The sequence below is a fragment of the Podarcis erhardii genome, assembly GCF_964252035.2.
Source record: "Podarcis erhardii genome assembly, chromosome: 1".
Taxonomy (NCBI): Eukaryota; Metazoa; Chordata; class Lepidosauria; order Squamata; family Lacertidae; genus Podarcis; species Podarcis erhardii.
Genome location: NC_138497.1, coordinates 4,740,861 through 4,848,858, shown reverse-complemented (window position 1 = coordinate 4,848,858; position 107,998 = coordinate 4,740,861). Strand labels below are relative to the sequence as shown.

Here is a 107,998-nt window from a genome sequence, read left to right as displayed (position 1 = left end):
ACCCTATAGAAAGCATTCAGAATAGTGGCTTGCACGGCCCACCAAGGACGATAATAGCAAAATAAAATTCAACACAAATTTGCACATTCAGAATCCACCTAAAATTATTAATTAACTAAAAAAAAGGATGAGCCTGATCCAGAGATACTAGTTTTTCAAAGTCTGGTAGTCATTTCATAGAACCGTAGAGTTGGAAGGGACCCTCAGTGTCATTTAAGACCACCCCCCTGCAATGCAGGAATCTTAGCTAAAGCATCCATGACAGATGGCCGTCCAACATCTGCATAAAAACCTCCAAGGAAGGAGAGTCCACCACCTCCTGAGGGAGAGTGTCTTACTTTTGAGCAGCTGTTGCTGTAAGAAAGTTCTTCCTGATGTTTAGCCGGCATCTCCCTTCTTGTGACTTGAAGCCATGGGTTCGAGTCCTCCCCCTCCAGAGCAGGAGAAAACATCTTCCATGTGACAGCCCTTGAGATATTTGAAGATGGCTATCCTATTTCCCCTCAGCCTCCTCTTCTCCAGGCTAAGCATACCCAGCTCCTTCAACAGTTCCTCACAAAGCTTGGTTTCCAGACCCTGGATCATCTTGGTTGCCCTCCTCTGCACACCTTCCAGCTTGTCAACATCCTTCTTAAATTGCGATGCCCAGAATTGGACACAGTATTCCAAGTGTTGTCTGACCAAGGCAGAATAGAGTAGTACTATAACTTCCCTTGATCTGGACACTTCTGCTGATGCAGCCTAGAATAGCATTAGCTTTTTTTGCTGCTGCATCACACTGTCGACTCATGTCAAGTTTGTGGTCCACCACAACCCCTAGATCCTTTTCACATGTACTCCTAGTAAGCCAGGTGTCCCCCTCCTATATTTGTGCACCTGGTTCTTCCTGCCTAACTGCAGAACCTGACATTTGCCCCTCCTGAAATTCATTTTGTTAGTTGGCGCCTGCTTCTCCAATCTGTTTAAGGTCATTCTGATTCCCGGTTCTGTTTCCTGTGACATACCCATGTCATTTGCCCCTCTGCCACTCCCTTGCCTCTTAGCAGGCCCACTAGACAATCCCACCGCGCCCAGAGGGGTGGAACTGTCCACTCTTGAACCACTGGGCAGGTGGAAGAGGGTGCCTCGTTCCCCTCCCCAGGTTTGAACGGCATGATAGACAAAGTACAAAGCGGGAGGGGGCTGGAGGCTCCCCGGATGAAACGGACATTGGAAGAGAGACGATCAGAAGCATCTGTAGCTGCCGCTGGCTCTGATGGCTGTACAGTGAGTAGAAGAGGCAGCATGTGCTTTCTGATCCTGCTGGCAATAGGGGGAACCCACAAGAGTTGGTGATTGTGTCCAACTTGGATGGCTGTAAAGGATTAGGTTCATGGAAGACGTGGGGCAACCTTCTCTACCTGGGAAGGGGGGGGGGGGAGAGAGACCTGGGTGAGGCAAAGGAAAACAACCACCTCTGCCATCCTGGCCTGACGGGAGATGTAGCCCAAAACATCTGGGGGGCACCAGGCTGGTGAAGGCTGATCTAAATGTGTCCTGGTAGAAAATAATAATTAAGAGCTGGACCATAAAGAAGGCTGATGGCCGAAGAGTGGATGCTTTTGAATTCTGGTGCTGGAGGAGACTCTGGAGAGGCCCATGGACTGCAAGAAGATCAAACCTCTCCATTCTGAAGGAAATCAGCCCTGAGTGCTCACTGGAAGGACAGATCCTGAAGCCGAGGCTCCAAGACTTTGGCTACCTCAGGAGAAGACTCCCTGGAAAAGACCCTGATGTTGGGAAAGATGGAGGGCACAAGGAGAAGGGGACGACAGAGGACGAGATGGTTGGACTGTGTCCTCAAAGCTACCAGCATGAGTTTGACCAAACTGCGGGAGGCAATGAAAGACAGGAGTGCCTGGCGTGCTCTGGTCCAGGGGGTCACAAAGAGTCGGACACGACTAAATGACTAAACAACAACAATAATAATTACAGTGGTACCTCTGGTTGCGAATGGTATCCGTTCCGGAGGCCTGTTCGCAACCTGAAAAGAACGCAACCCGCATCTGCAGGTTGTGATTTGTCGCTTCTGCGCATGACATCATTTTGCGCATCTGCACATGCGCAAGCGACGAAACCCGGAAGTAACCCTTTCCGGTACTTCCGGGTCGCCACGGGACGCAACCTGAAAACGCGCAACCTGAAGCAAACGTAACATGAGGTATGACTGTATTATTATTATTTATTTATTATTTATTTATTATTTATATCCCACCCATCTGGCTGGGTTTCTTTGACATCTGATGGGAGGATGTTCCACAGGGCAGGCGGCACCACTGAGAAGGCCCTCTGCCTGGCACCCTGTAACCTCACTTCTTGCAGGGAGGGAACCGCCAGAAGGCCCCCGGTGCTGGACCTCAGTGTCCTGGCCGAACAATGGGGGTGGAAATGCTCCTTCAGGTATCCTGGGCCGACTCTCTGCTCCTTCGAAAGCAACACCTCCAAGAAAGATGTTCACTATGTGCTCCATATCCATCTCGCCGTTCTGTTATTAGCAGGCATGTTATAATAATTTGTGGGAGCTTCGCCACAGAGAGCTGCGAGTTGATTCCTTCTGCAAAAAGCCCTCTGCTGGATAGTTTGGGCAAAAGCCCACTGACCTGATAACCACAGCAACTCCAGGGAAGGAAGTAGGCTGTGGCACAGAAGAGATGCCTCGTTTTTTGTCTTGGATGTAGGATACGGGCTACGGAGACGCAGGTTCAAATCTCTGGAGCGAAAACAACACAGTGAGAATTCTCTGACCTGAAATCACGTTTATGAGCAGCGAGCAGATGTTCAAAACATTTCCGCAAAGCTTTATTTAGACTAGCGTTTGTATCCTACTCTTCAGCCAAAAAGGCTCTCAGAGTGGCTTGCTTACACGTCTGCTCAGAAGTACATCCCACTTAGTTCAATGATGCAGAAATCCTAGTTGTGGACATACAGCTGCAGTCTAAGACAGCTCTGGCTTCTAAATGATGAAGTGTGAGATCTGAAAGTTATGAGATACAGCCTTTGGACTGGCTTCCAGGGTGGCTCCTATAAAAATCCAACAACAAAATATAAAACTACTAATTTTTTAATGTTCTTTTGTAACATAAAAACGAGCTTTAACTCCACCTGTCCAATAATTCACTTTAGAAAATGGATCAGATTTTTAAAAATCGATTTAAATCTTCACCGGCCTGAACTGTGGAATACCCTCTTTTGAAAAATAGGGAAATCCTTTACTCCAGCCCACTAGCCAGATGCTGTTAGCAGGATTTCTTGAAACACATGCAAACAAAAGGCAACCTCCAACGTTGCATTTAAAAATGTAGGCAGCAGGCGGATATTCAACAGGGGAAGCTTTCGTCCTTCCTGTTGCCCTCCGTCTGGCTAAAAAGCCTTTGAACAAAACCATTTTGTTTAGAGCAATCACTGTTGTCCCCGAGCCCATGATTGTCCCCACTGATTTTTATGGTTGGCAAAATAAAAAGTTTGAACTGGCCCCGGAATCCAGCCCTCCGCCTCCCTCTACACGTTATAAGTCTATGGCGCCTTCCTCCTCAGCATCCCTTTCCTTCCTCATAAGCCTCCTCTGCCTCTCGCCTCTATACGCCAGGGCGGCTGTCAGTCAACGTCTTCGGCGCCTCCTTCCCGGTCGCTTCCCCTCCTCTCTTTAAGTCGCGCCCATTCTCACCTACGGCTCGCCCCGCCCACTCGGCTCGGCACGAGCACCGATTGGCCACCGCGGGTTTATAACCCCCCATTCGCAGCCCCGCCCACTCCACCCTCCGCTGCGCAGGCGCGCTCAGCCTCTCGCCGTCTTCTTCGCAGCGACTGAGGCGCTTCTCGCTGAGGCGGCGGCGGCGGCGGCGGCAACCGAGCCGGGCAGAGGCTCTCCCGAGGCGCGGCGCCATGTTCCGGCGGAAGCTGTCAGCGCTTGACTACCACAACCCGGCCGGGTTCAACTGCCGAGGTGAGGCGGCTAGGCCCAAACTCTCGTCGGCGCCTTTCCTCTCCGTCGTGGCCGGAGGCTGGCCCCGCAGCGCGCATGCGTGCGCACGTGGTCCCCTTAGCGCCGCCCCGTGGCTGTCTTGGCCACGCCCCTTGGCGCCTTTGGTCTTCTTCCTCTCCCCCCCGCCCCCATCCCAGCTCGGTTCACACGTTACTTTGACTCGCGTGTGCTGTGCTCAATTCATGCACATTTATTATTATTATTATTATTTTATTTATTTTATTTTATTTTATTATTATTTTATTTTATTTTATTATTTTATTATTTTATTATTATTTTCCCCAGCCACTCTGGGAGGCTTCCAACAAAACACTAAAATACAATAACCTATTAAACATTAAAAGCTTCCCTAAACAGGGCTGCCTTCAGATGTCTTCTAAAAGTCTGGTAGTTGCTTTTCTCTTTGACATCTGGTGGAAGGGTGTTCCACAGGGCAGGTGCCACTACCAAGAAGGCCCTCTGCCTGGTTCCCTGTAGCTTTGCTTCTCGCAGGGAGGGAACCGCCAGAAGGCCCTCGGCGCTGGACCTCCGTGTCCGGGCAGAACGATGGGGGTGGAGACGCTCCTTCAGGTATACTGGACCGAAGTTGTTTAAGGGCTTTCAAGGTCAGCACCAACACTTTGAATTGTGCTTGGAAACGTACTGGGAGCCAATGTAGGTCTTTCAAGGTGTTATGTGGTCTCGGCGGCCGCCCCCAGTCACCAGTCTAGCTGCCACATTCTGGATTAGTTGTAGTTTCCGGGTCACCGGAAGGTAGCCCTACATAGAGCGCATTGCAGTAGTCCAAGCAAGAGATAACCAGAACGTGTATCACTCTGGCGAGACAGTCTGCGGGCTGCCCTGGACAATGAATATTATTATTATTATGCACTTAATTTATTATTAATCTTGCAATACATATATGAAACCTTTACATATTGATACATATACGTTATATTTGTAAATTCACAATTTCACATTTCATTATGTACCAGCATTTATCCATTTCCTATTTCTTGCTCTGTGTCTTCCCTCCACCCGTGCATGACTTCCTTGTTATTACTTTGTAACTTTATTATTGAGATTGTAATTTTGCATCTTAATAATTAAACATTCCAGTCTTATATATCTGCTTAGCTTAACTTAACTTCCCTGCTTGGTGTGCTCAGTGGTGGGTCGAGGGAAGTGCTCTGATACAGTTTATTATTATTATTGCTATTGGATGGTGCATGCTATAATTATAGTATTGGAATGTGGTTAATTTTTTTGTATGTTGTTATATTTGCTATTGTCTTGTTAGGTTATGAAATTGTTGCTGTGTTATTTTGCTATGATATGAAATTGTTTTTGTAGTGTTGTTTGAAATGCATCCCTGTTTCTTTGTTGTAAGCCAATTTGAACATGATTTTTGGGTGGAAAAGGGGCATACAAATAAAATGAATGAAATGAAATACATTTTCATTTAATGTGTTCAAGGGTTTCTGGTACATCCTCTGTTAGTCTGCTTTGTTTTCCTTATGCAGTTCAACCTTCAGCCCAGAGCTTTCCAAACTGTGTGTCGCAACACGTTAAGTGTGTCAGATGCTGTGTGTAGGGGTGTCACTCAAATACTCCCTGCTTTCCTGGAAAGGGGTTAGTTTAACCTCCAGTTTGCTAATAAAACTAAATTACAAAATGATGCTTGTCTCAAAAGTGTGTCACCGACATGAAAAGTTTGAAAAGCTCTGTAGTGGCATAAATCCTTGGGTGGATTTAATGACTTGGGATAGACTTTGACATCATCAATGTGACTTTATTAATCTGTTATCACAGATGAAACTGAATTTCGAAACTTCATTGTTTGGCTTGAAGACCAGAAAATCAGACACTACAAAATTGAAGACAGAGGGAATCTGAGAAACATCCACAATGCTGCAGAATGGACAAAGTCCTTTGAAAAGGTTAGTACTTCTTGAAACTTTAGTTGATGCTAACAGTTATTATTTCCGGTCTGGAAGTGCTTATCAGTGTGATCTGTCAGTGGCAGCTCCTGCCCCAAGACCCTTTGCTGTGAACAATGTCACATGACCATGTTTGTGCTTCTGTATTCCTTTGCTTTGCAGAGGCAAAATGCCCAATTCATCATTTCTTTGAGAACATAAGCAGAGCTGTGCTGGATCAGGCAAAAGGGACCATCTAGACCAGTGTTTCCCAACCGGTGTTCCGCGGCACACTAGTGTGCCGCGAGACGTTGCCGGGTGTGCCGTGGGTGGGAGGCGGGCGAGTCGGGCTGCTTTAGCCCCGTGCGTGCTCTCCCAGCTGGAGAGGTGACGCGCGCCTATGGAGGCTCCTGCCCCCCGCGACCCTCTCCCGGCTGGAGAGGTGACGCGCGCCTATGGCAGGAGCCTCCATAGGCGCGCGTCACCTCTCCAGCTGGGAGAGCACGCACGGGGCTAAAGCAGCCCCCCGCGACCCTCTCCCCGCTGGAGAGGTGACGCGCGCCTGTGGCAGGAGCCTCCATAGGCGCGCGTCACCTCTCCAGCCGGGAGAGCACGCACGGGGCTAAAGCAGCCCCCCGCGACCCTCTCCCCGCTGTAGAGGTGACGCGCGCCTATGGCAGGAGCCTCCATAGGCGCGCGTCACCTCTCCAGCTGGGAGAGCACGCACGGGGCTAAAGCAGCCCCCCGCGACCCTCTCCCCGCTGGAGAGGTGACACGCGCCTATGGCAGGAGCCTCCATAGGCGCGCGTCACCTCTCCAGCCGGGAGAGCACGCACGGGGCTAAAGCAGCCCCCCGCGACCCTCTCCCGGCTGGAGAGGTGACGCGCGCCTATGGCAGGAGCCTCCATAGGCGCGCGTCACCTCTCCAGCTGGGAGAGCACGCACGGGGCTAAAGCAGCCCCCCGCGACCCTCTCCCCGCTGGAGAGGTGACGTGCGCCTATGGCAGGAGCCTCCATAGGCGCGCTTCACCTCTCCAGCTGGGAGAGCACGCACGGGGCTAAAACGCAACCGTCTCCCGGCTGGAGACGCGGGGCTGGGGCGGGGGAAGCCCGAGCTTCCCCCTCCCCCAGAACGGGACCCAGAGCTCTGGGAGCTTGCGGGGCTGGGGGAGGAGGAAGCCCTCCGCCAGCCTCCAAACCATGTTGGGAGTCAGCGGGTGGGCGCGCTACGCCTCTCCCGCTGTCTCCCGAGTTTGCGGGGCTGGCGACGGGGAGGAGCAGGCTTCTCCCCCCGCCAGCCTTCTAGCCAAGTCGGGGGACAGCGGGAAGGGCGCGCTACGCCTCTCCCGCTGTCGCCCGATTTTGCGGGGCTGGCGACGGGGAAAAGCAGGCTTCTCCCCCCCCCCCCGCCAGCCTTCTAACCAAGTCGGGGGACAGCGGGATGGCGGCGTTCCTTCGGAGGACGCCCGTGCTCCGCGCTGGTGTTGGCCAGCCTTGCGCACCCGGGGGATCTCCCCCCAGGAGCGCAAGGCTTGCAGGCGGCGCAGAGCACGGGGCGCCCTTCAGAGGACGCCCCGTGCTCCGCGCTGTGTTGGCAAGCCTTGCGCACCCGGGGGGGCGCGTGGGGCGCCCTGAAACAGAGGGTTCCCCATGCTGCGGACTGTAGCCTGCCGCCCGATGCGCGGGGCGCCCTGAAGCAGAGCGCCCCTCGCGCCAGGCAGACATGGGCCAGCCCCACAAGCTCGGGGGACAGTGGGGAGGCGCAGCACCGCCATCCCACTGTTCCCCGACCTGGTTTTTGGGGGGGAAATAAAGGAAAAAAAATTTTCCTTTATTTCCCCCCCCCAAAAAAAGTAGGTGCGTCCTATGGGACGGAGCGTCCTAAAAATACGGTACTTACTATTTCATAATAAAGTAATTATAAAATACCGGTACTTTCTTTGTGTTTATTTGATGCCTATTAAAGAGAGTTACTTTATATATAGTCAATATAGGCACAGAGTTAATTTTTTAAACATTTTCTAATGGTGGTGTGCCTCGAGATTTTTTTCATGAAACAAGTGTGCCTTTGCCCAAAAAAGGTTGGGAAACACTGATCTAGACCAGCCTTTCTCAACCTGTGGGTTACCAGATGTTGTTGAACTACAACTCCCATCACGCCTAGCTAGCAAGGCCAGAGCTCAGGGATGATGGGAGTTGTAGTCCAATAACATCTGGGGGCCTACAGGTTGAGAACCGCTGATCTAGACCATGGGTAGGCAAACTAAGGCCTGGGGGCCCAATCCGGCCCAATCGCCTTCTAAATCTGGCCCGCGAGTGGTCCAGGAATCAGTGTGTTTTTTACATGAGTGGAATGTGTGCTTTTATTTAAAATGCATCTCTGGGTTATTTGTGGGGCATAGGAGTTCGTTCATTCCCCCCCCCAAAAAATATATATAGTCTGGCCCCCCACAAGGTCTGAGGGACAGTGGACCGGCCCCCTGCTGAAAAAGTTTGCTGACCCCTGAAGACCAGCATCACTGTGGCCAGCCAGGTGCCCCAATTGGAAACCCAAATGCAAGATCACCCTTCCCTCTAGCAGTTCCCGGCAGCTGATATTCAGAGGCATTTATTGCCTCTGACAACAGGTGTAGAACATACCCATCACGGCTTGTAGCCATTGAAGGGCTTTTCCTTTGCCTGTGTTAGATTTATATCCCACCTTTCATCCATGATGAAGTTCAAGGTGGCATAGATGAGGTTCCCAAGTGATCTCCCATTCTGGCATTGGCCAGACATGTTTAGCTGCAGACAAATTGTTGCAGGCCCAACGCAAGGGCGTGGCTTTTGTATGCAGTTTGTGTGTTGAGCCCTTACAAACGGATAAATGTTAAGTTTACCCAGGCAAGGAGCAGCAGCAGCAGCAGCAGCAATTTTTCTATTTCTGCCCCCTCCTCAATTCCTTAGTGCTACCCTCCCAAGTCAAGATGCCCATTGCCCGGGACGCTGCTCTCCCAGACAAACCTGCAGTGTTTGCTAATTTCTTATGAATCATTGAAGGTTCTTAGTTCAATCTTCTTGTTTTTCACAGTACCTTAAAGATGTGAATTGTCCCTTCAACATCCAAGAGCGACAAGAAACAATTGACTGGCTTTTGGGACTGGCAGTTAGGCTTGAGTATGGGGACAACGGTATGTTTGACTTTTCACTCTCCCTTGTCTTCAAAGGCAGTATAGATCCCTTTCCTTTGCAGTTCTGTTTTTCAAGCTGAGCCAGAAAGAGGCCAGAAAGCACGTGCCAATTAACACTGTAATTTACTCTTAATTTGTGGCTGTAGTTTTTTAAGGTGCATAAAGGGAATACTCCTTTATTTCATTCCAAGGCTAGAGTCTTTAAAAGGGCAACACCTTGCCTCAGAGTGAGTGTCGTTGATCTCAATAAAACGTGCCTTGGGGATTGTGCTGTAACTCTTCTATTACGGCTTAAGCTTTATTTCTTACTTTCTCAGTTGCCCGTACAGTGTTGAATCTCGTGCCCTTGCTGCAAGAGGTGTAGGGTGCTCACACAAGGCGACATTAAAAGATAAAGGAGTCTGAATGCGGAGAGACTATATTGCTTGGAAGTTAGCAGGATTCAGTCGCTAGGCATCAGCGAGGCCACGGAAGCTAGAGGCTCAAGCACACCCAAACTTCCAGTTCAGAATAAGGCTGTCGTGTAAGGCTATAATCTTGAACAAATCGATTTGGAAGCCTGAGTTCTGTCACCTGAGTTCTGTCATCATCAGTAGGACATTGGCTTGAGAGAAGTGGACTTGAGAGTCGAGAGATTTTTGACTCACAGTTTTGCCCTTGATTATCCACAAGCCTGAGTTTTCTATCACACTCAGTTACTACATGTGACAAACACTCAGGATTGGGAGCCTGGCTCTCTGTCAAATAGCTGCAAGGGGGAAAACATTAACTCTTTCCCTGCCCCCAATAGCTTTTTCTCTGAAACCCCCCCCCCCCAGCTATTGCTGTTGGTGTTTTTTTAACCTGGCCAGCCCACAGAATCCAAGGTTTGCAAGGAACAGCAAGCAGAGTAGAGGAAAGTTTTAAAAGGTAAAGGTAAAGGTAAAGGTACCCCTGCCCGTACGGGCCAGTCTTGACAGACTCAGTTTTAAGGGCACATAAATACCCTTTGCCTGCCTGCCAGTTCTCTACTATGCCAATTTGCAACTCTTTGCTGATACCCCCATCGGGTTCTTCGCGAAATGTATAGTTTTGGCCTCACGTTTCCCTGCGTTTGGGCAGTGCTTCTCAGTTTCCCGCATTGTTCAGAAAATCTGTTGTTTTCTTTCCATGTTCAGCTGCTACTTAAGTGTCATCATTTTTATTAGCAATTGACAGGCTTCTGACGCGAAGGCTGCGGGTATCTTGGACAGCTGCTGCCGTTCTGTGCACAAGCTGTTCTCACGGAGAAGAATAGTTCAGTGCCTGTTTCCTTTGTTGGCCTGGGGCTGCTTCCTTTCATTTTTAGCTCATCCATAGTCCTCTAAAACCCCTTTGTTACTCATGGGCCAGAACGGCTTTTGTTTCAACAGCTGACAAGTATAAGGACTCCACGCCTGAGGGGGCTAAGAACACAGACAATGCATCTAAAAATGCAGAACCCCTCATCAACCTGGATGGTGAGTGAAGAAGCCACCGTATTTCATGCCGTGAAACGGGAGGGTCTCCAGGGCCAAATTCCCTTGGGGGGTGGTAATCTTTCAGGAGTTGCATGCAGACAGTGGGTGGGACCGAAGCCAGCGGTGGGAGGGGCCAAAGCCAAAAGTGGGCGGGACTATCCTTTCTCCCCACATACCTTCCCCAGGCTGCCAGGAAAGGGATAAATCACTTTTACCAAAAGCACCAGAAGGTAAAAGCCAAAAGGTTTACCAAAAGGTAAAAGCACCAGATGATCCCCTCCCCACCAATTCCTTCAATTGCTCCATCCATCTCCGCTTTCTTCCGGGCTTCCCCCACCTGCATGAAATTAGGCTAAGAGCCACAGGTTGCTGTAAAAGGTGGCACCTGGATTAAGCAATTCCAAAGAAAATTTCATGCTGTTACTATTTTCAAGGGGAATCAACTTGTGTGCGTCTGCTTTTCCACAGTAAACAACCCTGACTTTAAGGCTGGTGTGATGGCTTTGGCGAACCTCCTTCAGATCCAGCGTCATGATGACTATTTGGTGATGCTCAAGGTTAGCTCGTTAGCAGCCTGTTCTTTCTTCATAAATACAAACTGCAGTAGATTGAAAGAGGTTTTTTAAATGGTTTGTACAAGCCTGCTGACCACTCTCCTTCCCCCAAAAAAGATGCTAAACGTGTTGTTTTTTATTTTAATTGGTAGCCTAGAATGAGTTTGGGGTGAGAAGTTTTGAAGAGGAAGGAGACTTGTGGGGCACATTGTCCAGCCTCTGTCCTTCACCCTTCATGAATCACTGATGCTTTCAAAAGTCCTCTCTTTACCTACTGCACACCTTTCAGTGGCAGGATAATTACTTATTCCAATTACCAGCTGCATTTAAAGCTTGGAAACCATTCCTAATGTTGATCTTCACGCTACCATCCTGTCATTGAAAGGGGTGCTTTAACATACATTTTTAAAAATCTTCCTGCCATAAGAGCAGTTCATCTAAGAGAGAGCTTCAGAAGTTTCCCAAGTAACTGACTCCCGAGTTGTGCATCTCAGGCCAGAGTGTGTTTACTCACAAGTAAGCCCTGCCCTGGGACTTACTCAGGAGTAAATGTGCTGTGGCTCGGCTCCTGCTTCAGCTAAATCTAGGTTTGCTGTGAGGTGGGTGGCCCTTGCATTGAGGCTCCTGCCCTCTCTGCCCTTTAAAGATAAGGGTAAAGGGACCCCTGACCATTAGGTCCAGTCGTGACCGACTCTGGGGTTGCGGCGCTCATCTCGCTTTATTGGCCGAAGGAGCAGGTGTACAGCTTCCGGGTCATGTGGCCAGCATGACTAGTCACTTCTGGCGAACCAGAGCAGCGCACAGAAATGCCGTTTACCTTCCCACCGGAGCAGTACCTATTGATCTACTTGCACTTTGACATGCTTTCAAACTGCTAGGTTGGCAGGAGCAGGGACCGAGCATTGGGAGCTCACCCCATCGCGGAGATTCGAACCGCTGACCTTTTGATCGGCAAGTCCTAGGCTCTGTGGTTTAACCGACAGCACCACCCACATCCCTGGAGGAACTTTGGTAGCCTTGGAAACAAGTACGGCGGTTAGTTGTGCTATGGCCACAATTTCTCTGTTGATATTTGGTGCTGCCTTTTCCCCATGGAAAGAGATAGAAGCAAAACTGAGCTTGTTGACCATGTCAGAAGACTGGGCACAGGCAGAAGTAATTGATGACCAGAAGTTCTCTTTTCTGGCATCGGTTCTTTAAAACCCATCTTTGTTGCAACGGCAGACTTTGAAATGCAGCTAAGGTCCCGAGGTTTGTGCAGGGTGTCCAAGTCAGCACAAAACAAAAGGAGTTTGTCAGAATTCCAAGCCCATCTTTAGCCATGTGATAGTTGTGATTTATGCCTGTGGGACCCGCATGGGTGATGTACCCTGCGCCTCCATGGTCATTCAATTATCCATTCACACTTGTGTGGAGGCCTAGCCTGTATGGCCAACCTAAATATTTATATGCAGATAATGTGTGTTTAAATCCTAGAGGTTGCTTTGTTTAGGGGAAAGCAGTTCTGGGAGAGTAGTTTAGAGCAGAGCAGAGGCCAAATAGTGGAATTCCTGACATTTTTTCCACACTCTAAATCATCCCTCTGCAAGCTGGTTTTTCCTCTGTAGGATCGCCTTTTGGTCACTCGCAGTCACCTCAACCGTGAACAAATGCTGTCGTCGGGATTTTTTTAAATGCACGTTTACTGTTTGTGACATCTTGTTTGGCCTGAGAGGCAGCAGCTTACGGGGCAAGAGCTATTGTGCCCGAAAAATCTCACCCGTTATTTCCTCACTCCCACCTCTGCCCTCAGGAGCTACTGCAGAATCAGTATCAGCCAAGTGGAGGGAAAGGAAAGGGAATGTATTCAAATACTAGTTGAAACAAAAGTTGGCCACCTCTTAGGAAGGCACAATCTTGGAAGGCACCACTGAATTTTTTTGGGTGTAAGTTCTTCACAGTAAGGATCTCCCTCGCCCCTGCACCATACGCCCTGAACTCATCGCATCATTTGCCACCGTGTGTCATGCTGGCTTCTGTAAGCTCTTCTAGATCAGCCTGGGCCAGAGGGATCCTCCAGCACTTACATGGGCTTTTGCCTTCTTTTTCCTTCCCAGGCAATTCGCATCTTGGTTCAGGAGCGTTTGAGTCAGGAGGCTGTCGCCAAGGCAAATCAGTCCAAAGAGGTATGTCTAACTCTCTGTCTCTGTACAGCCGGTGAACCCTCTGCCTCAATTACGGCCAGTTTTCAATGGCTTGAAATCCCTCTGCGTTAATAAAGCTGGCAGGGTCTGAAACCAGCAACAGCCCAGGCGATCCTGCGCAGAAAGGATGCAGAGAGAAGACCGCCTTTCGGAAGTAGCCACATTACACGACACTTACCTTCAGAGAGGTGCCTTCTACACCTATACATAGTTGGTGTGAATGAGCTAAAAGCACTCAGAAATTCCTGTGGCACAAGCTGCTTTTAGCAGCTCATGGATTTGCATAGGAGTGCCATGGGCACAGCGCCTCTCCAGAGCTGTGGAGCTAAATAAATGCCGTATTTTTCTGTGTATAAGATTAGGTTTCCCCCCCCTAAAAAATAATGTCAAAAATTAGGGGGCTTCTTACACTCTGGGCCATCTCCCATTTTCTTAAATCTGGGTCCCCCAAAATAGGGGGCGTCTTATACATGGGGACGTCTTGCAGATGGGAAAATACGGTAGTTCTGTAATTGAACACAAGGATTGCTGGAATCAATGCATCCATGAAAATAGTCAGACCAGGGACGCAGCAGGCAGCCCACAGCGGAGTGCATTCAGAGAGGGAAGAGTCACGCTGTGTTCTGCTGTTTTAACATCTCTTACTGAGATCAGTCGCTGGCAGAGTATGTGGAGGTCAGCTGATAAAATTCTTCCTAGGCAACTCAGTGGCTGCTGAGCAGCTGGCTGCGCTCAGAGACCACATTGCCAATTAATCTCGCTTGACAGGTTCCCTCGTGGCAACTTGCCCTGTGCAAGAATAATGCCAGAGCTCTTCTCTTGTCTCCTGCCTGAGACCACCAGACCCATGATCCTTGGGTGGTAGCAGCGAAGGCTATGAGCCCAATGCAGTAGATTAGCTGGAAATTAGCTGATAAATGGGAACTGGTTTTAATTGGGGAAGATGTTGGGTTTTTTGCTTCTTGCTATGAAATCGCACATGGCACTTGTAAAAAGTAGGGGTACGTACGAGTGGTGTTTTGACTTGCAAGTCCTCTCTATCTAGCTTCCATATCTTAAAAGCTGTGGGAAAAATCACAAATCCCCTCTTGTTCTCAGGTCCAGCTTGCAGACTTCCAAAAGGCATCTGTGAGAATAGGCCATTGGACTTGATGGACCTTTGTTTTTGATTCTGTAGGCTTGTCTTGTGTTCTTAAAAGACCTGGAATCATCAAACAGCCCCTTTGTGGAATAAATTAATTTAAACTTCTAAACGGCTTCCTTTCCAAATGCCTTAGCTTCTGAGGCCACAATCTTGGCCACCACACGTTGGGAGAGTTGGGAGACTTGAAATCTTTGGAAGCAGAAGTGAGGAAATGCTGGTCATCAAAGTAGCTAGCAACTGGAGCGTCTTATTTTAGGATTTGCAGGACTTGAGTTGAGTAAATGGAATCAACACCACCAAATCTAATGACTTGGATAAATTCAGTTGTTGAAGAGAAGGCATAACACTTTTCTCCCTTTTCTTTCCCCAAGGGCTTGCCTGTCACCTTGGACAAGCACATTCTTGGCTTTGACACAGGAGGTAAGAGAGTGTGCTTCAATACAGCAAATGTTCTTGGGGGGGGGCGTGTTATGTGCACATCCTTTGAAGACACCATGGTTTGCATGCTGGGCAAGTCAGGATGCATGAGCATCATGTTGTGTGTAAGCTCATCACAAAGCATGTCCCACTTTCTCTTGCCCTGCTGCGAACAGGATTTGTATTTTAATCAGTGTCCTGCTGTTATCAGAACTGTTAGGGCGCATCGATTCGCCAGCCTCCTCTCCTCTCCTTACATACTTGGGAGAAAATACTCTCCGTGAGAGTAACTTACTAAAACTATTTCAATTAAGTTAGTGGAGAGAACGCTTCAAGGAGGGTGTAATCTGTAGTCCTGTGGGTCAGGGTTAGCCCTCCTTTGGAGGCACAGAACACCTGGGAAAAGGGTAGTTTATGAGGAAAATAGGAACCCAAGGGAATGGGAGCATATTTCCCGTTTCTTTCCCCCCCCCCCCATCCTGCCCAAGGCAGGGCAAGTTGAAGACCTCTCTAATCAGTGTTGGATTTGTGATGGCATCTCACCCCGATTTAGGGCGCCCAGGAAGAGCTAGTTCCATAAAGGAGTGTGATGCCCTTCTCTTTCCTGCTTTTAAAGCCAGTGTTGGATCAGTGCCCCTCCCAGCACCTCAAATGCATGGGAGTAAGGAGATTCCACTATGTTCACCTGCAACTGGTGGAGAAACACTGGCCGAGAGAGGCGTATTCACAAGCCAGAGTTCAGCCCCTGAGATTTTACTCGCCTTCTTGGCATGGGATGCTGCACTGGCGCTCTGCCCGTCTTTTGGGAGCTGGGCACCAGGGGATATGGGGCCTTTGCTAGCCAAAGACCTGCAGTCCGTCCAGGTGTGCCTTTCCATTTTCGCCCAGCCTCAAGCTGGCAACCCAGCCAGATGGGCAGGGAATAAATATTAAAACTATTATTATTATTATCGTTGCTTTAGTTCACTTTGGTGCTCTGTGGCAGTGCTAGAATTTGTGGACATCCAGCTTAGCATGGAAGGGTACTTCTTAACACAGCACTAATTATGGAAGAGGTAGAGATGGCCAAAGTTGGAGGACTTTAAAAGAATAAGGCTCTCAATGGTTGGGTTCCCTCTACTGTCAGAGGCACCATTCCTCTGAATAGGGAGGTTTTTAATGTCTGATGTTTTATCACATTATTATTAGGGGACGCAGGTGATGCTGTGGGTTAAACCACAGAGCCTAGGACTTGCCAATCAGAAGGTCGGTGGTTCAAATCCCCGCAATGGGGTGAGCTCCCGTTGCTCGGTCCCTGCTCCTGCCAACCTAGCAGTTTGAAAGCACGTCAAAGTGCAAGTAGATAAATAGGTACCGCTCTGGCGGGAAGGTAAACGGCGTTTCCGTGCGCTGCTCTGGTTTGCCAGAAGCAGCTTAGTCATGCTGGCCACATGACCCGGAAGCTGTACACCGGCGCCCTTGGCCAATAAAGTGAGATGAGCGCCACAACCCCAGAGTCGGCCACGACTGGACCTAATGGTCAGGGGTCCCTTTACCTATTATTATTATTATTATTATTATTATTATTATTATTATTATTCTGTTGGGAGCTGCCCAGAGTGGCTGGGGAAACCCAGCCAAATGGGCAGGGTCTACATAATAAATTATGATGATGAATATCAGAGGCTAGGAATAACAGTGGGGAGAGCATTATTGCACTCACGTCCTGCTTGCGAGCTTCCCATTGGGGCACCTGCTTGGCCACTGTGAGAACAGGATTCGGCCCTAGACTGGCCTTTGGCTAGATCTAGAAGCAAAACTCCTCTTAATGTCCTTGTCTGTAAGGCTCTCCCATATCGGTCTTTACAGCCACAGCAGGTTCTGTAACCTTCCCGCAGTTTGCCTTCACCCCCAAAGGTGCCGTCCTCCCATCATCTCCCGAGAGAGACGGATGCAAGGGCTGACTTCATAGTTGCTTCAACTGCTCTTGGCCCAAGGCATCATCAAGCCTCCTTGTCTTGTAGAAGAAAGAAATAAAGTTTCAGGGCAGCTGACTGAGCTTAAGCACTTAGGGCTCGGCTCCAAAGGTAATGGCGAACTAAAGCTTGATCATCCCTTTCCTTTTCCTCTTCCCTTCCGCCCCAGATGCCGTTCTGAACGAAGCCGCCCAGATCCTCCGCCTCCTGCATATAGAAGAGCTCCGCGAGCTGCAGACGAAGATCAACGAAGCCATCGTAGCGGTCCAGGCGATTATTGCTGATCCAAAAACTGACCACAGACTGGGCAAGGTGGGGAGATGAGCAAGCAGGCAGGTTCCTGGCTCTCTAGCTGCTGCTGCTGCTGCTGCTGGCCTCACCCTTAGGGGAACTCCTCCAAGCTGAACCTCGCATGCAGTTGAGAAAAAAGGGATACGGCTGCCCTGTTTGGAAAGAAAACAAGGGCAGCTGCCAGCACATCCGCTCCATATCATTTTTTTCTTTACGTGAATAAAAGCTTGGATTAAATCGATCCCAACAGTCATCCTTTAGTGCGAGGCTGCCAAGAACAACAGGAGCTACCACAGTCCCTCCACTTCAAGGGAGTGTGCTCAGAGAGCATATTGCATGGGATAAGTGATGCTCCAAACTTCCAAGGTCCCCACCTCAAATGTGGAGCGTTCCTTTTACACACATACACACACACACACACCGCATTTCATTGTGCTGTGAGCAGAAGTTCCCGGTAGTCGTGTCAAAAACAAAAAGCCTTGAAACGGCCTTAGAAAATTTATTATTTTTATTATTATTAAATTCATGGAGTAGCCTAGAAAAGACCAGGAGTTTCAGTCAGGTGTTGGCACATACACCTCACTTGCGCAGAGCCCTGGGGGGGTGGGAAGGGTAGATTTGAGCCAGTTCATTCTAGCATATTCTCATATAAATACTAAAAACAGTCAGAAGAGGCGAGAGGTGGACGTGGGCATTGGATTTTGCAAAATACCCTTTGCATGGCTCCTAAACTACTTCCACCTTTCTCGTACAACCAGAGCTCTTTAAAAAACCAACATGGACTTCTTAAGGCACTTTTGCAGAAGCCATTCCCGTACATACAGATAGAGTCCCTATACAGATTGCTGCCACGCCACCCGTTTAAAAGCAGAGAGTCTCTTGTGTTTTCTAATAAAATAACAATAGAGTAAGGATAAATGTATATGTTCATAATTATTATTTTTTTCCAAAGTTGCTCCCATCAGCAAAAGGGTATAGCACCATTTCATCTTGGCAATACATAAAAAAATGTTTTCGTAAAAAAAAAATACAGTAGTAAAAAGATTTGAGGTATAACTTTAAAAATACTGGATAATTTTGCTCTAAGTTAAACCGCTTAATTCCCTTCAGTACATATTGCTGGTTGTCTTCATGTAGTTGGGAGAGGGGTCTTTTGCACTCTGTACAATAATATCTTCTCAGCGGGAGTCTCCTTCCAGCTGCTACAGTGGAACTCTCCCCCCCCCCCCGGCCCTTTCTTCTGCCCCAAGTACCAGTAGCTTATTTTCTTCCTGCAAAAAGAGAAGCAGCAAGGGTTATCCTGAAGGAAGACAATTCTTAAGGTAAAGAAGATGCAAACTCCTTCCTGTCCCTCCCAGCGCGCGCGCGCGCGCGCGCTCTCTCTCTCTCTCTCTCTGTGTGTGTGTGTGTGTGTGTGTGTGTGTAGAGTTCATAGGCGGTGATATGCCTCTCTGATGGCCCAAAAACCATATTTTCCCTGCTGAATAAAAGACATAAGTTGACACACTTCTGAAGAGGCCAAAACATTCTGCAAAAAACATCCTGCCCTTGCAGGGTTTTTATAACTTGTTGCAAGGCCCCAGTTTTGGCACCGTTTAGTTTTTAGTTGGATCTTCCTTTTCACTCACTGCCCAGTCAGGAATCCTATCGATGTGCTGAGTTCACAGCACTTTTCTGCTAGGAATCCCACAGTGCGGATCTGATAGGAATTAATCAGATGTAGAGGACACGGGTGGCGCTGTGGGTTAAACCACACAGCCTAGGGCTTGCCGATCAGAAGGTCGGCGGTTCGAATCCCTGCAACAGGGTGAGCTCCCATTGCTCTGTCCCTGCTCCTGCCCACCTAGCAGTTTGAAAGCACGTCAAAAGTGCAAGTAGATAAATAGGTACCGCTCTGGCGGGAAGGTAAACGGTGTTTCCGTGCGCTGCTCTGGTTCGCCAGAAGCAGCTTGGTCATTCTGGCCAAATGACCCGGAAGCTGTACGCTGGCTCTCTCGGCCAATAAAGCAAGATGAGCGCCGCAACCCCAGAGTCGGTCACGACTGGACCTAACGGTCAGGGGTCCCTTTACCTTTTTAGCGGTAAATTGCCCTCAGTCCCGATAGGTAGACAGAGACAAGGATTCTGCAGGAATGTTTCATTTGCCATGGCTGTTTCCTGTTCTACTGCACTGTGATGTCAGCAGCAAGAACAGTTTTGCAACAGCCCTGAGAAAAATCACTAAAAAGAAGAAGAATTTTCCCAGGGAAAACCAAAAAATGCTTGTGGTTAAGCAACATACGTTTCTGGCAAACCCCAGATCTTACCTCCTGGGCAGTATGGGTGAACGGCTGTTATTCCATAGAGATGTGTTCGCTGTTCTGGAAGATATTCACCTGTAAAAGCACCACTGTCTTTGTTCACAGCTATGACGCCATCCCTGAGCAGAAAATGGGGGAGGGAAAATGGTTTTCATCCAATGCAACATCATTCCTTCAAGAGCAGTGGCTGGCTGGCCTATGCCAAAGTGTGAAAAGTCAACAGAGGCACAATGATGAAAAATGACTCCAGCTAATGCAAGACTCTTTTAAAGTGTTGTGAGTGGTCGGAGTTAAGTCTGACCCCCTCAACTGGCCCAGGTTCCCCAAACACCAGCAGGTGAGCCATTTTTGAGGCCTCATTCTACAGTTCTTCCCAAGACACATTTCCTGTGCAATGCAGGAGACGACAAACTCTCCCTGCATTGACTTTTCCACATCCGGAATGGTTGGGCCAAGTGTGTGGGTACCTTCATAGTGCGAAAAGAACATCAACCCAAACTTGTAGGTCACTTAAATTGGAATCAGCTTTGTGTTGAAAGAGGCTTTTCTCCCAGCCTTTGGGACCTACCTTCTCCAGTCCGTGTGGTAGAAGTGATTGGCATAGCTCACAATGCTGAAGGGATAGTTGAGGTGGTTCTGAATGACGCGACGCCCTGTCCCGTTAGGCAATGCGCATTCCAGCTTCTTGGTTCCTTTTTCCAAAGCAAAAAGAGGGAGAGTTAAATTGGGGGGCATTCTCTTCCTTGCTCTGGTCCATAATTGCAAATACCGTATTAGGCTGAATATAAGCCACATTTTTTCCGCAATGTAAAAAGTGAAAATGCGGCTTATATTCGCAACCTTACGGTATGCAGCCAGGAGCGTGGCAAACCGGCGCCTGCCCTGTGTGTAGTCCCCTGTCCTCTGCCCCAAGGCCGGGAAGGGAAAAGGCCATCGGCAACACAGCGCCCCCCCCCCCAGGAGCAGCAAGGTATGGAGTGGCTTATATTTGGGTATTTTGTCTCCTTTTCTTCTCCCCGCCTCCAATTTTAAAGCTGCAGCTTATATTTGGGTGCAGCTTATATTCAGGCCAATATGGTAGATGATTCGGGTTGCAGAAATGGGCTGACCTTAAGTGAAGGACTGACTTGAACATCCCGTTTTTTTGGGGGGGGGGCACATTGTGAGTGGAGCATTAGCCTAAAAAGACGGGCTGTGGGCAGGAAGCACCAGAATGCTTATGGGAAGGGGAGGGCGGTGTCTTTAGTTAGGTGATCGGTAACAGGAGACAAGCGTTCCTGAAATACCATTTTCCTAATGCCTGCACATCACCTTTGTGTGTCCCGGGTTATGGTCTGAAGCAGGCTTCCTCAGCCTCGGCCCTCCAGATGTTTTTGGCCTACAACTCCCATGATCCCTAGCTAGCAGGACCAGTGGTCAGGGATGATGGGAATTGTAGTCTCAAAACATCTGGAGGGCCGAGGTTGAGGAAGTCTGGTCTGAAGGTTCACAAAGCCACCACCTTGCTGAGCTAAGCAGCTCCAGGTCTGGTCAATGCTTTGGGTGGATTAGCGCCTGGACGCAATCTGGCTTCCATAATGGAGGGAAATGGGGTATAAATGCAAGGGAACAAAATAAATAAAATATGCCGTACAGTCAGATCCTTTCTGGTTTTTAAGAGCACACTCTCAACCTTTATAGTCAAGGTTTATACAGTGGTACCTCGCAAGACGAATGCCTCGCAAGACGAAAAACGCGCAAGACGAAAGAGTTTTCCATTTTTTGAGTCGTTCCACAAGACGAATTTCCCTGTGGGCTTGCTTCGCAAGACGAAACATCTTGCGAGTTCTTGCGAGTTTGTTTCCTTTTTCTTAAATCCGCTAAGCCGTTAAGCCGTTAATAGCTGCTAAGCCGCTAATAGCCGTGCTTCGCAAGACGAAAAAACCGCAAAATGGAGAGACTCACGGAATGGATTAATTTTGTCTTGCGAGGCACCACTGTACACACAGGTTTCAAGGAAATAAATAAGGTTCTGTATGCAGGCAACCCACTTATATTAACATGAAGTGCAGCCCTGAATGTGGTTGATCTTGATTGTTGGGTCTTTAAAAGCCTGACTGTGATTCCTGACCCCCTCCATTTCTCTCCGCGAAATGCCTCTTACCTGCATCTGCCCAGCAAATCAGTTTGGAGAAGGGGTCGAAGGTCAAGCCGTTGGGCAGCCCAATGTCTTGGTTGACCAAAATCCGCCTGTGTTCCCCAGTCACAGTGGATGTCTCGATTTTGGGCGCTTCGCGGTTCCAGTCCGTCCAGTACAGATTCCTGGAGGGAGATGCCAAGAGCAACTACGGTTGGCTGTGCATCAAAGTGGTTACACAAACAAAGTGAGGCCCGAGATTCGTGTGCCAGCTACTCCCATTATTTCGGGAAGTTCCTTCGTCACCTCTTCCCAGGTAGGGGTCAACAGGTGTCATGGACATCAAACAGGTGCACACATACCAGAACCAAACCTACACCGTAATTATTTTATGGGCTTCAACAGAAAAGCTTCTTCCACAAATTACAATGAAGTTTCCTGCATTGCAGGGGGGTTGGGCTGAATGACCTCTGGCGGTCCCTTCCAACTCTATGATTCTGTGACCCTATGGGTGCCTGGGAATGCTTCTGTGAGCACCTCTTGCACTTGAGGAATTCCTGAGATCTGCACCACTGGCTGACTCCCTTTGAGCTTTTGGAAAGAAGGCAAAAATGCTTTTTGCTGTTGTGTTGCCAAACCTCTGGGGATTAATACCTGCTGGTTAGAGTCCTGGTTTTGGCATCTGACTTTTGTTTTGCTTTTTTACAGTTGTAACAGAAAAAGGGGGAAACAAATAACGACGGGAACATTTTTTTAAAGGTAAAAAAAGGTAAAGTTAAAGGACCCTGGGACGGTTAAGTCCAGTCAAAGGTGACTATGGGGTTGTGGTGCTCATCTCACTTTTCAGGCCGAGGGAGCCGGTGTTTGATCACAGACAGCTTTCCAGGTCATGTGGCCAGCAGGACTTAACTGCTTTTGGCGCAACGGGACACCGTGATAGAAAGCAGAGCGCATGAAAACACTGTTTACCTCCCCACCACAGCGTTACCTATTTATCTACTTGCACTGGTGTGCTTTCAAACTGCTAGGTTGGCAGGAGCTGGGACAGAGCAACGGAAGTCCAGTGGGTGGTGCTGTAGTCTAAACCACGAGCCTCTTGGGCTTGCTGATGAGAAGGTCGGCAGTTCGAATCTTGCTAATATAAGCAGTCTGAATAGGCATCTGAGTGAATTGACAGTGCTGGTGTGCTGCTGTAGCTAAGGGAGCAAACACTGGATTGAAAAGCTCCCTGGCTGGATCTCTCCTCTGCCTGTAGCCTCGACTCTCCGATTGTAACTAAGATGGGGATAATGACAATACTGGTCTACCCTACAGGGTTGTTGTACAGGTAATAAAATAATGAGATTGCCCTTCAAAATTATTCCCTGTACAACCCCGTGCATGTCTGCTCAGAGATGATGTGGCGCAATGGGCCAATGTGTCTAGCTGTTACCCAGAAGGTTGGTCATTCAAACCCACCCAGAGACTGCTGTGGGCAGAATTCCTACATTGCAGCGGGTTGGACTAGATTCTCTAGGTCCCTTCCAACTCTACAACTCTATGATTCTATGATAGAGGAGTTGCTCCATCCCCTTGTTTATTTTGCCCTTTTCTTTGTCCTTTCCTTTTCTTTAATTGAAGATGTACAGTGGTGCCCCGCAAGACGAATGCCTCGCAAGACGGAAAACCCGCTAGACGAAAGGGTTTTCCGTTTTGGAGGTGCTTCGCAAAACGAATTTCCTATGGGCTTGCTTTGCAAGACGAAAATGTCTTGCGAGTTCCTGCGGTTTTTTTCCCTCCCCCCCCCTTTTTCTAAGCCGCTAAGCCGCTTATCTGCTTATCCACTAAGCCGCAAAGCCGCTAAAAGCCGCTAAACCGCTAATAGCGCTAATCCACTAAGCTGTCAATGGGCTTGCTTCGCAAGACAAAAAAACCGCTAGACGAAGAGACTCGCAGAACGGATTCTTTTCGTCTTGTGAGGCACCACTGTACTGTATTTTTCTGTGTATAAGACGCCCCCCATGTATAAGACGACCCATATTTTTTTAACCCCAAATTAAGAAATTAAGTTGTTTAGCTTTTTGGGATGGGTGGGGGAGGTCACTTCCGCCAATCGCTCACCCACCTGCCCACCACTTGCCACAGTCAATGCCGATCGCACACCTCGCCGCAGCTGCCAATCGCCTGCCCGCCTCGCCACAGCCAATCACCAGCAGGCCTTGCCGCAGCCACCAATCACCCGTCCAATCACCACTGCCAATCTCCTGCTTGCTACTGCCATTCATCTCACGTCCCCCCTCTGTATTCACTGTCCATGTATAAGACTACACACAATTTTTGCCAAATTTTTTAAAAGCAAAAAGCATCATCTTATACACGGGAAAATACAGTAAGTTCAGTGTGGCTACTCTCAAATAACTAGGTATAAGATTGCAGCCTAAAAACCTCACGAATCCTGGCTCATTTGCATTTTGCAATCGATGCAAAGACGGCAGAAGGAGATGCTCTTCAGACTGTGTCATTTTCACAAAACGACTTCAGAAATTTCCCTTCTGCTTCTCTGTGGAGCCTGCCACTCACCCGTGAATGGGATCCACTGCGATGGCACGAGGGTTGACAAGGTCTGTGGCAAAGAGGACGCGGCGCTCTGTGCCGTCCAGCCGGGCACTCTCGATTTTGTCCAAGCCGCTGTCTGTCCAAAACATGGTCCTTCGGAGGTGGTCGATGGCGAGGCCTTCTGGACTCATCAGCCCTGTGGGAGGAGAAGTCCAGAAAAGACTGATGGAGGCTCAAAGATTCACTGACTTCGAGGTTTTAAGAAAGGGGTACAGCCTGCATGTTCCCTGCTATTCTGTTCATCAAATTCAAAACAGTCACAATTAGAAGAGTTTGGATTTGATATCCCGCTTTATCACTACCCGAATGAGTCTCATAGCAGCTAACAATCTCCTTTCCCTTCCTGCCCCACAACAAACACTCTGTGAGGTGAGTGGGGCTGAGAGACTTCAGAGAAGTGTGACTGGCCCAAGGTCACCCAGCAGCTGCATGTAGAGGAGCGAGGAAGCGAACCCAGTTCACCAGATTACGATTAATTGCACATTTATTCAACATCCAGTTAAGAATGTTTAGCTTAACTAATTCAACAAAACTGATGATCCAGCCTTACCAGGTTTTCGAAGCCCGATAGTCTTGCACACCTCGAAGTCCTCCCTGACTCTTGGTGCCCCTCAATGAACATTTCAGAACTGCATTTACAAAGCACGCCTCCAACTGCTGCAAAATACCTGATCTGCCCCCCCCCCGGGCATTGCATGTGATAGGTGCGTCCTGCATCTATCCTGCTTCCTCCAGAACAATCCCTGGACAACGGCAGACTCCCTTGGAGCAAAAATCTGCCAAGTTTCCCTTTTAGGGGAAGTTTCTTGACTTTGCAAATATGAGCGGGGGGTGGGGGCGGTATTTCACAACCTCCAACGTGGACTGGGAACCCAGAGGAAGCGAGCCATATACCCGATTCAAGTTTGCCTTTAATGGCAGGAGTTTCGAAAAGAGAAATGAAAAAAGGAACACTCATAAGGTAAGACTACATTTCCATTCTGGTTACCAATAGCAACAGAAATACATAAAATATAGGGATACTCAAGAATGCAGTATAATTTTTTTAATCCACTTGAATCACTTTATATTAAATTTTGCACGATGTACTGCTTAAAAAAGGGACACAGGTGGTGCTGTGGTCTAAACCACAGAGCCTAGGACTTGCTGATCAGAAGGTCGGCGGTTCAAATCCCCGCGACATGGTGAGCTCCCGTTGCTCAGTCCCTGCTCCTGCCAACCTAGCAGTTCGAAAGCACGTCAAAGTGCAAGTAGATAAATAGGTACTACTCCAGCGGGAAGGTAAACGGCGTTTCCGTGCGCTGCTCTGGTTCGCCAGAAGCGGCTTAGTCATGCTGGCCACATGACCTGGAAGCTGTACGCCGGCTCCCTCGGCCAATAAAGCGAGATGAGCGCCGCAACCCCAGAGTCGGTCACGACTGGACCTAATGGTCAAGGGTCCCTTTACCTTTACCTTTACTGCTTAAAAACAAGAAATCTTCACATACCCGAGTGGATAATCGTCTCTGGTTCTGCCCCTTGTTCCAGACCTGCCCGACTTATGGTCCTCCCGGCAACATCCGTCCAGTACATCATCTTCTCTCTGCAGTCGTAGTCAATCCCCACCACGATAGAACCCTAGAGGGGGCATATACACACACAGAGGAACAGCCAGACATTGAGGCAAGGCTATTATCAGCTTCCAAGAAATCCAGTCGCTATTTCCTGCTTCTGGCACTTACAAGGAACCACCTGCTTGCTAGATGAGTTGTCAAGAACTGACTGCACTGGTTTAATTTAGCAGCCAATGCGAAAAACCCTGAATATGAACACTCTTCAGAAACTGGGTTTTGCCCCTCTAACCCTTCTAAGTCTGGGCTTGGGCCAAGCAAAAGCAACGGTTAGGCAAAGAATTATAGACACCGAGAAACAACAGGACTTCTTAAGGTGCCCTGACTACAAAATTGTAGAAATCGAGAGAGATATAGCTGCACCAGAAGCATGTCTCTTTTTTCTTGTATCCAAAAATGCAAGAAGGGCTTTTACACTTGCCAGAAGCTGGGCTCTGCCCTCGCCGGTCTTGGAAGGATCCTTTAAAAAAGTCCCATATGACCAGAGAATTTGCGCCTGTCCACTGGGGGATATAGGAAGCCCTGAACACATATTTTTTAGATGTCCCTTTTAGGATAAGGCACGTAGAGAAACCATTGACCCCCTGCTGGTGAGGCTTGCTGACCTCCCGGTAAAGCAAAAATTCGATTAAACATTAAAAGCTTCGCTAAAGAGGGCTGCCTTCAAATGTCTTCTAAATGTCAGGTAGTTGTTTATCTCTTTGACATCTGATGGGAGGGCGTTCCACAGGGAGGGTGCCACTACCGAGAAGGCCCTTTGCCTGCTTCCCTGTAACCTCACTGCTTGGAATGAGGGAACCGCCAGAAGGCCCTTGGAGCTGGACCTCAGTGTCCAGGCAGAACGTTGGAGGTGGAGACGCTCCTTCAGGTCTACTGGGCCGAGGCCGTTTAGGGCTTTAAAGGTCAGCACCAACACTTTGAATTGTGCTCAGAAATGTACTGGGAGCCAATGTAGGTCTTTTGGGACCGTATTATGTGGTCTTGGCAGCCGCTCCCAGTCACCAGTCTGGCTGCCGCATTCTGGATTAGTTGTAGTTTCCGGGTCACCTTCAAAGGTAGCCCCACGTAGAGCGCATTGCAGTAGTCCAAGCGGGAGATAACTAGAGCATGCACCTACATTCTCTATCTTCCTACATTCGGCTTCATTACATGTCTGCAAGTTCTGGCATTATGAGAGATGGGAGGGGGGGCTTTTCTCTATCCACCTTCATGCATGATTTTATGAACTTTGGCCCAAAGGTTCTGAATGCCACTAATGCACGATAAATGCACTTGCTTAATTATTTTTGGATAGCCTGTGTCTGTCCGCTCCCTGCTGCGTTTTGTTTGTTTGGGGGCAGGGGGGAGCACCCTGGAAAGAGCCCTGCCACAGGATCAGGCCAGTGACTCTTCTAATCCAGCGTCCCGATCCCACAGTGCCCAACCAGATGCCCCAATCATAGCTGTCAACTTTTCCCTTTTCTCGCGAGGAATCCTATTCAGAATAAGGGAATTTCGCTTAAAAAGGGGAAAACGTTGACAGCTATGGCCCCAACTGGTAATCAGACGCGTCCCAGCTCCGACAGTGGAGCACTTTAGGTATCCTTTCTCAGGCACCAAAATGTCCCGGCTCAGCCCTGCAAATAATTTCAAAAACATCAGCACCTTTTACCAACCAATTCCGTCTATTCTGTCCGCCCCCCTCAACACACATATACATAGTTTCTTTGGAAACTTTCTGTTTGAGAGCAAGAAAAGTGTTTAAATGAGTCCACGATCTCCAGAGAGCTGCATCTTCGGGAAAAACTTTTGCTCAACTGGTGATATTCTTCCCCACGGAAACCCTGGAGGTCCTGCTCTCTCTCTCTGCCTGTTTTAATTTTCTGCGAATTTGCTTGATTCCCCACTGGGCTGGGGTTTTGTTTTATTTCACGTTTAAGTGCTCTCTCTCTGACCATGAAGAGGTGGTCTGGAGGACAGCGGCCTTTCACCGAAAACAAACCACGCCCCCAATAGTTTCCTGGAAACTTTGTTTGCCAACACTTCTTGGCTGGGAGCTCCTTAAAAATCTGGGCAAATAATATTAACCGTTTGAGATGGGAGGAATAGTCTCTGAGAGGGGAGCTTCAGAGCAGTATTTAAAGGCACAGGAGAGTTTGAGGAAGGAAGGGGAAATGGATCCCAGACCTTTTCCCATGGTGAACCCAATTTTGAACGCTGTGCGTCAGTGAGACAACTTTCACTGTGAAATCTGTCTGTCTCTATTTGCTTCATTTCAACAGCTTTCAAGGGCATGTACTCAAAAAGGCTTTAAGTTGTGAAACATATTGGGGGGTGTTGCAGGAATTTATGTATAGGTTGGGGGAGGTGTTGCCCCTCCAGCAGATATCATGCACATGCAGTCTCATCAAAACACCTCATCACAATTTCTTCCTATCTATTCAAAGGGCCTTTGCTGCACGATACCCAATGTATCGAGGGAACCACCAGAAGGCAGATCTGCACTCAGCCAGGAAGTTCACTGGCCACAGCATCCTAGATCCTTTGCACCTCCAGAGATGTGGGCAGCAGGTTGGGGAATCCTGCATTGCTGTGCACAGGTTCGGGGCTAGCCTGCCCCTGCTCCCCACATGTGGTCTTTTGACATGGGAAGAGCCACCCATTCCTCCTTTGCCCCCCACCCCAGCCTCGCCCCCAGGAAAAATACTTTACATGCAGGGAGAGCAGGGTCTTCGCTCCCTCCTTATGAAGCCTGGTGCCGTTCAGAGGCAGGTAGCCAATTTGCTGGCCCTGGGCGTACAGCAGGAACGTCCCGGCCGAGGGGGGACTGATGTCGGGGCGAGGAGAGGGACGGACGGTCGGAGGGGCGACGCTGGGCAGGCCTGCGGGAGAATCGAAGAGTTGGAAGGGACCCTGAGTATCATCTAGTCAACCCCCTGCAATGCAGGAATACGTAGCTGTCCCATACGGGGATCAAACCTGCAACCTTGGCGTTATCAGCACCGCGCTCTAACCAACTGAGCCACCCAGGTGGAGAGGCAAAAGGTGCTACATGGCTCAGAGATGGTACCCAAAGGACTGTGTGTGTGCTGGTCCCGGGGGGAAGGTTACCGTTGGCGTAGTCAAAGTCCGGTCCTGGGTCAATAGCCTGGAAACAGTTCCAAAGGAGCGGGACGAGGTCCGAAGCAGGAAGCTGGGCGGGGACAGGAACACTGGAGGAACAGGACTGGATGCCGGCCAAAACAGCTCTTCATCGACGTTGCTCCCGCAACCTGGGACTGGGCTGACTGGCCTTTATCTTCTCTGAGGCCAGGGGCGGCCCCGGCCCCCAGGAGACCCGCCTCTCCTGGCCTTAAGGCGAGCACTCCTCCTGGGAGAAACCAGTTCCCTCCGCCTCTCTGCCCTGAGCCTCTGCAGTTCAGGAGAGGCTGAAGGGTTACTGGGCCCAGGGGGAGACTCACCTGCAGGCACTGAGTCCTCAACCACCTCTGGAGCCAGAGTGGAATCACCTGGTGCCTGCTCCTGAGGATCCGGCACAGGTGCAGGTGCTTCAGAATCAAGGCCCTGCCCCAGTTCAGCCGGCCCTGGAGGCAGGGACTCCTGTGCAGGCTGGGATTCCTTTGGTTCAGCCTCTGAATCGGATCCCAGGCCATCACAGTGTGTGTTCTTACTGCCTACCCAACGAGATTGCTTGATGGGGCTTCCCTGCACAGCCCCTGCCCCTTTCTTCCGATTCAGGGTGGGGGGGGCAAGAGGGTCGTTTCTATACCAGTCTCACCTGCCACTTTCCCCACCCTCTTATCTGCTTTTAAAAATTAGCATCGGTTATACCCTCTGGAACTCCCCACCTCTTGACACCCTTTTACTCCTTTTGGCACCTGCTAAAAACGTTTCTGCTTGGACAAGCCTGCCCAGATACTTAGCATGCTGGCGTGTTTTTTATTCTATTGCTCCTTTGAAATTAACGCCGCAACTGTTTTCACTAACAATCTCGCTGTGTCGTTCTTTTTTGCAAACGACTTGGTGGTTTTCCGCAGTCAAGCGGGATATAAAATTGGTGTGCAAATAAGTAAGTACTGTATTTTTCCGTGTACAGTGGTACCTCGGGTTAAGTTCTTAATTTGTTCCGGAGGTCCATTCTTAACCTGAAACTGTTCTTAACCTGAAGCACCACTTTAGCTAATGGGGCCTCCTGCTGCTGCCCCGCGATTTCTGTTCTCATCCTGAAGCAAAGTTCTTAACCCAAGGTACTATTCTGGGTTAGCGGAGTCTGTAACCTGAAGTGTATGTAACCTGAAGCGTCTGTAAACCCAGATACCATTGTATAAGACTAGGTTTTTCCCCTACAAAATTATCTCAAAAAATAGGGGGCATCTTATACAGTGGTACCTCGGGTTACTGATGCTTCAGATTACAGACTCCACTAACCCAGAAATATTACCTCGGATTAAGAACTTTGCTTCAGGATGAGAACAGAAATTGCGCTGCGGCGGCGCGGCGGCAGTGGGAGGCCCCATTAGCTAAAGTGGTGCTTCAGGTTAAGAACAGTTTCAGGTTAAGAACAGACCTCCGGAACGTATTAAGTACGTAACCAGAGGTAACACTGTGCATAGATACATCTCTCCCCCCCCCAACTTTCTCAAATCTGAGTCCCCAAAAGTAGGGGGTGTCTTATAGATGGAAAAATATGGTAAGTTAAAAATAAATGTGGCCCCCATAACGTTGAATAGAAGGGAATGTGGACCTTGGCTGAAAAATAAAACTTTCCCAAGCCTTACAGGATTTCCTTCCTTGGCTCCACCATGCCCACCCCTGTGTCTTCTGCCACGGAGCCCCTTTCCGTCCCCAAACAGCCATGCTGCCTGTGTTCTGCCAAGCCACCTCCCCTGAAGGCTTTGCAGAGCATTGCTTCTGACGCCATAGCACTTACACGCGGGGGGAACTCCAGGCTCCGACCTCGTCCCTTGGACCTCGCGCCCATGCTCGTCCACACACCAGCAGTAGCCGCTGTTCCCGTGGCACTGCAAGGGGGTGAATTCGCCCAGGGCGTCGCACTGGGGCACGTACTGGTCACCTCTAGGGCTGCCCCCGTAGTGCTCTAGAAGACTCTGCCTCCAACGTTCGCACATGGTCTGCGGCCTCTGGGTGGGCTCTGAAGGACGGACGAAAAAACCAAGAGGGTGTAAATCCGTGTTTCTCAAACTTGGGTCCCTGGCTGTTGTTGGACTACAACTCCCATCATCGCTAGCTAGCAGGACGAGTGGTCAGGGATGATGGGAAACATAGTCCTACAACAGTTGGAGACCCAAGTTTGAGAGATGCTAGTTTTAAGTGACCCACACCAAGGTTTGCAAACCTGTAAAGAAAGAGAAATATTGGAACGTCAGGTTTTCCCAAAACCCAGACTCCACCCCCATCGCCACTGAAGTCTAGCATCCAAATTCAGCAGATCTTAAACCTGGTAGCACCGTAAACTTAGCAGATATTACAGAATCAGGACCCAGCGGTCATTCCTCCTCTGGTGAATACCTACTTTTGTGTTTCTATATTGCAAATCGCCCTGGGATCCTGGGATGAAGGGCAGTCTAGAAATTTAACACGTCAATTAATAATAATAATAATAATAATAATAATAATGTCCTCTGCCCTGCCCACATTTAACTTGGTGGTGTTTCAACCTGGTGTCTCCAAGCTCAAACTGTGCAAGTTAAATGCTGATGGACAGCTTTCGAAAGCATTGGAGATGCTCACATGCCTTCAGGCAAGTTCCTAGACCATGGATAGGCAAACTAAGGCCCAGGGGTCGGATCCAGCCCAATTGCCTTCTGTTTTTGTTTGTTTTCCATATATATATATATATATATATATTTGCTTTCGTAGATTTTCACGGGTACAGGAATGCAGGTTTTGGTGTCCTCGGGTGTCTTCCCGTGTAAAAGTTGGGGTGTCTAGGCGACGTTTCTATATATATATATACACACGAAGAAGAAGAATTTGGATTTTCACTCCCTTTAAGGAGTCTCAAAGCGGCTAACATTCTCCTTTCCCTTCCTGCCCCACAACAAACACTCCGTGGGGTGAGTGAGGCTGAGAGACTTCAAGGAAGTGTGACTGGCCCAAGGTCACCCAGCAGCTGCATGTGGAGGAGCGGGGAAGCGAACCCAGTTCACCAGATTACGAGTCCACCGTTCTTAACCACTACACCACACTGGCTCTCAATATACACATACATATACACACACACACACACACACATATATATAAACATATCATTCCCAACAATCATATAACGTATTTTCTTATCTTATACAATGTTTTGGACTTCCATCAACCACATCTGAAGATTTTTCAATCTTTATCACTTAATCTACATTTCTTAATTTCTCTATTACTTTTAATTGTCCTTAACTAACAGCCCAATCGCCTTCTAAATCCGGCCTATAGGCGGTCCGGGAATCAGCGTGTTTTTACATGAGTAGAATGTGTCCTTTTATTTAAAATGCACCTCTGGGTTATTTGTGGGGCATAGGAATTCCTTCTTCTTCTTCTTTCCAAAATATAGTCCGGCCCCCAACAAGGTCTAAGGGACAGTGGACCGGCCCCCTACTTTAAAAGTTTGCTGGCCCCTGTCCTAGACCCCGAGAGGAACAGCACCCAGCCTTGTTTTCCCCAGATTTTTTAGCATAGCAAAGGACAAACGAGACACTAACCTGGAGCCCTGCAAGTTGGCCGGGAAGTCGACGGCGGCACCCGGCTGCCGGGAATCTCCTTGCCATCTGTGTCCACACACCAGCAATACCCGGTGCTGCTCTGGCACTGCAGTGGCCTGTAGTTCCCCTGGTCATCACACTCGGGTATGTGGGGGGCCCCAGGGAAGGCAGCGCCTCGCTGGCTGGCGTACAGCCGCTCGTGTTCACAGCGGGTCATCCTCTGCACGCCCCCTGCCGGCCGGGAGACAGAATAATAGAATTGTAGAGTCGGAAGGGACCCACAAGGGTCATCTAGTCCAACCCTCTGCAATGCAGGAATCTCAGCTAAAGCATCCCGGACAGATGGCCATCCAAAAACCTCTGCTGAAAAGCCTGGTGCCTTAGGCTTCCTCTTAATGATGTCTCCAAGATATCTGAAATATCGGGATACGATCCCACTAGAGTTGGCATATAGTGTGATAAGCTGATATATCACAAACATTGTTGAGGGTTTTGTGTGTTTTTTGGGCAGAGTTTTGCCCAAAGGTGTTGAGCTTTCTTGGCAAAATCACAAAAAAATATATAAAGTTTTGGAGCTATTTTTAAGGTCAATTGTCAGGAGACTGCCGACTTGGCTTGCCGTATATCTAAATTTCACCGGGCATTTTTTAGCAATTTCCGCCCGGACGCTGCTTCCGACTGCTGTATTCCAGATACCGTATTTTTCGCTCCATAAGACGCACCTGACCATAAGACGCACCTAGTTTTAAGAGGGGGAATACAAGGGGAAAAAATACTCTTTAAAGGAAGCGCTGAGCAGAGCCTGTATGCATCCCAGGCTCTGCTCAGCGCTCCCTTTCATGAGCCGCGTAGAGTCAGTGATGGGCTGCCCTTCTCCCTCCTTGGGGAAAAGCCCCCAAGAGCCGCACACACGCTCCGTGTGGCTCTTTAGGCGCTGAGCAGAGCCTCCCGCCTGCATTTGCTCCATAAGACGCACACACATTTCCCCTTACTTTTTAGGAGGGAAAACTTCGTCTTATGGAGCGAAAAATACAGTATGTCCAGGAAAATCCGGCGTATGGCATTTCAGACAACCTCTTTCCATGTCTAATGTCCACATGGGTTTGTGTAGACAAGCCCTGCTTCTGTGTGCAACCACGCAGGATCCTTGCACACTGCCATCAACATCTGCGGAGGCTAAAAGGAGTTAGAACCATATCGCTAGTGAACTCCATGGCGTGATGCAGATTTGAATGCGGACCTTCGACACCATGGTCCAACGTCCTACGGCTAGCTACCCTGATGGGGCTATGTCTCTGCGGACGTGAGGCCATTCTGTTGGGAGGTAGCCATCCTTCTGAATACCAGTTGCTGAAAACACAGAAGGGCAGAGGGCTCGGTAGTGGCACCCTCCCTTTGGAACGCCCTCCCATCAGATGTCAAGGAAATAAACAACTACAGTGGTGCCCCGCAAGACAAACGCCTCGCAAGATGGAAAACCCGCTAGACGAAAGGGTTTTCCGTTTTGGAGGCGCTTCGCAAAACAAATTTCCCTATGGGCTTGCTTCGCAAGACGAAAATGTCTTGCGAGTTCCTGTGGGTTCCCCCCCTTTTTCCCCCTTTTCCTAAGCCGCTAAGCCGTTTATCAGCTGATCACTAAAAGCCGCTAAACCGCTAATAGCGCTAATCCGCTAAGCTGACAATGGGCTTGCTTCGCAAGACGAAAAAACCGCTATACGAAGAGCCTCACAGAATGGATTAATTTCGTCTTGCGAGGCACCACTGTACAGTGGTACCTTGGTTCTCAAACGCCTTGGTACTCCTACAACTTGGAACCCAAACACTGCACACCTGGAAGTAATTGTTCCAGTTTGCGAACATTTTTCGGAAGCCGAACGTGCTCTGCTTTGAGTGTTACGCTAAGCTCTGTCTGTTTTTGCTATGTATTTTGTGTTTTTGTTTTTGCGGCTCTATTTGTTTTGTTTTTGTGACTATGTGGAACCCAGTTCAGCTACTGATTGACTGATGGATTGATTGTGTGACTGCAGTACAGTTTATTGCTTTCATTTGATGGATCCATGGTCTGGTTAGATAGTAAAATTCATGTCAAATTGCTGTTTTAGGGGTTGTTTTTAAAAGTCCGGAACGGATGAATCCATTTTGCATTACTTTCTATGGGAAGGCGCACCTTGGTTTTGGAACGCTTTGGTTTTGGAACAGACTTCCAGAACAGATTAAATTTGAGAACCAAGGTATCACTGTATCTGACTCTTAGAAAACACCTGAAGGCAACCCTGTTTAGGGAAGTTTTTAATGTTTGATGTTTTATAGTGTTTTTAATATTCTGTTGGGAAACCCAGCCAGATGAGCGGGGTATAAATAGATAATTATTACTATAAATTATTATTATTATTATTATTACAACAGGCTGCTGGGCTGAATGGGCCACTGCCTAATCCAGCAAGCTCTTCTTACCTTTTTATGTTATTTTTGGACCAGGCTAGAAATTGAGACCTTACCCCTTTCTGACTTCCTAATTTATCCCATGTGCATTGTAGCTTTCAGTCTGGAAACCTGCCTCAGCCATGACCTCAGGACCTCCAGCCAAGCTCCCCACCGGAGGGGCCCTGGGTGGGTGGGCAGCTGAAACATCACGATCGAGCAGAGCCAGTTTTCAAGCCCATGAGACCATACCTGGAGAGCACCCGAAGCCATCGCCTTCGTAGCCAGCGAAACAGCGGCAGGAGAAGGAGCCGGGAGAATTGTAGCAATCGGCTGCCTGGTGGCACCTTCTCTCCGCACATTCGTCCACATCTGTGGAGGAGGAAGAAAAGACTGGGAGCATACAGGGAATAAATAGCCTGTGAAGCAGTTTGGACACAGGGATGTCCCAAGACGTATTGGGGTCCAAGGGAGCAAAATAAGAATTTTCTGTCTAACTACTGTTGTCTATGCTCTGGTAACCTCAAGGTTAGATTACTGCAATGCGTTCCATGTAGGGCTGCCTCTGAAGACGGTCTGGAAACTTCAGCTGGTGCAGAATTCAGCGGCCAGGCTGCTCACCGGAGCAAGACGGTTTGAGCATATTGCACCGATCCTGGTCCAACTGCACTGGCTATCAATTCGTTTCCAGGCCCAATTCAAAGTGCTGGTTTTGGTTTTTGGACCCCAATACCTCAAGGACCACCTCTTTCCATATGAACCTACCCAGACCCTAAGAGCATCTTCCCAGGCCTTTGTTTGTGTGTCTCCTCCTCTAGAGGTCCAGAGGGTGGCAACACGAGAACAGGGCCTTCTCTGCAGTGGCTCCCTATCTGTGGAATGCTCTCTCCAGGGAAGTTCGCGCCTGGTGCCTTCATTATATACCTTTAGGTGCCAGGCAAAAATGTTCCCTTTTATGGTTGACCTGATCAACATCCCATGTCCTTCAAAATGTGGCTCTTTTGGGTTGTCTTTGTCCATGGAGTTTTCTTGGCAGGCATACTGGAGTGGCTTGCCAGTTCCTGCTCCAGGTGGATCACATTTCGTCAAAACTCTCCACTATGACCTGTCCATCTTGGGTGGCCCTGCACGGCATGGCTCATAGCTTCTCTGAGTTATTCAAGCCTCTCACCACAGCAAGGCAGTGATCCATGAGGGGGATCATAAAGAAGATTGATCGCCGAAGAATTGATGCTTTTGAATTATGATGTTGAAGGAGACTCTTGAGAGTCCAATGGACTGCAAGAAGATCAAACCTCTCCATTCTTAAGGAAATCAGCCCTGAGTGCTCACTGGAAGGACAGATCCTGAAGCTGAGGCTCCAAGACTTTGGCCACCTCATGAGAAGAGAAGACTCCCTGGAAAAGACCTTGATGTTGGGAAAGATGGAGGGCACAAGGAGAAGGGGACAACAGAGGACAAGATGGTGGGACAGTGTTCTCGAAGCTACCAGCATGAATTTGACCAAACTGCGGGAGGCAGTGGAAGACAGGAGGGCCTGGCATGCTCTGGTCCATGGGGTCACGAAGAGTCGGACACGACTAAACGACTAAACAACAACATTATTGGGTTAGTGCTTTGGGGGTGTATTATTGGGTTAGTCAGTATATAATTTTTTTTATGTGAATTGCCCCATTAGCTAAATCTTTTTATGTGAATTGCCCTGAGACCTCCAGGTATAGGGCAGTATAAAAATTCAAGAAATAATAATAATAAATAATATGCTCTACCGACTGAGCTATTTGCCTCCAGATTTCAGAACTGCCGCTGAATTCACACAGTCCTTTCGCTCCCCACTTGCCAGGAATAGCCAAACTGTACTTCTCAGTTTCTCAGCCTGTGAAATGGGGGAAGAGGGCGTTTCTATTCAGCCCTACAAAAATGCCATGCAAACTAACACGACCGCTAGTCTGGTATGCTAGAGAAGAGGCAGAGCTTCAAATCGGGAAGTCTCCAGCGCAACTTTCTCCCTCCTTTGGCCTGAATTCAGAGGACCTGAGATCACATGCTTGAGAAGGCAGGTGTTCCTCTCCTGGGGGTTTGGCGTCAGAAGCAAAGGCGAAAGAAAATTATCTTGAGCCCCTAAAATCTCCAGAGCCGAAAAGCCACTAAGCCCTGCTCTGACGTGGCGCTGCGACAAATGCTCTCTTGTTCCAAAAGTGGTACAGGGGGGAAACTGGTTCAAAGTTTTAAACGTCAAGCCCGAGAAGCAATAATGGACTTTTAAACTAATATAGAGACATCACCTTGCCAACAAAGGTCCATCTAGTTCAAACTATGGTTTTCCCAGTAGTGATGTAGGGAAGTGAGACTTGGACCATAAAGAAGGCTGATCACCAAAGAATTGATGCTTTTGAATTACGGTGCCGGAGGAGACTCTTGAGAGTCCTATGGACTGCAAGAAGATCAAACCTATCCATTCTGAAGGAAATCAGCCCTGAGTGCTCACTGGAAGGACAGATCCTGAAGCTGAGGCTCCAAGACTTTGGCCACCTCATGAGAAGAGAAGACTCCCTGGAAAAGACCCTGATGTTGGGAAAGATGGAGGGCACAGGGAGAAGGGGACGCCGGAGGATGAGATGGTGGGACAGTGTTCTTGAAGCTACCAGCATGAGTTTGACCAAACTGCAGGAGGCAGTGGAAGACAGGAGTGCCTGGCATGCTCTGGTCCAGGGGGTCACGAAGAGTCGGGCACGACTAAACGACTAAACAACAACAACAATTTAGAAGGTAGTAAGTGATGCTGAGTTAGAGTAGGGAAAGAGAGAGAGATGAACGAGGCATCAGTTTTAAAGCACATCCTGTTCAGACTGATAGGAAAAGGAACAGGTTTTTAGACCATTTTCACACACACATCACAAGAGGAAAAAAACGCAGGACGTACTTTTCGCAAACTCCGTGACCATGAACTGTTAGGGCTCTGCCTTCAGTTTAATCACCTGAGAGTTTCTATCTCCAAATAAATATATAAATAAGCAAAACCTCAATGTGTCATTTTTCTGGCAAATTCTTGAAGGATGGGAATTGTTGTCGATTTTACAAATCTAAGATACTTTGCAAGAACATGTTTAAACGGAATTGTGTTGAAATCATCGATTTCCTAATCATTTGAGGTCGTAATTCTAATCTCAAGTGTGATAGCTGTTCCAGTTCTGCGCCATCTGTACCATTTTATTTTGTTTATTTGTTCATTTCGTCTGTTTGCACACTCCTGTGTCACAGTGAGTATATCAAAGCGGTTTTTAGCAATAAAACCATAAAACCATAAAGAAAGAAAAACGGACATCCATTAACCAGTGTGGGAGGATGCAACCCTAATTAGCTGCATAGGCCTGGGGGAAAAGAAAAGTTTTCAGCAGGTTCTTAAAGCGTCCGCTGAATCTCTAGTGGGGGAGAGTTCCAGAGGACCAGACCGATTTCCTGCTGGTCTCGGAATCACCGAGGAAGGACAAGGCAAAGCCCAAGGCAAACCTCTTCTTCCACTTACCTGTGCAGTTGTGCCCATTGCCCGTGTAACCAGTGAGGCACACACAGCTGAACGAACCCCCTCCATGGTAGACACATCGCGCCTGGTCAGATGGGGCACAGGTGTGAGTGCCATCAGTGCAGGGATCGGATGGTGGGGCAACAGCTGGAAAGGAATGAAAGTGGGAGTCAGCTATTATTGTGCAATCAAGATTCTTGCCGCTGTTGTCTCATACCTAAATAATGTCCATTTTTATTTTGGTAGCTCTTGATTTGAGATACCTAACAAAAAGTTGTCAGGTGTTTAACAAAATGCATTTTAAACATTTTTTTCAATTCATTGTATATCATTTCCCAATATTTTTTAATGCATTTGAATTCCCACCACATATGATAAAATGTTCCTTCCTTTTCCTTACATCTCCAACATATGTTATTTTCTTTCCTAAACATCTTTGCCATTTTCACTGGTGTGATATACCATCTATACATCATTTTCATATAATTCTCTCTTAATAGTATGAAATCTGTAAATTTTATATCAACTTTCCATAATTTTTCCCAACTTTCAAATTGGATGTTGTGTCCCACATCCAGATCCCATTTAATCATAACTGATTTAACCTCTTCCTCTTTGGTATCCCACTCTAATAAAATACTATATGCATTTTTTAACAATTTAAAATTCTCTTCTTCTATTTCTTTTTGAAGACGGAAGAAATACCATCAATGGAACAATGGCAAGAAAAGCTGATGAACTATGCAGAATTGGCTAAGCTAACAGTCGAACTATGAGAGGACAAAAAGGAATTCAAAAGAGTCTGGGAACCATTTACAGTTTATTTGCCGAAACAACAGAATGGACTGGATTAACTGGCAGGATTTGAATAAACTTTCACCATTTCATTTGAGTAACAGATATTTCAGAACAAAATTAAAAAAAATCCTTCCAGTAGCAGCTTAGCGACCAACTAAGTTTGTTATTGGTATGAGCTTTCATGTGCATGCAAACTTCTTCAGATACCATGCACACGAAAGGAATAAGCATGGACCAATGGTACCAAATAGTATGGGAAACAGCCTTACTAGAAAAATTAACCAATAATCAGAAACTGACACAGGGACAAACAGAAGAAGACGCCTTCACCCCGGTATGGCTCCCTTTTATCACATACACAGGCCAACAAGACAAGGACAATAATCCACCAACAGCATATAAATCAATATGGCTAACCTGATCCAAAACACCCACCCACCCCACTCACACACGAAAACAAAGACCACCACAGCCAACCACAAATGAACGACCACACCTTAGGCCAACCCCAACCTCTCTCACCACCAAAGGAACACAAGTGAATAGCAAAAAAACCTGCACAAGCAACACTATCACCAAACCCTACATATACAGTGGTACCTTGGGTTAAGTACTTAATTCGTTCTGGAGGTCCGTTCTTAACCTGAAACTGTTCTTAACCTGAAGCACCACTTTAGCTAATGGGGCCTCCCGCTGCTGCCACCGCCGTGCGATTTCTGATCTCATCCTGAAGCAAAGTTCTTAACCCGAGGTACTATTTCTGGGTTAGCGGAGTCTGTAACCTGAAGCGTCTGTAACCTGAAGCGTCTGTAACCCGAGGTACCACTGTAGTAAGTAAAATAGAAACATCACCCAACCCCACCCCCATACATCTTCCACCCCTCCACCTCTTTCCCCCTATTCTTCCTAATGTCTCAACACATGAAACCAATTTGTTTTAAAAAAATGTTACATGGGGGAAAAAATACGAGAGAGAGACATTGCACATACCTTTGTAAATCAAGAAAATCTTTAATAAAAATACATTAAAAATAATAATAATTCCGGGACCGTCCCTGGAAAATCGGGGACTTGGAGGGTATGACTGCCTTGCTAGGAGGGCAAGGTCCACTAAGTGTGCCGGCTTGGGATCCTCGCACAAGATCTCGTGGGAACCTGGGACGACCCCACAGGATCTCGAGAGCACCCCAAGAACCGGTGCATCAAGAGGGCCTTGCCCACCCCCCACCCCCCACCCCCACCCCCCAAGCAAGGTGGAAGGCTTAAGACGTCTCTGCTTTGCTTGCATTTCTGTGATGGCCTGGGAATCTGATTCAGAGGCTGAACCTGAGGAATCCCAGCCTGCACAGGAGTCCCTGCCTCGAGGGCCGGCTGAGCCGGGGCTGGGGCTTGAGCCTGAAGGGTCCTCACCTGTGCCGGATCCTCAGGTGCAGGCACCAGCTGAGTCTGCTCTGGTTCCTGAGGTGATGGAGGACCCACTGCCTGCAGGTGCTCCACTCTCAGCCCCGTCAGAGGAAGAGGAGGTTGTCTCTGGGTCTGGTAACCCTCCAGCCTCTCCTGAGCTGCAGAGGCTCAGGGCAGAGAGGCGGAGGGAACTAAGTTCCCGCAGGAGGAGTGCTGGCCTCCAGGCCAGGAGAGGCGAGTCACCTGTGGACCGGGGCCGCCCTATGCCTGGGGCAGATAAAAGCCGGCCAGCCCAGTCCCAGGTTGTGGGAGCAACATCGTTGGTAACCTGTTTCTGCCAGCACCCTGTCCTGCTCTCCTGCCGGAGCTCCTGACCTCACCCGACTCCCTGCCTTGGACCCCGCTTCGCCCTTGATGGACAGCCTCCATACCCTCGACCTAGGACCGGACTCAGACCACGCCGCACGGTAACCCTCCCCAGGACCAGCACAATTTCAATGGCAGAATTTCAACTGCATGTGGTTGAAACTGCGCAAGTTAGATGCGTGTATGATGCGATTGGACCACACAAGAGGAATTCTGGCTCCTGCTTGCTCTACATTTTTAAAACCCAGAGTGAAAGGATGGGGAACCTTGTGTGTCGTCGTCCCCCCCCCCCCCCAGGTTGCTGTGCTAACTTTTCTCAGGATTTCAGGACGTCCCACGGAGCTGCTCTCCGCAGTTGCAAAATCATAGAAATCTGGTGCTGAATTCAGCACTTACCGTATTTTTCGCTCTATAAGATGCACCAGACCACAAGACGCACCTAGTTTTCAGAGGAGGAACACGAGAATTTTTTTTTCCTGAATCTCAGAAGTCAGAACAGCAAGAGGGATTGCTGCACAGCGAAAGCAGCGATCCCTCTTCCTGTTCTGGCTTCTGGGATTGCTGCACAGCCTGCATTCGCTCCATAAGATGCACACACATTTCCCCTTACTTTTTAGGAGGGGAAAAGTGAGTCTTATAGAGCAAAAAATACGGTATTTTTGCTTTTAAAAAGTTACGTTTCTAGCCCTTGTGGCCAAATTCAGGAGTGCCGTATCCAATAAAATCTCAGAAGCCTTGAAGTCAACAAAGACCCCCCCCCCAAGCTTCCTTCTTTTCCAGATTAACACCATTCCACTGCATGCTTTTCTTCACAGCTAGCTGTAGCTGAAAATGGAGAGTTAATTGATACCATGCCGGAAAAAACCCCAGAGTCAAATTTTCCAACTGATGTCAGCAGAACCCTGGGAAAAAAGAGGTCCCAGAGATTGCGGTATTTGTTCCGCCTGCAAAGGCTGACATTCCCAAGACTTCCCTCTCAAGAAACAAGTTAGGCGATGATGAGGACTGTGCACAGACCATAATTAACAAGAGCACAGAGGTCTCACAGAATATGGTTATTGCCTGTGGAATTCAGCTTCCTGAGAAATTCTGCTCTCATAGCTCCCTCAGCCTTTCCTCACAATTAATCAAAACTGCAAAAGAAAGATAAAAATAGCAAAATATTGCAACATAAGGTAAACGGTGTGAAGATGACTAATTTGCATAATATATGCAGGTTACAGAATCCAGCCCCCAAATTTTTATTTTTTTAAAAAGTATTTCTAAGCAGCCCTGGGATTCTCTTGTGGGCGGAAGAAGCACCTGCGTCAGAGAAGAGGACAGTGACAGAGGTGCGTCACAATGCCCTGTACCATTTCAGATGGCAGGCATTGCGGGGAGGACGCGCTTTTGACCATTCCCTGCATGCAGAAAAACAGCTCATCAGGGACCTGCTACTCTACCAGGTGATGCTAAAGTTCTAAATCAGCATGTGATTTCCAGGAATAAAAAACTGGGCACAGAGATTTGAACAGGAGTAGCCAACCTGGCACCCTCCAGAGGCTGGCAGACTACAACTCCCATCAGCCCCAGCCAGCAGAACCAATGGTCAGGGCTGATGGGACCTGGAGTCCAACAAGATGGGGAATTCACCATGCCAGCCACACCTGGGGTGGAGGAAAAAGAAAGTCCATAACTCCCATGCTGAAGAGCAAGGAGGCCATCTGTCATGGGTGCTTTAGTTTAGATTCCTGCATGGCAGGGGGTTGGACTAGATGACCCCCCAGGGTTCCCTTCCAACTCTACAAGTCTATGATTCTATGAAGGAGCTCAAGGCCACTTTCAGAGACGGGTGGCTATATGTTTTTTTATATATATTGTATTTTTTGTGTTGTGAACGCCATGAGATCTACAGACAGAGGACGGTATACAAATACCCGACCATAAGACGCACCTAGTTTTAGAGGAGGAGAACAAGAAAAATATATTCTCCCCCTCTCTGCGAAGCGCCTCTCCAGCGAAGTGAAGTCAGAACAGCAAGAGGGATTGCTGCGCAGCGAAAGCAGTGATCCCTCTTGCTGTTCTGGCTTCTGGGATAGCCATGCCAAGCCTCTTTACGGCAGGGGGAACGTTCCTCCCATTGCCCTGAAGAGGCTTCGCACTGCTATCCCTGAAGCCAGGAGAGCAAGAGGGATCGGTGCGCACTGATCCCTCTTGCTGTCCTGGCTTCAGCGAAAGCTGCGCAGCCTGCATTCTCTCCGTAAGACGCACACACATTTCCCCTTACTTTTTAGGAAGGGAAAAGTGAGTCTTATAGAGCAAAAAATACAGTAATCGTCACAATAAAGTGAATTTGCACTTTAGGGATGCGGGTGGCACTGTGGGTTAAACCACAGAGCCTAGGACTTGCTGATCAGATGCTTGGCGATTCAAATCCCCGCGATGGGGTGAGCTCCCGTTGCTCTGTCCCTGCTCCTGCCAACCTAGCAGTTCGAAAGCATGCCAGTGCAAGTAGATAAATAGGTACTGCTCCAGCGGGAAGGTAAACGGCGTTTCCTTGCGCTGCTCTGGTTCGCCAGAAGTGGCTTAGTCATGCTGGCCACATGACCCGGAAGCTGTACGCCGGCTCCCTCGGCCAATAAAGCGAGATGAGCGCCGCAACCCCAGAGTCGGCCACGACTGGACCTAATGGTCAGGGGTCCCTTTACCTTTAAAGTGAATTTGCAGGTCTATTCAACAGAGGTGCCAACAGAGGAAATCCCATTGCAAAAAAACAGAAAGGGGGGTGGTAGCTAAACAGCAGGAGAAATGCAGGCAACCGTTCCTTTTCTGAGACAAACAGAGCCCGGACGTGCACCGATATACTGAGGCCCACCCAGAGCAACGCAAACCATCTCCTCCCCAGACTGAAGCCAAGAGAAGATTTGTGCAGAAGACACACAAGTGTACATGAAATAAGGGGTCGAAGGAGGACTCCAGCTGGCCAGGCTGGCTCGAAACATTTCGGGAACCTGTGATGCAAATCCAAAACGACAGCCCCCCCTCACACTAATCCACATTGGGCAGAATCCGTCAGGAGGCTCTCTTGAGCAAGCCTAAGCAAAACCATTTCTTGGCAGCTCAGCGATAGAAACCAAGTTTGCAAGAATGTAGAGAACAAGCAATGGGGACAGAGTTCCCAGACAATTGCTGCCAGTCCGAGCAGCCAATACCGAACTGGATTGTTTTCTTATTCATTCCATAAAAAAATTATATACCGCTTGTTCGTTAAACAAAACCAAAAACAAAAAAAACCCCTCAATGCAGTTTGTAAAAAGATAAAACCAGAAAATCAAAACATTTACAGTGGTACCTCTGGTTACGTACTTAATTCGTTCCGGAGGTCCGTTCTTAACCTGAAACTGTTCTTAACCTGAAGCACCGCTTTAGCTAATGGGGCCTCCCGCTGCTGTTGTGCCGCCAGAGCACGATTTCTGTTCTCATCCTGAAGCAAAGTTCTTAACCCAAGGTACTATTTCTGGATTAGCAGAGTGTGTAACCTGAAGCATCTGTAACCTGAAGCGTCTGTAACCTGAAGCGTATGTAAGCCCAGGTACCACTGTACAGCCATACATACAAAAATGAAAAGACTAAAATCCACATTAACTTTCTAAGCTTCTGGGGGAAGGGAGCTTGTCTCAGCAGGAATGTTTTTAGCAGGAGCCAAAAAGAGTAAAGGGAAGACGCCTGCGTGGTCTCAACAAGCAGGGAGTTCCAAAGTTGCCACACTAAACAATCCAAATAAATGCAGAAAATGGAGATTATGTGGCACCAGCAGGAGACCTAGTTGCGGACACGATCCGTTCCGGGGTGCCGTTCGCACCACGGAAAGTCTGCCTCTTCCGCGCATGTGCGCAGCGCACTCAAGCGCTTCTGCACATAGCACACATCAATTCTGCGCATGCGCATGTGGCAAAACACAGAAGTATACACTTCCTGGTTTGCGTCGTTTGCAAGCTGAAAAGACACAACATGAACCTAACACAACACGCGGTATGACTGTATAAGGCAGATTCCAAATTCTCTTCTCCCCCCTCCCCCCACTGGCCTTTAGTGGCAGAAGGGGCATCTTTGATGGCGCAGAATGCCAACCACGGCTAAGTCGAGGGATGCCACTGTCCACAGTCGCCCAATTCCTTCTTCTCCCCATCGCTTACCGCCCAGATTTCGGAGTTTGCGTCTCCCTCGTTGAGGACACGCCTTCCTCACCAGGGACTAGCCCCTTACCTACACACGTGGCCCGGTCCCCTGCAATCTGGTATCCACTCGGGCACTCACACCGGTAGCTGCCGGGCGTGTTGACGCAGACAGATTCCGGGCTGCACCTACTGCGGCCCTCTTGGCATTCGTTGACATCTGAGGAGGAGGAGAGGGGGGCAGGATGAATGGGGAGAAAAACGCTCAGGCCGATTCTTCCAGGCGGTTCCGGCATCATTTCACATTATCAGCTGCATAGCCGCCAACTCCCCCCCCCCCCGGCCTTCCCCTCCCCATGGCTCGTTCCGGCCAGGACGTTCATCCCCCATCCAGCTACAAAAACACCACCAGAGCCAAACAGATCCAGATGTTTTCCAGGGAAAACAAAGTTCCACGGCTTAACCTCTTAAGCGTGCTAAACATGCACAGATCGGCTTCAAATCACTCTAAGTTCCCATCCTTCGACACCCCCCCCCCCGCCCGCCCGCAGCTCCTTGGCATAATGGTAAGATGCATAGCTTGATATATTTTTATATAGGGAGAACATTCACAAATAAACTACAGTACTTCTAGCTTGGTGGTCATCCCTGCCTCCAGTGCATAGCTGTCAACGTTTCCCTTTTCTTGCGAGGAATCCTATTCGGAATAAGGGAATTTCCCTTTAAAAAGGGAAAACATTGACAGCTATGCTCCAGTCGCCAGGAGTTCCACAGTTTAACTCCGCGCTACGTAAATCCTTCTTATTAGCTGTCCTGACTCTTGGAATCGCCACTTGGCCTTTTAGGCTCACTGGGTGCCCTTGTGGCAGGCACTATCCCTCAGTCTCCCTCGCAGGCTTGTTGTGAAGGTAAGACGCAGAGGGGAGAATGACAGGCGCTGCCTTTAGCTCCTTGATGGGAAAGTGGGAGGTGAAGGTTGGAGTAATAGTAACTGCAGCAATGCTCACCTGCACATTCCTTGCCATCACCCCAATATCCGGCCGAGCATTCGCAGGTATAATCCTGACCGGACCCTGGTTGGCAGCGGGCTGTTGTGTCGCATAAGTGTGTGCCATCATAGCAGGGGTTCAAGGTGACTGTCCCAGAATCCTCTACAGGTGACAAGAAAAGGAGAATGTGTATTTTTTTTAGTAATAATAATAATAATAATTTATTATTTCTACCCCACCCATCTGGCCGGGTTTCCCCAGCCACTCTGGGCGGCTTCCAACAAAAGATTAAAAATACATTAAAACGTCAGTCGTTAAAAACTTCCCTAAACAGGGCTGCCTTCAGATGTCTTCTAAAAGTCAGATAGTTGTTTGTTTCCTTGACATCTAATGGGAGGGCGATCCACAGGGCGGGCGCCACCACCGAGAAGGCCCTCTGCCTGGTTCCCTGTAACCTCACTTCTCGCAATGAGGGAACCACCAGAAGGCCCTCCGCGCTGGATCTCAGTGTCTGGGATGAATGATGGAGGTGGAGACGCTCCTTCAGGTATACTGGACCAAGGCCGTTTAGGGCTTTGGAGGTCAGCACCAACACTTTGAATTGTGTTCGGAAACGTACTGGGAGCCAACGTAGGTCTTTCAAGACCGGTGTTATGTGGTCTCAGCAGTAGTACAGCTTACATTAATTTTTATTAATTTTGTTCAACATCACAGCATGAGATATCCAAACCAAGAAGCTGGTGTTCAGGCAATGCATGCAAAACAACAAACAAATAACCTAATTTCTTATCCCGGTTGACTGTTTGTATAAAAGGCGGTAAACTGTTTAAGTTAACCAATAAGTGTGCAGAGAGTCTCCTATTTTCGTTTTTAGGTGGGGAAGTAATATAAAGCTGAGCCATTCGATGACAAAGGAGTCTTTGTGCTGAAGGCCTCTGCACCAATGTTATTTTGTTATTTTATTTTTCCACGGGCGCCATTGGCCAGACTTCACACAGACAGGTTTTAAAGAGAAGATGGAGAAGGAAGTAAGAAAGACTCAGAGCTTGCGACCCCTCCCTCTGCCATCCCCTGTATTTCTTTTTGGAGGGGGAGCAGGGGGAATGCCTGCTTGGTTTCCGTGCCAAATTTATATCCTCTCCTTCCTCCAGTGTTCTCCAGAGAGTATACCTGTCGTGGTCTCACTTTATTCTGACAGCAACCATGCAAGGTAGGATTGCATTATCTGGCCATCACAGAGTCTGCCTTTAAATACTGTTGTTGTTGTTGTTTAGTCCTTTAGTCGTGTCCGACTCTTCGTGACCCCCTGGACCAGAGCACGCCAGGCACTCCTGTCTTCCACTGCCTCCCGCAGTTGGGTCAAACTCATGCTGGTAGCTTCGAGAACACTGTCCCACCATCTCGTCCTCTGTCGTCCCCTTCTCCTTGTGCCCTCCATCTTTCCCAGCATCAGGGTCTTTTCCAGGGAGTCTTCTCTTCTCATGAGGTGGCCAAAGTCTTGGAGCCTCAGCTTCAGGATCTGTCCTCCCAGTGAGCACTCAGGGCTGGTTTCCTTCAGAATGGAGAGGTTTGATCTTCTTGCAGTCCATGGGACTCTCAAGAGTCTCCTCCAGCACCATAATTCAAAAGCATCAATTCTTCGGTGATCAGCCTTCTTTACGGTCCAGCTCTCACTTCCATACATCACTACTGGGAAAACCATAGCTTTAACTAGACAGACCTTTGTTGGCAAGGTGATGTCTCTGCTTTTTAAGAAGCTGTCTAGGTTTGTCATCACTTTTCTCCCAAGAAGCAGGCGTCTCTTAATTTTGTAACTGATGTCACCATCTGCAGTGATCATGGAGCCCAAGAAAGTAAAATCTCTCACTGCCTCCATTTCTTCCCCTTCTATTTGCCAGGAGGTGATGGGCCCAGTGGCCATACTAGTTGCTAGGAATCACAAGTGCAGAAGAGTGAGGGGGCACTCAGTAAATAAAAAAGAAATTGTTATTTAGGGGAATTGAATTTAATTCTAAATTATATTCTGGAAAAGTGGGAGATTTCAACTACAAATATCACTAGCAGCCAGTTCGATGGAGAGGTGTGGGAAACAGGAAGCCTGTTCTCAGTGAGATGGCAAACCACATCAGACTGCCAATGTACGCTTAAATAATCGATTGCTCCATATATATCTATATCTATATATTGATATTGAAATACTTGAAATACATTATTGTCACTTGTAGAACTTGTAAACAGTGAGAATACACGAGCACCCCCCACTCAGCTCTCTTAGTCTTAATTCCCCTCGTTTACTGACAGTTGCTCTGTTGTTATCTTTTCATTCAGCAGCCTAACAGCCCACAGATAGAAGCTGTTCTTTGCCCTGTTGGTGCGACAAATCCTGCTTTTATATCTTCTCCCCGAGGGCAGGAGATCAAGAAAGTGCCGGCCAGGGTGTGAATCATTCCTGAGAATTTTCCTCACTCTCCTGAGGCAACGTTCTTCTGCTATTTCATCCAGCGGATTCATGGGACAGCCCATAATATCTTGTGCTTTATTCACCACCCTCTGTAAAAGGTAAAGGGACCCCTGACCATTAGGTCCAGTCATGGCCGACTCTGGGGTTGCGGCGCTCATCTCGCTTTATTGGCCGAGGGAGCCAGCATACAGCTCCCGGGTCAAGTGGCCAGCATGACTAAGCCACTTCTGGCGAAACCAGAGCAGTGCACGGAAACACCGTTTACCTTCCCGCCGGAGTGGTACCTATTTATCTACTTGTACTTTGACGTGCTTTCAAACTGCTAGGTTGGCAGGAGCAGGGACTGAGCAACGGGAGCTCACCCCGTTGCGGGGATTCAAACCGCCGACCTTCCAATCGGCAAGTCCTAGGCTCTGTGGTTTAACCCACAACACCACCCTCTGTAGGCACTTCCTATCAGTTGATGTCAAACCAGCGTCCCACACCATGATGCAGTATGAAAGCACACTTTCTATTGTGGACTGGTAGAAGGAGATCATCAAATGTTGATTGACATCGTTCTTCCACAATACTCTGAGGAGACGATTAGTCGCACCAAGAGGGTAAAGAACAGCTGCTATCCGTGGGCTGTTAGGCTGCTGAATGAAAAGATAACATCAGACTGCGAATGTACGCTTAAATAATTGATTGCTCCATATATCTATATCTATATCCCTGCTCCTAGAAATCTAGTCTGTCAAGGAGGCTTCCTTCTCCCTTACATGCTAGCTTTCTAAAGACAGGGATGGTTTTTATATTTTGGTACAGAGGAGCATTCGGTTACAGGAACAGCCCTACCTGCAGTCCAGGTTGATAAAACCCAAAGACCAGTTCACAGAGAGCTAGGCCAAAGTGTCGGGCTGAGATTGCCATGAAGTCCAGCACCCTCCTCTCACAGTGGGCCAACCAGATGGCCATGGAAAGCCTACAAGCAGGATGGGAGCGCAAGAATCCTCTCCCTTCCTGTGGTTTCCAGAAACTGGGATTCAGAAGCCTTGCTTCCGTGGAGGCAGAGCCACCCTGGCTAGTAGCCATTGATGGGCTTCTCCTCTATCAGTTTGTCTAATCCTCTTTTAAAGCCATCCAAGTGGCAGGGAGTTCCATAGTTTAACTCTGCACTGCATAAATCTTCCTGAATCTTCCCACGTTCAGCTTTATCTGATGCCTACGAGTTGCAGTGTTATAAGAGAGGGAGAACATTTTTTCTCTGTTCTCCCTGCCACTTGTAATTTTATAAACTTCTATCGTGTCCCCTGTCACTCGACTTTTCTCTAAACCAAAAAGTCCCAAAGGCAAAGTCCACCTTTGCACTGTGACCAGAGCTGTACGCAAAAATCATGGCGCGGCCGCAGAATGTTTGGAGATGAGAGCGAAGGGGGCCTCTCTCTGAAAACCACGCAGGCAGGATCTCAGCCAGCCTGCAACACGAGCCCCACATCTGATGTTACGAAAGCAAAACTGGACTATTGCATCTCCTTCCAGAATCTTTGCAAGTTGCTCGTATGTCCCTCTCGCCGTGGCCCAGATGACCGGTTGTCCTCCCAACCATCTCCCCGGTTCCTGCAGTTGTGCAAACAGCTCCATCTTCCTTTGGCTATTTTTACAACCAGGTTATAAAGCGCTTGGATTACAAACTCGAGATCTGGAACTCATTTGTGCGCTTAAGGGGAGAGGGAGGGAGGGGAGGAGGAGGAACAACAAACTGCATCTTTTGTTGCTGGAGGTGAAGCTGTGGGCAGTAGACCACCCCAACTCTCTCTCTCTCTCTCTCTCTCTGGGAATTCCTACCTCTTGCCCCACAAACATTGAAATCACTCTATCGCTACCAGGAAGAAAAAGCCTCATCCATTCTCCAGGACTGCTCCATCGGAAAACCATTTTCACAGGCTGTGTTTTGCAAAACCCGGGAGACAAAGGAGTGGGCAAGCGGGAGCCCACAAAAGCACCAGCTTTATCATTCCCTACAACTATTCCAGAATGTGGCAGCTAGACTAGTGACTGGGAGCGGCTGCCAAGACCACATAACATCAGTGCTGAAAGACCTACATTGGCTCCCAGTACGTTTCCAAGCACAATTCAAAGTGTTTGTGCTGACCTTGAAAGCCCTAAAAGACCTTGAAAGCCCTCAAAGGCCCAATATATCTGAAGGAGCGTCTCTACCCCCATCGTTCTGCCCGGACACTGAGGTCCAGCACCGAGGGCCTTCTGGTGGTTCCCTCACAGTGAGAAGCCAAGTTACAGGGAACCTTCTCGGTAGTAGCACCCTCCCTGTGGAATGCCCTCCCATCAGATGTCAAGGAAACAAACAACTATCCGACTTTTAGAAGACATCTGAAGGCAGCCCTGCATCAATCAGTTTTTAATGTTTTCTGTTTTATCGTGTTTTTAATATTCCGTTGGGAGCCGCCCTAGAGTGGGTGGGGAAACCCAGCCAGATGGGTGGGGTATAAATATATTATTATTGCAGTGGTACCTCTGGTTGAGAACGGGATCCGTTCCGGAGGCCCGTTCGCAACATGAAAAGAGCGCAACCCGCAGCGGCACATCTGCATACGCGCGGGTTGCGATTCGCCGCTTCTACGCATGCGCGTGACATTATTTTGCGCTTCTGCACATGCGCGAGCGGCGAAACCTGGAAGCAACCCTTTCCGGTACTTCTGGGTCATCGCAGGACGTAAACTGAAAGAAGGTAACATGAAGTGGATGTAACATGAGGTACAACTGTATTATTCTTCTCCACCACCCAAAAAACCTCTGTGGCCAACTCAGTGAAAACGTGGATTGGGAATCGTGCAGATCCGATCCGATCCGATAATCTTTATTGTCATTGTCCCATACAGAACAACGAAATTGAAAAATCTACATTAAACCTTCAGAACCCAACAAGCCTGCTATCCCAGCTATCCCAACCTGGTTAGCCCCCTAAAAACTCTGATACCCCATTTTTAAATACAATATACTCCCATAGAGACTCCTTAAAGTAAAGGTAAAGGGACCCCTGACCATTAGGTCCAGTCGTGGCCGAATCTGGGGTTGCGGCGCTCATCTCGCTTTATGGGCCGAGGTGAACCAGAGCAGTGCACGGAAACACCGTTTACCTTCCTGCCGGAGCGGTACCTATTTATCTATTTGCACTTTGACGTGCTTTCGAACTGCTAGGTTGGCAGGAGCAGGGGCCGAGCAACGGGAGCTCACCCTGTCGCAGGGATTCGAACCGCTGACCTTCTGATCGGCAAGTCCTAGGCTCTGTGGTTTAACCCACAGCGCCACCCGCATCCCAGAGACTCCTTACACTGTATTTGAAACCAGAATCGCATTTGGGTAGAAGCCAGGAACTGGCATCTGGGGGCATATTGCCTCTTCCGTGAATCTGCCTGACCCGCTTTTAAAGACAACGTACCTCCCAGGGGTCCAATCTGGTTGGTGACAGCATAGCGAAGCACACTCTCCTCATCGTTGTACAAGGCAAATATGCGGTCCACGGTCAGCTGCTGGGCAGCGGGGAAGTGCCTGCGGTGATGGCCGTGCCGGCACTCTTGGTAGGTGATGTTTTGGTGCAGGCGGTAAGAGAAGGTTTGGCTGACGTTTCCAGAAACAAGGGAATACTCCCGATAGGACGTGGATGTCACAGCTGGGGAAGAGAGGAAAGGGGGAGTGCTGGGTTCATCTTAGAATATAATAATAATAATAATAATAATAATAATAATAATAATAATAATAATAATATTTTTTTATTTATATCCTGTCCTCCCCACCAAAGCCAGGCTCAGATCAGCTAACAACAGTAAAATAATGCAACATTCTAAAATCAATTCATTATTGTCAGGGGCTCAGGAGCAGAAGACAATTATAAAATCAGTTCAAATCAAATTGATGGCAACCATTCATAGCTGTCAACCGTCCCTTATTTGGCGGGAAAGTCCCTTATCCCAGCGCCGTGTCCCACTGCTGTCCCTTATTGATGATGTCCCTTAAATTTCCCGGGTTTCAAAGGAAGGAGCTCCTCTCCCTCCCTCCCTGCCGGCCAGGGAGGAGGGAGGCTCCAACTGCGTTGCTTGGCTGCGTTGCTCACCCAATAAGGAGTCTGAGAACGACTGGGGGGTGGAGCTTGCATGCCTTGTGCCGATCAAATCAGCCGCGTTGCCTGGGGACTCGCCTTTGCTCAGCGCTTCCCAGCGGAGAGGTGACGGTGGTTTTCCTTGCTGCATCCCCTTTGCCGGGTTGCTGCGCTGTGGGAACCACCGCTTGAGGCTTTGTTTGGCTGCTGGCTGGGCTTTCTGCCTTTGGCTCGGAGGGGCTCAGAAGTTGAACATACCTGTGCCCTGAAAATCCCTTATTTTAACTGCTGATCCCTTATTTTTGAGGCTGCTGGTCCCTTATTTTCAAATCTGTAAGTTGACAGCTATGGTTTGGTCTCCAGCTCCCATCCACCCAGCCAGCTTCCTCTGCCTTGCACCGAGTCAGGTTGTTCCTGCCTGCTCTGGCTGCCAGCAGCTCTCCAAGGTTTCAGAAGAAGAAGAGTTTGGATTTGATATCCCGCCTTTCACTCCCTTTAAGGAGTCTCAAAGCGGCTAGCATTCTCCTTTCCCTTCCTCCCCCACAACAAACACTCTGTGAGGTGAGTGGGGCTGAGAGACTTCAGAGAAGTGTGACTGGCCCAAGGTCACCCAGCAGCTGCATGTGGAGGAGCGGGGAAGCGAACCCGGTTCCCCAGATTACGAGTCTATCGCTCTAAACCACTACACCACACTGGCTCTCATAAGACGCACACACATTTCCCCTTACCTTTTAGGAGGGAAAAGGTGCCTTTTATAGAGCAAAAAATACGGTATTTAAATTTACATACAGCCCTTCATCTGTAGATCTCAGGATGGTTCACAGCATAAAAACACGAGATCAAAACGCAAAATGCACAATAAAAACACAGACAAAGAACAGCACAGAACAATAACACCCCCTCCTACAAACACATTTAGAAGAATATGGGATGCTAGCTCCAGCTAGGAACATAGGAAGCCACCTTATACGGAGCCCGACCCTTGGTCCATCTAACGCAGCACTGCCTACGCTGACTGGCTTCAGGGCCAAGGGAGGATTTCAATTATTATTATTATTATTATTATTATTATTATTATTACTGACTGATCATCTTGCTGGTTATGAGACTCTTCACAGAACACACTTTTTGCTGCAAACTATGTCTTTTTCCTGCTGAAGAACTTTGGAATGCTCGGCGTACGAAATTTATAGATTCCTATTCGCGGGGGGGAAGACGATTTGCAAAGCGCAAAACACAACGCAGCTTCTTATGGACAAACTGAGCCCGGGCTCGTCCATACCTGAATCTGAGTAGTGGTAGATCTCCTTGAAAGGTGCAATGTGGACGGTGAAATCCTCAGGGATGTAGGGCACCTGACCTTGAATTTCAGTCCGAACGCTGAGGTAATTCTCTGCATCCAGCCCGTCGGCGGTTTGCTTGACCAAAACCTTTTCCTCTCCTGGGTAGAAAGTGGCTTCAAAATGGTGAGTGAATTTAGCACCTATTGTGGGGAGAGGGAAAGACCCGGAATATTTTATTTTTATGTATTTTAAAATTATCTTTCTTACCCACTTTTGCCATAAGGTTCCTGGGGCAACATAACCAGCAACATATGATACAATAATCTTTATTGTCATTGTCCCATACAGAACAACGAAATTGAAAAAATCTACATCAGACATTCCAAAACCAACAAGCCTGCTATCCCAACTATCCCAGCCTGGTTAACCCCCTAAAAACTCTGATACCCCATAATTAAATACAGCACACTCACATAGAGACTACCTTAAAGGTAAAGGTTAAAGGGACGCCTGACCATTAGGTCCAGTCGTGGCTGACTCTGGGGTTACGGCGCTCATCTCGCTTTATTGGCTGAGGGAGCTAGCGTCCAGCATGACTAAGCCGCTTCTGGCGAACCAGAGCAGCGCACAGAAACACCATTTACCTTCCCGCCGGAGCAGTACCTATTTATCTACTTGCACGTTGACGTGCTTTCGAACTGTTAGGTGGGCAGGAGCAGGGACCGAGCAATGGGAGCTCACCCCGTCGCGGGGATTCGAACCGCCGACCTTCTGATCGGCAAGTCCTATGCTTTGTGGTTTAACCCACAGCGCCACCCGCGTCCCTTACACTGTGTTTAAAACCAAAATCGCATTTGGGTAGAATCTGTTTCTCAAGCGGCTAGTCCTAGTCTTTATAACCCTGGACCTTCTTCCAGAAGGCAGAAGCTGAAAGACATCATTTCCGGGGTGCGCACTATCCTGCGCTATCTCTGCCGCTTTCTTATGGCACCTGGAAGCGTAGATTTGATCCAAGGTGGGAAGAGTGCACCCAATTATTCTCTCTGCAGTCTTTACAACCCTGGACAGCATTGGTTTTTCCCTGACCGTGCAGCTCCCAAACCACACACACACACCATAAGTGAATACACTCTCCACAGTACAATGTAACCACGCAAGTAAAAACAGCTTATACAATTATTAAAAGAATGTTCAACAAAAGCAATGCAGTCCAGGTGAATTGAAATGCAGAGCAACCTTAACTGCCAGGATAAACAGGTGTGTCTTTTGCACAGGATAGAGGCAGACAATGAAGGTGCCGGGTGCAACTCTGTGGGGAAGGAGCCCCACAATTTTAGGGGCCGCCACAGAATCCCAAGCTGCCGTTTCCCACCCCTCTGTCGAATTTAACTCCTGAGAATTTATGCAGAGAAGGAGCTTGCTCGAGCTGCCGGCGCTCAAGAGACAGCTTTTTCTTTCCTTTTGATACATTGCCTTTTATCATCTTTCTGCAAACGAGTTTGGGTTTTATTGCTTCATACGTTGCAAATAATAATAATAATAATAAAATTTTATTTATACGCCGCCCTCCCCTGCCAGAGCCGGGCTCAGGGCGGCTAACACCAATAAAATCACAGTAAAAACATAATGGGGGGTGGAACCAATTTAAATTACAGGTTAAAATGCAATTTAAAATGCAGCCTCATTTTAAAGGTAAAGGGACCCCTGACCATTAGGTCCAGTCATGGCCGACTTTGGGGTTGCGGCGCTCATCTCACTTTATTGGCCGAGGGAGCCGGTGTACAGCTTCCGGGTCGTGTGGCCAGCATGACTAAGCCGCTTCTGGTGAACCAGAGCAGCGCACGGAAATGCCGTTTACCTTCCCGCTAGAGTGGTACCTATTTATCTACTTACACTTTGATGTGCTTTCGAACTGCTAGGTTGGCAGGAGCAGGGACTGAGCAACGGGAGCTCACACCATCGCGGGGATTCGAACCGCCAAACTTCTGATCGGCAAGCCCTAAGATCTGTGGTTTAACCCACAGTGCTACCCACATCCCTCTCATTTTAAAAGTAGCCCATAAATAAAAACCGTAAGGGGAGGGAAGACATAAGGGTCAGACTGAGTCCAAACCAAAGGCCAGGTGGAACAGCTCTGTCTTGCAGGCCCTACGGAAAGATGTCAAGTCCCGCAGGGCCCTAGTCTCTTGTGACAGAGCGTTCCACCAAGTTGGGGCCAGTGCTGAAAAGGCCCTGGCCCTAGTTGAGACCGATCTAACCACCTTACGACTTGGGACCTCCAAAATGTCATTTGTGGACCTTAAGGTCCTGCGTGGGGCATACCAGGAGAGGCGGTCCCATAGGTACATGGGTTCTATCCTTTAAAAAAAGATGCAAGGCAGGGTTCGTGAGGGTTGTGGCCTGGGGAGAAGCCTGAGGGATGGGTTGAGAGGTCTGGCGGCCCCCAGGCTTGAAGTTCCCCCACCCTGGGGTCCACCCTCGCCTGTTCTCCCCGGGGACTCACCAGCGATCCTGAAGCCATTTTTGTATCCCGGTTTCTCCAGAGCAAAAAGCCAGCCGAAAAAGCCCCCGATGGGAGCCAGAGGCATCAGAGACCTGGCGGCCGGCTGAGGGATGTGGCTGATGGCTGTGTAGGCTCGCCCGTCGTTGCCGACAATGTAGGCATGCATGTCCACTTCTCCAAAGCGCAGCGGCGTCTGGCCCACCAGCAGGTCTCCACTCACCTTGCCGTTGAGACGGTGAGCAGCGCCTGAGAAAGCCAGAGGAGCCTTTTAGCCAAAGCAGAATCATCACCACCATCATCATCATTTTATTGTTTGTACACTGGGCGTCTCCCAACAGAATATTAAGAACATGATAAAATATTACACATTAAAAAGCTTCCCTGAACAGGGCTGCCTTCAGGTGTTTTCTAAACGTCAAATACAGTTATACCTCATGCTACATTTGCTTCAGGTTGAGTGTTTTCAGGTTGCGTCCCGCGGCGACCCGGAAGTAACGGAACAGGTTACTTCTGGGTTTCGCCGCCCGCGCATGCGCAGACATGCAAAATGACGTCATGAGCAGAAGCAGCGAATCACAACGTGCAGACACGGGTTGCGTTCTGTTCAGGTTGCAAACGGGCGTCCGGAACGGATCCCATTCGCAACCAGAGGTAGCACTGTACTTGTTTATTTCCTTCACATCTGCTGGGCGGGCATTCCACAGGGCGGGCGCCACCACTGAGAAGGCCCTCTGTCTGGTTCCCTGTAACCTCACTTCTTGCACTGAGGGAACTGCCAGAAGGCCCTCGGCGCTGGACCTCAGTGTCCAGGTAGAATGATGGGGGTGGAGACGCTCCTTCAGGTATACTGGGCCGAGGCCGTTTAGGGCTTTGGAGGTCAGCACCAACACTTTGAATTGTGCTCGGAAACGTACTGGGAGTCAATGTAGGTCTTTCAAGACCGGTGTTATATGGTCTGCATAGTCCATCAATTTCATCCGCCATTCTTCTTTCGTCAGTAATTCTTCTTGGTTCCTTTTTTGTGCCTATAATAGTCTTGCTGCCGTCACTGCATATAAAAACAACTTACAATCCTGTCTATTAATGTCATCTCCTACAATGCCAAGTAAAAATGCTTCTGGTTTTTTAATAAATGTATATTTCAACATCTTTTCCTTCTCATTATATATCATTTCCCAGAAGTTTTTCACTTTTTTACATTCCCACCACATGTGATAAAAGGTTCCTTCCTTTTCTTTACATTTCCAACATTTATTATTTGTTTTATACATTTTAGCTAATTTCACAGGGGTAATATACCACTGATACACCATTTTCATCACAATTTTTGACATAATTTTAAAATAAAAAACCTTGTCTTATACACGGAAAAGTACGGTACCTTCTGGCAAGCAGTGTCTTCCGTTCCCGTAGAACTTAGACTGGCAGTGGCAGCAGAAACCTGTGCTGTAATCTGTGCAGAAGGCATGAAGGGAGCACTGGCGATGGTGGTCCTCGCAGGTCTCCACACTGGCAGTGCTGTAGGTGAACCCTAAATGAAAAAAACGCAAGTTGTTTTATATTCTATATATCTCAGAGGGAGCGGGCTGCTGCAGCTGTGTCAGCTTGCCCTCCCGCACAGAGCTCAGAGCTCGTCCTGTAATCCACCACCTTTGGGCTCAGAATCTCACCTGGCTCTGGGAGAATCAGAAACCAGGAAGACTAGCATTTTAATAAGGAACAGGGGGAATTTATAACTTATCTTAAAGACCATTGTAAACCATTAAAATCGTGAGTAGGACTGGAATATCCCTTGTAGCTTAATGGTGAATTTTGGATACAACAGAGAGTATCAGCTGAGAGAGATCATCAGGGGGTTTGGACTGGGTGTCAATCAATATGCGAATGATACCCAGCTCTACCTCTCTTTCAAATCAGAACCAGTGAAAGCGGTGAAGGTCCTGTGTGAGTGTCTGGAGGCGGTTGGAGGATGGATGGCGGCTAATGGATTGAGGTTGAATCCTGACAAGACAGAAGTTCTGTTCTTCGGTGTAATGGGGTATGGGGTTGCTTGTGCGTAAAGCGCAAACTGCTCCGAGCTGAGTAGTTTGGTTAAAACTTTCCCCAGGCTGGACAGTCAGTACACCGTGACTGTCTCAATCACTGGCAGAATCCGTCAGTGGGTGTTTCCTGAATTTCTTCCAACACAGAAGTTCTTTCACACCCAATCGCCGCCTGCCTTCTCTGCGCGAAACCTTTCTGCGCAGAGTGGGCGTCCCCAGAGGAGATCCCGTGCTCTCCCCGCTGGCTTCACTGGAAGAGTCCTGGAGCCTTCTCTCTGAAGTTCCCTCAGACTCCCCTTTCTCCCTGGCGTCACGTCTATTTCCTTCCCCAGCGGAAGCTTCCTCTCTCTCCTTGCTGGTTCCCTCTCCAGCATCATTTTGGAGCCTCACCACCACCCTTGGCTCCGATGGCAGTTTCCTGACATTGGGGGACAGGGGGCGAGCTGGTGTTGAGGACCTACATTGGCCCCTAGTACATTTCCGAGAACAATCCAAAGTGTTGACCTTTAAAGCCCTAAATGGCCTCAGTCCAGTGTACCTGAAGGAGCGTCTCCACCCCCATCGTTCTGCCCAGACGCTGAGGTCCAGCTCCGAGGGCCTTCTGGTGGTTCCGTCACTGTGAGAAGCAAAGCTACAGGGAACCAGGCAGAGGGCCTTCTTGGTAGTGGTGCCCGCCCTGTGGAACGCCCTCCCACCAGATGTCAAAGAGATAAACAACTACCTGACATTTAGAAGACATCTGAAGGCAGCCCTGTTCAGGGAAGTTTTTAATGTGTGACATGTACTTTTGATCTTTGTTGGAAGCTTCCTAGAGTGTCTAGGGAAACCCAGCCAGATGGGTAGGGTACAAATAAATTATTATTATTATTATTATTATTATTATTATTGAATAGTTGGGTTATCATAAAAGATGCAGGAGGGAATGATTAACAGCAGAACCCACAAATGGGAGGTCCAAGAGATTCCTTAGAATCTTGCTTTTATGCTGTATGTGACTGTATAATTTCTATCTGAAACCCAAATAAATAAATAAAAATGGGAGGGGGGGAGAGAATCTCACCCAGCTTCCACAGGACATTTGACGATGCTGAATATTGGTCCACCTAGCCCAGCACTAGGGTACAATTTGCTCCCGGCCCAATGTTCTTGTGTTAATTGACAAAGTCCTCAACAACTCAGAATAATATAGCTGCAGAGATGGAGGGGGCCCCAAAGGTCGTTCCTACGAAAGAGCTTTGACAGTGGAAAGGTCTCTCTCAGAAGGTGGCGGACTCTCCTTCCTTGGAGGTTTGGAAGCAGAGGTTGGATGGCCATATCTCAGTTGAGATTCCTGCATTTCAGGGGGTTGGACTAGATGACCCTTGGTGTGTCCCCCCCAATTCTATGATTCTATGTCCGCATTAAGCTACATTCCCAACTGACCACTGTGTTCTCCAGAAGGTCTGCAGTGGGAGCAGGTACCTTGAACCAATTCCAAACTTTTTTGGTATTTGAGGCACTTTCTCCCACTGAATATAAGGAAACTTTGCTAGGAGACCCACAGCTGGTTATTTGTCAATTCTTGGGGGTTGAGAGGCAATTCAAAACAAAAATGTATGGGAAAATGGGATAGATATAAGATATATGTTCAAAAATATAGTAAAGGTTCGCTATCTATGCTAGCATTTGATTGACGTTGGAGAGAAATTGAGTTGAGAAACAAGGTGTATTGATATAGGAACATATTGATATAGGAACGTATTAGATAAAATGTAAAGAAATATACAATAATAAGAGTACATTCATTTGTAAAAAAAAGAAAAAAAAAGAATATACAACAAGATTGACAGGAAGTCCGTAGTGTTGGTACAAATATTATTTTGAAATGGCTTTGTTTTTTCTTTGTTTTTCTTTCTTTAGGTACATAAATTAGGTATATAAACTTTGTATACATGTTGGAAATTATATTAGAATATGCCCTGTAATGTAATATGATAATGTATACATATGTGACATAAGAACGTTAAAAACAAAAAAGCCCACAGCTCCTGAAGCCAGCCAGAGCCAACTGCTCCGGGCTGCTGAGACTGGCGCTGCTGCTCCGGGGACATTCCGGGGATGGAATTTGTCCGGGGACTTATTTGCAAATCCGGGGACTGTCCCTGGGAAACGGGGATATCTGGTAACCCTAGTGTACAGTTTCCCATTCCTTGTGAGCCTGCCCTGAAGGCAGAGAATTGGGAATGAGGAGGACGTACCAGGGAAGCGATACGATGGCCACCTTCCAATACAGTGGTACCTCGCAAGACGAATGCCTTGCAAGATGAAAAACGCGCAAGACGAAAGAGTTTTCCGTTTTTTGAGTTGTTCCGCAAGACGAATTTCCCTATGGGCTTGCTTCGCAAGACGAAACGTCTTGCGAGTTCTTGCGAGTTTGTTTCCTTTTTCTTAAAGCCACTAAGCCGTTAATAGCCGCTAAGCCACTAAGCCGCTAAGCTGTTAATAGCCGCTAAGCCGCTAATAGCCGTGCTTTGCAAGACGAAAAAACCGCAAGACGAAGAGACTCGCGAAACAAATTAATTTCGTCTTGCGAGGCACCACTGTATCTGGAGGGATGTCTCATGGAAGATGGAGAAAGCTTGTTTTCTGTTGCTCCAAAGGGTGCAACCTAAAGCAATGGGTTCAAATGACAAAGAAGGAGATTCCAATTAAACATTAGGAAGAACTTTCTGATGCTAAGAGCTGTTCAACAATGGAATGAGCTCCCTCGGAAGGTGGTGGACTCTCCTTCCTTGGAGGGTTTTAAGCAGAGGTTGGGCAGCCATCTGTCATGCATGCTTTAGCTAAGACTCCTGCATTGCAGGGGGTTGGTCTAGATCAGTGTTTCCCAACCTTTTTTGGGCAAAGGCACACTTGTTTCATGAAAAAAATCTCGAGGCACACCACCATTAGAAAATGTTTAAAAAATTAACTCTGTGCCTATATTGACTATATATAAAGTAACTCTCTTTAATAGGAATCAAATAAACACAAATAAAGTATTTTATAATTACTTTATTATGAAATAGTAAGTAAACAGAAATATGAAAAATTATAAAATACTTTATTCAGTGAACCTGTGAGGGCCCGCCCTTTGCGGCAGCCGATTGGCTGCCGCCGTGGGCAGTGAATATTAATGATGTATCATTTTTGTGCTTCATGCTGTGGCCACAGACATGTGATCTGATGGTGAATTTGGGGTGACCCAATGCAAAAATCCTGAGAATCCCTGTGGATCCATGTTTTGTAACCACGTTTTTGCACCATTGCAGCCCCAGGCAACAGTGGGTGTGTGATTTTGGGGGGGCAGGCTGTAGCCATGGACATGCTATGTGATCTGATGGTGAATTTGGGGTGACCCAATGCAAAGATCCTGAGGATCCATGTGGATCCATGTTTTGTAACCACATTTTTGCACCACTGCAGCCCCAGGCAACAGTGGGTGCGTGATTTTTGGAGGGCAGGCTGTAGCCATGGACATGCTATGTGATCTGTTGGTGAATTTGGGGTGACCCAATGCAAAGATCCTGAGGATCCATGTGGATCCATGCTTTTAAACCACATTTTAAGTGGGGAGGGAACGGACAGAACGGACAAGGAGCACGAGAGGGGTGTGCAGAGAAGCAGCTGGCTAAGAATGCAGGAGAGGGGTATAACGGGGAGGGAGGAAAGGAAGGCAAAAGTTTTCCCTCACCTACTCACCCAAGCCAGCCAGCTCGCACGCTCTCTCTCTCTCTCTCTCTCTCTCTCCCTCCTGCCTGCTTGCCTGGAGGGGAGGGGCTTTCCCTGCTCTTTGTTCCGTTTGAGCAAGCACAGCAAGGAAACAGAGGCGGGTGGGCAGTAAGACCCTGAGGCAAGTGCGGCTTGTGCTTGCTCAGCAGCTTCTTCACGGTGCTCCGCGGAACGGTGTTCTTCATCCCGGCGGCGGCGGCTCCCTCTCTTTCCTCTCAAGCAGAGCGGCCTTCCTGCTCCAGCCGCGCCTGCGCCTGAGGAGTTTCGAATCTGCCGCCGCGCGCAGGGTGACGTCACGGCCGCCGCCGGGCCAATCCGCCTGCTCGGCCCCGCCTCCCTTCTTCTCGCCTCCCTCACGAGAGGAAGCGCCTCCCTCGCGCACGGCGGATGCAGCCTGAGCAGAGTCCCCTCTCGCTTAGAGCAGTGTTTCCCAAGCGGCACACGAGGCAACGTGTCGCGGCACACTAGTGTGCCGCGGAACACCGGTTGGGAAACACTGGTCTAGATGACCCTCAGGTCCCTTCCAAGTCGACAGTTCTACGATTACGGCCAGTGATAAGACAGCTTCTTAAGCTCCCATTTTCACACAGACCTATATGCCACCACCTGAGGACAATGCCGTCCGTTTTTTGTTTTTTTAATGATCTTAGAAAAAGCGGTTCTCATTCACCAGCCTCTGCTACTCACGTTGACACAACTCAGAGCTCCCAGGGTAGAAAAACCTCTTCCGAGCCCCTGGCTTCCTGCGCTCACCACTGCAGATCAGAGAAGGGGGATCTCCGAACACCCAGGCGTTGCTGCACTACAGTTCCCACCATCCCCGAGACCGTTTAGCCGAGGGTCCCTGTGATGGCATGGGATTCGGACCCGGAGGCTGAACCTGAGGGATCCCAGCCTGCACAGGATTCCCCGCCTCCAGAACCAGCTGAGCCGGGGCTGGGTCATGAGCCTGAAGGGTCCTCACCTGTGCTGGATCCTCAGGTGCAGGCACCAGCTGAGTCTGCTCTGGCCCCTGAGGCGATGGAGGACCCATTGCCTGCAGGTGCTCCACTCTGAGCCCTGTCAGGGGAAGCTGAGATTGCCTCTGGGTCCGGTAACCCTCCAGCCTCTCCTGAGCTGCAGAGGCTCAGGGCAGAGAGGCGGAGGGAACTAAGTTCCCGCTGGAGGAGTGCTCGCCTTCAGGCCAGGAGAGGCAAGTCACCTGAGGATCAGGGCCGCCCTGTGCCTCAGGGCAGATAAAAGCCGGCCAGCCCCAGTCCCAAGTTGCAGGAGCAACATTGTTGGTAGCCTGTTCCTGCCTGCACCATGTCCTGCTCTTCTGCCAGAGTTCCTGACCCCACCCGACTCCCTGCCTTGGACCCAGCTTCAGCCTTGACGGACAGCCTCCATACCGCACCCTCAGACTGGACTCGGACCTCGCCTCTCGGTTAGCCCCCGGGACCAGCACAGTCCCTGACGCAGATCTGTCTTCCTCTTCCCCACATCTCTGTGCACCACACAAGCCTCAGACATCCCTCAGCTGTGGGATATTCCGTTTCGTGCAGACGGAGGGCTGTGACCGCCAGGTTCCCTGCGGCCACTAATGGCTTCTTAATTCTTCGCACGGCAGCTCTTGAGAGACAACAATCTAAATATCCGCAAGTTGGTCTGGAAGAGATCCCTGAAGGGCCAGCTGTCACGTAGGCCAACAGCCGTCTCTAATGCACACTCTGCCCCAGTAACCACGAAGGGCGGCTTTTGGCGATTCTCTCTGCCTCTCTATCTATCGCTGTCTCTCACAAATGCACACACTCTTCTGCAAACTCGTCCCCTGTCTCAGGACAACAGGAGATCATGCCTCGTGAGAACATCAAACAAGGCTGCTGGGTCAGGCCAATGGCCCATCTAAGTCCAGCATCCTGGTCTCCCAGTGGTCAACCAGGTAATAATAATAATAATAATAATAATAATAATAATAATAATAATAAATTATTATGTATACCCCGCCCATCTGGCTGGGTTTCCCCAGCCACTCTGGGCAGCTCCCAACAAAACACTAAAATACAATAACCTATTAAACATTAAAAGCTTCCCTAACCAGAGCTGCCTTCAGATGTCTTCTAAAAGTCAGGTACAGATAGGTAGCCGTGTTGGTCTGCCATAGTCAAAACAAAATAAAAAATTTTTCCTTCCAGTAGCACCTTAAAGACCAACTAAGTTAGTTCTTGGTATGAGCTTTCGTGTGCATGCACACTTCTTCAGATACACAGTCAGGTAGTTATTCATTTCTTTGACATCTGATAGGAGGGCATCCACAGGGTGGGTGCCACTACCGAGAAGGCCCTCTGCCTGGTTCCCTGTAACTTGGCTTCTTGCAGCGAGGGAACCGCCAGAAGGCCCTTGGCGCTGGACCTCAGTGTCCGGGTAGAACGATAGGGGTGGAGACACTCCTTCAGGTATACTGGACTGAGGCTGTTTAGGGCTTGAAAGGTCAGCACCAACACTTTGAACTGTACTCGAAAACATACTGGGAGCCAATGTAGGTCTTTCAAGACTGGTGTTATGTGGTCTCGGCAGCCGCTCTCAGGCACCAGTCTAGCTACCGCATTCTGGAATAGTTGTAGTTTCCGGGTCACCTTCAAAGGTAGCCCCATGTAGAGCGCATTGCGGTAGTCCAAGCAAGAGATAACCAGAGCATGCACCACTCTGGCGAGACAGTCTGTGGGCAGGGAGGGTCTTAGCCTGCGTACCAGGTAGAGCTGATAGACAGCTGCCCTGGACACAGAATTAACCTGCGCCTCCATGGACAGCTGTGAGTCCAAAATGACTCCCAGGCTGCACACCTGGTTCTTCAGGGCACAGTTACCCCATTCAGGACCAGGGAGTCCTCCACACCCGCCCGCCTCCAGATGTCTGTGGGAAACTCTCAAACAGGATTCAAACACAAGACCCCTCTTCCCCTTCTGTGGTTTTCAGCAACTGATATTTCAGAAGCACTGATGCCTCCAGCTGTGGGGACATAACACAGCCATCCTGGCCAGTAGCCATCAATAGCCCTCTCCTCCATGAATGTGTCCAATCCACTTTTAAAGCCATCTATCTTGATCGCCATAACTGCCTCCTGGGGAACTGAGTTCCACAGTTCCACTATGCGCCACGGGGGAAAGTCCTCCTTTTTACCCGTCCTAAATCTTCCAACCTTCAGCTTCCCTGGATGCCCGTGAGTTCTAGTGTTAGGAGAGAGGGAGAGAAACTTTCCTCTGCCCGTTTTCTCTACTCCATGTGCATCATTATTTGACTTCATATATTTATTTAACCCATTTATATTCCGCCCTTCGTCAAAAGATCTCTGGGTGGTTCACATGACAAAAAATGCAAGACGGAAGCAGAAATAAATGGCGGAAACAAAACCAACAGAGCAATAATTCCCCCCTCCTGCAAACACAAGGCTGCAGAAGAATAATCAGCCAAAGGCTTATTAACGAAACTCGACTTATTGCATATGCAATTAATCCTGCTGCCTACCGTATTTTTTTGCCCTATAGGACGCACTTTTTCCCCTCCAGAAATGAAGGGGAAATGTGTGTGCGTCCTATGGGGCGAATGCAGGCTTTTGCTGAAGCCTGGGGAGCCCGGCGGGAGTTCCTGCCGGGCTCCCTAGGCTTGCGTATAGCAGCCTGCATCCCGAAGCCTGGGGCGCACTGAGCAGCGTGCCCTGGGCTTCGGGCAGATGTCCGCAAGCCTTGGGAGTTTCCGCCGGGCTCCCAAGGCTTGTGGATAGCAGCCTGTTCTGGGGGCTGGGGTCGGGGGAAGCTTGGACTTCCCCCGCCCCAGCCCCGCACATGGAGGGGGAGAAATAAATTTTTTTTCTTTATTTCCCCCCCCCCCAAAAAAAACTAGGTGCACCCTATGGGCCGGTGCACCCATGGTAAGAATCTCCAGTTTCAGAGACTGAGGTCTGGGGTAGGGAGATGTTCTCAGGAGCTTACCATCCGGGTCAAAGGGGAGGTCCTCATCCACACCGACAACCCGTCTCCTGTGGCTGAAAGGAGGGGTGTCTGGGAAGCTTTCGAGAATAACTTCGCCCTCCGGGTAGTCTGGGAAGATGTCTGGGTCCGTAGGGTCACTTGTGCCTTCTCCCTGCGGGGATAGGCTGCCCCCATCTCCACGGCGCCTCAGCAGAACAGCCGTGACGGCCTCGATCGGTCTCTCGTACACTGGGGGCAGGGACGGGGTCCTCGCGTTTTCTTCTACTACAGAAGGTGGTGTCAGTTGCTCTGACAGGTACAGGAGGGCCGAATCCAGTTCGGGGTATGGAGGGAGGCTGCTGGGTGCTGAGTAGAGCGAGGTGGGCTCCACTTCTGAGTCCAGGCTGGCGCCCGAGTGCCTTGGCTCGCTGTAGTCGACCTGCGGATCGGCGTTCGACGCGGCGCTGGGTCTCGGTCTGAGCAGCTGCCCGGTGGGCACCACGGGCAGGTACTCAAAATCGTCTTCGCTGTCATCATAGAAGGGATCTGCGTAGTCGAGGTTGGGGTCAGGGTATTCCGGCTCCAGGAAGTTGTGGCCGGTGGAGCTGGTCTCAGGGAGTTCTGGGGGAGCAGCGGGGAGCCCGCCGAGCGAGGCAGGGACCACGTTGCCCAGCTGGGTGGCACTGCCAATGTGGAAAGCCCAGATGCCAGGGATGCCCATGTTGCTCAGCCTAAAGGAAGGAGGAAGAACAGGGCTGGATTAACTGTTAGGACATCAAGGGAGAACGGAGGGTGGGCACCACAGAAATTTCCCACTGCCGGATTTTTAACCTCAACAAATCACTCAGCTGAACGTTTGTTTTCTCAGTCAAAGGATATTTAAAATCCCCACAGAGGAAATCAGAAGAAGTACCAACATTGAAAGATTGGCAAAATATTCTTTTTGAAATGATTGAATTAGCAAAAATGACGTCAACAGTTAGAAAGGCAATCTAATCAAAATCTCAACCAGGGATGGGAATGTGTAGAAGAATACATAACCAAAAGATGCTCCAACAAGGATTTATTGATATGTATAGACTGATTTCACAAAGTTAAGTTAAAAATTAAGCTAAGCTAAGCTAAGCAAATACAGTGGTACCTCTAGATGCGAACGGGATCCGTTCCGGAGCCCCATTCGCATCTAGAAACAAACGTAACCCGTGTCTGCACATCTGCACGTGCACAGGTCACGTTTCGGCGCTTCTGCGCATGCGCATGATGTCATTTTGAGCGTCTGCGCATCCGTTACTTCCGGGTTGCCACGGAGCGCAACTCGAACATGCTCATCCGGAAGCACATTCAACCCGAGGTATTGCTGTACAGTGGTGCCCCGCAAGACGAATGCCTCGCAAGACGAAAAACCCGCTAGACGAAAGGGTTTTCTGTTTTGGAGGCGCTTCGCAAGACAAATTTCCCTATGGGCTTGCTTCGCAAGATGAAAATGTCTTGCGAGTTTTTCCGACTTTTTTCCCCTCCCCCCCCCCTTTTTCTAAGCCGCTAAGGCGCTTATCCGCTAAGCCACTAAAAGCCGCTAAGCCGCTAATAGCGCTAATCCGCTAAGCCGCTAATGGGCTTGCTTTGCAAGACGAAAAAACCGCTAGACGAAGAGACTCGCGGAACGGATTCTTTTCGTCTTGCGAGGCACCACTGTATATAAGATTGAATGTTTAATTATTAAGATACAAAATTACCATCTCAATAATAAAGTTACAAAGTAATAACAAGGAAGTCACGCACGGGTGGGGGGAAGACACAGGGCAAGAAATAAGAAATGCATAAATGTGGGTACATAATGAAACGTGAAAATGTGAATTTACGAATATAATGCATATGTATCAATATGTAAAGATTTCATATATGTATTGCAACATTAATAATAAATAAATAAAGTGCAAAAAATAAATAATCATCCCCACAGAGCACCTATGCAGCAAGGCAGGCTGGGAGCCTTATCTGAAGTACAGAAGCAGGTGCGTTACATAACATTAGTTTTGAGAATCTGATCATAGAATCAAAGAATTGTAGAGTCGAAGTGGGGCCCCCAGTGGTTCTCTATCCCAACCCCTGCAATGCAGGCATCTCAGGAATCTCAAAGACTTTGCACTTCGAACAAGTAGGAGAAAAAAACTCAGATACAAATAAAGTGGAAGGATACAAAAAAGAAAAATTATTTTCCATCTTACTGTAGGTTTTTCTTCATTTTGATGAACAAAAAACTATTTTATGGTTTATTATTGTGTATATTTTGAATGGGGACATGGGTGGCACTGTGGTCTAATCCACTGAGCCTCTTGGGCTTGCCGATCAGAATGTCAGCGGTTCAAATCCCCGCAACTGAGTGGGCTCCCATTGCTCTATCCCAGCTCCTGCCAACCTAGCAGTTTGAAAGCACACCAGTGCAAGTAGATAAATAGGTACCACTGTGATGGGAAGGTAAACGGCGTTTCCGTGCGCTCTGGTTTCCGTCACGGTGTTCCATTGCGCCAGAAGCAGTTTATTCCTGCTGGCCACATGACAAGGAAAGTTGTCTGTGGACAAATGCCAGATCCCTCGGCCTGAAAGCGAGATGAGCACCGCAACCCCATAGTTGCCTTTCATTGGACTTAACCATCCAGGGGTCCTTTACCTTTACCTATATTTTGAATCCCCTTCATGGATCACTGCCTCGTCATGGCAAAGGGGCTTGATTAACTCAGAGAAGCTATGAGCTATGCCATGCAGGACCACCCAAGACGGACAGGTCATAGCCGAGAGTTTAGACTAAATGTGATCCACCTGGAGAAGGAACTGGCAAGCCACTCCAGTATTTTGCCAAGAAAACTCCATGGACATAAAAAAAGGAGATGCTCTGAGAAGAAAGTGAGAGTTTCCAAGGCATGCTCTGGTCCATGGGGGTCACAGAGAGTCGAACACAAATAAACAACAACAAGTATTTTGAATAAGATATGTATATGGAGGCACCAAAATCTTTCCAGCGCTTAGGGCCTCTAAAGATCTTTCTCCAGCCCTGAGGAAGAAGGGTGAAAGCCCAATGGCTACTGTCAGGGAACTGCCATCGGAGCCAGAGGCGGAGGGAAGGCTCCAGAGGGATGCCGGAGAGGGTCCCAGTAGGGAGAGAGGCAGCCCATCCGCTGGGGAAGGAAATCAGCGTAGCACCAGTGGAGAAGGGGGGCAGATGGGGGAATCGGAGAGAAGGCTCCTGGACTCCTCACCGGAGACCAGCGGGGAGAGCATGGGTCCTCCGCTGCCCACACCCTCCCTGCGCAGAAGACTTCCGCGCAGGGAGAGTAGAAGGCGACTGGGCGTCAAAGAACTTCTTTGCTGGAAGAAGTTCAAGAAATGCCCACTGACGGATTCTGCCAGCGATTGAGACAGCCACGGATGGGTGGCTGTCCGGACAGAAAGGGTTCACCCAGGTGACTCAGCCAGGTGTGGTGACGACTTACGCACGAGCAACCCCCTAGAACCATTACAGCTACTGATTGACAACCACCTTTTAAAAATAAAACAAAACGAAATGAAATGAAAACTTCAATATGAAGGGCGCGAATTCATGCAACAAGACCATCCTGGCTCCCACTGGGGCTGAGCAGGTGCCCCGGGAAGCCTGCAAGCTGGACCTGAGAGGCAACAGCCCTTTCCTGCTGCTGCTCCTCTTCAGAAACTGGTATTCATATAGATTCATGGAACTGTAGAGTTGAAAGGGACACCCAGGGGTCCCAACCCTCTGCAACGCAGGAATCTCGGCTGAAAAAATCCATGACAGTGGGCCATCCAGGAGCATACAGACTTTGACTTGGCATTAGTTCAACATTCACGCTGTGCCTGAAGATTTGGGCCGGGGAGGGCAAAACTGAGAGGCAGCCTTACCCACAGGGCTTACGGTCTAGTAAAGCATGATTCGGAGGAAGGGGGGATTTTATGACAACCGACGAATTCCTTTGGGGCTCGGGGCCGAGGAATCTTGTTGCGTGTAATTGCCTTGGCGTGATCCCCGCCAACGAGCTAAAACAATGCAGTCCTGCTCTATCCCACACTGGCAAAGTCTGGATATCCATGTCAGATGGGTAACCCGGATCATGTCACTAATTGCAAACAGCAGAAACAGCTCCGCTGGAGAGGAGCTGGGAAGCAGCGATGGGATCTGGGTTGGCCACATGATCAAAGGACCGAGGCAATGCAGATCCAGATCACGGGGGAATTTGCTCTTCAGAGCTCAGCTTGGCAGACCTGAAATTCTCTTGCTCCTTCAATACCCCAAGTAGCATCAAAAATATGCATGTAGTTCCTAAACAGCAACAGTAAATGGCAGAATGCAATGTCCACTTTTCTAGGATCAGTAATGGAATAGGATGCCCATCTGTCGTGGATGCTGTAGTTGAGATTCCTGCATTGCATGGAATTGGACTAGATTACTGTCCCGTCACCTCCTGGCAAATAGAAGGGGAAGAAATGGAGGCAGTGAGAGATTTTACTTGCTTGGGCTCCATGATCACTGCAGATGGTGACAGCAGCCACGAAATTAAAAGACTCCTGCTTCTTGGGAGAAAAGCAATGACAAACCTAGACAGCATCTTAAAAAGCAGAGACATCACCTTGCCACAAAGGTCCATCTAGTTAAAGCTATGGTTTTCCCAGTAGTGATGTATGGAAGTGAGAGCTGGACCATAAAGAAGGCTGATCGCCGAAGAATGGATGCTTTTGAATTATGGTGCTGGAGGAGACTCTTGAGAGTCCCATGGAGTGCAAGAAGATCAAACCTCTCCATTCTGAAGGAAATCAGCCCTGAGTGCTCACTGGAAGGACAGATCCTGAAGCTGAGGCTCCAAGCTGAGGCCACCTCATGAGAAGAGAAGACTCCCTGGAAAAGACCCTGATGCTGGGAAAGATGGAGGGCGCAAGGAGAAGGGGACGACAGAGGACGAGATGGTTGGACAGTGTTCTCAAAGCTACCAGCATGAGTCTGACCAAACTGCGGGAGGCAGTGGAAGACAGGAGGGCCTGGCGTGCTCTGGTCCATGGGGTCACGAAGAGGCGTACACGACTAAACAACTAAACAACAATAAACTATGGCGATCACACAGGGTCCCTGGATGTCTGATGGTCTATTGATCCCTGTGCCACCACTGTGCTCGCTTCCCCGCTGCCACCAACCTGTTACTCTCAGGTACACACTGAGTCCAGACTGTTATTAAAATTGAACCAAATAAACAAGTTTATTTTATAAGCGTTAAAAAGTTTAAGGTTTCTCAGATAATATTCCCATCAGTTTCTTAACTTTAGTATCTTTACCGGCCTATACCTTCCTAATACCTTCTGACTGATTATATCAACTGTTTGACTGACTCCTCTTAACATATTCTCTCACTCTCTCACATCAGACTAGCCCAACCCACAGACTTATCCTCTCTCTCTCTCTCTTCTCTAACTCCAGACTGACTTCTTAACAACTCTAACGCTAACTCCTCCCCTTGGGTTCCTATTGGTTAATCATTTTACAGTGTCTTTTTGGTGGTGGCTCCCCATTTGAGGAATCCCCTTTCCTGGCCAGGTGCATCTATCTCCTTTGTTATTAACTTCCAAGAGGGATTCTGAAAGATTCCTGTTTGGTCAGGGTTTGATGGCTGAAAGATGCTGTTTCTGGCAGCCTTGACCTTGTGAGCTTCTAAATTGTTTTCAGATGCTCTCAGTTGTTCTTGCTTCTAAAATGTTTTCACTCGTTTTATTTTTATTTTAATTGCATGGTTTCGCTGCGTTCTTGTTGGCCGCCCTGGGCTCCCTCGGGAGGAAGGACGGGACAGAAATGCGATAATAAACAAGGCAATGTTCAGCTGCTGGAGGCAGTAAATATCTCTGAACGCCAGGTTTTTGGGAATCATAGAGAGAGAACAGGCCATGGGCCTGATCCAGTACAAGTATTCACATAGAGAGCTTCTCTCACGGACTTATATCAGGAATGTTTGGACTGCTTGGCTTTGACATATTGAGTTGCACACGTCATTATTATTTGGGCATTGTATATATTGTCTAAGATTCCTTTTGTTGTGTGTATAATTTTTATTAAGTTTTCTGTTTTACAATTTAAAATATTCATTAAACAAAATGTCAGTGATTTCCCTTTTTCTCTTTCCATGGTTCAATTTGCATATCATAAATCCCTGCATATTTTACATAAATTAAACCATTCAGTATTCCATTATTACATCCATCAAAACTTGTTGAATTTATCTTAATGGTGCCAACATTTTCAAGTATACAGTTTCTCCCCCCCCCCCATATATTCAATAAACATTTCCCAATCTTCTTTAAACGTATGTTCTTCATGTTCTCCTATATTCTATATGTTAGGTCCACAAGCTGTGCATATTCCATCAGTTTAAATTGCCATTCTTCTTTGGCAGGGACCTCACTCATTTTCCATTTTGGGGCAAACAATACACGGGCCGCAGTAGTGGCATACATAAATAGCCTTTTTTGACACCTGGGAATTTCCATCTGAATTATCCCCAACAAAAAGGACTCTAGTTTTTCTTGGGGGGGGGGGGGGATTATTCCCAAATACTCTTTTACCCTTTTACAGGTCCACCACATATATTATTATTTAAGATACATGTGTAATAAATACAAGGTGTTGAAATGCTGTACATGTTGGACCTTGGTTAGCGAGACCTAGAATCAAAGAATCAGAACTGCCAGGGTCATCTAGTCTGACCCCTGGCAATGCAGGAATCTCGACTAAAATATCCATGGCAAGTGGCTGTCCAATCTCCCCAGCCAGCCTGGCCGATGAGCAGGGATGATGGGAGTTGTACTTTCAACATGTTGTTGGTCTCCCAGCTTCCATGACCCTCAGGCAGCGTAGCCAATATTCAAGGATGATGCTCATTCCAGTGACATCTGCAGGGCACCACATTGGCTACTCTCGAGTAGCAGCTGCGTGCTCCAGAGGTGTTCAGGGAAAGATAGATATCACATTTGGGATATCAAGATTATTATTATTATTATTAGGACGTGAGTGGCGCTGTGGTCTAATCCACTGAGCCTCTTGGGCTTGCAGATCAGAAGGTCGGTAGTTCGAATCCCAGCAATGGAGTGAGCTCCTGTTGCTCGGTCCCTGCTCCTGCCAACCTAGCAGTTCAAAAGCACATCAAAGTGCAAGTAGATAAATAGGTACCGCTCCGGTGGGAAGATAAACAGCGTTTCCGTGCGCTGCTCTGGTTCGCCAGAAGCGGCTTAGTCCTGCTGGCCACATGACCCGGAAGCTGTACGCCGGCTCCCTCGGCCAATAAAGCGAGATGAGTGCAGCAACCCCAGAGTCGGTCACGACTGGATCTAATGGTCAGGGGTCCCTTTACTTTATTTGATTTATTATCATCATCATCATCATTTATTATTATTATTATTATTATTATTATTATTATTATTATTATTATTACTACAGTGGTACCTCAGGTTAAGTACTTAATTCGTTCCAGAGGTCCGTACTTAACCTGAAACTGTTCTTAACCTGAAGCACCACTTTAGCTAAGGGAGCCTCCTGCGGCTGCCGCGCCACCGGAGCACGATTTCTGTTCTCTTCCTGAAGCAAAGTTCTTAAGCTGAAGCACTATTTCTGGGTTAGCGGAATGTGTAACCTGAAGCGTATGTAACCTGAAGCATATGTAACCCGAGGTACCACTGTATCATCATCATCATTTTATTCCCAAGCCCCTGGGGAACAAAAGATAAAAAATACATTAAAATATCAGTCATTAAAAACTTCCCTAAACAGGTCTGCCTTCAGATGTCTTCTAAATGTCAGTTGTTTATTTCTTTGACATCTGATAAGAGGGCATTCCACAGGGAGGGCGCCACTACCAAGAAGGCCCTCTGCCTGGTTCCCTGTAACTTTGCTTCTCGGCGCTGGACCTCAGTATCCGGGCTGAATGATGGGGGTGGAGATTCTCCTTCAGGTATCCTGGACAGAGGCCATTTAGGGCTTTAAAGGTCAGCACCAACACTTTAAATTGTGCTTGGAAACATACTGGGAGCCAGTGTAGGTCTTTCAAGACCGGGGTTATATGGTCTCGGCGGCCACTCCCCGTCACCAGTCTGGCTGCTGCGTACTGGATTAGTTGTAGTTTCCGGGTCACCTTCAAAGGTAGCCCCACATTGAGCGCATTGGAGTAGTCCAAGTGGGAGATAACCAGAGCATGCACCACTCTGGCGAGACAGTCTGCAGGCAGGGAGGGTCTCATCCTGTGTACCAGATGGAGCTGGTAGACAGCTGCCCTGGACGCAAGATTGCGTCTCCATGGACAGCTGTGAGCCCAAAATGACTCCCAGGCTGCACACCTGGTCCTTCAGGAACCCAGATAGAGCACTACATCAGGAAAGAGTCAAGGGAAGACTTTGCACAGGCCCTGAGCGACGAAGAACTGGTGAAAGAAAGAGAAGTGAGAAATGATGGGTTTCCTATCTGGGTGGCGAATATGCAGCCAAGTGGATAAGATGCCAACAAAGGTCCGTATAGTAAAAGCTATGGTTTTCCCAGTAGTGATGTATGGAAGCGAGAGCTGGACCATAAAGAAGGCTGATCGCCGAAGAATGGATGCTTTTGAATTATGGTGCTGGAGGAGACACTGGAGAGTCCCATGGAGTGCAAGAAGATCAAACCTATCCATTCTTAAGGAAATCAGCCCTGAGTGCTCACTGGAAGGACAGATCCTGAAGCTGAGGCTCCAAGACTTTGGCCGCCTCATGAGAAGAGAAGACTCCCTGGAAAAGACCCTGATGTTGGGAAAGATGGAGGGCACAAGGAGAAGGGGATGACAGAGGACGAAATGGTTGGACAGTGTTCTCGAAGCTACAAACATGAGTCTGACCAAACTGCGGGAGGCAGTGGATGACAGGAGTGCCTGGCGTGCTCTTGTCCAGGGGGTCACGAAGAGTCGGACACGACTAAACGACTAAACAACAACAACAATAACAGATAAGATGCCAGTCTAGGAATGAGAAGAGGGCCAGGGAGGCAGAGATTGCGCGCATTCCCCGCAACTTTCTTCCGTGACGGTTGTGCAAAACGCTGGGCGGATTCTGAGCCGCAAAAATAGCTGGCAGGCTGCAGGTCCCCACAGCATCTAGAAGCAAACAAGATATCCCTTCACAGCCCCTGAATGCTCCCCCGAGTCCGTGGATATTCGCACATTCCTCTCCCCTTCCCTCATGTCAGCCAGCTCCAAGCCAGAGAACAGCTGGCATTTGATAACAGTGGGAAACGGAGACGGCAGCTGCGGTTTTACAGGCCCGGCTCCTCGAGTCGGTCACGTTTCAAGGAAATTTCTAAATACCCGCCTCCCCCTCCCGGTCCCAAAACTCCTCCTAAAGCCAGCTGAAGCTGCTGTGAAGCATCGCTGCTGCAAATGTCTAGATCAGGGGTTGGTAAGGGAAATGTATCCTGAGACTTTTTACGAGGTCCGGCTGTGTGATTAGGAAGCAGATTTGAGCTGGCAAGAAAAGGCCACAAATGGTCAGTTGTCTAATTTACTAACAGCCTTGAAGATACAGCATTGAACTAGCAGGGCCACCTGTTTGACCCAGCAGAGTCCTTATGTTCTTATGTCAGGGTTCTTCAGCAGATACGTTATTACCGAATCATAGAATTGTAGAATTAGAAGGTACCCCGAGAATCATCTAGTGCAGGGGTTGGCAAAGTCTTTCAGCAGGGGGCCGGTCCACTGTCCCTCAGACCTTGTGGGGGGCCAGACTATATTTTGGGAGGGAAACAAACGAATTCCCACAAATAACCCAGAGATGCATTTTAAATAAAATTATGTTTCCAAGCACAATTCAAAGTGTTGGTGTGGACCTTTAAAGTCCTAAACGGCCTCGGCCCAGTACAGTGGTACCTCGGGTTACATACGCTTCAGGTTACAGACTCCGCTAACCCAGAAATAGTACCTCGGGTTAAGAACTTTGCTTCAGGGTGAGAACAGAAATCGTGCTCCGGCGCAGCGGGAGGCCCCATTAGCTAAAGTGGTGCTTCAGGTTAAGAACAGTTTCAGGTTAAGAACAGACCTCCAGAACGAATTAAGTACTTAACCCGAGGTACCACTGTATACCTGAAGGAGCGTCTCCACCCCCATCTTTCCACCAGGACACTGAGGTCCAGCTTTGAGGGCCTTCTGGCGGTTCCCTCCCTGCAAGAAGCAAAGCTACAGGGAACCAGGCAGAGGGCCTTCTCGGTGGTGGCGCCCTCCCTGTGGAACGCCCTCCCACCAGATGTCAAAGAGAACAACAACTACCAGACTTTTAGAAGACATCTGAAGGCAGCCCTGTTTAGGGAAGCTTTTAATGCTTGATGCATTACAGTATTTTAATATTTTGTTGGAAGCCGCCTAGAGTGGCTGGGGAGACCCTGCCGGATGGGTGGGGTACAAATAAATTATTATTATTATTATTATTATTATTATTATTATTATTATTATTCAGGTAAGCCACACACCCCCGACTCTCCCCTCCCTTCTCCACAGCACCAGACGAGCCCCAGTGGCTGCTTACCTGTGTCTTGCAAGCGGCAGGGGCTGGGGGCGGCAGGACAATGAGCGCCGCGCAAAAGGGCTCCAGAGAGGGGCTGGCAGTAACAAAGCCCGAATTGAGCCTGCTTACAATGGCTCAAGCGCTAACGCTGCTGCTGCTGCTGCTGGCGCCAACCAAGCCCAGCCCCCTTCCGCTTGGCTCTAGGCAGGGCAGGGAGAAGCCAGGAGGAGGGAGGGAGGGAGGAGGCGCTACTGAACGCACACGCTGGCGCAGCCCGAATGATCAGATCCACGCTGATCCACGCAGCGATTCCTGGTCCGTGGGGCGGCTCAAGAAGGCAACTGGGCCAGATCTGGCACCCCAGGCCTTAGTCTGCCTACCCATGCAACTCCCTGCAATACAGGAATATGCAGCTGTTCAATATGGAGTTCGAACCTGCAACCTTGGTCTTATGGAATCTGGCATATTCCCACACCGCCTCCCCTGCGCTTTCAGTCCACAATCAGCCATGGGGGGGGGGGGGGAAGTAGGTGCAAGGCTGGGCTGATTGCCAAAGAGGAGACCCTCTGGCCTCCTTGCTTTTATATCTTTCCGATCTTAAAGGCGCATGGTAACTTCCAGATTGGGCATCCAACGTAGACACTGTTTGTAAAAAAAAGGTAAAGGTAAAGGACCCCTGGATGGTTAAGTCCAGTCAAGGGCAACTATGGGGTTGCGCCACTCATCTCGCTTTCAGGCTAAGGAGCTGGTGTTTGTCCACAGACAGCTCTCCGGGTCCCGTGGCTAGCAGGACTAAACCGCTTCTGGCACAACAGAACATTGTGACGGAAATGAGAGCACAGAAACACTGCTTACCTTCCCCGCTGCAGCAGTACCTATTTATCTACTTGCACTGGCATGCTTTTGAACTGCTAGGTTGGCAGGAGCTGGGACCGAGCAACGGAAGCACACTCCAGCACAGGGATTCGAACCGCCGACCTTCCAGGAGGCTCCGTGGTTTAGACCACAGCACCACTGGCGTTCACAGTTTGTACCCAGTTTGTACCACATGGCAAGAACACACGCCGGTCAAGGGCAGGATGCCAGCAGTCAAAACAGTGACCTTAGCAGGTTTGCAACAACATCACCATCCGAGAAGGATGTTTTCCCACAGGTTTTCCACACAGTGCTGGCCTCTCTTTGAACCCAAATTTGGAAAGAGGGGCAGAACAGCACATATCACCCAGCAGGCATGGCATTATCTAAGGAAACAGCCAGCTAACACAAACAAAGTTTGCATGCAACTTCTGACACCAGATCCAAACGCAACTCCGCTTTCTGATAAGGCAGACTGGCATGCTTGTTTGGTGTCAGAGTGCAAGAGGTTCAAAAACAAATCTAACCTTTTGGCTGTGCAGCTTTAAACACAAATAAATTAGAACTCTTCTCCAAATTCTGCACCCAGAAGGGTTGGATTCTGTAACCTGTAATGAGCTGGGCAAATTTTGCATAATTTTGCAGACTTTTCATCATTTGTTTTGCAGCTGTTGCAACATGGGGAAGCCTCACTCCCTGGAAATGTGTTCAATGAAAGCAAAGTTCTGTGGAGGGCAGATTCCGCACCCGGTGCCAATTCCTTTGTTTGCACACTGCGGTGGTTCCCAAACTGTGGGCGACACCAAGTTATTCGCCTCTTATTCACTTTTTCCCCAAACTAAAAATGCTGCCAAGCACTGCACCCTTTCTCCAAAGGGGAGTCCTTTTGGCCAGAAAAGGACTGCTTCCCTCCCCTCGGTGGGAAAGCAGCCCACTGACCTAAAGGCCAGGCTCTCCCCTGGAATTTCCCTGCCAAACCCTTCAAAGATATCAACATTTGGCACATACCCACAAACTGCAAAGGCAGAAGGAAATCACCGTATTTTTCGTGCTATAAGACGCACCCGACCATAAGTCGCACCTAGTTTTAGAGGAGGAAAACAAGAAAAAAAATATTCTGAATCTGCGCAGCGCCTCTCCAGCAAAGTGGGAGAAGAAATGGAAGGAGAAATGGAAGGGTCTCCATTTATCCTCCTGCTTCACTAGCGAAGGGAAGTCAGAACAGCAAGAAAACAGCAATCCCTCTTGCTGTTCTGGCTTCTGCGATAGCTGCACAGCCTGCATTCTCTCCATAAGACGCACACACATTTCCCCTTACTTTTTAGGAGGGAAAAGGTGCGTCTTATAGAACGAAAAATACGGTAAGATGCTTGGAGGTGGAACCAGACAGCACACCAGTTACTTACTGGTAGAGGTTCTTGACGGACTGCTCACTGCTGGTGACGCTGTGGTACGGCCCTTCCCGGCGTTGATAGTCCCCTCTGCTGAAGCCGACTCTGGCCGGCAGCTCCAGGTGGACGTTGTAGGATTCTTTGGGCCGCGTCCCAAAGAACTGGACCCCGTCCTCGGGGTAGAGGAAGAGGGCATAGGCATCTGAATCGCTGTAGGCCAAGACTGCTTGGAAGGTGTTGTGCTGCGGAAGCAAAGTGCAGAGATCCAAAATTAATCCTGTTCAGATCAAAGCAGAGAACGGGCATCAGGTGTGGGGCAGGGGGAAACTAGGGGCATAAAGTGAACTCCTGGTTGCTCCTTTCCACACGGAGCTGTGTGCCAGTGCCAAACAGCTGATGAGCGCTGGCAGGAAAGCCCCCCGCCCCCCTCCTTGGGGATGGGGGTGCTAGCTTTGAAGTCTGTTTGCAAGAAGCAGTTGGAGATTCAAGCCATTTTCTGCAAACAAGGCATCTTCCCCCTGCAGAGGCCTGGAGCCGGTCGCTCGCCTGCTCATTTGCAAAACTGACGCTGGACATTTCAAAACTGGGCATCAAAAGAAATATGACTTCGTAACTTATAAAGTAGCACTATATGCGTTGGCAGCTAAGAAGATCGGGAGAAAAGAACTAGATAAAACAGCGGTCAATTGCAAAGGTGATTCGGACATTTAAGCTGGCACATTCTACCGTGCTATTCTATCGCATGCAACAAATAATTTTTAGGAGACGTGATTGTGGTTTATTGCATCTGCAGTGCCTGATGTTTTTATGGTTAGTGTTGCTTTTCTTTTTGTTCCCATTGTGAATGATGCCCTGGCCTTTGGCTAGTGCAATAAAGTTGATGAGTATGATGATGATTAAAAGAAATAGATTGGTTCCTGCATTGCAAGGGCCTTTGGGGCCCTTCCAACTTTATAGTTCTATGAATCTAATCCTGCACCAGATACAGAACACAGCAGTGGCACGGCCCTAGATTATCAGATCAAGGGAGGAGTGGGCTTTGCTGCACAACTCCAGTTAAGGAGTAAAGGTCTGCATGGGCAGATTCCATTTCTTCCGCTCCTCCTTTCCCAGAAGGCTGCTGCTCAAAACGCCCTGTAAAACTGCCCTGTTTGGTATCATTCATCTCCCTCCCGTCTTATCTCCCTGCCTTTTAATCTCGACTCAGCTGCAAGGAGGGGAAATAAATCCGTTTTCCTCCATTGGATTATCGGCCCCTCGGGAGCCGCAAGAGAGATTCCTGTTTTCACCCAAGCCAAAAGAAGCTCAAGAGACACAATCGTCGATTCCCAAAAAAGGGAGAAGTTGTGGATTCAAGCTTGCTTGGAAACAGGCCCTCGGTCTCAGCCCGGGCACGTGGGTGGAGGCTAGTTGTGAAAACCAATGAGGATGACAGAGAACTCTGCACATGCTCAGAGGCACATCTTCCTTGTCCTTAAACCTTCTCCTCCTCCACACACACATTTTCCAAGAGGGATTTCCTTTCCTTTCCCTGTTGACCCCTCCATTCTTTTTCGGGCCCAATCCTTTCCGTTTCCTTATATGCCTCATCGCCTTTAGATCAGGCTCTGGTTGAGTTGACCCTTTAAACTACGACCCTTGACAGCTGTGCCAAATTTAGTAGAGAAAAAAAACCCTGCGTGGCAGAACATCTCTCCCACAGTATTTCAGATGTGTGAGGATTTCCTCTCCTTGGCTATTAGACTGGCACTGTATCCTGTATCCTTTGGGGCGCCTCCTTTAGACCTTCCTCTTTCAACAACCCTTTGAAGCTGAGATCTTTCCCACCCAGCAATCATTTTGAAGATGTTTTTAAGGTACATTCTCATTTGTCGCTTGCGGCCCGGGGCTCGTTTTGGAGGAAGGAGACAGGATATATATTTGACTCTGTATGTAAGCAACAATTTATTTCTTTAAAGTATTTATAAGCCGTCCTTCGCCCATAAGGAGAGGCTGCTGGGTGAAGCCCATCTAGACCACCGTCCTGTTCTCACAGGGGCTGGCCAGATGTTGTGAGAAACCCGCAAGCAAGATCTGAGCACAAGGGCAACTCTCTTCCCCTGTGGTTTCCAATAACTGGGGTTCAGAGGCACTGTGGCCTCCAACCATGGAGACAGAGCAAAACCATCACGGGTGGTTGCCATTGTGATAGGAATTTTGAGGTCTTAGATATATGTTAAATGTTCATAAGTGTACCAACCAAGCACATACATAGATCAGCAGAGGAAGACCAACCTAAAACCATTTTGATTCCCAAACTGAGCAAATGTTTTCTCTGCAAAGTCAAAGGAAAACGGAAAAGCCTCCCCATTGTCTCTTTCCTACACAAATCCTGTCTTAAGGGCACATTTAAGATATGAATAGTGTGTGAGCCTGACCTGGCTCAAGAACTAAGTATTTATCATTACAAAAGTCTGGCCAGGCTCCCCAGGCAATCCAATCAAGTGACCATTAAACAGGTAACCTGGCAGACAAGAGGTAAACAAAGCACTCAGATTTCAGCCCTTCTGTGATGTAGGTATGATGTTTCTGGGGGTGGTCTTGATCTACAGGGTGGCAATTTCAAAAGTCTATATACCCTGTTGCAACAGTTCAATAAAGATCAAGCTTACTAGCTGCTTTGCTTCTCAATATTCTCTGGTTGGCCTCTGTTATTTTCTCCTACCAATAGGGGACCTATGTAAGGACTCTATATGGGCTCTTGGATACCCCATAAGGGGGAAAGGGCAGATTTTTGTTTACAACACGATGAACCTACCTGGACCCTGAGATCATCTTCTGAGGCCCTTCTTCGTGTGCCTCCTCCTCGAGAGGTCCGGAGGGTGGCAACACGAGAACGGGGCCTTGTCTGCAGTGGCTCCCCGTCTGTGGAATGCTCTCCCCAGGGAAGTTCGCCTGGTGCCTTCATTATATACCTTTAGGCAACAGGCAAAAACATTCCTTTTTAACCAGGCTTTTAGTTGATCTGATTGACATCCTATTACCTTTTACAGTGGTGCCCCGAAAGACAAAAGCCTCGCAAGACGAAAAACTCGCTAGACGAAAGGGTTTTCTGTTTTTTGAGGTGCTTCGCAAGACGAATTTCCCTATGGGCTCGCTTCGCAAGACGAAAACGTCTTGCGGATTTGCTTCCTTTTTCGTAAAACCGTTAATACCCTGGCAATCCGCGCTCTGCAAGACGAAAAAATCGCAAGACAAAGCGACTCGCGGAACGAATTAATTTCGTCTTGCGAGGCACCAATGGAAAATGTGGGGGTTTTTGGAGGGGTGTTACTGGGTGATTATTTTTATTAGGTATCTTGTGGTTTTATATCTTGATTTTATTCTGTGAACCGCCCTGAGACCCCCAGGTTTAGGGCGGAATAATAATAATAATAATAATAATAATAATAATAATAGGCTTACCCTCCATGATAGCTTGGGAAAGAGGAGACTGAAAGGAGATACAATGGCCATCTTCAAATAGAGCTGTCATACAGAGAATGGAGCAAGCTTGCTTTCCACTGCTCCAAAGAGGACCCAAACCGAGGGATTCAAGTTACAGGAAACAAGATTCCACTCAACATCAGAAGAACCCTTCCCAGGCCGTGCTTTTCCATGACACAGCCTTGCGCCTTTATTGAGTGATTTTTACAAACCTGGTAAGGTGCCTTTGAACTGGAAGAGGCTCCTATGTACAAAGGACACGGGTGGCTCTGTGGTCTAAACCACTGAGCCTCTTGGGCTTGCCAATCAGAAGGTCGGCGGTTCGAATCCCCGCGACGGGGTGAGCTCCCGTTGCTCTGTTCCAGCTCCTGCCAACCTAGCAGTTCGAAAGCAACACAGTGCAAGTAGATAAATAGGTGTCACTGTGGCGGGAAGGTAAACGGCATTTCTGTGCGCTCTGGTTTCCGTCACGGTGTCCCGTTGCACCAGAAGCGGTTTAGTCCTGCTGGCCACACGACCCAGAAAGCTGTCTGTGGACAAATGCCGGCTCCCTTGGCCTGAAAGCGAGATGAGCGCCACAACCCCATAGTCACTTTTGACTGGACTTTACCATCCAGGGGTCCTTTGCCATTACAGTCATACCTTGTGTTGCGTTTGCTTCATGATACGTTTTTTCAGGTTGCGTCCCACAGTGACCCAGAAGTACCAGAAAGGGTTACTTCCGGGTTTCACTGCTTGCGCATGCGCAGACATGCAAAATGACATCACGCGCATGTGCAGATGCGGCGAATCGTGACCCACACATGAGCAGACACGGGTTGCATTCTGCTCATGTTGCAAACGGGACTCCGGAATGGATCCCATTCATAACCAGAGGTACCACTGTACCTTTTACCTATGCACAATAGGTAACAAGTCCCGCCTTTGGCCCCGCCCACTTGTGCCTCAGGGCCCCTCCCACCTCTGGCATAAGGCCCCCAGGAGGCCAGCCTTGAGGGAACGCAACCCTTGACCTATTAAAGCTTCCCCAGCCCAAGAGGGTAGTTCTCTGCCCCGAGGAGCTTACAATCTGAAATGGCCTGGCGTTATTGTCTGGGGTGCTTCCCGGAGAGGCGGAAGATCGACGTGTCATGGTTGACATCTGTTGTTAATAAAAATCTGCCCTTTTCCCCTTATGGGGTATCCAAGAGCCCATATAGAGTCCTTACATAGGTTCCCTATTGGTAGGAGAAAATAACAGAGGCCAACCAGAGAATATTGAGAAGCAAAGCAGGTAGTAAGCCTGATCTTTATTCATCTGTTGCAACAGGGTGCTCCCCTCACATGCAGGAAAAGAGGAGGACCCAGAAAAATGCTGTGCAAGGGCTTATAAAGACTTTTGAAATTCCCATCCTCTAGATCAAGACCACCCCCCAGAAACATCATACATACATCACGTGAGGGGTGTAACCCTAAGACCACCCCTCAGATACATCACAGAAAAGGTGGTCTTAAAACAGAAATTTCAATATTGTTTTTCTCTTATCCTTGTTTATTTCCTGTCTGGCAGGTTACTTGATTGGATTGCCTGAGGAGCCTGGCCAGTCTTTTGTAATGATAAAGCTCACACCCTTATTCAAACACAGACATACCCTTAAGACAGGATTTGTGAAGGAAGAGACAATGGGGAGGCTTTTCCATTTTGACCTTGCAGAGAAAACATTTGGTCAGTTTAGGAATCAAAATGGTTCCAGGTTGGTCTTCCTGTGCTGATCTATGTATGTGCGAACAAAACAAATTCCTTCCAGTAGCACCTTAAAGACCAACTAAGTCAGTTCTTGGTATGAGCTTTCGTGTGCATGCACACTTCTTCAGATACACACTTCTTCAGATATGTATGTGCGGTTATGAACATTACCATATATCTAAGACCATAAAATTCCTATCATAGACGTCACCCTTCCTCAGGGACTCTCTCAGGAAGCACACAGCCGCCTCCTCCTCCACCGATAACCTCGTGTTTCCTGAACAAGCACCTTCTGCACCCAAGAAGACCTTCGTGCTAGAGGGTATCAGCGTTATTGCGGGGCCGGAAGGCAGTGCCTGAGGCCGTCGTGGCCGCATGTCCACATATGTGCCTGGAGATCTGGATTGCAGAAACTATGGACATCCCCGCTCCGGCTGATAAGGATTTCAGCAACAGCCTTTGGGGGATTTTCCTCTCAAACTCAAAAAAAAAAAAAAAAGGAGCTTTGCAAATGTTAAGTAAACAAATAAAAAAGATAGTGTTGTTGGACGTAGCCAAGGGCTGAGTTCTGGCTCTGATGAAGCCATGCCTTTGTCCGAATGAAAAAGAAGTGGAAAAGGAGAGGGGGGAAATCTCAAAATGTGTAGCAACCAATTTCACAGCATTCCCTTGAAAATAATTCAGATGTTCCTGACAGCCACAAGCTTTCCTCCAGAAGTGGTCGTGTTTGGCAAACTGAGACAAGCTGTCATTTCTATTGAGCTGCTTAGCTTCAGATAAAAAGGCAGCCTCACCAGCCCAAGAGCAAATCCAGCCTTTGAGCTATCTAACCAGATAGTGTCTGCTCTGGCTGGTAGCAACCCTGCAGAGCCTGAGGCCCAAGATTTTTGCTTCTAACAGCCGCTGGAAACCAGAGGAGGGAAGGAGTTCCTCTTGATCCAGGAGGCTGTTGTTTTATGAAGAAGAAGAAATTCCTCTTTTGTATTTTTGGCTAATGTTTCTTTTATTTTGCTTTCTTTATTTTCTCTTTCTCACTCTTTCCTCTCCTTATTCCCGTGGTTCCTTTCTTTCCTTCTTCTGTTATTGTTCTGTATCTTTTAGAGCTGCAATTTTACTACGTTATGGGACAATCACAATTCAAAAACGTATTATTATTTTTATAAAAAAAACACTCAAAGAGGTTGACGAAAAAGATAAAGCGATAAAATGGTCACCCAGAAAAACTAACAGCAAAAATTTAAGACTTGCAGAAAGCTTAAGATGACAAGAGACTAAAAGCAGATTAAAATTCACGCCAAGTTTCTAAACATACAAAAGTTTAAAAACTAAAATGGAATAGCACTCACATTAACTTTCTAAGCATCTGGGTGGGCTCGTCTGAACAAAAATGTTTTTCGCAGTCGCCGAAAAGAGTACAGTGGCACCTCAGGTTAAGTACTTAATTCTTTCCGGAGGTCTGTTCTTAGCCTGAAACTGTTCTTAACCTGAAGCACCACTTTAGCTAATGGGGCCTCCCGCTGCCGCCACACCACCGGAGCACGATTTGTGTTCTCAGCCTGAAGCAAAGTTCTTAACCTGAAGCACTTTTTCTGGGTTAGCAGGGTCTGTAACCTGAAGCGTATGTAACCTGAAGCGTATGTAACCTGAGGTACCACTGTACAGTGAAGGTGCCTGCCTGATTATCAAGAGGCAAGGAGTTCCAAAGGACATGATCTGCCGGGAATCTCTGCCCCGAGCCTACTTGCAATGCCTGGCATTTTCCCCCATTCATTTCAGCAGTTTACAAAGGAGAGCATTCCCTGCGGATTCTTCCCTTAAGCAAACGGACAAACTGAGCACAGTGTACAACAAATGAGTCTCGTTGCACAAGGACTTCCACTTGCACAATGGGGGTTTCCCCCTTCCCCCTGTGCACCCCAAAATTGGCTCGGGGTGTGTGTCATAAGAAACCCCAGAACGGCAATGCAGTGGAGAGGAGATGGGGGGGGGGGTTGTCCCATCCGGCAAGCGGAAATGACAGAACCATGGCCTCAGCACAAAGCTGGGTTCTTCCCGGAGGTTTGCATCTAAACACGCAGGATTAAGCCCACAGTTGAATGGGAAATCTGACAGATAACAGTGTTCCGGTGGGGTCAAGCGTCAAAGGGCAAGGGCAAAGGTCAGAGGTCAGCTTGACTTGCTTGTTCCTAAGCCACCCTCCATGGACTCTGAGCACCCGACATTTGTTCAAACAGAGGCAGAGGGCAAATTCTGCCAGCCCAGATCCGGTTTGCTCAACTCCAGAGGGCGGCTGAGACCCAAATCTCAACGCAGAATCTCTGGCAGCCTACGCCAGTGGAACGATCTGCTTGTGGATTCTCCTTCCTTGCAGGTTTTTAAGCAGAGCTTGGAAATTCCTTCCGTCGTGGATGCTTTAGCTGAGATTCCTGCACTGCTCTGGGGTTGGACTAGATGACCCTTGGTGGCCTCCCAACTCTATGATTCTTTCTCCCACCCCGTGGTCTTTGACAGGAAGAGACAGCCTGGCGCTCTGAGGATCTGGGGGGTCAGAAGGCGAACAATTCTGCAACCATCTGGGGTGAGGGAGCTCACATTGGCTACCTCCACTTTCGCATGTTCCCTGGCATTTAAAAACACAACAGCACGCCAGGGTTATGCGACATGGGAAGCTGCCTGATGCTGAGCCAGACCACTTGCCATATACCTCAGTGTTGCATGCACTGACTGGCAGCTCCAGAGTTCCTGGCACGGGACATTCACAGCCCAACCTGATGGTGATAGGGACTGAACCAATATATTAACACACACTGTGTGTGTGTGTGTGTGTGTGTGTGTGTGTGTGTGTGGCTTTAATTCTATTCGTTTTGGGTCCCGAACGCTGAAAACCCGGAACGTTTTTAAACATTTTTCGGAAGCCGAATGTCCGACACGGCTTCCACTTGAGTGCAGGAAGCTCCGGCAGCCAATCGGAAGCCACGCCTTGGTTTTCAAATGTTTCGGAAGTCTAATGGACTTTTGGAACGGATTACGTTCAAGAACCAAGGTACAACTGTAAATGTTCTAAGCATTTTGCATTATATCTGTGTCGATTTAATTTGTGTAAGCCACCTTGAGGCTCAGTTTGGGAAGAAGGTTGGATAGAAATAACAGTAACAAACACAACAACAGGACTTTCTGCATGCAAACCAGAGGCACCCCCCACTGAGTTACAGCCCTTTCGTGTTGTTTTTAAATGTGCGCAAATCGATTTAAAAATAGATATCTGCAGACCTACCTCGTTACAGGAATGCCATTAGGGCCTTCATTTCCATGCGTGGCGGAAAATCTGAAACATGCCTTTCGTTCCCAACAGACACGGGAATGAATCATTCACAGAGATATCCCCCACCCACCCAACAAAACAAGGCTGAGGTTAAAACGGTTAACAAAACAAAAGCAGTCAGACTTTCCCAAAACGGAAAGCCCTCTATTCCTTTTCCTAGGCAGCTGCCTTAAACTGAGTCAGACAGCTGAGCCATCTTGTTCAACACTGACCGGCAGCCTCTCTCCAGGGTTTCAAAGAGCACTGAGTGCTGCCAGATCCAGCACTTGTGCTACCAGGAAGAGTTGCTGGGATCGCTAAGCTTGAACGCCGGAGCAGTCCTTGTTTCCTTGAATACAGAGTTAACTTCACTGACACCATGTGATTTATTGTTGACCTGGTCCTGACACCAAATCACCTTTCCATTTCCATCCCAATGGGAGCAGCGGCTGTCCGTATCTCTTCCCTCTCTATTGTATCAAATGCCCTATAGGATCCCAACAGCTTGGCCAATGATAGGAGACGAAGAAGAAGAGTTTGGATTTGATATCCCGCTTTATCACTACTCTAAGGAGTCTCAAAGTGGCTAACAATCTCCCTTTTCCCTTCCTCCCCCACAACAAACAGGTGAGTGGGGCTGAGAGACTTCAGAGAAGTGTGACTGGCCCAAGGTCACCCAGCAGCTGCATGTGGAGGAGCGGGGAAGCGAACCCGGTTCCCCAGATTACGAGTCCACTGCTCTTAACCACTACCCCACACTGGCACACCCCAAGGAGCACCCCAAGCAGAAATTGCCAGAAATGCAGACATCACAAACCATCGCCTCACCTGTTTGGAAGGCTCCGAGTTCCGGCTGACTTCTTCGTAGGCCCCCACGTTCTCCCAGGTAGCGATGAAGGTGTGGCGTGGGGCAAACCCGTCCGCGCTGGGGAATCCAGCCTGGATTAGCTGGGTGGCCCGATCCGTCACCTCCCTGGAGTCGTCCAGGCGGTAATAGATTTTGCCCCTCCTGCCGCTGGTGTCGATGTCCGACAGGAAAGGAGCAACTGCGGGGAAGTCCGTGGGGAAATCATCGTCCACATACTGGGTCTCTCTAGGGAAGTCCTGCATGGAAATGATCCCATTGGTCCCAACCTGTCAGGGAGCCAGATCAAAGAAGAATGAATAAAGTGATCAAATATCAAACGCAGTGGAAGACTAAAGGTTTGTACGGTTCTCATCATAAATTTTTATTTAGTTTTACAAATTAAAAGTGACATTCAAAATCATAAATCATAGAAAGATAAACAAAGAATCAATTGAATCTCTGGAATTTCCCCCACCCCTCCATCACTAATCTTTTTTCGCTGCATATTTTCAGTCACTCCATTTTTAAAAAAATATTCCATGCACTCCTAGTTCTTGTTACATTATAAAGGTAAAGGAAAAGGGAACCCTGACCATTAGGTCCAGTTTGGCCGACTCTGGGGTTGCGGCACTCATCTCGCTTTATTGGCCGAGGGACCCGGCGTACAGCTTCCGGGTCATGTGGCCAGCATGACTAAGCCACTTCTGGCAAACCTGAGCAGCGCACGGAAATACCGTTTACCTTCCCACCAGAGTGGTACCTATTTATCTACTTGCACTTTGACGTGCTTTCGAACTGTTAGATTGGCAGGAGCAGGGACTGAGCAACGGGAGCTCACCCCGTCACAGGGATTCGAACCGCCGACCTTCTGATCGGCAAGCCCTAGGCTCTGTGGTTTAACCCATAGCGCCACCCGCGTCCCTGTTACATTATAAGTGTTATTTAAATCCTGCTTAGGAGCTCAACTGTTTCCAGTGGTCTCCACGGTAAGTTATAAATTCCCCCCATTCTTTATTGAAATTCTGTTCTTCCTGGTTTCTGATTTTCCCAGTCATTTCCGCCATCTCCACATAGTCCATCAGTTTGATCTTCCATTCCTCGCTGGGGGGAACTTTTCCTTCCTTCCATCTCTGGGCTAACCGTTTGTATAGTTCTGGTTTCCTCACCTCAAAAGGATACGGTAGAGTTGGAAAAGGTTCTGAAAATGGCAACCAAAATGGTGGAGAGGACAGAGCAACTGCCCTATGAGGAATGGTTGCAGCATTTAGGACTTTTTTGTTTAAAGAAAAGGCAAGTAAGGAGCAACATGATAGAATTTTACAGAATGGAGAGAGAAAAAGCTTCCCTCCCTCTCTCATAACATGAGAATTTGTGGACATCCAATGAATGTTGGAAGATTTGGGGCAGAGAAAAGATAGTCTTTACACAGCACAGAGTTAAACCCTGGAACTCCCTGCCACATGAGGCAGTGATGGACCCCGACCTTTAGATGGCTTTAAAAGAGGATTGGGCAAATTTATGCATTAAGTGAATCACAGGCATCTAATTGCTTACTCGTAGCTGGATGGAGAAATGTAAGGAAGATTTAGGTCCCAGTTGCCGGAGAGATAATCAGGGAAATTAATACTGACTGGCCTGTGGAATGAGATCAGTAGGTGTCACCACTAGGGAAAGTTTGGGGTGGGACAGCCTTCTCCATGGTGGCTCCCAGATTCTGAGCTCCTTCCCTTGGGAATTGCTGCTGCCCTCCTCCTTACAATCATACCTCAGGTTACAGATGCTTTAGGTTCCATTTTTTTTCAGGTTAAGGACTGCCGCAAACCGGAAGGGGTTACTTCTGGGTTTCGGCGGTCACGCATGTGCAGAAGTGCTAAATCGCACTTCGCACATGCGCAGAAGCGCCAAATCGCACCCCTGTGTGTGCAGACGCAACGCTGCGGGTTGCAAACGTGCATCCCGCACAGATCATGTTCGCAAACCAAGCGTCCACCGTACTCCCTTTTATGCACCAGTTATGGGCTTATTTTATTCACCTGAGCCTTCAGGGATTTAGTATCCCAGGGATCCACAGTTGCAAATGTTAGATTGCAGTTTTTAATGCAATTGTGAAATATTTTTGCGATAGAGATTTTACTGCATGATAAACTGCCTTGAGCTCCCGGGTGGGAGGAGGGGTAGGCACAGAAATAAAAGGATACGTCCATATAGTGCTTAAAAACTCCACTTGCAAGCAGCCCATAAAAACAATCAGAGCATTCTGCAGGAATCCTTAAAACAACCCTGCAAGGAAAATTCCCCAGATTAAGTGGGAGGCAGCTAGGAAAGTGGAGGTTTGCTCAACACTGCCTGGTGAGTTTACAACCGTGGACAAGAATGGAGCCTGGGAACTTCCAGGCTCAGCAATAACAACCTTACTCACAAGGAAACTGTGTGTCTGCTTCTGCCACAGGAGGCTGTGGGCAGGCTGCTGCCTTTCAGCCTCAGTTTCTCATCCATAAAATGGGAGCAGCACCAACTCACTATCAAGGTTAAGAAAACACATCTGCAAATGAAAAGCTGTTGATTTTATTTCCTTTTAGTTATGAAAATCTAGCAGGTTTTCGTTTGCATTTTTCAAATAAGTAGATGTGGAGAGAGGAAGCTCACGGCAGAATTCGACCGTTAGCCTTCAATCGGTGGATCGGGACCAGCTGCCAGCTCAAAACCAGACCCAAAGTGGGTCACCACAGCAGCACAACCACCCTACATTTACACAGGGTTGTGCTTGGAGTAGAGTATCAAAATTAATTGACCCAAGTTTGCTATGTCTGTCTGTTTCAATGCAGCTACTCTGAGCAGGGGGAGCATTGGATACCCCTAACTGCATCGGGGGAGGGTCTCAAGACAGGTCCTCGGTTTGCAAAGGCCAAAAGGCCAGCCAGCTAAATGGATGTGTCATCACTGGAGAGGATTTGGCGACAGAGATTCTGCAACGCGTGTCGAGGGACGGAGCGCCGGCTTGGAAAAAGATATTTGGAAAGGGACACACAGAGTTCTTATTGAGTGCCCAGGAATGTCCTGGGCAAACAGATGCCCGGCCAAGGACCCCTCCCTGACTCTGGCATCTGGCACAGCTCTGGGCTGGCTCAGCAGGGTGGTGGTGCCATGGGGGGGTGAGTCCTTGGCTTCTCTCTAGGGCTGGCACCATCCTCCAACCAGGAGCCTGACACCAGCCTTTGCCAAGCTGGTGCCCTCCAGATGTTGATGGGTGACAACTCCCATCCGCCCCGGATGCACATCTGGGGGGCACGAGAAAGCCCCGTCGGTCCCAACATCTGGAGGGCACAGACAACACCCAAACGCCCTGCCCACCAAAATCCGGAGGGTACAGCGCCATCCAAAACACCTGGAGGGCACAACCCCCATCAGCCCCGCCCAACATCCATCCCCGTCCCGTCCAACAAGATCTGTGGGGCACCCGCTGGGCGAAGGCTGCCCTAGACGAATGCCCTGCTCCTCTCCCCCCAAGTCCCCCGATCTCTCTCTCTCTCTGGGTCGTCGGACTTACATAGACCTGGCTGAATCGGGTCTCGTAGTAGAGCAGCGGGCTGGGCAGCTGCACGGGAGCCGAGGTCTCGTCGTCGCCGTCGGGCAGCTGCCGGTCGCCGCGCGGGGGCCCGAAGGGGAAGAGCTGCGCTCGGGGCAGGGCAGCCCCCCAACCTGGCAGCTGCAGGAGGAGGAGGAAGAAGAGCCCGGGCAGCGCGGCTTCCCCCAGCATGGCCCTCGCAATGGACTTGCTCCGGGAGGAGGAGGAGGAAGGGGAAGCGGGCGGGGCGGGCGCAGCTCCGGAGCGGGAGGCGCGAAGCCCACGGCCGCCCCCTCGAGTCCGGCAGCTGGCCCAGGGCAGGGCGGGGCCGGAGGCGCCTCTCCCGCCTCTCCATTGGCTGCCCGGAGCCCGGGCAGCGGCCAATCAAGCCCTCCTGGACTAGAGAGGATGCCAGTAACCCCCCCAACACACACACACACTCCACCCCCCGACGGCAACATCTGGAGCTCGTTAGAGGCTCGGCGGGCGCAGCTGCTGCAGCGCCGCTGGCTGCCCGCCCCGTCGGGGATGAGGCCTTTGTGCCCGGCGCGCATCGGAACAGCTGGATCCCGCTGCTTGGGCGCAGGCACGTCGCGCAGAGAGGGGCGCAGTGGACCAGGAGGAGAGCCTGGCTGCCAGATCAGGCCATGGTCCATCTGGTCGTGAAATATACTCAGAGTCGCAAAGTGATTTCATGCTCTTTATTCAGCTCATAGTGGTGAGGAGGAATGAATGGATGTCCCCTCAAAGTATCTGCTTTATATACATTATTTACACAATGGGCTGCACATGATTGGCTAATTCCAGGATTCTACTGTAGGCCAATCAGGTTGTGGATTCACTTCTATCTGGAGCATGATTGGGTGGTTCCTGCTAACCAATCATACTGCTGCATTGTTCTAGGACCAATCAGACTGCTGCCTTTTGGAGCCTATTGTTCTAGGACCAATCAGACTGCTGCAGTTTGGATCCTATTCAACTCAGTACATAACAGGTCGTTTATCCTCTGCGCACAGGGGCCAAACAGACGCACCGAGGGGAAAACCCACAAGTGGTACCCCGGCACTTTCTCCCCTCCTGTGGTTCCATCTGAAATTCCTTTCTTCCGAGAAGGCCCCCTTAAGCTCACTGGCAATATTGTTAGTGGAGATGAAATACATCAAACATAAAAAAAAAAAGATCATGGCCACTGGTTCCATCACCTTCTGGCAAATAGAAGGGGAAGAAATGGAGGCAGTAAGAGATTTTACTTTCTTGGGCTCCGTGATCACTGCAGATGGTGACAGCAGTCACGAAATTAAAAGACCCCTGCTTCTTGGGAGAAAAGCAATGACAAACCTAGACAGCATCTTAAAAAGCAGAGATATCACCTTGCCAACAAAGGTCCGTATAGTTAAAGCTATGGTTTTCCCAGTAGTGATGTATGGAAGTGAGAGCTAGACCATAAAGAAGGCTGATCGCCGAAGAATGGATGCTTTTGAATTATGGTGCTAGAAGAGACTCTTGAGAGTCCCGTGGACTGCAAGAAGATCCAACCTCTCCATTCTTAGGGAAATCAGCCCTGAGTGCTCACTGGAAGGACAGATCCTGAAGCTGAGGCTCCAAGACTTTGGCCACCTCATGAGAAGAGAAGACTCCCTGGAAAAGACCCTGATGTTGGGAAAGATGGAGGGCACAAGGAGAAAGGGACGACAGCAGACGAGATGGTGGGACAGTGTTCTCAAAGCTACCAGCATGGGTTTGACCAAACTGCGGGAGGCAGTGGAAACAGGAGTGCCTGGCGTGCTCTGGTCCAGGGGGTCACAAAAAGTCGGACACGACTAAACAACAACAGATAAAATACTGAGGCAGATGGACCAACTGTGTGACTCTGGATGAGGCCACTTCTTTGCCCAAACTATATCCCCTTCAGGCATCCCACCTACTGCCACCCTCCCACCCACCTCACCCCTTTTATATGAAGTGTCATAGCTCAATAACGGAACATTTGCTTGGCATGCAGAAGGCACTGCATTCAATCCTTAGTATCTCCAGGTGAGACTGTCAGTCGCTCGTGCCTGAAACCCTGGAGAGCAGCTGCCGGTCAGAGTAGACAATATTAAGGTAGATGAACCCATACACTCCCTTGGTCTATAAGGCAGTGCCTTTGTTCCCAGCTGTGCAACGCTTTTGTGTCACCTCTGTTTTGAGTTCCAGAAAGCCGCTGTGTTTTCCTGTCACTGTAATATGTTCCTTGACGTGCTCCTGCGTCCAGTTACACTGAAACCCCAGACTATTCCCAGCTGTTTCCCAGTGACACAAAGAACATCCTTTTATAATTACAAAGAAGAAGAAGAAAAGGAACCCTTGTTCAGTCATTTGACATGCATTTGCAATGCCCTGGGGAGAAATGGAACATTTCCTCTTCCTTTAACTTTAGTGCAGTGTTTAATTAATTCTTTTAGGGTGCAAAGGCCAGAGGCACAGGCAGAGGGGAGAGACACAGGCCTGCATTTTGCTAAATAAAAAAAAAGAGAAAAAGCTGAATTCCATATCAAAGAAGACTGCAGACTTGCACTCAGCACAAACTCTGCAGTTTGCAAAAATCTGCATGTGTTGCCCCAGGCACGACTTGATTTGCTTCCTTTTGAAGAAATATTGTGAGGAGGGCAGTGTGAAGCACATATTCATTCTGTAAAAAAGCCCACAGCAATTCAATGGAACGTCCAAAGTCAGGAGTAGTTTATCTTGGAATCTCAGATGGTACTTTAGCTTCGCTCTTCCACCTCAGCTTTGCATTAGAACCACTGACTTAAAGGTTTCACTATAATGGGGTGCTTCAGGAGGAACTGTCTATTGAGCGTTGATTCTGAATTGTCTACAGAGAGGTTACATGTTGTTGTGTCAAAGCAAGTGCGAGCCAACACTTTGCAGTTCCTTTTCCCATCAGTTTACTTCTTGCAAAGAGTTTGATCTATTCCACACGCCCTTCCACAGTGGAGACATAGGTTTCCGGGCGGGAGTTGATCATGTTGAGGTTTTGCCAAGCGTGCCTTCCTCTTAGCGCATTTCTCCCTTTAATGTTGGCAAAATTAACTGCTATAATAAGAAATCAGTCGAAACAAAAATTTAAAAAGTAGGGGAAACGTTTTGATGAATATATGGCAAATATTACTAAAAAAAAAAAAATGCGCTAATATGCCTAGATTAAAATGTGAAGTACTGGATGGAAGAAAAATTAGTAAGGAAAGCTAATAAGAATATATAGATGATCTGAGAAGACTGTAGAATGCAAAGATTATTGTAAATTGTAGAATGTGGAGGAAATCGAGTGGGGGAGGAGGGAAGTGGGAGGAAGGAGAGAAGAATAATACAATGGCTTGTGGAAATAGAAATGTATGGGGGGATGGGGAGGAAATGGTGTTGGCTTTGGTACAGTACACCTGTATTGTAATGTAATATGTGAAAACCAATATAAATAAATAAATAAATAAATAAATAAATAAATAAATAAATAAATAAAAAGATATGACTAGCTTAAAAAAAAAGTGAGGGAAAAACCTCTGCACTTTTATATTTTTTCTGTCCTGAATCTTCCTCATAGAAGAGTAACTCTATCCCACTGATAATTTTTGTGACCCTTTCCAGAAGCTTTTCTAACTCCAGTCGGGTGGGCAGCATATAAATAATAAAACTATTATTATTATTAAAACAAAACAAATTCCTTCCAGTAGCACCTTAAAGACCAACTAAGTCAGTTCTTGGTATGAGCTTTCGTGTGCATGCACACTTCTTCAGATACAGGTGTATCTGAAGAAGTGTGCATGCACACGAAAGCTCATACCAAGAACTGACTTAGTTGGTCTTTAAGGTGCTACTGGAAGGAATTTGTTTTGTTTTGACTATGGCAGACCAACACGGCTACCTATCTGTAACTATTATTATTAGTATTAGTATTAGTATTATTAGTATTACCCTCCAAAATTTGTCCAGTGAAAATACAGGTGTCCCCTCCAACAGTTTTCCGCTGTAAATAGGAACGTCCTACCATACCCTCCGATGAAAAGAAGAATATGCAGAATTAGACAAATTAACAGGAAGGATCCAAAACCAGCGGGACCAGAAATTTACCGAAGATTGGAGTAAATTTACGAACTATATGAAAGGTATTTGTGATGATCAAACGACGTTTGTAGGTTTGCAAGAAGTTCTGTGAGGAGTATTGTTGGAAATATTCTAAAAATGGAAAAGGGGAGATGATAAGTTAAGAGGGTAAAGACAATATAAAATTACGGTAAGTAATGCATAAAAAGAGGTTAAGATGGAAGATCATCGGAGGTGTTGATGGAAGTCCAAAAAAAGGGTATTTGTAATAATTTGTGTGGTACGTTTTATAATTTGTATGTTAAAATTAATAAAAATGTATTTATAAAAAAAGAGGGACTTCCTAAGGAAAAGGGGGACATTTGGGATCAAATCAGAAACCGGGATGGCTTCTGTAAATCTGGGACAGTCCCTGGAAAATAGGGACACTTGGAGGGTCTGAAACTACAGCTCCCAGGATTCTTTGCGGCAAGCCATAAGATGTTTAGAGTGGCATCACGGTACTTTAAATATACAGTGGACGCTCGGGTTGCGAACGTGATCTGTGCGAGATGCACGTTCGCAACCCACAGCATTTGCAACCCACAGCAGCGCGTCTGTGCACGCGTGGGTTGCAATTCAGCGCTTCTGTGCATGTGTGACCGCCAAAACCCAGAAGCAACCTGTTCCAGTACTTCCGAGTTTCGGCGGGTCCGTAACCCAAAAAAAATGCAACCTGAAGTGTCTTTAACCCGAGGTATGACTGTATGGTGTAATCGTGGCCAAAGTAAGCCCACATCCAGGGTCCCCAGAGATCCCCTCAAACTTGGTCCCCAGAGATCCCCTCAAACTTGGGATCTCAAGCTCAGGAAATCAGGGAACTTCAGAACCTCAGTGGAGCTGACACCAGAGTTGTTTTGCCCATGCTGTGGCCATTGCTGTCTGTTAACAGGAGAACCGAGACTCTTTCAGCGCTGAGTCCTTATCACTGTTTTTTTTATTATTATTTATTTTACAGGAAATATCTTTAATATCAGAGGTCTACAGAAACACTTTGTTAAGCAGCCACAAATCTTCTACATAACAGATGTATCCTGATGGCAACTCTTAAATTCTCCCAGAATTACCACAGACCTAGTTGCATTCACTTTCATATCACATGTGCAGAGCTGCATGTTTACTCAAACTGAACACTCAGGTTCTCATCAGCTATGCATGAGGACGACACAGGCTTATATTAACATTTATTTCAATTTGCTGAAGAGTTTATGAGCCACACAATGGTCTCCAGCATGCAAGAAGTCAAAGAGTTCCTCTGTACACTTCTCCTCTGTATGGGACTTGGATGACACTTGAGCATTACACTCCTCTAAACGTTCCCGAGCTTTCACACATTTCTCAATCTGTTCACAATGCTCCCTTAGAGTAGTTAAAGGATCCACAAGCTCCTCTTCCTCCTCCTCCTCCTCCTCCTCGGGGTCCCCGCTCCGGCCCTCCAGCGCCTTCTCATCCTGCCGCCCCATCACCGCAAACCTTCCTCAAGCCTGGCTCCGCTTCCCCAGAAGGACGTCGAAGGGTCTCCCGCAACCTCGGCGGAAATCCCACCCACTCACAGCGTGCTTTCAGTCCTTATCACTGTTGTGACAGGCTCCAGGCTGCAGGCCGTTCTGCTCACCCTGGAAATATGTTGCCCTCTCCACAATGCCCAAGACTATCGGTCCCTGATGTTGTAAACAAAAATCTGCCCTTTTCCCTTATGGGGTATCCCAGAGCCCATATAGAGTCCTTACGTAGGTTCCCTATTGGTAGGAGAAAAGAACAGAGGCCAACCAGAGAATATTGAGAAGCAAAGCAGCTAGTAAGCCTGATCTTTATTGATCTGTTGCAACAGGGTGCTCCCCTCACACGCAGGAGAGGAGGAGGACCCAGAACAATGGCGTGCAAGGCCTTATAAAGACATTTGAAATTCCCTGTCCTGTAGATCAAGACCACCCCCAGAAACATCACACATACATCTCAGAAGGGGTGTAACCTAAGACCACCCCCCAGATACATCATACCTACATCACAGAAAAGGCGGTCTAAAACAGAAATTTGAATGTCGTTTTTCTCCTGTCTGGCAGGTTACTTGATTGGGTTGCCTGGGGAGCCTGGCCAGTCTTTTTGTAACGATAAATACTTAGTTCCTGAGCCATGTCACAGGCTCACACCCTATTGAAATGCAGACATACCCTTAAGACAGGACTTGTGAAGGCAAAGACAATGGGGAGGCTTTTCCATTTCCCTTTGACCTTGCAGAGAAAACATTTGGTCAGTTTGGGAATCAAAATGGTTGCAGGTTGGTCTTCCTGTGCTGATCTATGTACGTGCTTGGTTGGTACGCTTATGAACATTACCATATATCTAAGACCTTAAAATTCCTATCACACTGATCTGCAGTGACGTCAGCCGGGCAGGAGGAGGGGCAAGGAATGGCCATGAATTCCTGGCCGGTTCTGCTGGTGCAGAGGTGTCTCTGTGTGCCTTTTGACCACCAGCCATCATCACCAGGCTGAAGGAAGGAGGAAGCTGCAGAAATATTTGGGGGTTTTGTGATAGGAATTTTTAGGTCTTAGATATATGGAAATGTTCATAAATGTACTAACCAAGTGCATACATAGATCAGCACAGGAAGACCGACCTGAAGCCATTTTGATTCCTAAACTGAGCCAATTTTTTCTCTGCAAAGTCAAAGTGGGAAACCTCCCATTGTCTCTTTCCTCACAAATCCTGTCTTAAGGGCACATTTAAGATATGAATAAGGTGTGAGCCTGTGACCTGGCCCAGGAACTAAGTATTTATCATTACAAAAGACTGGCCAGGCTCCCCAGGCAATCCAGTCAAGTAACTTGCCAGGCAGGAGATAAACAAGGACAGGAGAAACACAACATTCAAATTTCTGTTTTAAGACTGCCTTTTCTGTGATGTAGGTGTGATGTATCTGAGGTATGATGTCTTAGGTTACACCCCTTCTGTGATGTATGTATGACGTTTCTGGGGGTGGTCTTGATCTACGGGGTGGCAGTTATAAGGCCTTGCATGCCATTTTTCGGGGTCCCTCCTCTCTCCTGCGGTTAAGGAGAGCACCCTGTTGCAACAGATCAATAAAGATCTGTAGCTTACTAGCTGCTTTGCTTCTCAATATTCTCTGGTTGGCCTCTGTTATTCTCTCCTACCAATAGGGAACCTATGTAAGGACTCTATATGGGCTCTTGGATACCCCATAAGGGAAAAAAGGGCAATTTTTGTTTACAACAGTTTCAAAGGTGGTCTCGGAAGGCCTTGCACGAGATGGCGGGAAATGATCAGGAGCAGAGAGATGAAGCACAGAAGGCATGTTTGCATGGTGTGTTTTGTGTCTCCCTCCTGTTCTCCTCTCCACTTTAGTAATCTCTTGGCTTATAAACGCGGTCCTTACAGCTGCTCAGTCGTCCGGCTGTGCCAAAGACCATCTCTCCCCTTGTTTATCTTCCCAGCATCCTCGTAATTCTTTGGGAATAAGCAAAGGCCGCGAAGCCAGCCTTGAGCAGAAGCAGATTCATTCTTCTCCTGCCCCGAGCGCTTGGATATTTTGGGGGGAGGGTGTGCAACGATGGAACAGCACTTTTTCCCCTGGCGCCGTTGGGCCAGCCCTCACTTAAATATAAGTGCACCCACCTCACAGAACACCAGTTACCCAAATTCCTACAAACTACCCCAGATTATCTTGTGGGGGACTTGTGTGCGGGAAAACTTAATAATTTGGAGCCTCATGTGGGATTCGATCAAGTAAACAAGAGAGATTTTATTAAACATAGGAAGTTTATGTCACGAAGTGGGTAAAACGTAGGGTACTTCAGATGATAATGTTATTTCACTTCAGTTCTTTCTCAGTTGTTGCACAGCTGGTGCCACTTAATACTTTGGTTCTTAAACAAGGTGGTGCTTTCTGACAGTTACACACCCCTTTGACAACCCTACTCCTGGGGTACTCCAAGAAACAGACCCAAGGGATCTCCACATCCTTTTAACTGGTTTGGGAATCTTCTCTTTTTGTAGAAGAATCTCTCCCCTCCTGACTGGAATGAGACCTAAGTAGACTATATATTTCCAGCTTCTCCTTCTCCTGGCTCAGCGTCCCAGTTAATTCCTCACCTATTACCCTTACAGACCACCACACACTGTCCTTCACACTAAGCTCAGAGACTCCTTTCTCTAGCTTGTGATATATTCATCAGAGTGGATGTTTCCGGGCAGGAGTTGATCACGGTGTGGATTTGCCAAGCGTGCCTTCCTCTTAGCACGTTTCTCCCTCGCGTCCTGAGTTTGAGTGTCTTCAAAACCCTGAAGTGTTTATGCACACGAAAGCTCATACCAATAACAAACTTAGTTGGTCTCTAAGGTGCTACTGGAAGGATTTTTTTTATTTTGTTTCGACTACAGCAGACCAGCACGGCTACCTACCTGTATTCAAAACCCATGACACCATTCGTCAAGGCTGTTCTCCAACTGGAGCGCTCACAGGCCAGTGTTTCCCAGTTGCTTTGTGTTTACACTACATTTTGTTAGATTTGCCTTGAGAGAGTCTTTGAACCTCTTTTGTTGACCACCAGCATTACGCTTTCCATTTTTAAGTTTGGGATAGTTGCTTTGGAAGACGATCACCAGGCATCAGCACAACATGACCAGTCCAACAAAGTTGATGTTGAAGAATCATTGCTTCCACTCAAGTTCGCCAGAGGCTATCTTTGCATGCATAAAGTAAAGGTAAAGGGACCCCTGACCATTAGGCCCAGTCGTGACCGACCCTGGGGTTGCGTCACCCATCTCGCTTTATTGCCCAAGGGAGCCGGCGTACAGCTTCCGGGTCATGTGGCCAGCAGGACTAAGCCGCTTCTGGCAAACCAGAGCAGCGCACGGAAACCCCGTTTACCTTCCTGCCAGAGCGGTACCTATTTATCTACTTGCACTTTGAGGTGCTTTTGAACTTCTAGGTTGGCAGCAGCAGGGACCGAGCAACAGGAGCTCACCCCGTCGCGTGGATTTGAACTGCCAATTTTCTGATCAGCAGGTCCTAGACTCTGTGGTTTAACCCACAGCGCCACCCACGTCCCTTTGCATGCATAGGAAGTCCCTAACTCACCAGCAGTTTGAAACCCATCGGCTCCCCTCACCTGGTTTAGCTGGCCAGTCAAAGCCGTTTTCCGGGTGTGGCGGCTATCACATGCTGACCGCTTCTAGGAGCCACTGGTGATGGCCGAGGGCAGGGTGGGGACTAAAAGTAGACAAACGTCCCCAGAAGGGGCACCATGTGCCCCCACCAGAGGTACCACCCCTCCCTTCCACCCACCTCTAGAATATGCCTGCTGCCACAATAAAAGATCCATTTCTTACAGATATGGAACAGGTCTTCTGTGGCACCTGCAACAAATTCCACAGATCGAAAAAGTCTAGTGGGGATATACACACCAGGGGTCAGCAAACTTTTTCAGCAGGGGGCCGGTCCACTGTCCCTCAGACCTTGTGGGGGGCCGGACTATATTTTTAAAAAGAATTCCTATGCCCCACAAATAACCCAGAGATGCATTTTAAATAAAAGGACACATTCTACTCATGTAAAAACACCAGGCAGGCCCCACAAATGACTCAGAGATGCATTTTAAATAAAAGGACACGTTCTACTCATGTAAAAACACGCTGATTCCCGGACCGTCCACAGGCCGGACTGAGAAGGCGATTGGGCCACATCCGGCCCCTGGGCCTTAGGATGCCTACCCCTGATATACAGTGGTACCTCGGGTTAAGAACTTAATTCGTTCTGGAGGTCCGTTCTTAATCTGAAACTGTTCTTAACCTGAAGCACCACTTTAGCTAATGGGGCCTCCCGCTGCCGCAACTGCGAGATTTCTGTTCTCATCCTGAAGAAAAGTTCATAACCCGAGGTACTATTTCTGGGTTAGCAGAGTCTGTAACCTGAAGCCTCTGTAATCCGAGGTACACGGAAAGGCGATCTCACCGACAAACTGGTCCCCAGTTCTTAATTGTGAGGAGGGAAGGAGAGTCAAATGGGAGCAGCTATGAGCAGCACAACTGGAAATTCTCCATTTGTGGAGGCTTATTTTCCTGCCCCTGCAAATTACTATGATTACCAGGCCCTCCCCACCCTCCTTTTGTGAGCGAGAGCCTTGCCGTTGTCTGTCAAAGAGAGCTCTCCTCCAGCCACAACCCAGCACCGATTCTGCCTGCTTTTGGATCGGTTCCCTCTCCATCATCCCACACATTTTCCATGCTCTTGTGGCTGCAGCTGTTACATGAGAATTGCAGGGGGGGGCGAGGAGGTGAGGGGCATGGAATTTGTACGTCTCCCATAATTAGCTCTCTTCGTTGTTGTCCTCTAGGCTGGAGCATAAGGAACCAAAAAGCACACACACACCCCTTTCAGTGGAAGGATCTGGAACGCTTTATCAGATCCCGTGTCTGTGGAAATGAAACGAAGAAGGGACTGTCCCCATCAGAGCAACGCAGACACGTTTTCCTGTTAATTGAGCCGAGCTTTGTGGACAAGGACAAACAGAATACAAAAGGAGAAGCAGATTTTTGGCAGGTTTTTCCATTACTTGTGTTATGTACTGAGTTGAATAGGATCCAAAATGCAGCAGTCTGATTGGTCCTAGAACAATAGGATCCAGAATGCAGCAGTCTGATTGGTCCACAGGAGCCACCCACTCCAGCTCCAGGTGGAAGTGAATCCACAACCTGATTGGCCTACAGGAGAATCCCAGAATTAGCCTATCACGTGTAGCCCATTGTGTAAATAATGTATATAAAGCAGACATTCTGGGGGAACTTCCATTCCTCCTCACCACTATGAGCTGAATAAAGAGCATGAAATCCACTCTCAACTCCAAGTAGGTTTTATTTTATTTGCTTTTTATCTTATAGTTTGGAAATGTACATCCAGGTTTTTTTCCCTTTAAATTTTTTGGGGGGCCCCAAGAGAGCGGGGCCCTAAGCCGTAGCTTGTTTAGCTTATACGTAAATCCGGCACTGCTCATGTCCCCATGTCAAGTGGGGACACTTCCTGTTTTGGCAGCTTGAGATGTTGTCCAACGGAATCCAATATTCTAAGGGTTTCTCTTTGGGAATAACACATATTCCTAAACAACGGGGGAGCAGAGTAGGAAACAATGCAAAACAGATATTGCTGGCTGCACAACAGCTACACCCTGCGTGCAAATGTGAATAAGAAACGAATTAAATGCCTTTCAGGGTTTTTATTTTTTTTAAAAAAAGAAAAGAAAAGCACCAGGGAGGGGGAAATGAAGCAGCAACAAGGGGAGGAAGCACTAAATTTTGGGGGGCATCCAGGCAACTTTTGAATTGAGCCTTCATCCTGCTTTGTTTCCAGGGAGATTAGACAATATCCAACTTGGAGTCTCTGGAGAAATGCTGCTGCTTGACATCTTTTTTCCTCACTCTACTGTTTCAGTCAACTAGAAAAGTTAAGCCGCATTCACGCCAAACTTCAGAACGGTGTGAACATTTTTGATATCTAATGCAGTAGAAAAGGGTTTGAACAAAAACACCGTGGATGTTAAGTTGTGGGTGAACATATCAGACAGCACAGCGATTCTTCAAACAGCTCTTGTTTATTCACAGGCCAGAACAGAACTGAACTGAAGGGTTCAGCCAACCTGCTTATATAGAGCTCCACTACAACGCAACTGTAACTATTTTCTGTAACTATCCAATCACTGAACATCACTTTCAATCCCTTATTTGCATATGTGGACCTGAGTGAAAACTATCTACAGTATCCCCCTGCTGGCCCAGGGTGAGAACTTTAGTACATAACAGTGGAGGTGTGGTTCGGAAGTACCGTAACTTACGAAACAATGTAATTACAGTTGTACCTAGGATCTTGAACGCCTTGGTACTCAGACATTTTGGTTCCCGAATGCTGCAAACATGGAAGTGATTGTTTGCAAAGGTTCTTTGGAACCCGACCGTCCACTGCAGCTTCCGATTGGCTGCAGGAGCTTCAATGGGAAGTTGCACTTTGGTTTCTGAATGTTTTGGAAGTCGAACGGACTTCCGTGACAGATTCTGTTCGACTTCCAAGCTACAACTCTATTTGATTTGAAGTTAAATTATAGAAATTTAATTATTAAAAAAATTGCATTGCAAAAAGAGAAAGAATGGTGTGAACATTTCAGGCAAGCATCACACATGTGCAGATGAGCACTCACCTGTTAAAGAGGCTGTTTGAAGGTTCGTGTTTCGAAATATGTATTATTCTTACAGTGGTACCTCGGGTTAAGAACTTATTTCGTTCTGGAGGTCTGTTCTTAACCTGAAACTGTTCTTTTTTTATATATATAAATATTTATTAAAATTTTTGAATACAAATGCACAAATAATAAGCAACCTTACTTATATCATAACATGGTTTCATCACTTCTTTGGACTCCCTCACGTCTCCCGCTCCCATTTACATCGTAAAAAGGTTTTTCCAAGCAAATTATCAACTTGTTTAGGATCTTATATCCACTCATTTAAATATAATCTAGCAATTCTCCAAAAAATTTATGTTTTCTTTAATCTCACTTATCATCAAATTCAAATCTAATTTAGTGGTGGCCAATTTTTTGTAACTGAAACTGTTCTTAACCTACCACTTTAGCTAATGGGGCCTCCCTCTGCTGCCACGCGATTTCTGTTCTCATCCTGAAGCAAAGTTCTTAATGCGAGGTACTATTTATGGTTTAGCGGAGTCTGTAACCTGAAGCGTCTGTAACCTGAAGCGTCTGTAACCCGAGGTACCACTGTATATGCTGTGTGTAGATCCCTCTCCTCTAATCCAGGGCCTAATTCAGTCTTGCTCTTAGAACAAGCAGCTCTGGAAGAGGAAGAGGAGGAAGAGAAGGAGTCATTTGCATCTCGTCTCATATTTTACCCAGCCCTTTTGGCCCATCAAGAATTCGTCAGGGGTCAGGACCATTCTTCGCATTTTTCTGCTGATATTTAACAGTGCCTCAGGGCAGCTCAGCTTCTCATTGGGGATTTGCATCCCACTCAGTATCTGTCCCGAATCTGAAAGGGTTATTTTTATGTACGCAACAGTTTTTAACTTGCTTAGACCCAGCCGTTTTATAGGCGTTCTGAATGGGTGCCACAAAACGGCTTGGTGATCCTGCTTAGAAAGCGATTCATAAATGTTATGAGATTGAGATGTACAGGACTTGATGGATTGTTTGAACGAAAGACTCTGTTAAGATATGTGCGGCTGGATGGCAGGCCAAGACCAGCCAGCCCCTATGGAAGGAGGAAAAAGCCTCGGCCAAAGAAAATAAAGAAGAAGATGATAAAGAAGAAGACTGGCAAAATAAATTACTGAACTACACAGGACATATTATTACAAAAACGGACAATTGTTCAGTGCATATTTCTTAAGCTTTGCGTACAGACTTTTACATTAGTGTAGCTTCTAAAAGTCACTTGTAATATGATGAAGAAGGTTTTAAAATTGGATTAAGGTTTTATGGACGTGCATAAACAAGTATATTATAATAGAACCAAGAGGGGGAGTGGAGGGAAGTCGACAAAAAAAAATTATGGTTTAATCTCTTTATGATATTTTACTTTTTTATGTTTATGTTTGTTTGTTTTGTTAGTTTTGGAAAATCAATAAATAGTTATTATTATTAAAAAAGGAAGAAATTCGTAAATGAAACAAATAAAGTCATCACACCCGTTGCTGAGAACCACAAGCAGGGAGAGAGATCTGCTGTGGTCTGATCCCTCTTGCAGGCATCCCATTAGGGAATCTGGTTTGCCAAGTAAAGATACTGGATGCCACAAACCCCTGATGTGATCCACCAGGAGTCATCTGACATTAAAAAAATCATTACTGTAGCAACAATAATATCTGAAAGGTTGCCCCAGACACTCATCTTAGCATTCTCGTTTCTGCTTCGCTCCAGTGTCTTCCCCGCATGTTTTCTTGTGGTAACAACCGCAGAAAAATTCCACCCTCCACTCCTAAATAGGAATTTTGCAGCCCCCTTCCCTTTGCGCTGACAGATGAGCAGAGATTCTTCAGTGGCAATTGCACCCTCTAGTGCCACAAGCAGTGGCCAGAGGATTGGAGAAGATCAGTCTACATCCCAATCCCAAAGAAGGGCAGTGCCAAAGCACAATTGCGCTCATTTCACACGCTAGCAAGGTTATGCTTAAAATTCTACAAGGCAGGCATAAGCAGTATGTGGACCGAGAACTCCCAGAAGTGCAAGCTGGATTTTGAAGGGGCAGAGGAACCAGAGACCAAATTGCAAACATGCGCTGGATTATGGAGAAAGCTAGAGAGTTCCAGAAAGACATCTACTTCTGCTTCATTGACTATGCAAAAGCCTTTGAGTGTGTCGACCACAGCAAACTATGGCAAGTTCTTAAAGAAATGGGAGCTCCTGATCACCTCATCTGTCTCCTGAGAAATCTCTATGCAGGACAAGAAGCTACAGTTAGAACTGGATATGGAACAACTGATTGGTTCAAAATTGGGAAAGGAGTACAGCAAGGCTGCATATTGTCTCCCTGCTTATTTAACTTATATGCAGAATTCATCATGCGAAAGGCTGGGCTGGATGAATCCCAAGCCGGAATTAAGATTGCCGGAAGAAATATGAACAACCTCAGATATGCAGATGACACAACCTTGATGGTAGAAAGTGAGGAAGAATTAAAGAACCTTTTAATGAGGGTGAAAGAGGAGAGAGCAAAATATGGTCTGAAGCTCAACATCAAAAAAATGAAGATCATGGCTACTGGTCCCATCACCTCCTGGCAAATAGAAGGGGAAGAAATGGAGGCAGTGAGAGATTTTGCTTTCTTGGGCTCCGTGATCACTGCAGATGGTGACAGCAGTCACGAAACTAAAAGACACCTCCTTCTTGGGAGAAAAGCAATGACAAACCTAGACAGCATCTTAAAAAGCAGAGACATCACCTTGCCAAAAAAGGTCCATATAGTTCAAGCTATGTTTTTCCCAGTAGTGATGTATGGAAGTGAGAGCTGGACCATAAAGAAGGCTGATCGCCAAAGAATTGATGCTTTTGAATTATGGTACTGGAGGAGACTCTTGAGAGTCCCATGGACTGCAAGAAGATCAAACCTCTCCATTCTGAAGGAAATCAGCCCTGAGTGCTCACTGGAAGGACAGATCCTGAAGCTGAGGCTCCAAGACTTTGGCCACCTCATGAGAAGAGAAAACTCCCTGAAAAAGACCCCGATGTTGGGAAAGATGGAGGGCACAAGGAGAAGGGGACGACAGAGGATGAGATGGTTGGACAGTGTTCTCGAAGTTACCAGCATGAGTTTGACCAAACTGCGGGAGACAGTGGAAGACAGAAGTGCCTGGCATGCTCTGGTCCAGGAGGCCACGAAGAGTCGGACACGACTAAATAACTAAACAACAACAGTGCCACAAGAAGCTGTAAGCACAGAGCTTCAGAAAGTTGGTGTGACTTTCAATTTCTTTCAGTCTCTGTTGTATTAACTTTTTGCATGTTTTTATTTATTGCTGTAAAAAAAAATAGTGATAATTTTATTGTTTAATCTTTTTTGTAAACCTCTTTGAGGTTTTTCTGCAATTGAGTGGCGTATACATTTTTTGAAATAAATAAATACATACATACATACAGAAATGTTGAGTTGAGAGGCTTGAGATTCTTAGAAATCAGAACATGGGCTGGAACTACATGAAGAGGTTTAGAGTAATAGAATAATAGAGTTGGAAGGGACCCAGGGGTCATCTAGTCCAACCCCATGCAATGAAGGGATCTCTGCTAAAGCATCCACGACAGATGGCCATTCAAACTCTGCTTAAAAACTTCCAGGGAAGGAGAGTCCACAACCTCCAGAGGGAATCCGTTCCACTGTCAAACAGCAGTTACTAAACAATTTAACCCCTGTGTTGCAAACAATAGTCAGTAATATCCAAAGCAACACAATGACCAAATACAATGATATGATATCAATATACAGTGGTACCT

The 107,998-nt window shown here is 48.1% G+C and overlaps 2 protein-coding genes across 2 annotated transcripts; one reads left to right on the top strand and one right to left on the bottom strand.

Moving 5' to 3' along the window:
* The first annotated feature begins 3,804 nt into the window (after positions 1 to 3,804).
* On the top strand, positions 3,805 to 17,352 carry RTRAF (RNA transcription, translation and transport factor). The gene is made up of 8 exons (XM_081866239.1): positions 3,805 to 3,982; positions 5,813 to 5,940; positions 8,990 to 9,089; positions 10,481 to 10,567; positions 11,036 to 11,124; positions 13,218 to 13,286; positions 14,820 to 14,868; positions 16,990 to 17,352. Exons 1-8 carry the CDS (start codon positions 3,922 to 3,924, stop codon positions 17,142 to 17,144), a joined length of 738 nt encoding a protein of 245 aa, XP_081722365.1. The 5' UTR covers positions 3,805 to 3,921; the 3' UTR covers positions 17,145 to 17,352.
* Positions 17,353 to 17,601: 249 nt separating this feature from the next.
* NID2 (nidogen 2) lies at positions 17,602 to 92,143 on the bottom strand. Its single transcript, XM_081858643.1, has 21 exons — positions 91,851 to 92,143; positions 88,285 to 88,590; positions 78,980 to 79,206; positions 66,180 to 66,889; positions 57,801 to 57,950; positions 56,420 to 56,665; positions 53,916 to 54,116; positions 51,977 to 52,207; positions 46,095 to 46,238; positions 45,179 to 45,307; positions 38,369 to 38,512; positions 35,095 to 35,214; positions 32,422 to 32,652; positions 30,642 to 30,863; positions 28,424 to 28,593; positions 25,610 to 25,739; positions 24,087 to 24,258; positions 21,555 to 21,712; positions 19,980 to 20,103; positions 19,418 to 19,530; positions 17,602 to 18,382 (listed from the first exon to the last, which is right to left on the bottom strand). Exons 1-21 carry the CDS (start codon positions 92,058 to 92,060, stop codon positions 18,372 to 18,374), a joined length of 4,149 nt encoding a protein of 1,382 aa, XP_081714769.1. The 5' UTR covers positions 92,061 to 92,143; the 3' UTR covers positions 17,602 to 18,371.
* Positions 92,144 to 107,998: the final 15,855 nt, after the last annotated feature.

Coding starts and splice junctions, on each gene's coding strand:
- NID2 (XM_081858643.1), bottom strand. CDS start 92,060: ATGCTGGGGGAAGCCGCGCTGCCCGGGCTCTTCTTCCTCCTCCTCCTG. Junction 56,666..57,800: donor AAGACACTGCTTGCCAGAAG/GTACCGTACTTT, acceptor TGGCTTTCTCAG/GCGCTGCTCACCGTCTCAAC. Junction 54,117..56,419: donor AAATGGCTTCAGGATCGCTG/GTGAGTCCCCGG, acceptor TCCCCACAATAG/GTGCTAAATTCACTCACCAT.
- RTRAF (XM_081866239.1), top strand. CDS start 3,922: ATGTTCCGGCGGAAGCTGTCAGCGCTTGACTACCACAACCCGGCCGGG. Junction 5,941..8,989: donor GGACAAAGTCCTTTGAAAAG/GTTAGTACTTCT, acceptor TGTTTTTCACAG/TACCTTAAAGATGTGAATTG. Junction 11,125..13,217: donor ACTATTTGGTGATGCTCAAG/GTTAGCTCGTTA, acceptor TTTCCTTCCCAG/GCAATTCGCATCTTGGTTCA.